This window comes from Dipteris shenzhenensis, chromosome 27 (assembly GCF_047967505.1).
Source record: "Dipteris shenzhenensis isolate YYH24624 ecotype China chromosome 27, Dip_SZ_1.0, whole genome shotgun sequence".
Lineage (NCBI taxonomy): Eukaryota > Viridiplantae > Streptophyta > Polypodiopsida > Gleicheniales > Dipteridaceae > Dipteris > Dipteris shenzhenensis.
Window position 1 is genome coordinate 21,119,514 of NC_141622.1, and position 129,031 is coordinate 21,248,544.

At 43.0% G+C, this 129,031-nt stretch overlaps 3 protein-coding genes across 8 annotated transcripts; 1 reads left to right on the plus strand and 2 right to left on the minus strand.

The window, feature by feature from the left end:
- The first annotated feature begins 7,619 nt into the window (after positions 1-7,619).
- Positions 7,620-65,267, plus strand: LOC147884024 (uncharacterized). 6 transcript variants are annotated; one of them, XM_087398901.1, is made up of 10 exons: positions 7,620-7,808; positions 7,918-8,088; positions 31,143-31,185; positions 31,454-31,508; positions 31,729-31,824; positions 31,931-31,984; positions 43,677-43,742; positions 43,877-43,955; positions 44,116-44,204; positions 65,210-65,267. In XM_087398901.1, the coding sequence occupies exons 1-9, from the start codon at positions 7,752-7,754 to the stop codon at positions 44,191-44,193; spliced, it is 699 nt and encodes a 232-aa protein (XP_087255027.1). In that variant the 5' UTR covers positions 7,620-7,751; the 3' UTR covers positions 44,194-44,204; positions 65,210-65,267. The 6 variants fall into 6 exon arrangements, with proteins under 6 accessions (XP_087255027.1, XP_087255026.1, XP_087255028.1 ...); XM_087398900.1 differs by lacking the exon at positions 65,210-65,267 and adding an exon at positions 52,127-52,454; XM_087398902.1 differs by lacking the exon at positions 65,210-65,267 and adding an exon at positions 44,349-44,678.
- A 9,365-nt stretch (positions 65,268-74,632) lies between these two features.
- Positions 74,633-75,751, minus strand: LOC147884025 (Cytochrome c oxidase biogenesis protein Cmc1-like protein). The gene is made up of 3 exons (XM_087398981.1): positions 75,545-75,751; positions 75,342-75,446; positions 74,633-75,213 (listed from the first exon to the last, which is right to left on the minus strand). The coding sequence occupies exons 1-3, from the start codon at positions 75,587-75,589 to the stop codon at positions 75,118-75,120; spliced, it is 246 nt and encodes an 81-aa protein (XP_087255107.1). The 5' UTR covers positions 75,590-75,751; the 3' UTR covers positions 74,633-75,117.
- A 24,130-nt stretch (positions 75,752-99,881) lies between these two features.
- Positions 99,882-101,230, minus strand: LOC147884026 (uncharacterized). Its single transcript, XM_087398738.1, has 3 exons — positions 100,968-101,230; positions 100,422-100,463; positions 99,882-100,289 (listed from the first exon to the last, which is right to left on the minus strand). The coding sequence occupies exons 1-3, from the start codon at positions 101,213-101,215 to the stop codon at positions 100,130-100,132; spliced, it is 450 nt and encodes a 149-aa protein (XP_087254864.1). The 5' UTR covers positions 101,216-101,230; the 3' UTR covers positions 99,882-100,129.
- Between the last annotated feature and the right edge of the window lie 27,801 nt (positions 101,231-129,031).

The window sequence follows — 129,031 nt, forward strand, 5'->3', positions numbered from 1 at the left end:
AAAATCTTAATAAGGCTGCATGGCTGACTGACGCAGGGATGTTCAAGGTATTGCTTTGATTTGTTAGCATTGGCTAAACGTCTGGTAGAGGTAAAGCGCAAGCGTCAACGTTGAAATATACAAAACCCAAGCTTCTTTGAAAGAGGAATTGGAATCCTTTTGGAACAAGATTTCAAACTGCACATTACCCTCTTCTCTCCTGCTGGCATTAGCAAATTGTTCTAATACTTGATGGAGGAGATGAAGGTTCAAGCCTAGTTACAGTGTGAAAGGAGGCATTCGCCCAGGCCTAAATAAATGGTTGAATCTCTCTATACCTAGCTTACTATATACTGCCAATGCTCCAGTAACTAACTGCAGCTGTAAGCTTGCCAAAAGTCTCTGCTCAATAGCTCCCATAATTTGTGACATCGTTTCTGGTGCTCTACACTAAATCGTAGTCGACCGCGAGGATTTAGGCATTAGTCTCTTTTGTGCATAGGCACCCCGACTAGCTGATGATGAAGTGCAGTGAATTGCAGTGCTTTCATTCCTTAATTCGAGTTGCGCATGCATTCTCTACTATGCATAGGTACTGTGTCTACATAGTCGACATCATCATACACGACCATAGTCTACATCTTTGATCGTTGGATTGTGTATAGCTTTTGTGTTTGAATTTATCATCTTTAGGAAATTGCACATATGCTAACCAACATATCCAAACATGCAGAACATGAGGAATGCATATTGACTAATCATGATTGTTTTTCAGATTCCAACATTCCAGCAAAGAAATAGGCGACTTCTCGTCAACATCACAAAGGATACTCCATGTAAGTAGAATGTACGGTCATTTCAATTCTGAAATGTTTCTGCACCGTCTGTTGCTCTGGTCTGCATTAATGCGCTACACCTCCAACACTGGAGGTGACTATTCGAAACGGGGGGATGGCACGTTCCCCTATGATATATAATTTTTGGAGAGACATGTGCCGGCTCTCCACCATACATTACGTATGGTTTTTTTTTTTAAACACCTCATCTTGAGCACGCACACTTCTTCGCACATTCTGTTTCCGCAAGGGAACATTACATTTGCTTGGTTCGACCAACATACTAATCATGTCTGCAACACTTTTGTTTTCGAGATGTTTGCAGCCTCCAAACGAGTGTCTTCTCCTAAAGGTACGCACAACAAAATGTATTTGCTTGATTCAAGTTATTTTATCAATTCTTTCACCTTCTAAAGATAGAGGTTCAGTCCATTTTGTTTTTCCTGTTGCATTTAGACAAAACCACGTGAGTGAAATTGTAGCAAAGTTTCAGATGGTTTTTATTATTAATCCCTGTAGGTGTTTAAACCCGAACATAAGACATCGATTCATGTCATGATGTAGAAATGACCACCGGAAACTCCTTCGAACATGACCATTCGTCAACGTTCAGAGCAGCCAGAGGTTGAGCTATTCAACTTGATATAACATCAAGAAAGATGTCCTTGAGGCTAGCTACGTCATCGTGGTTGACCATCGCAGATAGATACAAGCAATGGGTTAGTAATTGCGCGGCTATTTTCTCTAGCCTTCAAATTTGCGGTGTCTGTGGCATAACCACGCTTTTGTCTGCAAACCAAAGGATCGTTTCTTCGCAAGGCATAAGCATTTCAAGCCACAGCGCTGCACTCGGAAACATGATACTTTTGGATGCCTGCGAGAATATGGGCATGCAAGTGACTTATTGGAAATGCCAAAGCTGCACACGAGATGCCCAGCGGAGCAGATACATTGTGCGGTTGATGCCACAGTACTCTCGACAGTTGCTTAAAACAAACCACCTCCACACGCAACTGCTAAGCATCATAGATGTATCCATTTCAGTTACCACGACTGCAAATGCGATTGGTTGTGGCACACTCGATCGAAGGTCACTTCTAGACAATCCTCTGATATCTTGGCGAAACGTCCCACTAAGCTCGGCTCAAGAAATCGTGACGAACGAGTTGTCAGTTGTGCTCGCATACAACATCGAGAACAATCCAATATTGCACAAGTACAATTCTTTAGCAGAGCGTGCGGACATCAAGATGGGTATGTGCATCCTGAGTCCTCAAACCATTGCAGGTATCTTAGAACTACACGATGAGACAGCTCCCTTCGAGTTAATGTCAATAGCGGAATCTCAGCCTGAGCTCCTGCTTTTGCAAAACATGGTGGAACCCGCGAACCGTCGCGCCTTTGATGCAAGGGACAAGCATGAGTTTGCCTCCATACAGCTACGGGGTACAGAAATGCTTTCAGAGAGGGTCGCTTCATTCCACGTCGACGGAGTAGCAGCAGCTAGCAGTGCGTGCGTTGACATAACCATGGAGTCAGCAGTGTTCCCCTTCCTGTTCCCTTTCGGACAGGGCTACTATGATGGCTGCATACAGTTCAGCAACTATGTGAAAATGAGAATATGCACCTTATTCTCTATCTACACGCTCTACAAGCCGTACTTGTTGATCATGTTCCAGTTAAAACAGGCAGTGATGATTTCCAATTCAAGCAACTCTACATGCTTGCAACGAGACATCGACCAATATAGGAAAGCCAACCCTGCCACGACCGATGAAGACGCAATGAGACACGTGCTTCGCTACAGCATGCCATCAACAATGCCGGGGTCCCCATCGTGGCATCGACGGCAACTGAAGGACCTCATAACGATGGTCGATGCTTGGGGCCTCCCAGATTTCTTTCTGACATTCACTGCAGACGAGGTCACCGATACACGGTGGCAAGAAATTAATGTGATCGAGAGCATCGCAACACATTATAATGCGCAATTCACTTGGAAGGACTGTCCTGTTGAATGCGTGGCACTTTTCCACGCACGCTTCCACATGTTCATGCACAAGCATTTGCTTTCATCCGACGGTCTGCTTGGCTGAATACAACACCATGTCGTTCGTTATGAGATACAAAACAGGGGCTCCCTACACGCCCATGTCATATTGTGGGTCCACCATGATGACCGTCAGCGAATTGCAAATGAGATTGCGGCTTACGTCCCCAGGGACGAGGCCCTGGATCCTCGAAACACAAGGCTGCGAGAACTAGTTCTCAGGAAGCAGTTGCACGTATGCAGGAAAGTGTGCTACGTGACCATCACACCACAGTTGCAAGCACAGCTTCCCTTTCGCAACACAGCCAGAATATGAACCCATTCTCGACCCTGTGACGCAACGTTGGTTGTATTACCAGCCTAGACATGAGCACCGAAACGTCGTCCCTTACCACCCTTCCGTGTTACTGTTCTGGGGTGCGCACATGAACATACAGCGGGTGACAAACTCTTCAATCTCTCACTACCTCCTCAAGTACGCGATGAAATCTGCACCAATGGGCAAACTGAACATCCGTTCAGAAGACGCCTCGCGTTTGGGGTTGCAACATCTCGACAAAGTAAAGCTGAAACTCATCGCCGTGAGCCTCCTATCAAAACCAACCTCTCCAACAGAGGCCGCGTTAAACTGCATGCAGATACCAACAATCACAAGGAGCGAGACCATTCACTATGTCGACTCCTCGCCACCATCTCTAAGACAACGCATCGTCTCGCGAAACAACGTCACCCTGCACCCGGTCGACATATACTGCGGGAGACCGAGCGTCATCGAGGAGAGCACGTTCTACGATTACCATAGGCAATATGTGATACGAAACCCCAAGGAAACGCAACGTGGAATGGTCGATCTTGACCTCTTCGGCAATAGGATCGCAAAATGTGAGCGAGTAGTCAGATTCACTGACTACCACCCTGGACATCGGGGTACTTCTACAACGTGCTCTTGCGAAAACTCAGCTTCAGGAATGAAATGGAGCTCATATCACCTGCCAACACAGCTGGATCCTACTTTGTCGAATGCCAAATGCGCGGCCTCATATTGAGCAATGAGGACCTCGAGATGTATGTGACCGAATACATGCAAAGGAACTTGCTAGCGACTGACCACACGGACCAGTTGATCAATATGATATTGCAAAAGGTTGCGATCATCCGAGACTGCCCAATGGAAGCGCCTAACATCGACCAGCAAACCGTTGAAGGGCCAACACGCGCGAGGATGTTGGAAAAATTGGCCGAGTTTCGCACCATCGCCAATGCCGCATTGACAGTAGAACAACAAAGAGTCTTCGAAAGCCTAGCTTCAACAAGCTCGGGGCTGCACGTTGTCTGTGGAACACCAGGTAGCGGCAAAAGCTTCTTGATACAGTACTATGTTTCGCATCTGGTAGCGCAAAACAAAACAGCAATACTCTATGCATCAACAGGGGTGGCTGCGACGCGGCTGAGCGGGATTGCAACCACTGTACACTACCAATTCAAGATCCCTGTGCGCAGCAGTCAGTACCCACTGAACATCCATGAGACGGATGAGCGACACCTCGCAATCAAGGAAGCCAACGCGATCATCATTGATGAGATGTCCATGCTAACAAGGATGACTTTCGATCTCGTGGTAAGACAAATCGTCAATGTGACTAATGGCACATTGCATGAGCGATTCAGACAAAAAATGCTCATAATTTTTGGTGACCTCACGCAATTACCGCCAGTCTGCAAACACCGCAAGGATCTCTGCGAGCCGTGCCACATCACGTCCTCCGCACACTGGGTTCAAGCGAAAATGTACCACATGCAATTCTCGGTGCGACATGCACGAGACATGCCGTTCCTGGCATTCTTGCATACCATAAGACTCAGAATGCCCACAACTGACGAGATTTTCGACTGTTTGGGGCAGTGCATTGTCGACAAGGAAGGTGCATGCCACTTCATCGATGCCGAAACAACCATCATTTGCAGCACAGAGTCGATGTCGCTACCTTCAACGATGAGCTTGTGGAGAAATTCAACACTCCCGAGATGATTGTGCATGTTCAAATACACAGTAACGCCGCGAGCGAACCAGCTCTCAAAGAATGGTTGGAGGACAAAAGCTTCCACGAGATAGGAAAAATTTGCGTGGGGGCGAAGGCAATGATAACGGAAAACATCGACCTCGCAATAGGTGCCGCAAATGGAGCAATGTGCAAAATCAAGAGCATCAATGCAACTAGCAGGGGGGAAATCAATGGTATCACTATCGTCGTGGACACAACGGCGGCCGTGCTCACATTACGACGCTCGAAGCATCAGCAAAAGGCAATAAATGGAAAATGGTTCCACAAGTCCACATTTCCACTAACCCTAGCATACGCTATCATGGGACACAAATCCCAAGGCGCAACCATATGCAACAAAGCGCTGCTCATATTCCGAGGAGTGTTTGCTCCTGGCCTGGCATACGTGATGTTGTCCAGAGTGACTGAGAGAATGAGGCTGCGCATACTACATTGCCCACATCCAGACATATTCAGACCAATTCCACGAGAGTTCTCACAGCCGACAACACAACCACGCGCATAAACGTATTCACTACCAAAGATTGAAAAAGGCAGAGGCAAGTCATGAATATGTTACGTCAAACATGCGTGCAAGGAAAATGGTTTTAATATCTTGTCTGTTGTCGAGAACAGGTGCAGAGAATCAGAAAGCTCGGGACATTGCAGCATAAGACATGGACGCAAACAAGGTAAATTCCACCAGCATGAAAGAATCTTTTTTTCTTGAAGATTTAAAAAGACGGCTCATTTGAAAAGACGGTGTAATAAGTCGTGCCTGCAAGCAGCTATTTGAGCTATACAAAAGCAACGTGAAGGCAACAAAACCTCCACCAACAAAGAGGAGGTTCTTCCTAACCACAAAGCAATTCCGGCTAGCAAACAATGCAGGAGAACGTCCAGGAGCTTACATCAATGGCTTCAACACGTATGCGGAACTACGCGACTTCATTGACAACTGCAATAGGCGTTTGCCAGCTAAAAGAGAGCCGGGAGGCTTGAGATTTGCAAATGGTGCATAATGCTTCCGAAAATTAAATAAAACCGCAACAGTTGAGAAAAAGAATTAACGAGTTGCAAGAACAACAAACTCATCATGGATTGCACTTCTCCTGCAGGACTCCTCAAAGAGATCCTTATCGAGCTTGACATTGAGTTCGATGAGACCAATAGGATGATGGAAAGTTTGGAGGGGCAGAAGCTACTAGACACGAAGACAAAAGGGATCACAACGTATGCGTGCGAGCTGCTGCATTACGGGTACAACGTATCCTTGGAGTTGCTGAGGGACACGATGCGCGATCAAGCAACGGCTATACTCGAACAATTCATGGAACAATTTGGAGGGACGCACGACGCGACGCACCCGGTGACGACAATGGAGAAGCTTACGTATATTTTCGACAGGGACTTATACGAGGAGCGCTTCGGTATTGGAAACGATCCTTTCACGGCAACAGAGAAAAACCAGGGCAAGTAAATAAATGCATTCTATTATGGACGTCAAACGGAAAAAAAAAGATCGAAAACCTCGATGACTAACGTAATTGTCAATGTTTACGCAGGTATGACATTGAAAGACGTGAGCCTCGAGATGAAGGAGGAGCCTCCACTGAAGCCCCCGCGCAAGGGAATCACGCGAGCCTCGTCGTCTACTGCATCACGTGCAAGCCCAACAACAGAAAATACATAGGGAGCACGATGGACCTGCCGCGGAGGGTCAAACAGCACAATAAAAACCCACCGGCGAAAATGAAAGAGGACTTGCAACGTTACAAGCCCTTCGAAGAAAATTTCGAAATCAAAGTTTTGGAAACAACAGACACCGTAGACAAAGCACGAACTTTAGAGCAGTACTACATAAGGAGCCACAACACAGTAGGTCCATTAGGTTACAACACGCTCGAGGGCCATCCGGCTAGAGCGCGGAAGTACTATTTCCTAAAGCGTAGGAACATAATTTGACCCAAAAAATAAACATTTGTACCTTCGAAAAAAGGGATCCAATGAAGCTGCAAATGGTGCTGGAACTTTTGTCGTACATGCAATGCAGCTTTGGGTTTGGATTTTTCCTATCACAGTTGCATGCTTCTGGCTCAATTTGGTTTTGATTTATTATGTATACATTTCTGAAATACATCTCCTCGTCGGTCGCTCGAAGTGGAATGACAATAGATTTGCTTATAGTGCAAAGAATAGGAATTTGTCTTTCTCCGAAAAAAAGAAAAACTACGTTTTACTGTCGACATGAACAACATCAAGTGCAAGCAGGACTGGATGATAACGAAATCTCTAGAAAAGGTTGCATGCAATTGAACATCAATCTTCTGCATCATTTCTGACAACGTGACTCATGTGAACCTCAACAAGATAGCAAAAGAGAGAAGTATTCATCAAGAGCCCAGCTGGCCAAGCACTCTAGTTTCCTACTTCAGCACCAAGGAAAGGGGTCAACATAACCATGTACTTAGCAGAGTTGAAACACAGCACCTTAGGTGAACGAATGCCCAAATTGCGTGAGTTGTTGTTGCTCTAGGTTGGGTTCACACACCACATCCATCATCCTGGTGTGGTTGCTATCCTAGTTGGTCCAATAGGAGGAACGGGCATCTACTCCATGGCCACAACTCCTCGAATTGCTACATGATTGGTGTATTCCATCTCCCCCAAGCCCCACACGAATCACACGTGGTGAAGTACTTGATGCATCCTCCAATTCGATTTCCTCATGCATGGTGGTGTCAACCCAAAAACAGAAAGAAAAAGTGTGGCATGCTGATGAGCATATTGCGAACTTGCAGGGATATGCGGGAGGCAAATGCTTGGGTCTGAGCAGGAAGTACCATGGAGGCTATGAAATATTGCTGCTCCGCATGCTCGCAACCTCCCTCCCTTCATCTTGTACTTCTTGGACCTCTCTTGTTTGCTTTGCTGAAGTAAAATTTCAAACGTCGTTTTCTCTTTCGTCTCTCAAATGTGGCGTTTTGTGTGTTGTGGGTTCATTTTGTAGTGCGCACAAATTAGGTGTCTCCAATATGCTGCTTCTCCCTGTAGAGGGAGAACCGTTGGCAACCCATTTCTCTTTCGGAGAAAACTTCACCGAGGACATCTTGTCGTGGAGGAGGGAATTCGAGCGACTGGAAATGGAGGCGACACAAATACGCCTACCGACGCGAACGACGTAAGCTATTTTTATATATTTTTTGTGTCATGGAGAATCACACGTGCCTGATTGTACGTACGGCTCGATCCTTAAGTATGAAGTTAGATTTGCTACGAAACTTACAGCCCAGTGATAAGTGTGGTGATACTTTTTGTCAAAAGTTAGTCCTTTTGCCACCTTCAAGGATGCAGTTAGCGAGATTAATCTCCTCTCGCCTACAACCGTTGTGTGGACAAAAATGTAAATATGTTTTTTACTTGTTGCATGTTGATGGGTAGGTGCATAGCTATGTATATAGCTAGTTGGTGGTGGCATTGAGTTCTGGACACTCCCAAAAGGACTCTACACTGATGTACAGATGGTATAAACTTCTACAGGGATTTCTGGGAAATGATGAAATGCAATGTGGTTGTACCAGACATCCAGAGCAAGGGTGTCTAGTGTGTGGTCAAGTGAAATGTTTTTGGGGTCATGTAAATCAAGTCATGAAGGGTTTCTTTATTTTATTATTCTGAGTCAATGTGCACTTGCATGCTACGGGAATTTGACATGTTTTGGTGCCCACGTCAAGAGGCTTTTCATGTGTGTGTACAAGGGTGCATGCAAGCTTTAATGTGCATGCTAATGTGTGTGGGAATGTGTGACTAAAGGTCCAAAATGTGCATTTAATGTGATTTGGGGGAAATGTCTTGAGAGTGGTAAAATGTCACTGGTGAGGTGGCAGATTAGGTTGAGGTGGCTGGACTGATTGGGAAGGTATCCTGCTCATGCATGTGGCTATGTAATAGAAGAGAGAAGCTTCTCGTCGATGAGTAAGCATGGTACGTGGAGCTTGGGCTTGCAGATAAGGGAGAAGGGGCTGCGAAGAGCTGGTGGGCTGGTTGGAGGCCATTGCGATGGTGGGAGGCTCGTAGGGTGAAGAGGAGAGAGCAGCTGAAGGAGCGCAACTGTTAGCTGGTTGAAGGGCTACACTGTAGGAGGGGGTTTCCGTAGATGAAAGAGGGTGTGTGTGCATAAGCGAAGGGCTGAGCGCCTATGAAGAAAAAGGCCTACGTACGTGATGAGACGGGTGTAAGTTTCCGACTGCAGGAACTCTGAGTATATGAGCTCTGAGAACAAGCGTAGCCTTGCATCGGATGGCGTGCGTTGATTGAAGGCTGGAAAGAACCGTACGGGCTGGTACGGAATCTGAAGCGTGGGCTTTGTACGGGCTGCAGTACGAGGTTGTACGGGGTGTATTTGCTGATTGGTACGGGCTGGTAGTACGGTGCCTTGATTGCAGGCTGTATGGGCACGTACGGGTCATTAATTATGTCTTCTACGAGCTGTACGGAGAATGGTCGTCAATAAATGCAGGCTGTACGGACTACTGTGCACGGTGTATGGGGTGTAAGTACCTGCTGTCGTACGTATGATTGTACGGCTGCTTGTACGGTGAACGTACCTGCAGGTTTACAGATGATTGTACCCGCTAGTTCTTCATTTGGACAGTTTGTGGGCATGAGGGGCATAGGCTGGCCGTTGCCTCAAGTTGTGTACTCATGGTTGGGTAGTGTTAAATGCTAATTACCTGGGAGTGAGCAAAGCAATGATTACAGAAGAATGCACACAGAGGTTATACTTGGGGGTCTTGCTGGCCATTGAGCAGTGGGCTGTGGGTTCATAGTATTCTGAGGCTGACTGTTTTCTGAGTTTTTTTGGGGAAGTTCAGTTCTGAGTTCAGTCTGTTTCGGGCTGTGTAGTCTTTCCCCTCTTTCAAAGAGTCTGTGTGTGTGTTAGTTAGATTGTGTGGGAGATAGACTTGTTATTTGTGTGCTCTGGATATCTGCTCTGGAACTTGGTCCATCTATTAGAAGGCTAGAATTTGGAGCAAATCTTCATGTTTAAATCTTGTATTTAGAAGTGCATAAGCATATCTGGTCTGTGTTGGCTTATATGAGAGAGGAAGAGCGGAATGATTTGCCATCACCGCCAGCAAGATTAGAGTGAGATGATGAATTTTGTTTTGAACCAGTAAGAGATAGTGACTTCCAGGGTCTATAGGAAGTCTGGTGCCTCTGTTTGGTGCTTTGGGTGAGCAGAAAGAAGATACTGTAGGGAGTACAAAGGCATAGTTTAGCTCTACCATTTTTTTGCAGTCATCTTTTGGTGCCTCCACGGAGGCAGTTCACTTCAGTTTACAAGATTGGAGGAGGAGATATTCTGAGACGTGTTGCAAGCAATGGGGAGAAATCCACACATGAGAGTGATACAGTGTGAGTGGTGTGGAGAATGTGGTCACAGGAAGGACAGATGCATTGAAGTCGAGCTACGTGTGATCCGACTCCGAGCCAGAGTGCAGAGAGCTCTGAAAGTGTTTGCCCGCAGGAAAAAGAATGCTCTTCGGATGCAGAGTGAGCTTCTTCAGTAGTGTGTTTGTTTTGTTGCCTTCCAGTTTTGTTGTGGTTGAGAAAGCCAGGGTGTGTGACAGTTGAAAGATTGTGAGGATGGCAGAGGATTTCCCAGAGTACTGGGGGGATGCCGTATGAAAATGCAGTAAGATTCCTGGAAAAGATGGAATTTACAGCACTATGAAAGATAGGGCAACCCCTGAGATTTTGTTTCAAATCTTGAATTATTGTTTGTAGGGAGATGCAAAAGCATGGTTGCAGACTCAAGTTGCTACCTTCAGGATTGCTCATCCTCAGCAACAAAATCCAGAGTATACAGTGGTGAGAGCAGCTTTCCTTGCACGGTTTGCATAAGCCAGGAGCCCTAATGAAGTCTGGAAAGAGCTATGCTCAGTGAGACAGGCGGAAGAACAAGATGTGAATTAGTACATAATCCAGTTTGGGAGATTATGGAGTTTGTGGTGTGAAGCTCTTGTTCCAGAAGTACCACCTCAAATGATCAAGCGTGATCGTTTCATAGCTGGCCTAAAGCCTACACTCAGATTGAAAGTAGAGCTGAAGAATTTGGATAGTTTTGAAGATGCTGTCAGAGTGGCCAGGGAGAAAGAATGGAAAGTCCAGAGACTGAGACAGCTTGGCATGCAAGAAGAGCCTAGGAATCCGATTGGAAGTCCAGAAATAATAAAGGCTTATGCAAAGAGAGAGCCGGTGTCTGTTCCTATGCAGGATGACTCCCTGAAGAAGGACTTGCATGATGCTGTAGAGCTTATGAAGTCACTCAGTCTAAATTGGATGGAGACTGCAGGAAGAGGAAGAGGCCGAGCTGTGCAAAACAACAGGAGAGATGTACAGGCTAGGAGTGAAGGAAATATAGTTGGAACAGGTAGAGGACGGGGATACATGAGTAATGTGAAGTGCTGGAATTGTGGAGAGTGGGGACATATCAGCCCTCACTATGATAAGCCAGCAAGAGTAGGTGGAGAAGTTTATCCTGTGATGCAGAAGACAAATGATAGGTCAGGAGACTTCAATGTGGAAGTGAAGGATTTGAATCAGCCCTCTACCAGTGGAGTCAAATGGGATGATAAAGGAAAAGGGAAGGCAATCAGCCTGATTAGGGTGGAGACTATTCCGAAGATCATGCCAGTAGCAAAGAGAACAAGGAGTGCAATAGGAGAGAATGGACCTTCTGCAAAAAAAGGGAAGCATGTGGAGTTTGATCTCAGCCCTCAGTCTCCTAAAAAGAAGAGTCGGAGGCTCAGGAAACATTACAAGACTTCAGATTTGCATATGGGTCAAGGACAAGAGGAATACACATTGATGAATGATTTGAAGGGGAGAACAGCTAACACTCATACCTCCACACCATGCATCCACTGCAGGGCATAAATCTGGAAGATCTTCTACAGACATCATCTCCATCTCTCCTCTCGTAGGCTCTTGCTCATTACTTTTCCTAAGATTAGCCAACTTCTTCCATTCTCTTTTGAGCTTCGGACACAAACCAAGTAATTGTGCAAAAGTTATATTGGAGAGGCATATGTTGATGGCGGTGCACAGATAAGTGTCATGACTCAGGCATGTATGGAGAGGTTGGGGCTAAAATTGAATGCACATTCAGATTTTAGGCTCCGATTGGCAAACCATGCGAAGGTGAAGTGTCTGGGTATATGCACAGGAGTAGTAGTGGATGCTTACGGAGTATCTTGTTGCATTAATTGCCACATTATGCATGTTGGTTTGGGAGCATACCAATTGATTTTGGGCAGACCTTGGCTCAGACAGGTAGGAGCAATACAAAACTGGAAGATGGGTACAATTACAGTGCATAATAAGAAGGGAAAGGCCAAGAAATTTGATATGAGAAGCAGACGGGAAATAGAAGAAGAACCAGAAGAAACAAGCATGGAGGAGGAGTCAGAGAGTGAGGCTGAAGAAGAAAGTACTACATCTGAGGAGGAGGGGCAAGTATCGTTTCTGTTGAAGGAGTCTGATGCATATGAGTTGCAGGCAGCAGAGGTACAAGAAGCTAAGGAGGAGAGTAAGCTTGAAGATATGGATAATTTGATGCAACCCCCACCTTCCCAGATAGAAAGAGAAGAGGTATTGCTGTCCGTGCTGAATTTCAGTCTGGAAGAGGTGGAAAAGGAGGAGTATATGAGAGTCATTCATCAGTATCCAAAGCTGTTTATAACCTCACATGAAGAGATCAGGGGTTTCAGATGTGAGCCAATACACATTGAGTTAAAAGAAGGCAGCAGGCCTGTTTTTCAGAAGTTGAGGAGGACACACAGAGAGCTTTTGCCCGTGCTGAGAGAGGAGTTGAATAAGTTACTCAAGGCTGGGCTGATATATCCAGTGGAGCATTCAGATTGGGGCAGTCCAGTGGTAATCATTCCTAAGCACACAGGAGGATGGAGAGTATGTATTGACTACAAGCCTCTCAATGCGGTAAGCAATCATTATCCTCTTCCTTTTATTGATGATATATAGGATAGAGTGGCAGGGTATGAGAAATACAGTGTGTGTGATGGATACTCTGGATACTTCCAGATTTCAATTGCCGAAGAGGATCAAATTAAAACTACATTCATCACACCCTGGGGTTGCTTTTGTTACAGAGTAGTGCCATTTGGATTGAAGAATGCACCGGCATGGTATCAGGAGAATACTGATGAAGTGTTAGCTCCTTTCATTGATAAATTTGTGAGAGCATTTCTGGATGATATATGTGTGTACAGTTCCAAGAGAGAGCATGCATGGAGGCTGGATCAAGTGTTCCACAGAATGGATGAAGCAGGAGGACAATTCAACCCACGGAAATGTCATTTGGGATGCTCCAAAGTGAAATTATTGGGACATATAGTATCCCAAAATGGCATTGAACCTGATCCAGAGAAGGTGAAAGCCCTTATCTTACTTCCAACTCCCTCTACATCAAAACAGTTGCAGACTTTTGTGCAGAAAGTGAAGTATATGACAAGATTCATACATTTAGTCTCTCAGCTGTTGTATCCTTTGCAACATGCTATGAAAGAAGAACCTCTACAATGGAGTGAGGATTGCGAAGCAGTGTTCAATAGAGTGAAGGAAGTGTTGGGAGAGATTGCTTGTGTGAAAGCTCCAGATTTCTCTCAGACCTTTTATGTGAACCCTTCATTTGGACCTGATGCTGTGGGAGCCATTTTATTACAGAAAGGGGAGGAGTCCCGTTATATGAGGCCTGTGTATTATGCAAGCAGAGTCAAAACAGAAGCAGAGAGGAGATATACGGAGGCAGAGTTGATTCTGTTGAGCTTGGTGTATGCTTGTAGGAAGTTCAGGGCATATCTGATCTCAAAGCCATTTGTGATTTTGACTTGCTACCCTTTATTGCCTCAGCTTGTTAATAATTCAACACTTTCTCGAAGCATGATGAAATGGTTAGTTGAGCTACAAGAATATGCTTTCTCATTTTTGGTGGAGAGCACTTCCAGAGCCACACTGGCAGATCTGTTAACATACAAAGAGGGTCCTCCCATTTTGGTAAAGGAAGTAGAGAAAAAGATAGATAAAGAGGAGCATGCTATCATGCCAGGAGCATCTATCTTGCATTTTGATGGCTCATGCAGGAAGAGTTTACATCAAGCTAATGGAGGATATGTGATTACTGATTCAGAGAGCAAGCTGATTCAGAAGGAGGGAGTCCATCTGGAAGCCGGAAGTAATAATGAGGCGGAGTATGCAGCATTATATGAGGGGTTGCTGGCTGCACTTAAGCTGAAGATTCAGAAGATAATGATCAAGGGAGATTCTCTACTTGTTGTAAAGCAGGGTCTAGGATGCCTAATCAAAATCTTTGGGAGCATCCAACACTCTACCATTTGCATAGAGGTATACAAGTTTCTTTGATCTCTCTCATGTCAAGCCGTTTCTTGTGACGGAATGCACAAACTTGTAGTTACTTCAGTTTCGTTCACTAGAGGAGTTGCTACAAGGTTGTGACAATACTTTCATGGCGAGAGCTTGCAGATTAGGCATGGTCGCTCCACACTCTTCCCAACATCTCCATGCTGGCATATCTTTCGCTAATTTCTTGATTCTGGCATAGGCAAACAACGCTTCGCTATTCCGAAAGCATTCAGATGTGAATAAGGGCAATGTTGCTTTCTTCTATTCATCTTTGGCAATTGCATGACTATCATCAAGCATTCACTCAGACACACACCTTCTTGCAACGAGTACCCAGATACAAATTCTCATAAGCTTCACCGGTTTAACACAACTAATTCAGATCATGGCAATCTTCATTCTCTCCCACTAATCTACTACATCTCTATTATATACGGACAAGCAAATGAAAGACAACAACACAAGAAGAAGATGGTATACTGCCGATGACACAAGTCCTGAATAATGAATCACCAGTTATGGATCATCGCATCTCTCTACCTCTTATGCGAGCGGGCTTGCATTCTCTCTTCCATATCTCTTGTATGGGACAGTGGTGGTTTCTAAGCCTAGAATCAAGAAGCTCTTTTGCTGACTCAAGAGACTCTTTTACCTTATTCCGTGCCACGATTGTTGACATTAAAACCATAAAGGGAACAAAACCTAAGTGCGTCTCATGAATAGATCTTGATGCAAGTGCACTTAACCAAAATTTCCTTATCTAGGTGACCTCCAGCAACCTGGGGTCTTGACCTAACTTGTGTCTTATCCTCATGGCACAAACCTAGGAGGTAACTCAGGGATGAGGGGATTCGTTTGCTTGGATTCCATGTTTTGGTCCACTTCAGGGCCTTAAGTAGCAACCTTGGTACTTGGGTAGAGGGTTAGAAACTGCTCATTGTTGCTAGAGTGTCACCTTGGTCCTTGGCCTTGACATCAGTACATGAGTTTCTCACCTAGCACATGAGGGGCTACTACCTCGTCTTCACGGGAGAAGGCCGGGGATAATGGCGTTCACCTAAAAGGGGCCGATAGCACACGAGGGGCTACCACCTTGTCTTCACGGGAGAAGGCCGGGGATAAATGACATTCACCTAAAAGGGGCTACTACCTCGTCTTCACGGGAGAAGGCCGGGGATAAATGGCATTCACCTCATTCTTCTTTGTATTACTCGATGATGTGTACTATGTTTGGATGGGTGATCCTTAAATGGGCATATTTTAAGCCTCTTTTAATACTTATAAGCAGATGTAGACTTCCTTTGGCTTTTGGCATATTAGTAGTAAATGCACCCACAAGCATCTGCTTTCCATCATAGTAATATTGAGAAGCCCTTCAAAACATTTCAGTAGGGTCATCAGGTAATCTATAACTGTCACTTTGGTAGGCTTCTCTAATTCCGCCACTTGTTGCGGTAAGGTTGCTATTGTAGCTTGGCATTAGTTTTTTCCTACTTAGCAACAATTGCCTTGTGCAGAGGCTGTGCTATTGATTGAAACTGTGCACAAATTTATTGTAGAGGCTCGTGGATGTTCTAGGAATTGCTGGGTTTAGGTCACTCTGCGAGGATGAAATCTATAGAGGTTTCCTTGTGCACTGCCATTATGATTGCATTATCCATGACCATTAGGGCTTCTACCTCCAATCCCTGGAGGGATTCTGCACAGCCTTCATGAACTGGCTTATCTTCCTCTCAAGCTTGTTGCATTCGAATGTGCTCTTGCTTTGAGGCGCCATCTATAGAATCTTCATCTTGGGCATACTGTATTGCATCAAGCCCTCAAGGTCATTCTCAGAGCTCCTTGTTGTTCCTTCGTTGACTTGACTCACTGTTCCTTCTACTGTAATGACTATCACATCTCTTCACAAAACACATATCCACTTGCTTGCTAATTCATTCATTGCCTACCTTTATTGAAATTTCAAGCTCTTTAAAATAGCCAAAAGAATGCATATGTTTTGTGACTGTTCAATTAGGTACTAGTTGGCTAGGGTCTAGCATTTGAGGGTGGACCTCCATTGAAGGGGTTATGGGCATTAGCGTCACACAAGTTGAGACGTATGTCTTTATGAGTAACTTAAATACCACACCCTATCCAAGTACCCAAACATGGGACCAATCAAATGCATAGGATGCAGACCGACCTAGCAACTATTAAAGAGAATGTTTGCAGTAGCCTTGGGTGTGGACCTGTGAACATTATAGAGTCAAAGAGATACTAGAAAAGACGACAAACAAAGAAGCGCAACCAAACTCAAAGTAACCCTAGACAAGCCCTTTGAATAGAGCTCACTGCCAAAAACCCAAGGGTGAACACATAAGTCAAATTGGAGTAGTATTGATTACCGAAACTGAATTTTTAGTCAGGCAAATAGAGAGTGGTCAAAATAACCTTAGTCCACAAATTCAGCATGCTGATGTGGCATGTTGATGTGTCAATTTGACATGGCATGATGACATGGCGTGATGATGTGGCAGCCATAAATGTGGCATGGGACAAATGACATCCCATGAGGTGGCATAGGGCACACCGCAATCTGTGGGGATATGTGGAGGGCCATGCATGAACAATGGCACCACTTGTCACTGCAGAAACTGCAAACCCCATGCAGCCACCAAAATCCAAGGGAGCCAGCCCATGCCAAATTGGGTACATGCCACAAACTCCCACGTTTTTGAGGCTGTCCCCTCCTACGTCTATAAAGAAACCCCCCCCCCCCCCCCCCCCCCCCCCCCCCTTTTCCCACGCAGTCTAGCAGCAGCTCCTTCCCTATGCAGTCCAGCTGCAGCCCATTTTTGCAGCTCCTTTTGCAGGACCCCTGCCACAACTGCTCCTCCTGCAGCAGCCTCTACAGCAGCTCTTTCTGCTCCTTCTGCGGTAGCCCTCCTCCCACAAAGACCTACAACAGCACATCTCCCTATAAAATCTTGTTCTCCCTTATGTAACGCTACTTCCTCCCAAAACAACTACACTCACATTTTGAGGCAAATCTGTAACAGATAGATTTTGTGAAGTTGCATCAGAGAGCTAGAAGTACTCAGTCCGAGTCTCTTATTCAAAGCATTGGCTAATTGTTACTGATGTGTGGAAGCATTGGTAAATGTGCAGCCGTGTTGTCACATGCTCGTGTGCAACGTGACACCTGGCTACATCAACAAGTGCTAGTAGATCCCTAATCTATGTGGTTTTGTCGTATGCCGTGACCCCATTGTGAGCCCTAGTCCAGGGACAGTGAGGTATGAGCTACTTAGGTCAGTTTCTCAAGCCTTAGATCAGTCCTTGTTTACTCGTGCCCACTGGAGAGCTCAGTAGGCTAGTGTTTCTTAGGGTTTAGCTAGGTCTAGGTCTCAGCCTAGGGTAGGAGCCCAAAAAGGCCCCCCAAGGGCTGGACTAAGAGAAGAGGACAGGAGCAGCCAAGGTGGGAGCCCCAAAAGGGTCCCCTGGGGCAGCTCCACAGCAAAGGAAAAGGGCTGGGGGAAGACACCTTTTATAGGCTGCCTTCTGCCCCTCCTGGAGGGCAGGTATTTAAAGCCAACCAGCCGACTGGCTAGTCGGCTGTTTATGCTGGTTGGGCCAGCCAACCAAGCCCCTCCAGCCCCCTATTAAAGGGGGGCCTGCAGCCTCATTTCCCATCCAGTTCCCTCAGCAAACAGCCTCCTTCTCCAGCCCAGTGCAATCTCTAGCCCCTCCAAAGATCCCTACAGGACAACAGCATACTCAGCAGTACGAGTTGTGATTCCAGGAGGGTGTCCACACAATTCCAGGAGGGTGTCCACACAGCACCATAGCCAGGGCTCGGAGTAGAGGTTTGGGGTTCTGTTTCAGCAGCTTTCTTTTCCAGTTTTCAGCTCTTTCTTAGTTCTTTTCTCAGCTCTCTTTGTCTCAGCTTTCACACAGTTTTCTCAAGGTCCATATCTCTCAGATTCTGTCCTCCCTTCACCTCTCTCACTCACGCAGGTCCGCTGCATGCCCGGGGACAGCACAAACCTCTTCAATAGCCTTGTACAGTGGTCTACATTTACAGTATGGGCAGCATTAGGCTTTGGTCGTGGTTGGGCTGATTTTCAGTGTTCGAAGGGTCATCCTTGGAGTTGCATTCCGTTCTCTCTGAAGGAGTGTTGTTTGTATTTCGCATTCTCCAAGTATAAAGCAAATTCTTTCCTATTTCGGGAAAGGGGCCCTCAGTGGGTATAGGGACCCAATCTAGTGTTGTCTACATTTTTCTAATCCTAAAACTCTCTCTCTCTCTCTCTTCCTATGTGGTGCATATGCATATGCATTGCAATAAGGTTTAAAGAAGGTCTCGCTGCGATTACATGATCATTAACCGTTGCATGTTACACATCTTCCCGCAGGATTGGAGGGCCCTTGGAGCCTTGAGCAACCTAGCTAAGCTATCTTTTGAGACATTGTTTATGTGTATAGGCTTACTGCCCAGCCTTGAGCTTCATTTTCAAGTCTTGAACATAGCTCCGGCTATAATCTAAGTCCTTTCAGTTAGTACCAAGTTTGGAAGGTGTTTTACTTCAACACCTTGGTCTTGTATCTCATTGTAATAAAGAGCCTGGATAAGGGGGGGACCCGTCTTGGCCCCTTAATCATGAGCTCATATTTCCTCAAGCAATATTATACATTTTAGTTTCTGTTTTGCAAATCTATGAAGTAAAGCAATGGATCACTGGATGCTTGGTAACGTCTATTGGAATGTTGGTTTGTTGTTTGCAAAACGTATCATCTCGAGCCCTCTTCTTCTTGTTGCCCAACTTGATGAGCGGGTCATGCTATGTCTAACATATTGTGGTCTTCAAAGGGGTATCACCAAGTGTTGCTATCTCCCCCAAACTTTTAAATGGGGCCATGTCCTTGTGTTTTAAAGGTAAGAGTGACAAGGTCGGAATCAAGTGTGGGACTAACTACGAGGGGGATCTAAACTCCTCTTTCACTGCAGTGCTCTACAAAGATGCGTGGGTTTTGGAAATATTGATGTAACCTTGGGCGGGCTTACTTGATGCGGTCTTCTGGGCAAGGGCATACGACATGGTCTTGGATTGGCATGGATTTATTTGGCAAACTTCCAGCTACTGAGTCCGGCTCTGTGAGATCTTGGAAATGCAAGGCACTTTCCTTGTATGCTCATCAGGCAACCATACCGGTTTACTCATCTAGTTTTGTAGCTCAATGAGTTTGACTTTTCAGCCCACTTTGACTACATTGTGGCAATTGCTAGTGCAAGGAATTGTGTTCTCGGATCAACATCCTACAGCAAGCTCGGCTTCAAGTAGTTTAATCTACTTATATTGGGCTTTGCATTTGCCTTGATATGGATTGTCATCAAACATACCCGGTCATGGATTTGCGTTAGAGCTTGATTTGCATGAGAAAATCAATATTATTGCATGAGAGAAGTAAATAATCAACATATAGGCCAAGGATATAGAAGAATTTGCCGAATGTTTTGATGTAAATGCTTGGGCCGGACAACAGCCTCTTGAAACCCATTTCGTCTAGGAACTTGGTGAGTCTTTGATACCACACTTGGGGTGAGCCATATAGGCTCTTGAGCAGCAAACAAACTTGGTGTTCTTGTCCCGAAGGAATGTATCTAGGGGGCTGTTACATGTAGCTCCGAGTTTGGGAGCACACCATTTAGGAATGCCATCTTGACATCCATCTGATGAAGATGGAGGTCATATAATCCGTCGAGGGCGATGATAAACCAGGGTACAAAAGGGGCATATGTCTCGGTATAAGTTACTCCATGAATTTGTATGTATCGTCGGGCAACCAGGCATGCTTTGTAACGTGAGATGGAGCCGTCTAAATTAGCCTTCTTCTTGAGCAACCATTTCGATCCAACAATCTTCCAATTTGGTGGTGGAGCAACCAAAACCCAGGTTCGATCCAGTGTTAGAGACTCGAATTGTTCATCCATGGCATTGCACCAGTGAGGAGCTTCTCTGGAATGGAGCACGAGATCCAAGGAGATGTGATCATTTACCAGGTATGCATGAATTGGTGCATGAAGAACTTGAGCACCCAAGGAGTATGCCGAGTCATGAACGCGTTCATCATATGTTCCATGGTTGTACGTGATGATTGTCTGAGTATAGCTTCGGCTAGAGGTTGACAATCCACTGATGGAAGCGCTTCGAGAGTCCCAAGGAAAGGATCTTGAATTGCATCTTAGTACTCTGGTGAGAATGGGTCATCCTAAGAGTCGAGTGAAAGGGCTAGGGCCGGTTGTAGTCTGGCTGTTGGGGGAGGCGGGGCTGCTGTTTTCTTCTTTGACCTGCCACAAAATTTGATTTGAAAGGTACTTTTCCAGCTTGCTGTGGTTTCTTTGATTCCTCTTTAAAGTTGCTTTTAAAGCCTGAGACTTTGCCCTGCATGAGTGAATAAGCTGTGTTTGCATTCTCTATCAACTGTGACATGCTGGAAATGTGCGTCTTTGTACAATAGTCTCTCAACTCTTTAGGAAGACCACAACAATACTTTTCAACCTGCTTTGAAAAGGGGATTGTTCTGTAGGAGCTCACAGGCATAAGTGCATTCCAAAACTTCTTATTGTAGTCTTCTAGATTCTTGCATTCCCTAAGCATTCAAGTTATGCCACTGAGTCATGACATCCACTTCAAGTGTAGTGGGGAGCCATGTGGCTGAGAATACCTTCTTAAATTAACCCATGTAGCAGGTGTCTGCCCCTGAAGAAGAAGACTACACCACCACTGCATCGCATTACCTTTGAGGAATGTGGCTGCCTTCCTGATTTTCAAGGACTCTCGGAAGTAACCTCCAGCAAAAGCCAAGTCAAATTGCTGCAAAAAGGTAAGAGCCTTCATCCTATCTGCATGCCCATTGAAGGTCTCAAACTTCACTGCTGCCCCCCCCTCCTTGTAATCCTTCATCTTAAGCCTGGGTTCCAGATGATCATAGCCAGGGGGCTGCAAATAAAGAGGCTGCTGTCCTTGGGGTCCTTCTGGAGCCTGAAGAGCACTCCCCATAGCTAGATTTGGTGGCACAGGTGGTACTGCTTGAGTGTGAGACACATGGGACTGCCTCCCTGCATTTCAGGCTGTATCCTCACATTAGCATACAAGGGACTTAGGGTTGGCTGTGAGGTCATGGCCTGAAATATAGATCCTCCTCCAAAGTGAGTTGGCTGAACCACATACTGTGTTTGGGCTTGCTGCACATTCTGAGCATTGCTACCATGCTCATTCCCATTTGGTCCTTGCCTCTGTGGCACTGCAAGTGGCTGTACCACTGGTGTTTGTGGCTCTGTTAGTGGCTGTCCCACATGCATTTGTGGATCCTGTATGGGCTGTGCCACCGCCCTTGGCAATAGAGCTGGATTATGTACAATCTCAGCGAAGCTCTGAATGAGCTGAGTTAAAACTTGCAACACAGAGGCCATCTGAGTTTGCATCACAGCCATAGCATTTGGCTGTACACTTGGGTCTGCACCCAATGCAACTGTACCAACAGGGTTATGTACTTGTGGAGCTGGCTGCCCCAATGCATCAACCTGAGTATTATGCCCTTCATGGGCTGCATCTTGCACTCTAATTCCAGGGAGTGCTCCCCTTATCTGCTGCTGCTCTGGCTCAGACTCTGAGTCTGCATAATAACCAAGCCTTAGATGCTCCATATTACTTTCTCTGCCCAAGCTGCCCAGGGACTCCTCTGGATGATTTGATGAGGGTCCCAGCAATAGAACCACTGTAACTGGCCTTTGACTGAGAAAGGGCAGTATATCTTACTCTATTATCTCACAACACCAAAATACAGCCACCATGTTCCATTGCCATTGCCCAAACACAATACTTAGAGCATGCAAATTCACAGCATTGCATCATTGAACCATACAAAACAAGGGAGGCTAGAATGCCCCTACTCAAAAGCATACACAGTGACACCTGTTGGCCCATGGCGCCCCTTGCGGTATTTATTTGTTCACTGGTTAGTTCAAATACAAGGGACTCCCTTCTTGAACTCACCCGTAGGTGCAACCCAGTACAATGCCAACCTGTGGCTGTGCCAGTGACCAACTCCCAGTGCTATTCTCTTGGTTCCCTTCAGTAGCCATACATACCACAAGCAGAACAACCCAACATCATGCCAAGCAATGCATCTACACAAATCAAAAAAATTACTGAGCCCAAGGCTTGCCACTGCACCCCCAGGAAGAGAGTATCACAACCAGTGCCTCAATCCTCTCCTGGGCCAACGGCAGGACAGTAGCACAAAGCAGAAGGAGAGGACAAGAATTCGGCCAACAAAAGGATCTTGTTTCAGCTCGAAACAGCCTCAGAAGATGGTTGAATAGAAGATAGCAGACTCTGGTAGGAGGGAGCTGTCCTTGATTGACTTCCAGTACTAGCAAAGGTCATAAAAGAGAGCGTCCAGCAAGCTGTAGCAAATCCGCCATGAATTCGTCTACCAGAATGAAGATTCCAGCTCACTGAAACCTCAGAAATCAGTGCGCCTTGCACCAGACAGGAGCTAGGAGTGAGTTGTCCAAGAATATGGCTTCAGATACAGGAAAGGAGAACTTTTGTCGTGAAGAAAGTTGAGAAAACCTTCAGAAAAGTCCCATAATGAAGGCGTCTAGGCCCAGGGAGTATGCCAGCACCAAGGGGAGGAGAATTGTCGGGGAGAAAGCTTCAAAATCGACTTCAGCCAGCAAGAGGAGAGCTGCAAAAATCCACCATCTTCAGAAGAAGACTCCTCCGATAGGGGAGAAGACCCAGAACAGCAAGGAAGGCAAGGGAAAGGCTCCAAGGCCTTCCAGATGCTTCCAGATGTGATACACAGGTGCCATAAGGCAAGTAGAGAGGCCACACAAGCTTCACACACAGACACATGGCAAAAAAAAGGCGTGGGATTTTAATGCCCCTAGGGACCATGACCCTAATGCTTGGAACCAATAACCCTAGTATATAGGACCTCTAGTGGGTCAATTTTTAAAGGATGTCCCAAGTGAACTAAACCAATGACCTTAGAGAATACAACCACTCTAATAGCACTAGGAGTTGCACTTGTTGCACATGAAATCATAGGGTACCCTTTGGACATAAACTAATGCCCCTAGCCTGGCACCCCTAGGCCAAATTCAGTGACATTAGTTTAAACACTTCACCATCACCATCACGTCCCCGTGACATCAAAATCTTGCTCAGCCTGTGAGCTCTAACATGCGCACAGTCTTTTCCTATCAGCTCACGCGACGTGCGTCCAATTTCTTGCCTGGGAGCCTTCCATGCCAAAACCATAGGCATGGGTGACAAAATATGAAGAGGGGAGAGGAGAAGAGTGGAGATGAGGAGAGAGGGCACAGCTAGAGAGCACACCACTAATGACTAACTGTACACTAGATTTAGTTGAAAATGTAGAATATATACAAACCCATTTAGGGTTAGGGTTAGGGAATCTAACCCTTTCCTTTATAGCACTCTATTGGGTTAGTGCTATGCACATATGATCACATGATGTAGAGCGTGAACTCTCAACACCTTCCCTTAAGATCAACATCATGAAGTAGGCCTTCCCTCAAGATGATGATTCCGGGGAATCGAAGAAGGACTGAACATTACATTCCATCTTTAATGGGAATGTCCTTCCTCTTGGTCAAACCAAGAGCTAGTCGGTGTTTCTCGAATAGCTCTTTACCGAGTGGTTTGGTAAAGATGTCTGCAACATTCTCTTTGCTATCACAATGCTGCAGCGTGATGTCACCAAGTAACACTCTTTCTGTGATGAAGTGCTCTCTGACATCAATGTGCTTTGTCCTAGAGTGATATACTGGATTCTTGGCCAATGCTTGAGCCGATTGATTATCACAGTATATTGTTGTTGGCTTTGACTTATCAAAGTAATATGTTTCCGACAATAGTCTTTTGAGCCATATAGCCTCACATGCACCTGTAGTGAGTGACCTATATTCTGCTTTAGTTGAAAACAAAGAAACAGTTGGTTGTTTGTTTGACAACCATGATATAGCACCTTGACCAAGGAAAAATGCATATCCCTGTGTCGATCTCCTGGTCTCATGATCTCCGGCATAGTCACTATCATAGTATCCATGCAACTGTGGATGGCTTCCTCTGTATTCTATCCCAAACTGTCTTGTATCTCTGATGTATCTCAAGACTCTTTTGGTTGCATTCCAGTGAGACTGTTTTGGATTTGCCATAAATTGTGCAAGTGAGCTTAGTGCATAACAAATATCTGGCCGTGTGATAGTCAGATATATAAGAGATCTGATGAGCTTCCTGTAGTACTTGTGATTGACTGTAGGCTTTTCTGAATCTTTAGTAAGTTTCAAACTCTGTTCCATGGGAGTAGGTGCAATCTTGCAATCTGCCATATGAAACTTCTTCAGGAGACTGTCAACATACTTGAGCTGACTGATGAATGTGCTATCTAAATCTCTCCAGAACTCAATTCCAAGACAATAGTGCATAAGTCCAAGATCTTTCATGTCGAACTTTGTAGATAGGTCTTGTTTTAGTTTTCTGATGAAGCTATCCTTGCTTTCGGTCACAATCAGATCATCTACGTACAAAAGTGCAATAGTAATGTCTTTCCCTTGAACTTTGCAGTAGAGAGTATGATTTGCATCGGACTTCATGTATCCCAGATCAGCAAAATACTTGTCGATTCTGCTGTACCAACATCTGGGTGCTTGCTTGAAGCCATAGAGACTTTTCTTAAGATGGCAAACCTTATTCTCCTTTCCTGGTTCAACATAATCTGTTTGTTGCATGTAGACTTCTTCGCCTAGATAACCATTGAGAAAATCATTCTTGACATCGAGTTGAGACACATTCCATCTGCTGAGTGTCGCTAGTGATATCAAGAACCGTATGGAATCCATCTTTGCTACTGGAGCATAAGTCTCATCAGAGTCCTGACCATATTGCTTTGCAAATCCTTTTGCAACTAGTCTGGCTTTGTATCTTTGAATACTTCCATCTGGATTGTACTTCACTTTGTATACCCATTTGTTTGCTATAGCCTTCTTTCTTGGTGGAAGGTCGCATAATTCCCAAGTATTATTCTTATACAAAGCATCCATTTCTTCATTCATAGCAGTTTGCCATTCTGGCTTGTCAACTGCGTCTTCGAAGTACATTGGCTCTTCTGTAGCCATGATGGTAGTCATAAGAGCATAGTTGGTGGTTTCCACTTGAATAGCTATGTCTTTCTGAGCATATGTCAATCTGGCTGGTGGTCTGCTTTCCCTAGTAGGCTGTCTGAGCTGCTGTGACTCTGCCTAGGGTGTTTTAGGCAATTCTTGCTCTTCTTTATCAACCATTTCTGTAGATGACTGTGAAATCGGTGCATCTATCTCCTGTGTGTTTGAGGTTTTCCATTCTGATTCCTCATCGAAGATTACATCTCTGGAGATAAAAACCTTGCGGTTGATGGGATAATACAACTTGTATGCTTTGCTTTCTTCACTGTAGCCAACCATGATGCATTTGCGTGACTTCGCATCCAATTTCCTGCGATGATCATCATGTATGTGGGCATATGCTATGCAACCAAATATGCGGAGATACCCGATGTTTGGCTTATGTCCAGTGAATGCTTCATAAGGTGTCATACCTTGTATCAATTCGGTAGAAAGCCGATTAAGCAAGTAGTTTGCAGTGGCTATTGCTTCTGCCCAATACTGATTCGGAAGATGCTTCTCACTAAGCAGTGCTCTAGCACTGTCTGCTAAAGTACCATTCTTCCTTTCAGCTCTTGCATTTTGTTGAGGAGTATCTACACATGTGAATTGTCTTTGAATGCCGTGACTTCTGCAAAAGTTCATGAATGCTGAAGACATGTATTCACCTTCTCTATCTGATCTCATGACTTTGATCTTTCTGCCTGTCTGGTTTTCTACCATGGCTTTGAATTCTTGAAATCTGGAAAAGACTTCAGATTTCTCTTTCAGAAAGTAGACCCAACAATATCTACTGTAGTCGTCGATGAAAGTCAAGTAGTAAAGTGAACCATTGATGCTGCGGGTCTGCCGTGACTTCTGCAAAAGTTCATGAATGCTGAAGACATGTATTCACCTTCTCTATCTGATCTCATGACTTTGATCTTTTTGCTTGTCTGGTTTTCTACCATGGCTTTGAATTCTTGAAATCTGGAAAAGACTTCAGATTTCTCTTTCAAAAAGTAGACCCAACAATATCTGCTGTAGTCGTCGATGAAAGTCAAGTAGTAAAGTGAACCATTGATGCTGCGGGTCTGGGCATAACCCCATACATCTGTATGAATCAAATCAAGAATACCTCGTGCACGAGAGGTGCTTCTGCCAAAGTTGGTTCGCTTTTGTTTGCCGAAGCAGCATGCTTCGCAAACTTTTTCAAGAAACTGTAGCTTAGGAATCCCGATTGCCATATTCTGATTCCTAAGATCTAACAAGTACTTGAAATTGACATGACCATATCTCTTGTGCCATTTTGCAGATATTGGCATGTGTTGCGGTTGAGTTGACATGGCATGCTTATCTGGTACTGTAGCTAGCATTCTGGACAAGCGTCCTTCCTTGACACCTTTTGCTACTAGCTGACATCTTTTGGATTTATCTCTGATAGTGCATTCATCTCCGTCGAAGATGACTCGATAGTTGTGTTCCGTCATTTGACCTACTGACAGGAGGTTCTTGACTGAAGTTCTTCCAGTGTCGGAATTTGCCGTTGAATGACAATACTTTGGACTAGATTCTTGTATCCCTCTCCTAGTCCATTCAGGATGACTTGAGCCATTTTTGCTGGATTCATAGTCTCTCTTGCTGCTGCAAGTTAATTGTTGTAGTCTTTTATCCTGAGTATGTAAGCATGACCGGTTTCGTTGCTATTGCGGAAACTCTGGTTGATATGGTTTCTCAGTGTGAGAATCCTGGATGTGTTCTTGGACTCGTAGAGAGCTGCGAACATATCCCATGCTTCTTTCGATGTCTTGATGGTGTTGAGCTGTCCTAGCATGACATCTTGCACATTCTGCTTGATCAGATGATATGCGTACTATCCCATTTTGCCTGAGCTCGGGCAATGGCAGGATTTGCTACAGGTGCGAAAACTGTTTGTGTAGTTGTAGATTCTGCTGCGGGTGCTGTGACAACAGGTGGAGTAGAGCTACTGCTGGCTGGATTGTCCAATGGTCTAGGTGTATATCCATTGACATACTCCCATTTATCTTGAAGTACAAGAATGGTCTCCATTCGGTATTTCCATGTGCCGTAATTGGAATTGTCTAGCTTAGCAGATGCCTTTAGATTGAGGTTGCTAGTTGTAGACATGGTGCAAGAAATGTACTCAAAGTGCAGAAGGCAAGGGAGCTCTGATACCATGACAAAATATGAAGAGGGGAGAGGAGAAGAGTGGAGATGAGGAGAGAGGGCACAACTAGAGATCACACCACTAATGACTAACTGTACACTAGATTTAGTTGAAAATGTAGAATATATATAAATCCATTTAGGGTTAGGATAGGGAATCTAACCCTTTCCTTTATAGCACTCTATTGGGTTAGCGCTATGCACATATGATCACATGATGGTGCTATGCACATATGATTTCATGATGTTGAGCGTGAACTCTCAACAATGGGGATGCGACATGGCAGCCCACATTCCCATTTTTCCCTTGGGCTTTAGTTTGCCCCCAAGCCCCCTCTAGTGGATCTCTTTAAAGCCAAACCAATGGCTAACTTTGGATCCTAAGGATTCTTTGCCCCCTCTTGGGCCCAAACCCCCAAATTCACCCCCAAGGCACAAATGCTAGGGGTTCTAGCACCATGCCCTCACTCCTTGTTTTCCCAAGGTCCTGCCCATATGCAAGCCAACATGCATGTGTCAGAAATCATGCCCTCGTGACACGGTTTGTTATTAACTTCTATTTTGTTTGGACATTATGATCTGGCAGATCCAGAGGGGGTCTCCTAGTGTTCTGCTGTAGCTATTGTCTGATGTTGCTGGAGATCCGGATGGGTCAGTAGATTGCCGTGCGGGAACCCAGACATTGTTGATTGATCCTTGTGAGCTGTTATATGGCCGTTGTCATTGGAGCACTGAAGCTCAGCGATTTGGTGACACTGTACCAGTTTGGACTTGAGAGGGGGATTCAGAGGAGGCTCTCTAGCTCTACGATACAGGTGCCCATGCAGGGAAGCAGACCTTGCACCGGAGGTAGTATCGGTTCGATTATTGTTCTAGGATCCTCTGTTGGAGTCATGTACCTGTACCAACAGTTGGATTGTTGTACCAGATGACCCAGTGTACCATTGCCAGACAAGAGGAGGGAGCAAGAGTTCCAGGTTTCCAGTGATCATGCTGAGGCACTTCGTGCTATGAGGGGGCGTCTTCGACAATACCTGTGGCGGTCTTCAGCGGTGGTGTATCACAGGATGGATTTCTCCAGTAGTTCCAGCGGCACCCCCAGCTCCCTGGTGTCTCTTTTGCATCTGGGAGCTGAGAGGGGGTGTTAGAGATCAATATCTCCTGATGAGAGCGAGCCAGTGTTTGTGGGTGTGCCCGCCCATTGAGTGAGGGTAGCGTAGAGAGCGAGGGCCTGTGTTGTGGGTGTGGCCCCCCTCGTGAGGATAGTCTAGGGTATGCTGGCCCCTATGTGTGCTGTAGGGCTGCAGCTTGATCAGTGTTGAGAGGCAGGAGAGGCTGTCCCTTAGGGCTGTCTGCAGGGTTGCTACCAGGCCCTTTTATAGGGTAGAGGTGGGTCGGCCCACCCCCTTTGAGTCGGCATGCTGGTCTGTGGGGTTGGCCACCTTGCAGGCTGGTCAGCAGTCTGCCCTACCCGACTAGGGCGGATATATATAGGCCCCCCCCTCAGCCCTCTTTGGAGCATCTTGTGGAGCATCAGATCAGTCCATTCCAGGGCCCGGCAGAGGAGCAGAGCCAGCCCAGTCTTGCACCTGTGGAGCAGTTCATCCACTCTCTTGTGCTCCCTTCCTTTGGTTGTTGAGTTGGCTTGAAAATTTTTTCTCTTTGATCCCTTTACCCTTACACCTGCCTCACTTTGCCCATCTGCTTGGCAATGGAAACGTGAAGAAAATGGGAAGTTTGTTGTCAGAACCATTCATATGTGAAAGCGTCTCTGCATGGGGTGCAAATGGTGATCACCCCCTTTCAGAGATAAACTATCTGTCTCTATTTAATGATGCTTGGTCATGATTACAATAGCAATATCAGAACTTCGGATAGAGTCTAGAAGTTCCTAAACATAATCATATATATACTTTACAACTTTTCCTGGGTTAGGGCTCAAAGAAAGGCCATCCGGGCTGAGGATCGGGGACTGGATTGAGAGGGAGAGAGAAGAAAGAGGGCTCCCACGTGGGCAGAGGTACAGAAGCTGGCAGCATGGCTGGCTGTACAAGATCCCGAAAGAAGGCATGAGGGGTTGGCAGCAAGAGGCCTTAGAATGAGCAGCAAAAGAGTTAAAGGGCTTATTTATAGGCAAAGAACAGGTTGGGTATGTAGCAGGTCGGCAGACAGGACAGGTCGGGGATGGGCCAGACGGGGCTATGACTAACATGTGTTAGTCATCCGTACAGTTGGCCACATGTTGACACTCAGCTGTTCTGGGTCTGCCCTAGGATGATGTACAGACTGCTTGGCCAGTCTGCTTTCAGGAGCCCCAATGCCTTGAGAAGAGCACAAGTAGGCCTCTTGGAGCAACATTCAGACCTGCCTTGGAGATCCTTTTGGAGGACACTCAAGGCCATGTTGGGCAGTAGGAAGACAACAGGTCAGACTTCAATTCTGGCTAGCTCTTTGTGTTTGTGGGCTTAAAGTCTGCAAGATGAGAGTCTCTAATGGCACCTTCTATTTTTAGTAGTTTTCATGCTAAACTTAGCAAGTAGGTTTATTGTTTTTTCAATCTGGGTAGTTGATAAGTGAATATTTAGCAGGCTTCTAAGAATAGTAAGTGTCATGAATACCTCTCAAGAAATTTGGCTCGAGTTGCATGATTTGATGTGATTTGTGGGTACAATCATCCCACTGCAGGCGTTTGGCTAAGCAAGCAAGCCCTATTATCTTTGTCACTACAATGTGCTTGAATCTTTTACAGAGCTACATGTACAAGAGAATGATCTTGTTTTGATTGCTTAATCTATTCTACTCAAAAAGGGCCCTGTAAGGGAGCCCTTGGGCTGGTGACATGGAAGAATAAGGTGAATAAAACCCAATATAATATTGGCTGGTGGAGGGCAATAGAATATTGGAAGTGGCCTGACTTCTCTATTTCTTTATTCAATGGCCCAAACAATGATGTGAAGCACCCACTTTCTGCCTCAACTCTCCCATCACGAGCCCTCCATGCTTGACTGACTAAACAAGTCTTGTTTTAATCTAAAGATTTGATTGCACATGTATTTGGCGTCAAGTTTCAAGAAACAGCTCTGAAGTTATCTTTATGGTTATATGAAGGTCAAACCATTTATAGTTATGGCTTCCAGTAGTTGGTAATGAAGCAAATAATTTTTAGCATTCTGCAAATCATGTGGGCTCTGAGTGCTGACAGCAACATGAACTACAGCATCATGGATGCTGCTTACCTGTATGCTTAAAAGCTCTTGCCTTGTTTATTGGAGTTATGGAATGGTATCCTACTATGAAACATGTGAGACATCGGTTTTTGATTATCTCAACATAATCTTCTCAAATTCAATGAAGAATTTCTAAGTCTCCTTCTGGTGTGCATGTTGTTACCTTTGGCTTCCAAACAGCGGATTTTTGATGATGCTTCATTGAGAGAGAATGTAGTCAAAGGTATGACAAGTTTTCCTTTTGCTCACTGAAGGCTTGGCAATATGTTGATTTATGGCATGCTTTTAAATATTCTAGGGCTGAAAAGTGTTGGTTACAATTCCAAGAATTTGCTTTCCGAATGCCCCTTCTTTCTAGCTGCTGTCCTGATCATGCTTTTTTTGTTACATGCAGCCCTATGTTTGCACAAGAATTGAAATATATTGAATCTGAATTTTCGGCCCTCTCATTATAAACGTGATTTTTAGATTCTGAATGACTATTGTGACAGATGGTCCACAACAATTTGAAGTTACTGCAGAAGTAATGCCGACTGGTAAAGAAAGGTAGTGTGTTTCTAGATATGTCTATCATTGGCCAACTTCCCTCTTTGACTTTGAAAACATGATATAGTGATTATTGTTTTGTTTTTTAAATCCCTGTACAATGTACATGTTGATCCTTGAGTCCATGAAAAAGTGAGATACAGCTTGCTAAATTTGAATGAAGCTGGTGTCTTTTGGTCCATATTTTCTATCCTGCTGACATAACCTATTGCATGTTTAGTATCATGCTGAAGTTGAGGAGATGTGGAGTAGCAGGTGTTTTGTCATATGGCCTCTTGAACACTGCGTACTACCTTGGAACGTTTTTATTTGCCTGGTATTGTTTCTCTCCAATACATAATTCCGACTATTCCATTGTAAGTCTTTTGGTGTTCTTGGATAGCCTATTGACGTTTTTTATTGTTGTCATAACCTTGGAGCAGGTTTTATATCTCCCCAGTTCCTACTGGTCTTGGCTACAGAGCAGCAGCTGAAAGGTTAATAGTGAAGCACTTGCCATGTAACAAACAAAGGGAAAGAAGGGTTCTCTCTCTTTGGAACTTACTGTGTTTTGTAATCGATCTGGACTCTAATCCCATTTGACTCATTTAAAACCTGAGGTTGGCAAAAACCGTAAGTCAGGGCTTCAATATTAGAAAAAATCATTTTACGATGCTATATAATGATGCTTTCTTTGTTTGATCTGCCTTTTAGGGTGCCTGGAATAGGCTATTTCAGAAACTTCCCCTTTTTGGCAGGAGCGACCTGACACCAGCCTTAAGACCAACAAGAGGGCGGTAAAGACAACTAACCAGCCAAAGGCTTCACACAAGAATATTCAGCAAGTAACCCAAACACAGATTGGGGGAGCTAGAGTGCTCTTGCTCAATAACAAGGACACAGATTGGCCCCAAAGCCTTGGCGCCCCTTTCAATATTTCTTTATTAATTGGAGAGTCCAGCAAATAGATTACACAATGAACTCAAACTCACTTGCATTCAGTGCTCTTCCCACTCTCAATGGGCATCAGTATCCCAAACTTAGCCCTGCTGGTCTTGCTCTCACATCCCAATGACAATAGGAAACACCTGCATAAAAGTCACTGGAGTACCCAAGCAATGGGTGAAAGCATAGTTAGCCTGCCCACAATCCTTGGAAGCATGAACGCGCTCTGCAAGTATCCATAGTGAATCACCCTTGCCCACAAGTACCTCCAAAACAACTCACAGCTGAAGACAATCACAATGGGGCAAGTGAGAACTCTTAACCAGCCCAGAGTTCGAACTCACAGCTGAAGGTAATCACAATGGGGCATGCGAGAACTCTTAACTAGCCCAGAGTTCGAAGTAAGCTCATTCACGAGCTAGTGGATACCCATTTGGAAGCACACTTTCCATCTTGTCTCACAAGTAGCTGTCCAAACAGCCAAGTATCACTTGGCCATCTATCCGCTTAGTCTCTGTAAGCATCCATAGCGAATCACCCTTGCCCACAAGTCCCTCCAAAAACAACTCACAGCTGAAGGCAATCACAATGGGGCATGTGAGAACTCTTAACCAGCCCGGAGTTCGAACTCACAGCTGAAGGCAATCGCAATGGGGCATGCGAGAGGTTAGAACTCTTAACCAGCCCAGAGTTTGAACCAAGCTCATTCACGAGCTAATGCATACCCATTTGGAAGCACACTTTCCATCTTGCCTCACAAGTAGCTGTCCAAGCAGCCAAGTATCACTTGGCCATCTATCCGCTTAGTCTCTGCAAGCATCCATAGTGAATCACCCTTGCCCACAAGTCCCTCCAAAAACAACTCACAGCTGAAGGCAATCACAATGGGGCATGTGAGAACTCTTAACCAGCCTGGAGTTTGAACTCACAGCTGAAGGCAATCACAATGGGGCATGCGAGAAGTTAGAACTCTTAACCGGCTTGGAGTTCGAACCAAGCTCATTCACGAGCTAATGCATACCCATGTGGAAGCACACTTTCCATCTTGCCTCACAAGTAGCTGTCCAAACAGCCAAGTATCACTTGGCCATCTATCCGCTTAGTCTCTGCAAGCATCCATAGTGAATCACCCTTGCCCACAAGTCCCTCCAAAAACAACTCACAGCTGAAGGCAATCACAATGGGGCATGTGAGAACTCTTAACCAGCCTGGAGTTTGAACTCACAGCTGAAGGCAATCACAATGGGGCATGCAACAAGTTAGAACTCTTAACCAGCCCGGAGTTCGAACCAAGCTCATTCACGAGCTAATGCATACCCATTTGGAAGCACACTTCCCATCTTGCCTCACAAGTAGCTGTCCAAACAGCCAAGTATCACTTGGCCATCTATTTGCTTAGAAAGAAAGAAAGAAAGAAATTTTATTAGAGTCTTTGGAAGACCGATGGGTCTATGAGACTGAAAGAAAACCTGATACAAATCACAGTAAGGGTGGGGCTATTGAAACGAGCATCATCACCCGTGCTGAATCCTAAGTCTGATCATACATAATGAAATACATCTGGATGCAACAATGAAAAGAAAAGGACTGGAGTGGAGCGGAATCCTCCATATGTCATGTCACCTTGGTTGGTGCATAGCCGGTGATGGGACGCTGGCGCCTGTCAAGGGGTGCCGTGCGTCTCAGTCTCCTGGACGAGACTCGACGCAAGACCAGAGCCATCGTGACTCCCGTGGGACGTATCCCGGGTCTAAACAATGACGGGAGGTGCCCTAGAGTGATATGTGTGTCCTCTCGATGTCTCGTGTGTCGTGTTGCGATCGTCGGATTGGGGTCTCTGTCACGTCTGCAGCTAGAGACTGGACGATCAATGTCACTCGATGGGAAGAACTCTGTGATCTTGCTCTGAGAGGTATCTGATGATGTGGCCAAGCCTCTTCGCCTGAGTAAGTACTCTCTGTGTCGGACCCCCTCGTAAATGAAGGCCGCGAGGCATCTCTGATCTGGGTAGGTGAGGAATCTGGAAAGGAGCCCGGAGCTGTCTCTGAAGAGGCAGTGGTAGCGACCTCGGATCTCGTAGTACACTGGCACCTGAAAATAAAATGCTCCTCCGACTCAACCTCTTGACAGTCGCACAATATGCATAAGCGATGCTCCCTAGGAATCCCCTCTGCTCTGCCGCTCTCTGTGCGGAGGCGGTGTGATGATACCCGAAATTGTCCGATGGAGATCCGTAGTGAGTGAGGCATATGAAGCTTAGTGTACCCTGGTGGTGTGATGAATCCCTCCTCCGAAATACGAAGACAATAATCTTTGTAGAAACTCAGCTTCACTCGAAGCTCCCTTGGCTCCAACCAAGTCCTAAAGGTGTGTAGTTGCAGGAGATCCTCTCGAATGACCTGGTTGGTGTGTGGCCCGATTGGGATGGTGGGTGGGAGTACCGGAGGGGCATCTAAACTGTACTGAAAAGGAGGTATCCTATCGATGTGGACCCTAGTCTCACAAACCATCTGTGAGTATGTGCATACCAGCATCGCTCGTCTCCCTCTGCTGCCAACCTCATGGAGGAATCGAGAGCCAACCATGGCAACCTCTGTCTCCCTGATGTGCAGTCCCCATATGATCTAACCCGGTGTAGATATGTGATGGTCTGAAAGGCTGCATCTAGCTGGAGTGGAGAAGCACCAAACTCGGTTTGAATGATGTGATGTGGTACAGACGGTTTCCCCCGGATCATCCGTGAGAGCATGAGGATCTACTGGCGCTCCACCCGTGTCCACTCTATGTCTGACATGTCAGGCCCCCAACAAGGGCTGCCATACATACCGGCTGGTCGGACCAAGGAGTCGAAGAGAAGAGCCTTGGTCTAAGGGCCTTGGAAGTGGGAGTGGAAGCATTGTCTCTCTAGCCGAGCCAGTGAGGTGTATCCCCTGCTCAGTCTGGCCTGCATCGCTGGTCTCATCGTGAAGATCGGGCCGGAGAAGATGACCCCAAGTAAGTGTATGAGGATACGATCTCAACTGGTGACCCACCGAAAGTAAAAGTAAACTGCTTCCGTTGCATGTTTGCTCGAGAGGTGTTAAAGATCATGACCAAGGTTGACCTCCAAATCATGGGATAAACAAAAAGCCTGCAGTGCATCTAGGTGTCACTGGAGCCCCTTGGGTGTGGATGACAAGAGTGCCACGTCATTTGCATAAAGAAGAATCCTGATGATGATCTCGGCAAATGAGCAACCGGTCCCTCCGAATGTCCCCATGAAAGTCTCAAGCTCATCGATGTAGAGGCCAAACAGGGTCGGTGATAAGGGACAACCCTGTTTGACCCCTATGGTACTCAAGATCTCATCTGTCCAAGCTGCGCCTGTGCGAACTCGGCCTGAGACTCTCTCATACAGTGCCATGACTGCCCAGATGATCTCCTAATCAAATCCCAGTGTCTGTAGGCGTGTGATGAGGCAAGCTCGAGGTATTGTGTCAAAGGCTTTGCAGAAATGCACAAAGCAGCAATATACCCTCTTCTTCCGTGATCTGGCCTCCTCAATGACACTCCTGAGTGTGAGTATGTGATCCATAGTCCCATGGTCTTGCCTGAAACCGGCCTGACCCTCTGCTCTGAGCCCTCTCATCTCTGCGAACAGGGTGACCGACGCATGCAATACAACTGCATAGATCTTGGACATCACATGTCCAATCATGATAGTCCTGTAGTTACTCGGGTCCATGGGATCCCGTGCCTTGTGGATGGGGGTGATGGTGTTGAGTGTCCAAGTGCGGAGGAAGCCAAGGCAAACAGCGTCATTGAATAGCTTTGCTAGGATCGGGGCTAACGTGTCGATCCCATATGCGATAAACTCAGTACATAGCCCCTCGTGATCCTTAGCTCGGCCATTGTGCAGTTTCAATGTCGCATCCTTGACTCCCCCTCTGGTGAACAACGTGCAAGTGGTGGGGCGAGGTGTGTGTATGAGATTTGGAGTGGGCTGGTATGGGACATCATAAAGATGGTGTGCATACGTGTGCCAAACTCTTGTGTCGGTGAGGGGTGATGGAGACCCACGCTCAAGGAATCTTCGCCTGTACAAGATGTGCAGCAGCTGCTCCTCATTTTGACGAAGAAATGCCTACTTCTTCCGACGTACGAGACGTCGGTACTTGCGTACCGTGTCTGGTGTGTTCGGGAGGTGACATTTGGTTTCAAGTCGGAGCTGTCGGCGATAAGCCTTGCACTCCGCATCGTACCAATTGTTGCAGGGTACAGAATCAAGAGGTGGTGGTCTAGTGGACCGTGTGGTGTGGGGAAAGATTTGGAGGGCAGCCTCGTGGAGTGTGCGACTAATCAGGGCAGTGTGGTCCTCTATGAGTGGTATGTGATTGATGTAGGTTAGGAGTCTGTTTAGGCGTCCAGAGTAGGCCCTATTGCACCGGGTAGGATAGCTGGCCTAAGTCGTCGAGTTGACAAGATAGGAATTGTCTAAGAACACTAGCCGATGGAGGAACCATTGAACCTCTGGGAGTGTTGACTGGCATAAATATTAAGGTGTTTGGATTCACGTACCCTATCCGGTTTGTGGTCATGGACTTCACTCGACATCCAGGATATGAAGCTATCCTAGGCAGACCCTTTTTGCGAATGTCCAGACTCGTGCATGACTAGCGCAATGATAATATCTATTTACGGCACGAGGAGCAGACCATGAGAGTGGACCTACAAACCTACAAGGCCCACCCATTGGACACCTCTTTGCCACAGAGTATGACACCATCGCCCAAACCACCTCCATAAAACTATTCCAACCCTGTGACAAGGAAGAGGATGAGAAGGAGTCTAATGACTTCTGGTATGCACCTCTCCCTGAGCCAGAATTCTCACAGAACTCGATGCACATCTTAGCCAACATATATTTCCCAAAAAGAGTAGGGTTTTAGATCACCACCCCAAAGCTCGAGGGGCTGACCCCAACGGTCCCCCTAAGGATGTTTAAAATGCTCAAACCCCGAGAGGTAAGCAAAGGAACCGTAAGGGTAAAATTAAATCTTCAGAGGCTGTGATCAAAGTGTAGGTGTGTGTGGTGTGGCTAAGCATGGGGTGGCAATAGTGAAGAATAGGTATGTGTGATCAGCTGCTGGAGGAAGTGGTGCTACGGTGAAGTCGGTGATACATGAAGTGAAGGTAGGGGATCTCATGATGTAATCTACTACACTAGTGCCCCCCCCCGTGTGGGAAGCAAGTAAAACCACCTGAGGAGGGCCATAGGTCAAGCCCGTTGTAGAGCAGAGAGAAAGAAAGCTTGTTTACTCAGCCAGCATCAAGATGGGATTGCAACAAGAAAAAGACTAGCCACTGAGAAGGCTTCTTGTGACAAGAGCTCCAATGAGACCAGCCAGCCTTTCCCTGTCAATTCGCAGTTAGAGAGGGAAGAGGATCCTTGTGATCTTCTCTCAATTCCTCCCAAGGCCTCGCTAACGTTCACAAGCTTATTTTCTATGAAAGTCTCACACTTTCATCTTGAAGGCATCACACATCATTATCTTCTTATTATCTGTCTTTCAAGAAACTATATTATTAGGAATTTTAATCATACTTGCCACGTCTCACAAGGAAGCCTAATTGATGGCGGCCCAGCTTGGAGAAGCAAAACTAATTTCCAATCCTTTTTTATCCCCACACCGAATTTCCATGTAATCTCCACCTTTTTCTCTCAACATCCCTCAACATCCGAATACGAGGGATCACGCGAGACAGCACCAGTACCACGACGACGCCCATGGAGGAGGCGATCACCTTTGTGGCCACCACCATGGGGGTCCGTGACCGCGGCATAGAGGGAGCATGGCGTGTTGGGAGAGACCCCAACTAAGAGCAGCCCCTAGTCATTCGCTTCAGAGATTCACATGCTCGACTAGCGACACTCTGACATCGAGCCGCTCTAGGAGAGCACCCCACCCTGTCCATGGATGAGGATTTGACACCACTACAAATTGAGGAGCGACGAGTTCTTCTTCAGCAGCGGGATGTTGCCTACAAGGAGGGAAAATGGGCCGTGGTCCGAGATGGTAGGTTGTTGACCGGCGCCCGTCGGGCTCCCACCCGTACCCCCTAGGGATGGACTCAAGTTTTCGAGACCCTAGCCTGCACCGTTTGGAATTGTAATGGTACCTTATGGTCAGACCCAGGGAACTTCTCAGAATCTTACACAAGACGAGACATAGTCTTTTACACGGAGGCACACCAGAGCCCAGAGCGTCCACTACCGATAGTCAGTGGCTATACATGGGAGTTAGCCTTTAGGGATGAGACGAGGGATACATGAGGAGTTCAAGGATCAGGCGGGGCCGTAGTATTGTACAGGTCTTCCCTCGCTGGAGCCATCTCCGTTGAGAGGAAGGATGCACACTCCTGATTCATTTGGATCCGGATCCGACGCACAGCCACTCCTGACCTTTTCATAGCAATATGCTACTTCCCGCCAGACACATCCCACTACGCCAGAGTGGCACGAGAGGAGGGTGAAACATCGCCATATGCACCCTTACATCAGGATATCCCAGACCTTTCAGCTTGTGGGGAAGTTCTCCTTGTTGGGGACTTTAACGCCAGGACGAGCACACGCCAGGCACCACTCCTGGACTTCTGAGACAACTCTATCATGCTACCAGACATGGACCTAGACGGAGCAAGTATGACCAGGATCTCATCGGACCGACACGGGCCTGTTACACCATATGGACACGCGCTCTTTGATCTGGGCAGGATGCATGATCTCATCATCTATAAGAGGCTTGACCCATGGCCCTCCTCAGGTGGTTTTACTTGCTTCCCACATGGGGGGGGCACTAGTATAGTAGATTACATCATGGGATCCCCTATCATTCCACACGGTCCACTAGACCACCACCTCTTGGTTCTGTATCTTGCAACAACTCGTACGATGCGGAGTGCAAGGCTTATCGCCGACAACTCTGACTTGAAACCAGGTGTCACCTCCCGAACACACCAGACACGGTACACACGTACCGACGTCTTGTACGTTGGAAGAAACAGGCATTTCTTCGTCGAAATGAGGAGGAGCTGCTGAACATCTTGTACAGCAACAACTCTAAGGATTTTTGGCGGAGATTCCCTGAGCGTAGGTCTCCATCACCCCTCAGTGACACGAGAGTTTGGCACACGTATGCACGCCATCTTTATGATGTCCCACACCAGCCTACTCCAGATCTCATACACACACATTGCCCCACCACTTGCACGTTGTTCACCAGAGGGGGAGTCAAGGATGCGACATTGAAACTGCACAATGATCGAGCTAAGGACCACGAGGGGCTATGCATTGAGTTTATCGCATATGGGATCGACACGTTAGCCCCAATCCTAGCAAAGCTATTCAATGACGCTGTTTGCCTTGGCTTCCCTCGCACTTGGACACTCAACACCATCACCCCTATCCACAAGGCAGGGGATCCCATGCACCCGAGTAACTACAGGACTGTCATGATTGGACATGTGATGTCCAAGATCTATGCAGCAGTATTGGATGTGTCGGTTAGCCTGTCTGCAAAGATGAGAGGGCTTAGAGCAGAGGGTCAGGCCGGTTTCAGGCGAGACCATGGGACTATGGATCACATACTCACACTCAGGAGTCTCATAGAGGAGGCCAGATCACGGAAGGAGAGGGTATATTGCTGCTTTGTGGATTTTTGTAAAGCCTTTGACATAGTACCTCGAGCTCGACTCATCACACGCCTACAGGCACTGGGATTTGATCAAGAGATCATCTGGGCAGTCATGGCACTTTATGAGAGAGTCTCAGTTCGAGTTCGGACAGGCGCAGGTTAGACAGATGAGATCTTGAGTACCATAGGGGTCAAACAGGGTTGTCCCTTATCACCAACCCTGTTTGGCCTCTACATCGATGAGCTTGAGACTTTCATGGGGCTTTCGGAGGGACCGGTTGCTCACTTGCCGGGATCATCATCAGGATTCTTCTTTATGCAGATGACGTGGCACTCTTGTCGTCCACACCCGAGGGGCTCCAGCGACACCTGGATGCACTGCAGGCTTTCTGTTTATCCCATAATTTGAAGGTCAACCTTGGCAAGACCAAGGTCATGATCTAAATTTAACCCCTCTTGAGCAAACATGCAACGGAAGCAGTTCACTTTTGGTGGGTCACCAGTTGAGATCGTATCCTCATACACTTACTTGGGGGTCATCTTCTCCGGCTCGAATCTTCACGATGAGACCAGCGATGCAGGCCAGACTGAGTAGGGGATACGTCTCACTGGCTCGGCTAGAGAGACAGTGCTTCCACTCCCACTTCCAGGACCCTCGGACCAAGGCTCTTCTCTTCGACTCCTTGGTCCGACCAGTCGGTATGCATGGCAGCCCTTGTTGGGGACCTGACATGTCAAAGATAGAGTGGACACAGGTGGAGCACCTGCAGATCCTCATGTTCTCACGGATGATCCGGGGGAAGCCTTCTGTACCACATCACATCATTCAAGCCGAGTTTGGTGCTTCTCCACTACAGCTACATATCTACACCGGGTTAGATCATATGGGGACTGCACATTAGGGAGACAGAGGTTGCCATGGTTGGCTCTCAATATCTCCATGAGGTTGGCAGCAGAGGGAGACGAGCGATGCTGGTATGCACGGACTCACAAATGGTTTGTGAGACTAGGGTTTCACATCGATAGGATACCTCCTTTTCAGTACAGTTTAGATGCCCCTCCGGTACTCCCTCCCACCATCCCGATCGGGCCACACACCAACCAGGTCATTCGAGAGGATCTGCTGCAGCTACACCCCTTTAGGACCTGGTTGGAGCTAAGGGAGCTTCCAGTGAAGTTGAGTTTCTAGAGAGATTACTGTCTTCGTGTTTTGGAGGAGGGATTCATCACACCACCGGGGTACACTAAGCTTCATATGCCTCACTCACTACGGATCTCCATCAGACAGTTTTGGGTATCATCACACTGCCTTCGCATAGAGAGCGGCAGAGGAGAGGGGATCCCTAGGGAGCATCGCATATGCACATTATGTGACTGTCAGGAGGTTGAGTCGGAGGAGCATTTTATTTTCAGGTGCCCAGTGTACTACGAAATCCGAGGTCGCTACCCATGTCTCTTCAGAGACGGCTCCGGGCTCCTTTCCAAATTCCTCGCCTACCCAAATTAGAGATGCCTCGCGGCCTTCATTCATGAGGGGGTCCGACACAGAGAGTACTTAGGCAACGGGGCTTGGCCACACCATCAGACACCTCTCAGAGCAAGATCACAGAGTTCTTCCCATCGAGTGACATTGATCGTCCAGTCTCTAGCCGCAGACGTGACAGAGACCCCAACCCGACGACCGCAACACGAAACACGAGACATCGAGGGGACACAGATCACTCTAGGGGACCTCCCGTCATTGTTTAGACCCGGGATACGTCCCACGGGAGTCACGGTGGCTCTGGTCTTGCATCGAGCCTCCTCCAAGAGACTGAGACGCACGGCACCCCTTGACGGACGCCAGCGTCCCATCACCGCCTATGCACCAACCAGGGCGACATGACATACGGAGGATTCCGCTCCGAGATGGCTCTATGATATCTCCTTATCCAACTACAGTCCAGCCAATTACTGACTATCACTCTCCCAAACAGATTCTTGGGCAGTCATCATTTCAGAAAATAATCAGAAGGTGGACATTAACACCAAGAACTGACCCTTCCATGCATGAATACGATTGCATGTGCATGTAGGAGCCAATCATCAAGGATGCGCCTGAAGAACTCCATGGATTTAAAAAAATTTCAAAACTGAAACTATCACCTACACAGTGTGCAGAATGGAGGTTTCAAGACAGGGCGTTCAAGAGCTCCCTATCAGGAACTTTATTTCAAAAGAAGATACAAATTGGATTAGGTTAGAGAAGGGACAACTCTACCGCTAAGAAACTTTAGGACAGTTGTCATAGCTATGACATCTATTATATCATGAATACAAGATTCCTACAGGCTTTTTCCGGAGTTTCTCAACATTTGAGTTGAGCGGGACCTCGATGAAACCAAATTTAAAAGAGAAGTGTGGAGCTCCACTAACTGGCAAAGGCTGGAGAGGCATGTAGATGAATTTGTCACCAAGAGAGCTTCCAGGGTGACAATTTCAAGGAATCTTGTATGAGATGGATGGTTTGACATCAGCAAGCTCAAGGAGTGGGAAGATGCTCTACAAAGGTGGCTACTTGCAAAGGACATTTAGAATTACCACATTTGACATATCACTAATAATTGCACTAGACCCATGTGGCCTTTAGGAAGCCTTAATGAGCATGCACCTTCATTGCATTCAGATGCACATATATTGTCTGGGAACCAAGCAGAGATTTTGAAAAGTGATTGCAGAGATTCCTAATAGCATCCCCAATCAGCACCATCCCTACACAAAGTGTTGCCAGACAGTGCAAGAATTCCTGGCATCTCTGATTTTTCAGCAGAACTTTCATGTGTATAATAATTGAAAATAGGACCCAATATTCTCAAATGAGACTCTCGGGTACAACAAATACAACAAACACGCTGCTAATAAGTAAGGGCAGGACCACCGCAGTGATAATATTCCTTCCTTAGTTTATACAGCTTTCCACTTCTTGACAGAGAATGACCGTTACTGCAGGGGCAAAGCATTAAAAACACAGCAGTGGGGCCACCTGCCAAAGACAATGCATGGAATCACCTACTTCTCTTGCTGTCATATGCCTATTAACTAGGCAATTTGTTCGATCCACCCCATATTGCAGCCATTGCACTCCTTGGCTCAGTCGCCCTCTTGCTGCACGTCTCTCCTAAAACAATCAGCAGTTATTTCGTGAGCCTCCTGAAGTGGTCAAGAAACACATGAGTATCATGATTCTCTATTTAGGGCTTAGGAAATTTTCAAAGAGGAGAAAATCATTACCTTCTGCTGCTCAGTTCATTCCTTTTACGATAGAGTCTCAATGTACTAAACTTAAGGCAGTAACAGTCAGAAGTGTATTACAAGAAGAATGCACCCTAGGATTAAAGGTTTGGGGGAATTCAATGTAAGTGTGAGGGAGTGGCCACGGCAGCGAGAGTGAGGAGTGAGGGAGTGCAGGGAGTGGAGCGTCTTTCATCTAGCAATCAAGCTATTTTTGTAAATACAGTCAGATTATACCAAATTTGGGACAGATACTAAATGCAATGTTTCAAGACGTTGAAAATTTGATGACTGGGTGCAGATTTATCAAGTTATTTGCTTTAGTCTGGGCAGGTAGTCAAGTCACCAAATTGCCGAGGGCTGGCTGGTATTTTCTGTTTTATTCTTTACTGGTTTTGCATTTTTTGAAAATAGGGATGTATCTAGTGACAATCTACTATAAGTTTCACACAGCATCTTTGCTGTTTTAGCTGACAAATTCAGGTGTTGTATCCTTTGCAGTGCTCTTGCTCTTGCCCCAGTGATAGACCGTGGTCTGACATGGTTTACAAGGCATTTCAAATTTCAATCCAGGGGTAAGGTATGGAATATGGGAGCCTTTACCTTGGAACGCCAATTAGGATTGCAGACTTTGGTTATTTGAAAGTTTGTTGTCCAGCTTGAGGATCTTACATGGCACGTTCTTGTATGTTCACCTTCTTCACCAATCAATAAGGGCGTACTGGTGTTTTGTTTTGCAGGCTTTTGGTACAATTGTTGCTGCATGCTTTGGCCTTGCATTGGTCTTTTTTCTAATTATCACCTCCTTGTGGGCATGATAATTTAAAAGGTGTGCTTATTCCCTTCTGGCAGCATTACACTTCAGTCTTGCGGTGCATGGACTCGTGTTGCAAGCTTTGAGTTTGCATTGATAGCAATGTCCTGTAAACCTAGAGTTGGTCCTGAGGGAGACATTGAGAGAAATTCGCTGCAGGTAAATATCAGAAGTGAATTCTGCACATATTGTCAATAAACAGAAAAACAATGTCGTTCTCCCCTGAACATACATGGAGCATCCCAATCCTAGCACCATCTTTGAGGGCTGTACCACCTAAACTTGCATCATGGTTTCTTTTTCCGGCCCCACCAACATCTCAACAACATGGCAGGGTCAGTATTTTCATCATTAACGTGGTCTTCCTTTTTGGCTATCCATATAAACCAGAGTGCTTGTGCATGGATGATTGCCCACTCAGCTTCTGCAAGACCTCTACACTCTCCCTGCAGGCAAACATCTGAGTCACATTGTATTAGTTTCTTTGACTACTTTCAATGTCTTCCTAGCAGATGCTTGATCCTTTTCTTCCTTGGCTTCCCAAGCAGGGCACCCCCTATCTTCATTAGCAGCCTCAATTGAGAGAGAGAGACAGAGAGAGAGAGAGAGAGAGAGAGAGAGAGAGTTTATTAACATTTTCATAAGCCCAAAGGGTCTATGAGACTGAAAAAAACCAAATACTAAGGGGGTGGGGCCACTAATGCAGGCATCCACACCCAAGGCGGATGTCTGAGACAAGAACATAAATAGAGAGTTACACCACGCTGTTGCTGCAGGAGAGTATTGTCATGTGCACGGATTGGTATCTGACGCGTAATGGGTACACAAGACTAGCTCAGGTAGCCCGAGGAGGCTTAGAGTTAGGCAGGCTTGATTCTCAGGTTGAGTGGCAAGGGTACGAACCAGTTAGGGGTCTTCGCTATTTTTGGCGCTTGGGGCCCGAGTCTATATAAGGGGCCCAGAGGTTCAGTTCTCAGAGAGCCCCGATGGGAGCAAGTCTCGTTCCCAAGTGCTAGGTCTGATCCTGGATTGAGTTGCGGACGCGCGCCTGCATGATAGCGCAGCCCAAGGTCCAGTAGCAGATCCCAGGCTTCACAGCACCACCTGGTGGCATGGGACACCAGGCTGGTTAGGATCTGGTTGGGAGTTCGTGCCAGTCGCTCAGCTCATGGCTCGGAGGGGACATCTCCTGATTCGGGATCGCATCCCGTAGATGTCATGGTTGGGTGGTGAGCAGCTTGCTCAGATTCCTCAGGTTTGGTGTGTTCTTGTGTTTGCTTGCAGATTAGAGCTTTTAGGAGTGCTGGGGTCGTGTCAGTTGGTATCAGAGTCAACTCCTGAGGTAGGAACTTCTGTTGCGAGAATTTTGGACGATTTTTTTCCCAGGTATGCCCTGATTTCGAAATTCATGTTCATTAGCCTGCAAGTGCTTGTTTGGTTCATCGGTTAAGGGAAGTGTTTAAGATTAGGGAAAGAAGGTAGCAGAAGGCAGAGGGTGAGTGAATTCGAAGTTGAACTGAGGCATTAGGTGAGAGAGAGAGAGCGAGGTGTAGCTCGGGAGGGCGAGAGAACGATTGCAGGGGAGCGAGATTGCAGGAGAGAAGTGCTCGTAGGAGTGAAGATATGGGCTGATCGTTGGTAAGCGATGGGCTGAGGCGGAGCTTCAGTTGTGAACCTAGGTACGGTCGGACTGCACAGAGACCAGGAGAGCGCCATAGGTTGGAGCAGTTCGCAGCCAAGGGGCGAGTTGTGGGGTGCGCCATGGGTTGGAGCTGGTCGTAGGGAAGGCTATGCTAATTCGGGGGGATTTTGGATGCTAAAAAAAGCACCACCCCTCCAACTTAGGAGGGTGGGCTTTTTAGAAAGCTGAGCTCTCTAAAAGTTTTGCCCACCTATTCTAGAGCATAGCGCAGTAGCAGCTCCTCCCCTTATCGTGACCCGTGCGCAAGACTCTACCCCTCTACGCCTCTCTTGACGATTCCACTCTCAGGTACCGCCTGCTGCAGATTTTCGTACAAGCCAGCAAGGAGCTCGGCTCCTGGAATGACAGCCTCCGTCAGCCCCTTCTTTCGACCAGCCAGCCTCTTTCTCTCGTCTCCCTCTGTTTCGTCAGCTTTTCTCTCTGTTCCAGTCTCCTAGTTTCGAGCCACCTATCCCTTCTCTTCTCTCAGCCTATTTTCTTCATCAGATTCGATTCAGTTATGGCTGATTCTATAGACCACGAGCTTGCGATGGGAGACCAGGATATGAACTACCATGCGGAGGATGATTAGGGTCTCTACGATGATCTAATTACGAAGAAAGCCTTCAATGAATTCACCACTGCTCTTGATGGAAATTTTGAGCAAGTTAACACGAATCAAACGGGGTTGACACAACAACTCAAAGGGATTCAGACTACACTCACACTTTTGACTAGCACTGTTCAAGCGCTTATGCATGTGGATGTGATGGCCTCAGTGTTAGGTCCGAACATCACTTAAGATCCTTTTCTCGGAGATCAGAAGTCTTGTACCAAGGAGGTTGTGGACACTTGGTTGCACAAGTGGCAAGTATACTTCCAGTTTCACCCTTACCCAGATGACAAGAAAATATAGCTTGCAGCAGGGTTTATGTCAGGAAAGACTTTATTGTGGTGGAAGGAACTCCAACCTAAGTCTGCAACATGGATAGAATTCGAAGAGGTCTTCAGGAAGGAGTTTCTGAAAAAGGAGGAAGAATACGATATTGTAGGCAAGCCCAAAGCTCTCGATATGTCCAAGCTGAATCTGACTTTTGAGGTTTATCTTCAGAGATTTCGGGATTTGCAGACCAGAGCTACAAAGATGGATTCAGTGACCTTGTTAGGTTTCTTTGTGGATGGTTTGCCTGACTTGTACAAGTTACAAATCAAGAACAAAAAGTATACCACGTTGCAAGAGGCCATGAATTACGCACGCATCTATGATGATACCATGGCCAGCGCAAAGGGAACCACAGTTACCGACACGGGTGGGAAGAACAAGAGGAAGTTCTTTCAGTCTACCACTGGTATCGGGGACAACGCCTCCAAGAACCATTTGACTCAGGCGAAGAATGGTTGTGCCCATTTTCTTCATACCTTGAAGCTAAAGAAAGAGGGACGTTGCTTCATATGCGAGGAGCGGGGCCACACTAGGAATGATTGTTCTAAGCGCAAGAATCAAAAGCAAGCGCCAGGACCGAAGCTCCATGCGGGTCCAGGTACCAAAGCTAAGGGAGCTAATCAAGTTTCGATGACAGGTATTTGTGTAAATGTTATTACCTGTCCACTTTCTTGTAATTGCACTTTTAATAATTCGTTATTTGGTTCCCATGGTCTTTTTCGAGTTTATGGAGAAGTTAGGGACTAAAGAGTTCACATTCTCTTTGACCCGGGCAGCTCTCACAACTTTGTTAATTACAAACTTGTACAGAAGATGGGACTGTCCACGATACCTAGCGATCACACCTACGAGGTGCAGCTTCCAGCTGAGAAGCAGTTTTGGGATCGCAAGATTGAAGCGCTTTCTATCCGGATTCAAGACTACACAGCGGCTCTTATGTGCTATGTCATGTACTTGGAGCATGTGGACTTGTTAATCGGAATAGAGTGGTTTAAAACCCACGATATTCGGATTGGATGGAAGGAACATACTCTTTTTTTTTAAAAATAAGGACACCCAATTTTGTATTCAGTGTGATAATATTTCCTCTTCTCAGGAACCTATTGTATCTGCGATGCAGCTTCAGAATATATTAAACACTTCTCATTATGATGTGTATCAGAGCGTTTTGATTTCGCTTTCTTTATTTATTGTCTCTGTTAATAACAAGAATGATTTAAGTGTGTTTGAACACTGTGAATTGAGAACGTTGTTAGATGATTTCATGGATGTATTCCCTGCTCAATTACCGGAAGGTTTACCTCCAGAACGAGTAGTAGACCATCGCATCGATTTAGTACTTGGGGCTCAACCTATTAGTGTTCCACCTTATAGGATGAGCCAGCTTGAGGAGGATGAGTTAGCTTCACAGCTATAGGATTATTTGAATATGGGCTATATTTGCCCAAGTAAATCACCTCGGGGAGCACCTGTTCTCTTAAGAAAGAAGAAAGATACTTCGTGGAGAATGTGTATAGATTATAAACGATTGAATAAAGTGACAATTAAGAATCGATACCCTCTCTCTCGTTCCGATGATTTGATAGACCATTTGGCCAGAGCAAAGTATTTTACTAAGATTGATTTGCGTACGGATTATGATCAAATCCTTATCTATGCTAAACACATAAATAGAACCGCATTTCGAACTAGGTATGGCTACTACGAGTTTCTCGTATTACCTTTTGGTTTGACTAGTGCTCCTGCCACCTTCCAACAAATGATGAACGATTTGTTCCGATATTTTTTGGACAAATTCGGTTTCATGTTCTTCGATGACATCTTGGTATATAGCCGAACGTTAGAGGATCACATTGGACACCTCCGGATTGTCTTAGTTATTCTAAGATAGAATAAGCTCTATGCCAAGATGAGTAAATGTGACTGCTTTATGAAAGAGATCATTTACTTAGGATACAAGATTTCTTCTGAAGGTATTAGCATTGATTTTGATCGTATCCAAAAGGTTTTAGAATGGCTTATCCCTCAGACTGTGAAACAACTTCATTCTTTCCTAGGATTCGCGGTATTTCTACAGAAGTCTGTGCGTGATTATTCACACATCAGGGCACCCCTGACAAACATATTGAAAGTTCGTGGACGCAGGTCTACCTAGTCGATCTCTTGGAATGATGCATTGAACAAGGCTTTTAAAACCTTGAAGTTAACTATCAAGGAAGCACCCGTTCTTGCATTACTCGATCCTACTCGGCCTTATGTTTTAGAGACCGATGCGAGTGATTTTGCGATTCGGGCAGCTTTATTCTAAGAGGGCAAACCTGTAGCTTTTGAGAGTAAGAAGCTAGACGACACCCAATATCGTGGGCTCACACTAGAAAAAGAACTCTATGCGGTTGTGTATGCTCTGAAGGTTTGGAGACACTACTTGTATGGTTCGAAGTTTCTTGTATTGACCGATCATCAGTCAATCAAGTATGTGTGTGATGGGTTTGAATTGCGGGAATGGAAGGCTAGATGGGTAGAATTAATGCAAGATTTTGATTTTGAAATACGTTATCGAAAGGATTCACTGAATAGTATGGCGTATGCCTTAAGTTGAGTCACGTTTGTAAATGCTATGTCATTTGCAGAAATATCCTCAGACCTATTTTAATCCTTGAGAGGGTTTTGCGTAACTGAGTCATTTCAGTTCTTATTGGTAAAGAGTCCAGGATGGCAGCTCCATGGTTGACCAAGATTCAGGGATTGTGCTACCTACGGTACAGGCGGCGGGAGGTCAGTGGATGATTAGGAACGGCGTGCTGTTCCGGAATGGAAAGATATGTGCGTCAGATGTGTTGGATCTTCGATCCGAGATTCTCTAGGAGTGTCATGATGCTCCTAGTGCTGGACATCCAGGTATACATCGGACTCCGTCTCTTGTGAAGCATACCTTTTATTGGCCTAAGATGCGTGCATTTATTAAAAACTATGTGGTAGGTTGTCGGGTTTGTCAGGTTACTAAGGTAGAACGCCTTAGAAGTGCGGGTTTATTACAACCATTGCAAATCTCGGGTAATAAATGAAAAAGTATTTCCATGGATTTTATTACCGGTTTGCCAAGAACGCGCAAGGGTCATGACTCCATTTGGGTCATAGTGGACCGTCTAACAAAAATGGCTAGATTCTTACCTATTAGAACAACCATCTCAGTTGTTCAGCTGGCTCACTAGTTTGTACACCACTTGTTTAAGCTGTATGATTTGCCCTTTGACATAGTCAGTGACAGGGACTCGAAGTTTACAAGTAACTTCTGGACACTTGTTTTTGAGAAGTTAGAGACTACTCTAAGTATGAGTTCCTCAGATCATGCACAATCTGATGGTAGTACAAAGAAGGTCAACCAATTGGTTGAAGATATGCTTCGGACATATGTTTCTAAGAGACAATCTTCACGGGAAGATTATCTACCTATGATAGAATTTGCTTATAATAGTGCAAAGCATTCGAGTACTGGGTACAGTCCTTTTATGCTTATGCACGGGTTTCAACCTAAGTCACTAGTTATGGTTGGATTAAAGGGAATCCAAAATGATGCTGCCAAGACATTCTTACAAGACATGCAAGAAATGTTGCAATGTGCTAAGGAGTCTATTAGAAGTGCCCAAGATCGGGATAGATTTTATGCTAATAGACATCATTCACCTAGAGAGTTCTTTGAAGGAACGATGGTATATTTGCGAATTCCCAAGGAATCCAAGAGCCTAGTACTGGTTTGGTTTCGAAATTATCCCCAAGACAATGTGGTCCGTTTAAGGTTATTAAAAGAATTGGACCAGTTGCATATAGACTAGAATTGCCTCCCGATGTTAGAGTACATCCAGTATTTCATGTCAGTAGACTGAAAGAGTTACTGGGTGCGGATGATCATTTGTGTCTCCTCAAGAGATAATAGAAGTTACAGATCCACACAAACCTGAGTGTATTCTTGAATTTTGTGAAAGACAGATTCGTAATAGAACTATCATGGAATACAAGATCAAGTGGAAGGATCGTGTTGAGGAGGATTGAACATGGGAGACATTACAGAACCTCCAGAGGACATTCCCGAGTTTTTTAGCAAACTCAGGAGTGAGTTCTTAGAGGAGGATAAGTATGTCACGTGCAGGGATTGGTATCTGACGTGTACTGGGTACACAAGACTAGCTCAGGTAGCCTGGGGAGGCTTAGAATTAGGCAGGCTTGATTCTCGGGTTGAGTGGCAAGGGTACGAACAAGTTAGGGATCTTTGCTATTTTTGGCGCTTGGGGCTCGAGTCTATATAAGGGACCCAGAGGTTCAGTTCTCAGAGAGTCGATGGGAGCAAGTCTCATTCCTAGGCGCTAGGTCTGATCCTGGATTGAGTTGCGGACGTGTGCCTGCATCATAGCGTAGCCCAAGGCCTAGCAACAGATCCCAGGCTTCACAGCGCCACCTGGTGGTATGGGACACCAGGTTGGTTAGGATCTGGTTGGGAGTTCGTGCCAGTAGCTCAGCTCGTGGCTCGGAGGAGACATCTCTTGATTCGAGATTGCATCCGTAGATGTCATGGTTGGGTGGTGAGCAGTCTGCTCACATTCCTCACGTTTGGTGTGTTCTTGTGTTTGCTTGTAGATCAGAGGTTTCAGGAATGCTGGGGTCGTGCCAAGTACCCAATGCAAAGGACAACATGTAGAGAGATCCTTGTCAGTCGGCCATCCGATCAATTGACCAACTAAGTGATGGTACCTGTGTATGTTGTTTGTGGAAGGAATTGTGTAGATAGTATAGATTAGCTTAGCCGGCATTGGCTCTAGATGTGGCAAGGGTTGGTAATAGAGTGTTGCTAGTATTCAGCTTGATCAGTTTATCTGGGCCCCTCTCTCCTCTGTAATCTTTCAAAGATAGCTCATCGTTTGACAAGCGCTGCCATTACTCTGGTGATCTATCTTCCCAAGTCAAATAGTAAGAGATGTTTGTGGTCCTCATGTGAGAGTCCATCCATTGGGTGATTTTGTCATCCCGTAGTGTTTGGGTCTGTGCTACATCGCACGCCCCTTGTTGTCCCTGGCTTGAGTCACTATAAAAGAAGGCCATGATCGCCTCTAGTTGGGCTTTGACGGGCCCTCCTAGGCTCTCCTTTGCACTTGCAAGAGTCGGTCTCTATGTCGTTGGGTCTTAACGAGGAAAGTCGCCACTCGTGGGCCAAGAAATCTGAGTGGACCAAATTTGCTAGAGAGAGAGACACAGAGAGAGAGAGAGAGAGAGAGAGAGAGAGAGATGTAAAGTAATCTTTTTTTTTCCCTTGACATACAGAGCTCTAAAAATACCATATGTACATGGCTATTCAATACAAGGGTTTGTATATCTTGCATATGGATATTTCTAGATCTTGCTTTATGAATTTTGTCACCAGCATGTGAAGTCTTAAAACTAGGTGTAATAGAAACTAGTAAAAATAGACATTCATAAGCATTAAATTTCTTGTGTCTTGAGGTGTAATGACACAAAAATAGATTAAACCAAACCATCCATCATCATGCATGACATGGTCCATTTGGACCCGATCCCCCTGACATCTCATGTATAATTTGAAGGGAGGTGACTGAATTATTTATCCCTCAAGTAAATTTTATCCATTGAGTGATGGTAGTTTTGTACTTGCTTTGGCTGTTGCTAATGTTTTGGAGAAAGCTAGTGCAGATCATGTCTATCATGGTGATCAATTGAAGGATCAAGCTACTTGGCCGTGGTAAAGTCCTATGCATCATAACTAGTCGATTTTAGCATGTAATAAAAGTAGATTTGCAACAGGCAGCCTTTCCATAGTGGAGCACATAACTACTAACTCAAAATTGAAGTTGAATCCTGCTATTTTATCAAAATTTTAAGAAAAAAAGTGAATGAGTAAAATAGTGGACATAAGACGCAACACAGGGTCCATTAGGACCTGATCCTCCCTACCAATGTCAAGGGTGGTGATTTATTATTGATTTTGTGATGTCCATAGTTTGGAAGTTGAATTCCAATAAATATATGAATAAGGCGATACAATAAGTGATCCTCGTTGCAATTCATACAATAGTGTTACATGGACTACAACCATATGAATAAAGGTGTAGTCATCCTTCAATCTTGCATCCATCTTGGATTTCCTTGCTCCCTCGCATCGATACATGTATTAAACGAGAGGAATGCTGTAAGGTCAGATTGAAAATAGGAAATTTTGAAAGGACGAATAATTGAAAATATTTATATTATAATATATAATATATAATTATTATAACCACACTAGTGTGGATGGGGAGGCGGCGGTCTTCAACTTTTTTCAAAGAGTTACAATTCGAGGGAACGGATCCTTTCCTAGATGTCGAGAGCATTAATGTCGAGAATATTAGTGTTGAGGATAAGTCTCGCGAATGGATAAGAAACTGGCATATTACATGAAATGTCAATAGTCGTAATCGTAGTCAAACGTTGAGAGACAATATCTTGAAAACTTGCCAATGTTAGCTTAAGAGGATCTGTGTGTGTCCTTGAGCGAGATGATTTCAACATTCTTAGATCGTTCAGTAGACCTTAATAGCACAAAAAGACAACTATCATTAGAGGACGATTGAAGTAGAGCAAGTAACATTCTCACTCTCCACTTAGCCAGCGTTATGTGCATCTCCAATCTTGGAAAAATGAGAGTTTGAACATTGTAGTAAGTCGAGCTTTTAGGCTTGTGAGAGTAGAGCATAAGGTCATCGCGAGGCTCTCCAAAGCTTCACATGCCAAGGCTATGTCGTGCTGGGCTTCATCTCTTCAAGGCTCTTACTATGCTTGTGTGCTAGCACCTGCTTAAACACAAATCCATCTTGGCTGCTTGTAGCTGCTTAACACCAAATCCTGGAGGTTGGTCAGCTTTCAACAACCTCTTCACAATGTCTCCATTGTAGCTAAAGTGATGCGCAAGTGATAGACAGATAGATCGATCAATAAACATCATTCCCATAGAGCTCCAATCATTCAATCGTCTCACAATCTATAAACAAAAAATACCGAATGCACATCAACTAGGAGAGAATCTCACCTCGGAATCTTGGTTGAAGGCACTACAAGCAACTAGACCTCTCCACTGTTGCTTGAAGGCAGACAATGCTGACAGTCGTGTGCTTGTTATGAATTATATAGATTTATGACAAAAGCACTTCTATGCTTTTCTCCCATTCTTTTGATAAGTAGCTTAACTATGCTTTTGACCTTGCTTTTCACACTGTTAGATTTGCTTGAAATCAATGCCCACAATTGTGACAAGTGGTTCAAGGAGAGCTCAAAAACTCAAACTTTTCCCTAGGTTGCCTACCATAAAGAGCATGTTGTATATTACAACATGGTGTTTACTTAATATTGTTGTATTTAGCTTGAGGCTTAGGTTATGTTTACATTTATGTAGTTGTCAAAAAGACGTATTGGCATGAAAGGTTGGAGAAGTGGCATGCTTCATTAAAAAAAGAACTATAGAATTTAGGAATGTGCCGTTCCCTTGTGTCATTCTTGTTAGAGTCATTATCAATTGTCATTATTGATTGTCACATGGTTTCTTTCGTATTATAGATTGACAACAAGAAGTGCTTAGGTGGTTAGATTGCCTAAAAAGCTCGATAATAGATGCTTGCAAAAAGAAATAACCCCATCTCTACAATCTCTATACTAAAAGTTTTTAATCAGTAGAAAGGTTGTATATGTTGCAAACTTAACTCAAGCATGTATGAGTTAGAAAATAGCTTGTCATGGGTTCAAAGAGCAATTGAAAGAAGTTTATAGGGCTACTACCACAACCAATAAATGGCGGTTTACAGCAAACAAAAAATCAGCATATGTATCTTACACAATACACTTTGGAACATGGACATGAAGAGCTTATAACACGAGGTGGCAAAGGATATAGTTCTGGAAGAAAGAGCCTTTGTAGAAGAAGCCAAAATATCCCCTAGATGGCTAAAATTGACTTTAGAAGACATCAAACTATTGGGTTTAAGAAGTTCTAAAGAAGCTCAGCATGTTGACACAGCTTGGCTAAGTACACTTTGGGATGTAAATGAACTTGAAATCTTTGAGGATGCTCAAGAGAGAGAGAATTGGATGAGAGCTATATAGGCTAAATTTGATTCAATCCATAAGAAAAAGATGTGGGATTTGGTGAGTGTGTTTACAATGTGGTCAGATGATACCATTGATAGGTACAAGGCAAAGTTAATTGCCAAAGGCTTCTTAGCAGAAGGGAATAGATTATGATGAAACCTTTGCTCCTACTTCTAGGGTAACCACTATTAGGTGTGTTGTTTCATTGGTTGTTCGTTATGTTTGGAGAGTAAATGAAATGGACATAAAAATAGGCTCTCTCAATCGGACTAGCAGGAGAAAGTGTATGTAAGTCACCCCATTGGATTTGTGATGGCTAGATAGGAAGCTAAAGTGTGTAAGGTGCATAAGGCAATTTATGGGCTTAAACAAGCTCCATGGGCTTGCTATGAGAAGATACATGCAATCCACTGTAGCCACCTCTTGGTGTGAACCTAAGTACAAGGCAGCCTTCACAATTTTGAGTGTGTATGGCTCAGGAGATTGATGGAAGATCTTCATCGGGTTATATAGACATCATCTTTTATTCTCACCAACACTCAGAGTACTGTTGCAATAGCACTCTATCCTATGGTTCATGTTTGCTCAAAACACATATATGTACATTAGCATTATGTTAGAGAGAGGTTGCATGTAGGAGACAACAACTAGTTCTATTGTTCTACACACCAAAACGTGGCGGATCGTTTCACAAAGGTACTATCTAGAGAAAAGTTTATGCAGGCTTTCTTTTGGTAATTTATCTATTTCTTTGTACATGTTCACACTACTACAATAGGAGGGATTTGTTAGATTATGAGTAGTGTGGTTTGAACCTCTAGTTAGGATGTTTTTCCCCTAGGGTTATCATTAGGGAGTACCTATGTGGAGAATATATATCGCCTCTGCACCTTATGTGAACGACAGGAGATTGAGTCAGAGGAGCATTTCACTTTCGGTGCCCTGTGTATTATGAGATCGGAGGTTGTTATCACTGTCTCTTTATAGATGGTTTTGGACCCCTCTCTAGCTTCCTTTCTTACCCAAATCAGAGATGCCTAGCTGCTTTCATCCATGAGTCCGTCAAGCATATAGAGCATTTTCTCAGGAGACATAAGTGGAATCAGGAAATGTAGCTAGACTCTACCTAAAGCATGATCGCAGAGTTTTTCCAGCTAGGTCATATGGACCAACAAATCTCGGGTGGTCGACGAGGACGAGATCCAGAGCCAGTGACGCAACAAGATCGGTAGCACAAATTATGCTTGGGGATCTCCCCTCCATATTGACCAAATTGAGGGCATGATTGAGGGGAGTTATAGTAGCACTTATCCGATGCAGGGCCATTGTTAGGAGACCATAACGGGTCACACACAGACTGCTGTGAGTGCCCTCTCACAGGTGTCATGTCACCGCATCCTCATTTAGAACTGGCTTCTCTTGATCTTGCTCCCCTTTTATCAATCTCGAGAAGATCATCGTAGTGATGTCACATCACATCTCCCACATTGACCACGCGCTTAGATTCATCTCATGTATCAAATTTGATGACATGATTAAGTTGTATTCGTCGTGGGTGAAGATATCTAATGAGAGGCTCCACCTTTTCAACTCATTGTTTCAAATGTCTTTCAGTATCATAGACCCTTGGGTATTTCAAAATCTTTTAATAAACTTTCTTTCTTTCTTTCTATGAAATACACACTTTTGGAATAAATTTGTCTCTTTGTGTGCTCATCATTAGTTTTGACATCCATTGACTCTGTATTTACACAAATGTTTAAGCTGTTTTGTAAATTTGTCTCTTTGTGTGCTCATCATTAGTTTTGACATCCATTGACTCTGTATTTACACAAATGTTTAAACTGTTTTGTATGTGGTTAATTGACCAAGTACCAAAGGCAAGATGGTTAGGTGGCTTCTATTGTTACAAGAATTTAACTTTAAAATTGTGGGCGGAAGGGAGCTCAACACAATATTGCAGATCACATGTCACAGTCAATGATATGAGAAGATCCATCTGGAGCAAAAATGACTTGTCGGATGCTTCCTTGTTTCAAATAGATGCTATTCTTGATTTGCATGTAGATATCATTGGGTATTTAATGACAAAAAGTCCACTTCCTAAATTCGGACCCATTGATGCTAGGAAACTGATCTTAAAAGCTACCCTATACCAACTCACTACTGCCAGTCAACTATACAAAATAGGCAAAGATCATATCTTGAGAAGTTGTGTTATGCCACATGAGATCATGCCAATCGTATAAAAAGCTCATGAGGGCATAGGAGGAGCACACTTTGTCAATGAAGTCGTAGCGAGAAAAGTCCTCTTCATGAGAGAATACGACCAACAGTTTGGAAGGAGTGTGATGTATGCTAGAGAATGATTAAGCCCCAATATAAGGATTTCAACCCCTTGATAATAGTTGTGGCATAAAACCCATTTGCAAATGGGAGGTTAATTTTTTGTGACCTATACATTACATTATTGTAGCTTGTAAGAATGCCAAGACAAGAATAAGGAATGTAGAGAGGTTCATCGACTATAACCTTGAAGTGCAAGAGTTAGAATGAGAATTCATAGCATCAAGGGAACTGTGGGGGTTAAAGGTCACTGTGCCTTTACCCCGGTTATGTACAATACTCAAACACATATATAAATGAATGAAAAAGAAGATTAGGGTGGCTCTGCACCCACCAAAACTTGTGGCTCTCTGTCTCTCTGTCTCTGTCTCTCTGTCTCTCTCTCTCCTTCTTCCGTTCTTGCTTCCGTTGAGAGCACTCTCAACTGGTATCAGAGCCTGGGTGATCTAGCTAAGCGTGCGTGAATGCTTGAACCTCAGCAGCTCTATGGGAGGAAGGAGAAGCTCTGTGGAAAGCTTTGTGGGTGACTTTACTTGCATCCGAGTGTGTAGAGACCTTGGAGGAACCTTTGGAAAAGTCACTTTGGTTTTGCGAAGTAAGTTTGAGAGCCTGTTAAGTGTTTTCAAAGAAAAAGTCGTTTTTTGAGCTTTTCCCTGTTCCGTTCGATGACAGAGACTCCATATTGACTTATAAAGGCAACTATTGCTTGCTTTTGGTATCCACTTCACTTCAGGAGCTTGGAAATACCTTCATTCTTGAATCTGGGATCATTTCATTGGATTTCTGACTCACTCTATCAGTTTCTGCGTTTTTTGCCCGGGTGTTGGAACTCAAGTTTGGAGCAATCATTTGCAGATCTGTCAATTTTGGTGGACTCAGGAGGTCCTAAAACTTCTATGTTGCTCATCATTCGCACTCTGATGGAGTTTACAAACAGCTCTGTTTTCAAAAACGTTTTTCAGTCCATGTGTTAGACCCAGTGATTGAGACCACGGTTTCCAAAACAGTCTGTCCCATTGCGTTCTGGACGCCCAAAAACCCCTACATATCAGTTCTTGTGCAATTCGGTGGAGGATTTTCAGAGTTATAGATCTCTGTGTATTCGATTTCGTCTCTCTGTTATGCATTTTTTATTCTAAGGTTTTGAAACCTTAGATTTATGCCACATGGCAGTGGATAAGTGTTGACTCCCATTTCTCACTCATCGGTTCGGATTTTGGAGTTCTGGCAGAAGAGAGATATTTGCAGATTTTCTTGCTGAGTCCGATTATGTAATGGCGCCCATGTTTTGAGGCATCTCAGGTTCTATTTTCAGTAGCGGTCATTACCGTGGGACTATGATTTCTTGAGCATACCTTATGCAGATCACTCTGGTTGCAGTTTGAGCAGGCGCTCATTCGTGGTATGCATTGGGTTGCAGTGGATGATTTATAGGCCATTTAGATGCATTACGGTCCTTATTGGATGCGCTGATAGGCCCAAATTGCCTTGTGGGATGCTACTTTTTATGGACGCTTTGCACATGGATGCTATTTTATGCTGAGGGACAGCTTTGACACATTGCAGACGATGCACTGATAGTGCTATGCTCTCTCGGATGAGATATTATTGATGCATATGCCAGTGGACGGTGTTTATGCTTGAGTCATTTGGCACTTATTGGCATTTTCTTTTGGGCCAGATTTGCTCATATGGATGCATAGTATATGCACATGAGTCAGATGCATCTTTCGATGCTTTGAGCTTTGAGTTTTGGTGATATTTCACTCTATTGTGGCATACACATTTGGGTGCACCTAGTATTTGGTGTGATTCTCTCTTGCAGGCACTAGCATTTGGGATTTTGTTTCATTTGCATCATGGCATCCTCTTCCATGTCTGAAAAGGAGTTTTTCAGCATTAAAAAGTTTGATGGGACAAACTTTTCTTTGTGGAAAGAACAAATAAGGGATGTGCTTATTCAAAAGAAGCAGATTAAACCCTTGGCAGGGATTGAAGCTAAGCCTGCAAATATGTCTGAGGATGATTGGAATGAGTTGGATGCATCAGCAAAGTCTACTATTAGACTTCATCTTGCAGAGTCAGTTTATTTCATAGTAGTAAATGAGCAGACTACGGAAGATTTGTGGAAGAAACTGTGTGCCACTTATGAGAAGGAAACTGCCTCTAATAAAGTTTACCTCATGAAGAGGTTGTTTGAGCTGCAGATGAAGGAAGGGGTCTCCATTGCTTCTCACTTGAATGAATTCAATATTATTTTCAGCCAAAAGCTTCAAGCTCAGAAGATGAATTTTGATGTGGAGACTAAGGCAATATTTCTCTTATGTTCATTGCCATCCTCATGGGATACCTTCCGTACAGCTGTCAGTAACTCTGCACTTGGTGGAGTACTGAAATTTGATGATGTTGTGGGTAGCTTGTTGGCCGAGGAGATTAGACGGAAGTCTATGGATGGCAACAAGTAGGATGCAGCCTTAAATGTGCAAAGGGGCAGATCACAGTTCAGGGGAAAGTCCCAAGAAAGAGGGAAGTCTCGTAGCAAATCCAGGGCACGGAACATTGAGTGTTACCATTGTGGCAAGAAGGGCCATATGAAAAAGGATTGCTACAAGCTGAAAAGAGAGCAAAAGGATAAGAAAAAGAATGCAAATTGGGGTGCAAATCAAAAGGAAGGGAGTCCAAGGGAGGACAAAGGAAAAGTGAAGATCGAGGAGATCAATGCAGTCACACATGATAGTGACAATGACGTTCTCTTCATGTCTAGTTTATTTGCAGAGTTGCTTACCACTCCAGATGATACATATTCCCAGGATTGGATTTTGGATTCTGGTGCTTCGTTCCATGTTGCTCCCCATAGGGAATGGTTCTCCACTTATGACAGTGAAAAGACAGGTTGTGTGCATCTTGGAAATGACTATGCATGTGACATAGTGGGAGCAGGTGACATAAAGTTTTCTTTTGCAAATGGGTCTGCATTTGTTTTGAAACATGTGAGACATGTGCCTAAGCTAACCAAGAGTCTTATTTCAGTGGGTCAGCTAGATGATGCTGGTTTTCACACCACTTTTGGCTTTCAGAGTTGGAAAATTCAGAAGGGCTCTATGCTTTTGGCCAGGGGTGCCAAGTGTGGGACTTTGTATCCCTTACATGTATCAGGGGTATTTGCTCATGTTGTTGCAATAACCAAGCAGCCAAGCACTTCTTTGTGGCATTGCAGGTTGGGGCACGTGAGTCAGAATGGAATGAAACTCTTATGCCGTTTGGGTTATGTACCGCATTTGAGTTTCTCTAATTTTGAATTTTGTGAGCACTGTCTCTATGGGAAGAAGACTAAATCAGCCCATAAAAGAAGGGGAAAGAAAGAGTTTGAAAAGCTTGATTTGGTGCATTCAGACGTATATGGTCCCATGCCTACATGGTCATTAGGCGGGGCTGAATACTATGTGACATTCATTGATGATGCAACTAGGAAAGTGTGGGCTTATGCTATAGCTCGGAAGAGTGATGTGTTCCAGGTATTTCAGAAATGGCTGGCCTTGGTTGAGAATCAGTCAGGTAGAATGCTTAAATGCCTATGGACTGACAATGGTGGAGAGTATCTCTCTCATGACTTTCAACATTTCTGTGATACACGTGGGATTAAGAGGGAGCTCACATCCCCTCGTACTCCAGAGCAAAATCCAGTTGCAGAAAAGATGAACCGTACCATTCAAGAAAGGTTGCAATGCATGCTTTCCAATGCAAGTCTTTTTGGTGGTTTTTGGGCTGAGGCAATGAAGACTGCAGTGCATGTGATCAATAGATCACCTAGTAAGAGTTTGGATGGTGGTATTCCTGAAGAGGCATGGAGTGGCAAGAAGCCCTCTTACTCTCACTTGCGTATATTTGGGTGTGAGGCATATGCACATGTGCCAAAAGAGCTTCGAAAGAAGCTAGATCCTAAGTCTAGGAAATGTATCTTTCTGGGTTATGGTGAAAGTGGAGAGATGGGCTATCATCTCTAGGACCCAGAAGCAAAGAAGATCATACGCAGCCATGATGTGGTCTTCAATGAGAAGAAGATGCATAAGGCACTCATGAGGGATGTGGAAATGAGGAGAATCACTTTCCAGGATGTGAATCCACCTGCATATGTTGATAGACAGTAAGCTGTCCATGCACCAAATGTGCAAGAAATGGTACCACCAAGTACTTCCACAGGTATACAATCAAGGGTAGATGATGGATCATCTATTGGTGGAAATGATGAGCCAAATGTGGCTGATATGCAGGTGGGACAGCAAGCTGAAATGCCCTTGAGAAGATCTTCTAGAGTGTCTAGACCGCCTGATAAGTTTATTCCAGGGTAGACTATGTGATTGCGGGGAGCCTTCTTGCTACAAAGAGACTATGATGCGCGAGGATCAACGCAAGTGGGAGTATGCTATGCAATCAGAGATGAGTTCACTCATGAAGAATAAGACTTGGGACTTGGTTTCTTTGCCACATGGAAAGAAAGCATTGCCATGTAAATGGGTCTACAAAATGGAGGTCACAGGTGATGATGTGCCTAAGTACAAGGCCCGTTTGGTTGCTAAATCAAGCAAGAGAAGGGTGTGGACTTTGATGAGATATTCTCTCCGGTTGTGAAGATGACCACACTTAGATGCATGCTTGGACTAGTGGCAGTAGAGGATATGGAGCTTATGCAAATGGATGTCAAGACAGCTTTCTTGCATGGGGATTTGCATGAGGAAATTTACATGGTGCAGCCGGAAGGCTTTGAAGAAAAGGACAAAGAGCATTTAGTTTGCAAGCTAAAGAAGAGTCTCTATGGTCTTAAGCAAGCGCCTAGAGAATGGTATCAGAAGTTTGATGCTTTCATTCAGTCCCAGGGTTTTAGAAAAAGTGAAATTGATCACTGCCTCTATACTAAAAGGGCTAAGGATAATAGCCTGATAATCCTGGCACTATATGTGGATGATATGCTATTGGCTAGCAAGAATACTTATGAGCTAGATGTATTAAAGGCCAAGTTGCATGAGGCCTTTGATATGAAGGATTTGGGATTTGCAGGTCATATTCTTGGTATGCGCATCACGCGTGATCGGAGTAGGAAACTCCTTTGGCTTTCACAAAAAGAGTACGTTACAAAAGTATTGCAGCGTTTCAATATGGAGGGGGGGAAGGCAGTGAGTACTCCATTGCCTCCATATGTGAAACTGAGTCATACAGATAGTCCCAAATCAGATGAGGAGAGGGCCATGATGGCCAAGGTTCCTTATGCATCAGCAGTTGGGAGTCTTATGTATGCTATGATAGCTACTAGACCAGACATTGCATTTGCAGTGGGAGTTGTTAGCCGGTATATGGCTAATCCAGGAAAGAGGCATTGGGAGGCAGTTAAGTGCATCATGAGGTACATGAAGGGTACCAAGGAGATGTGCATCTGCTTTGGTAGAGGAGACATGCATGTACTTGGGTACACAGATTCAGACTATGCAGGGCATGTGGATAGTAGGAGATCCACTTCTGGTTATGTGTTCACCTTTGCAGGTGGTGCAGTGTCGTGGATGTCTCGCGCACAGAAGTGCGTTGCTTTGTCTACCACAGAGGCTGAGTATGTTACAGCCACAGAGGGTTGCAAGGAGGCTATATGGCTTGATCGGCTAGTGGGAGATTTAGGGATTCATACAGGTGTACCGACATTGCATAGTGATTCCATGAGTGCTATTCAGCTAGCACGGAATTCGGTCTTTCATGCAAAGACCAAACACATTGAGGTCAGGTACCATTTCATCAGGAAGGTACTTGAGGACAAGCGCATAAAGCTTGTCAAGGTTCATACAGATGATAACCCTGCAGATATGCTGACAAAGAGTCTACCTAGTCAGCGGTTTGAGTATTGTCGTGTATTGATGGGCATTGGATAGTATGCCCACTGGATGTTCTCCCTTAAAGGCACATTGTCCTTTAAGTGGGAGGTTGTGGGGGTTAAAGGTCACTGTGCCTTTAACCCGGTTATGTACAATACTCAAACACATATATAAATGAATGAAAAAGAAGATTAGGGTGGTTCTGCACCCACCAAAACTTGTGGCTCTCTGTCTCTCTCTCTTTCTCTCTCTCTCTCTCCTTCTTCCGTTCTTGCTTCCGTTGAGAGCACTCTCAGGAACAACTATAGAGAACAATGCAAGATATTGATGCTCAATCCCAAGTGCTACAACAACTGTCAAAACCAATGATCAACTCTGTGCATAGGCCAAAGCTATTGAACAATGTAAGGGACTCAAAATTAGTTGCACCTCCATATACAACAAGTTTAAGGCAGAATGTATAGAATTCCAAGGTAAATTTGGACTCTAGTTAAATCAAGAAATACGTAGAGGAACCATGAACTATTGCTACAAAGCACCATGACACTGTACCAAGAGTGATGGAAATCTTTAAGAGAGAAGACCATCTTAAAGGTCGAGCTTTGATAAAATGGAATTCATCACAACTCAATGCCTTGAGTGCTACCTCGTATTAATTGAGAAAGGCTAATGGGAGAAAAAACTTTGAGACACAAATGGTGGATGATAAGAATGTACTTTTCCTCTCAGTACATGCATGGCTCTTATGAATGAAACTACATGTGTCATGGTAAATGAATGCCTCATGGGAAGTTCTCTTCTGAGAGTAGTAGCCTGTCACTCACGTTTATTACAAAGGGCATCTACCTCATCCAAAAGGTACAATCCCATGACAAAGCAAGGGATCACAAACTTTGTGGAGCCAAAGCACTAAGAAATAAAAATCCAAATAAACTCAAGCACTAATGACACCTCTACCACAATAGTTGGTTAGAGAGACGAGTAGTACAACTTCAACCAAATCATTAAGAAAAGACCAAGGATGAGTAATCAGATCAGTCGAAGGGATTTGTTAACCCTATTCGTGCATCAATTTAAGGAGGAGCGCAAGGAAGCAACAAGCAATGCATAGCATAAGTGTGTGTTAAATCCGCTTGTAATGAAGGACATCTCTCAAAAAGCCTCTTAACATGCATGTAGGAACCTGAAGAGGCCCAAAAGATTGTCCAAACATACCAAGGATTCATCTCCAAAAACATTGTCAAAAGGGTATAGAGATATAAAGACTAATCCTTAATACATACATGTTTTTGATAGGGATAGAAAGTCTTTGATACATGTTTTGGCTAGAGATAGAAACTCAAGAACATGTATAGAGATGAATTTAACAATATGCCATGAGTAGAATTTATTCAAATTAATATGGTTGTGTTCTACACTAAAAGAGCTTCAAATATGTCTTTACACCTTGGAATTTGGGTAGCACATGAAATTAATATGAAAGGAGATGGGTTTTTATATTTTAGTGTATTTTTTATTTTACCATCCCTCATTCAAAAGACCCCCCCCCTTGGACCTCACATGAATAATATGTACAAATCTTAAAATCTTGCATATTTTTCAAGGTACATACCTTATATTTTGTGGGAGGGGGGCCATGAAATTTTCAAAAATTTCCCTTGCATATTTGAAAATTTTTAAGAAAATCCATGCATATTATATATGGACCTTGACCCCCCATACCCTAGATTTTGGACGAGGGTCCTAGTAGACCTCTCAACCCTATCCTATTTCTAAAACCTTGAACCCAAATGGAGGTGAGAATCTCAATCAAACCCTTTGAGGAGCACTCTCTCTTCACAGAATCCCATGCAAGAACCACCTCCCATGCTTAACCCTAGGTGACCAAAACCTCTAAACTTGGGATTGACATAAAAGTCACAACATCTACATACTATTTTAGAAACAATTACACCCTTAGGTAAGCAATCAAGGTGTGTTAGAAGGTGCATATCATGTTCAATAGGCTGACATTTACAACTCATTTTTATGTTTATGAAAATCTCTAAAGTTGTGTTTTGTTAATATCTAGTTTGCAAAGATGGATATCCTTGTCAAGGAGAGATTTGGCAAGGAGAGATGCAAGGGAATGTGCCACTGATTCGAATGCTCTATTATAATTGAATATAGTTGCAATGTTTTTTCTTTCCAAAACATCTTGTATCCTAGGAAATGTATATTTAGTGAAGCAAATGAGATCAATTGGGAACTTGGAGGACATGTGGGTGAATTTGACAACCCATTGGGTGCATGGTTAGACAATGATGCCATCGGATGTTTATGAACCTTTTATACAAGAGCTCTCAATATGGTAAGGTCCCAACCTTAGAAACTTGGCCTGCTTGCTAGGACATCAAGGTAGAGCATTGGCATTAATGATTTCTATTAGCAATGGAGACCATGGCTTTGTTGCCAACACATACTTGTTAGAGGCTACCACCTCAAACATGAAGACGAGGCAAGAATATTTGGAATGGTGTATGGTGCCTCTACATTTGTTTAGTAGCATTCATTCCCTAAATTGTGTACAATGCAGCACGCTAGCATGGGTGCCAACCTTGAGTGATAAGATAGAGTGATATCCAAGATTCCAAATAGAGATATCTTTGTGCACGTGGTTGATGTTCTCCTTGATGGACCTACTTTGTCTTCTAGAGACAACCATAGCCTTTGTTCATGATGAAGAACTATGCAATAACATAAGACCCTGGTGCCATAAATGAAAGAGATAGCCATTGGCTGCATGTTGCAAGCCATATGGTAAGGGAGAGGCAAAAAAAGACTAAGCCCTTTGGATAACGGCCAGCTCTAAAGACCATTGTATATGATCATGTTTGCTATTGCAAAGAGAGCATGGTACGAATTGGGATAAAATAAAGGAGCATGTTCACGTGCTTTGACTTCATAAGGTCAACCAACACCCAATGTGAAGCACTAATTACCTTGGGCTTCAAGGCCATTTCGAATCACTTTAGGTTCTAGAATTTGTGGATTGTTTTTTTGCTAAACCCTCCTCAATCTAGGCACCTGTGTGACTGTTGTTACCACACAACAGATTAATCAAAAAACAAGGTGGAAAAACCACTATGGCCCTATTTTAAGGTAAGGAAGAGTAGTTGAGATAGTACTAAATGTGATCTAATTGGCTGCCATGCAGTGTTGTTGTTTTTGTAAAATGCAAATGGTAGTCAGAAGTCTCTATTGTGTTTTGAAGGATTTTTATTTTTTTGTGTTTGTAGAGATGTCAATGTTGAAATTACTAGAAAAATTGTATAGATTCCTTTATTCTTTATTCTTTATTCTTTATTTATTTCTTTTAAGAATGTAATAAACATTTTGATATTACTTGTTAATATTAAGAATAATGTTATCTTGTATTATGCTTGCAAATGTGAGATTCTGTAATATTTCAATGCCTTCATGGGTATATGTATGAGATGTCTCAATTAATGTTGATTTGTGTAATAATATACACGAATTTGTGTTGGAGTAGATTTGAATTGTGTTGAAATTGCTAGGTATATATGTAGTTTCTTGTAAACAAATAATATTTGATTGTATGAAATTTGCAAGGACCTTGTCATTAAGGATTGAACAATTATGTTGTATATTCTTGTATCTGTTAAGTTCTATCATAGTTTGTCATCTTGATATAGTATTCATCCTTCCATTGTATTGTGGACATCTTTTTCTATGTTAAAGTGCTCATTTTGTAGTGGCTCAAGTAAATACAAAATTTGGATATGCTTTACACACGTGAAATAGATGTGTATGCAAGTCTGTGTTTTCGTATACTCTTTCGTGAGAAAGCTAGTTTTTCCATAGTGAGCCCTTGTGCTCTATGGATTGTCCTTGCAGCCCCCCAGTTGTATAAGCAAGTGTTGATATGTTAGAATTCTTGTTTTTGAAGGTCCTATTTGTACTACTTTTGCAATTTAGAAGATTGAAGTACAGTTTTTATTCGTGTTTGTGGAAATGCTTTGATGTTATTGTATCTTGTGTTCATTCCTATATCCTATGTTGGAATTCTATTGTATGTAGACATTGTCATGAAAATTGTATCTGCTCTATCGACTAGGCAATCTTGTTGGTTTCTATTTCTAGAGCATAAATCAATCAACATAAATCAAGTAGCAGATATTTTTACTCTACAAATGTGTTTTTTTTAAATTGAAAAATCAACCAATGCTAAAAGTGGCAAATGATACAAGTGATAAAATATAAATATGGTAAAAAAGGAAAAGAAAACTTCAGCATATGCTCTTACCAATGCTAGGACCTATTATTGCATCCATCCAAAAGCACACAACAGTTACAACCACAAAGTTTGCATGGGTCTAGAGAGGTGTTGTAACTCTTGACTACTTGTTATCTTAGTAGAGAGTAAATCTTGGACACTAGTGAAGAAGAAAATTTAGGGTAATATCTTTAGTTGAAAAAATGTAATATGACAAAAAATATTATAATAAATTTTCTGGATTGCATGACTTGCCATTAGTTGGCAACATGCTTTTGCCTTAGAGACAAGACATGCAAAAAGAAACTCTAAAATAGTACATGCTCAAAGCATTCCACATAAATCCATTGGTAGAACGTAGCCCAATTTTTCAAAAAACGGACCTACCTATGTAATGGAGACAATCAATCAAACGCGTTAAAAAGTCAAGCAAAGAAAAAATACATCTATTTTTCCACCTATCTAGAATTTCAAGTGGGACGTAAGGAATAGTGGAAGTAGCATCCTTACCATAAAGGGGCGTGTGTGTAGAGCTATCATGGTGAAGGAATCAATAAATTAAACATCTGTATGTGCTCTTGTGAATATACTATGATATCCATGCTATTTGTGATTATGCATAATGATGGAGAAGGGTCTGAAGATCCTTCATAGTCACATTCCCACAAGCATGCTGATTTGTAAACATTTCATCTCATGCTTCGAAACAATACCCATTACAATAATGCATGCAAATCCCAACCATGAAGCAATTAGAGTTACCAAAAGAACAGTTTATCTCTATAAGAAAAAAGAAAGAAGTCCATTTTAAACAAAGTGACATAGGATTCATCACTTTGTTATGGTAACCCCAAATGTAGTAGAGCCGACTTAGTACATATGGCAGCTCATTCATCTCATCAGAATTGATCATATCCAAGAAGGGCCGTATATTAGAACCGAGTCATCTGCCAATGTAGTGTCCATATAGCTCATGCTTTTAGGCATACTAATCAACACACAAGTGTTAACCTTGAGATGTATACGTAGTAGTCATGCTTCCACTCTCCATAGATAGGACAAACGGGCTAGTGAGAGTGTTGCGTCAGCCATAATTATAGAAGCTGATAACTTGGTTGTGGAAATGCAAGAAACCATGAGGGCTTGATATCATTTGCATGAATAGGACAATAATGCACTTGACCATTTAATGGTAAAATGGTATAGTTTTAAAATGGTTGGGGTCTAGGCGTAATCCTGGGCAATGGTATGGAATGTTCTATTCACAAAGCTCAAGAAGATCCAGAATAACTGTATTGCCCTATAGATTACCCATGAAAGTCTTTGCCTCCACTACAAGTAGGCACAAGTCTCTCAGATGACCACTAACAAACGAGCTCTAATGACTCATGGCACATCGCAAATCACAACATAAGAGAATAAGGGAACTAGAGGTAGACTTGGACATCGACTAGGGTGTAATGCTAACGTCTAAAGACATAAAATTAATAAGGTCCTTTTCACTTATATATACCTTTGTAAGCTAGAATATATCCAATCATACAAAGTTAGATTTTTTGTTGTTTTAAAGACCAAAAATCTACACAGAAAATAAAAGAGAAAATGAAAGAGAAGAAAAAAGAGGTAAACAAAAACTTTTATGAAAATAAAAGAGAAAATGAAATAGAAGAAAAAAGAGGTAAACAAAAGGAAGACATACTTAGCAAGCAAAGCAACACTTATGTCATCATCAGTGCCTAAGCATAAGCAACTATACTGGACCCGTAGAGTCTCTTGGGAAAACCCAGTGCTTACTAAAATATGTCAAAAAACAAAAGAGAAAGAAAACAAGAAATAAAGAAGAAAGGAAGAAGGTGACTAAGCAAAAGTAAACAAGCAAGTTAAGAAACAAAGTCTTCCAAAAAACAGGAATAAAATCTCTCTCTCTCTCTCTCTCTCTCTCTCTCTCCCTCTCCCTCTCTTTCTCTCTCTCTCTCTCTTAATGGACCCTTTACACTTATGTATCGCTTCCTACGAAAAGGCAAAATTACATTCCTAACTTAGAAAGCACAAGCATACTCAATCAAACTCTCTTTTGAAACTAAAAGAAAAACGGGCTATTCAACTCCCCGCTTTTTGTTTTAAGCTTATGTTCAATCATTCTAAACATACCTAAGGCTAATACACCATAGATAAAAGACTTCATATCTAAGATTGTGCGTACTTTTTTTATTATTTTCCTTGGATTATACCTCTCGTGTAATAGTAAAGTGATCAAATTACTACATTGAGTGATAAAAGACTCCTTAATTGTACAAAGGTGGGAAAATCTATGGAATTGGGAAGAAATGACTCCATATTTTGCCAAATCAGAAATGTTTGAGTCAATGTGAGGCATTTTTATAATGTGTAAACCACTATATTCAAGTTGTTCAAGTTTATCGTATATACCAACCTGTAATCCTATGGTAGATTGAGAGAGTCTAAGATCTAAGAAAACACAAGGATCCCCTATCTTGAAATTCAAACGCCTAACTTGGCTAAGATGTAAAATGATAGGGCATGTATCGATAGAAATAAGACGTTGCATAAACTCAAATTCATAAGTGAAAAGATAAAAGTTTGCTAAAAAGATGGCACAATTAGTACCCATGGGGATTCCTATAATTTGTTGAGAATCACCTATTGTGATGTAAAGATTATATAAAAGAAAATCTATCCAAGAGCAAAGACCTTCAACACTTACTACCTTTGTGTATCTTTTCTTTTTAGAACAGATGTCATGGTCTTTATTATTTAGCCATAAAAAGTCAAAGCATAAAGCTGTTTTCTCAACTTTAAGCACTTTGCATCTATCTTTGTCAAATTTCAGCTTGAAAACTTCAGTCGCTAGCTTTTTGATTCTAAACTCCAGGTCTTCCAGCTAGATCTTTGTGTAAAATGTAGTAAAGGTTTGAAGGAGAATAAGAGACTCTTTTTCTTGAATGCTTTGAGAGGAATTACAAATTTTTACAACAAGACTCACTCCTATAGAGTCATTTATAATCCAGCTTGAGTGCGAGGGGACATCTACCTCCTTTAATAAGTCCCTCTAAAGTTCAAGGACACTAGGCAACATGGCTTCTTAGACATTTAGAGACATCCGTCAAAGTAGTCTCACAAGCAGCTGCAATAAATCTTGGTTTTTTGGAGTTTTGTGAAACTTCCAAGCATCACAAAGAAAAGGGATACTTGGATTGCAAACAAACCCAGAAGACTTGCAAAAACTCTGGTGTTTTGAGATCAAATCCTTTTGAGAAACTAAGGCAGGGGTGTAAGTTTTAACAGACGAGTTCACTTCTCTAAAAAGACATTCCAAGTAAAACTTTTTGCAAATAAAAACAAAATTATTGGAACATTTGTCCATACAAGAAATGACGAAATTCCTATGGAATTTTCAAAGAAGAGTTTCATCTTCTTTAGAAAGATGGTTACTTTTCTTTGAGCAATTAACGAAAGGGACTTCTTCTAGTTTCAAAGCAACTTTCTTTAAAATCTTCCCTTTCCATTCTGATAAGATATTTTGAACTCCTAAACATTCTTCTAATTGCAAAGTAAACTTTGAGATTCCCTTATCAATAGCTTTTAAAAGACAAGACTCTTTAAAAGAGTACAATCGAAATTTTGTGCCTTTCATGAAAAGATCTCTTAAGCTACTAGAAAGCAAAATTGAGGTATTAACTGTGACTACATGTCCTAAATCCGCATCAATAAAGCTTTGGAATCTCTTACTTTTACAACAACAAGGTAGAAGATTTTGAATGCTCTGAAAGCCTTTTACCTCTCTCTCCATAGTTGAAAGCCTTTTGTCTTAAAGTTTTTACACACTTCCAAGCTACTACTAGATGATTCCAAATTCTTCTCACATAATGAGGGAGAGAATCCATTATTTCAAGAGACTTCAAAATTGAGTTTAAGCCTACCTTATCAAGTGAGGGAGAGGTAAAATTACAAATCAAGAGTTCCTTATTTAGATAGACTTCTTTGCTTTGAAAAGAAGCTTTTACTTTTAAGAAGCGATCCAACGAAGTTTAAAGATGTATATAATGGAGCTTATTGAAATTCAAATCCTCGATAGAAAAGTTTTCCAAGGTGTATTGAAGTTTTAAAAGAACTTTGACATTATATTTTTCAAAAACCTTTAACCCACAGACATTAATCTATCTAGGTAAAGGAGTCTTCTTTTATAATCTCGAGAAGTTTTTCACTTACCCTAGTGCTGACAGCCTGCCGCAACAGCGCCATGTGGCAAGACCAGCAGCTGTGAAGGTGCGTGCCACATTGCAGCCAACATGCAGGTCAGGACAGACCTGACCATGAGTTCAGAGATGCAGGGCCTGGACGGCCAGTTCAAGGGGCCTGGGGCCCTATATACGGAAGCCCCCATGGGCTCTCATTTCCTCCACCTTCAAGCTTGAGTTAGGGCAGAAGTCTTCAGCCAGCAGCAGTGTTTTATGGCAGGATTAGGCCGGCATTAGGGAGCAGCAGACCAGCTCCCATCCATGACCACCAGGGTTCCATTCCAGGCCATACTTCATTGCTTGGACAGCAGCAGCAGGGTCTGCATCAGAGCAGCCCTCAGTTTCGTAGTTCTACAGTGAGGGATTTGCTCTCCATACAGTACTTTTTCCTCCTCCTTTATACAGTTGTACACAGCCTTTGAGCAGACATTTGTACGTTATTCTTTTGGGTGGTAACTAAGAGAAGCCCTCTATGTGGTTAGAGTGTGTAATACTTGCAGCAGAGAGGAAGACGTACTCCTAATGCACATTATACGACAATTGGGTCCCTAGACAGCACCCACATACATCATCACGAGAGAGAGAGAGAGAGAGAGAGAGAGAGAGAGAGATCAAAAGGCGACATGTTAGGAAGATGGTGAAAAGACAACTCGACCATTCCAATGCGCCTTCATATCCTCTTTTCAAAGCAAAGCATAGTGGATTTTTCAAATATGGCACCATAGCTTGTCGATGATAAGTGGTGAGACAAATGCCCCCTAGCCACAAAGAACATCCAAGTCCACTTTACGTCATTTGTAAGGGGCGTGAGACTTATGTGCTTCTCTCAGTAGCTATGCCTATCCACTGAGCAAGAAAGCATGACTGCTAGAGAGAGAGAGAGAGAGAGAGTTTTTTACTTCGTAGTAACAATGCCAAGACGCACACAGTAGGCGTATCCGAAGTCGACCACGAGGATCGAACACACACACACAACGACATGAACCAGAGCCTCAACCACCAAGACCCACGCTGGTTTTACAAAACTTGATGGGGAAGGATGGCTTATACACGGAGAGAGAGAGAGAGAGAGAGAGAGACTATGTACATGCATGGGAACCACCATCAAATACTCATAACTAATACAACGATTATGCTAGCTACTATCTTCATTAAGTGAGGCCTCGGCAATCACCAAAGGTCTAAAGAATACATCTGTAAACTTCCCTTGCTGAAGGGGGCTGATACATCTTTGTCCCTGAAGAGGGCTGGATCTTCTGGGCTGAAGAGGCTATGGCTGGCTCGTGAGCACTGGATATGGAGGGGCTAAGGGGGCGAGGCTGCTGCAAGATCTGATGCTTCTGACGAGGGCTATGAGCTCCTTCTATAGGCTGGACCTGCCCCAAACAGGAACGACCTGTTCTAGGGCCAACTGGGGCTGTAATCAACCCTGAATTTGATGCCAATCAACCCGGATAAATTCCATCTCTGTTCGCTATCCACAATTGAATGGCCTTTTGTGTAAAATCTATTTTGCAAAGTGGTCGATTGACACTGTGGTCCCCTCGGCTATAGCTCAAATAGATGGATGTAGAAACGGTCCATGTACTGTGGTGGCAAAATTGGGCTAAGATGTCCTTGACGAATTCCTCCCAATCATATCTGTATATCTCTACAACATTGTAATGATTTGTATGCCACTTAGCCACCAATTGATGGCCTGCCCTGAAAAGTGCATGGAAGTGAGGATGCGCTTCTCGTGGTTCTCCATCCGCACAACGACAAATTAGCTCTAGAACTGATTTCGCCAAGACAAGAGCACTGAAGGGTTTTGTTTTCAAATCATAACAGTCATAGTATAGCAAAAGAAAACTTGACTGACTGAAGAAAATGCAAGACAAGAACAATGCTGAATCTGCTCTTCTTTGGCTTCACAAGCCTCGTGGTCCTGTTGCCTACTTCTGCAATCTCATCCCTTGTCCACATGGTCCTGCTTGGCCCTGTTGAACCTGAGGATCTCCCACACCATGGAGAGGCTACCTGAGTTAGAAGACACCAGTAGTGTCTTGCCTTACACTCCAGCTACCCTGCTGCTCCTCACAACCTCAAGGAAAGTTTTGACACTCTAATACCAATGTAGGGGCATGAGGCCTACGTGCTGCTTTGAGTAGCTGTGCCCATGCTTTCTACTGAGTGCAGATGCGTGAATCCTAGCTATCTAAATGGAGAGAGAGAGAGAGAGAGACATATTTAGCCTGCCTTTTCAGAAGGCAACCTTGCTATATGCCCTAAGATGATTGCAATGCATTAATTGTCACAGGCATCAGCCCGTGGCCATCTGTCTAGACCCAGGGCACCCACAAGGGCTGCCAAAGCCCCCACTTCCCACTTCTTGCCTTGTCTTGCCTCCACTCCAGTCTACACTGCCTACTCAACAATCCCTAAGCTCTTCTAGCCTCTCCTTCTACATCCGTTTACTCTACACTGTAGCTCCTCTCATATGATGACGTGTATGATGATGTGGCCCTCCCATTCTAGGTTGATGTTCACCCTTCACAAAATTCTTCTGTCCTAGCATCCGACGTTCCTGGAATGCTCCTAGCTATGGGCCGAACTTCTAATTTGGCCAAATCTACTGGCTGGACACCTGTACTAGTCGCCTGAGATGATGTGGCTGTGCAGATTCCCACACCAATGTGACAGACTGTACAGCTGCCTGCATGGCCTCCTTTACTGACGTGGCTTCATGACATGGCTGTACTGCAGCTTTCACTGCCCTGTTTGCTGCCAGGACTGATGTGGCAGCTTATGCAAGTCTGTTGTCGTTGTTGGACCCTGAGGCAGCTCTAAGACTGGCTGCCATGTGCCCCATGCTCTTTCTACTGCCTGAATCTAGTTTGGTGCCCTGGTCGGCATACTGCTGGAACTACATATTTGGCTGGTGAACCACAAAAAGGATACTGTCCACAACGTATTTTTGCACTTAAGTATAAATAGAAATCAATAACTAAGATGGCACAATCAGCCTTGTTCCTCTTTAAGTTGCTCTCCTAGGAAATTACACAACATATGCAAACCAATATGTCAAAATCAAGAAAACCATAGTGCCCTATGGAGAGCCTTCTTATTCAAAGCATCTCTGTAGTCCAAAGGACATTGTTGAAGGAATGTAAAGGTTATCTGTGCTCAAGTTTCATTGGAGTTGCCGCAGTGCAGCTCTAATGAAATCATGAGGCCTATCTTCAGCCGTCCATCGGCCTCTCCACTCCATTGAAGATTCGATGGGAACAAAATCTGATTAAAAAATGTGCCTTTTTTAAAGGGTGAAAAGCCTCTTGCTGCTAAGTATTCGTCTGGTGCTTTGAGTGTCGAATTGATCAGCAGCCTTGTAGTCATCGAGTGGTGCCAAACAGATGAGCACATTCTCTACAAATGCCCATTGCAATCTCTACGCTTCGCCAGAATTCAGCTGTCTGCATTTCTCCTCTCAGCTCGTTTGGCTTTAAGCTTCTCCTGCACCTGCTTGCTTCGTTCAAAATTGATTTTACGCTTCGCTTCTTTCTGAAAACCAACACATTTCCAAGCAAAGGTAAACAGCAATGAGAGAAAATCGTGGAATCAGTTATCTCCAGTTTTTAGACAGGAACAAGGTTTGAAGGAGATGAAATGGAGTCGTTTCAAATAAGCACCTCCTCACGAAAGCATCTATCCAATTTGATCTTCAAGTCGGTACATTGACCAAAAAACTTTCCGAGTGGGTGATCCTCGTGGCACTTGGTGAACTCCTCGATGATCTGCGAAGCAAAAATGAACACGTTTACCTTCGGATGCAAGAGACCAAGCATGGAAAATACTTATAATGATTGGGGTCGAACAAGAGTCGGAAGGATACCCGTGCGCAAGCAGGATGCTTGTGGAGGGTAAGCGGGGGATGCATTTCACACTTTTAGGCTAAGGGCGTTCGCAGACTTAGGGTGAATTGCGAGCAAGACATGGCCTGAGAGTCTGTTGCTGAGGCTGGGTTCACATCACTTGTAGGAGGAAATCGAATTGGAGGTTGGTCGCCACGTGTCGTGGTTCGTGTGGTTCATGTCGTAGTTGGAGGAGATGGAATGGGCCAATCATGTGGAGTTGGAGGCGTTGGCCATGGCGTGGACTGCCTCTTTCATAGGAATGGGCCAATCATGTAGGAGTTGGCCATGGAGTGGACAGCCTCTTTCATAGGAATGGGCCAATCATGTAGGCGTTGGCCATGGAGTGCACGGCCTTTTTCATGGGCTGAATGTCTATGTCTGAGCCCATCCTCCTGTTGGGCCAACTAGGAGAGCAACCCTTCACACCACCTTTTAGAGGATGGCGGACATGTAGTGTGTCTCGTGTGGGACAGTCAATCACAATCGATGCCCATCTCTTGTTTGACCCCTACATGTCTAACTTCTTTTTGTCCGCAACGCCATGCTCTTGATTGGTCTACTTATGATGGCAACCCTTCACATATCGAAGGATGTCCACCGCCTAGTGTGAACCCAACCTTATCCCACCGTGGGCACTCCTAAGGCTGGGTTCATAAGGGGACGATAACTACACCGTCTTTTGGTAGAACCAATGCAATGAGTGTGATATTCACATATAGTAGCGTCCAAATGTGAGCATTTATTTTCTCTGTTGGAGGAGACGCTTTACTAGCTGCTGCGTAGAGAATTTCGATAGCATCCATGCACGCAATTTTTTAGGTAGGTAGCTATGGTAAGGGTGACAATAAAGAGGCAGGTGCCTTTAAAATGTTAGGAGCCGCCCCAATAGGGAGGCAAGTGCCACTCGGTACTCCTCATAAAAAAAAATCATGTGTCAAGCTCTCCTTTCACCATTTTTTGGAAGAACAATGCCTTAGTACTGGCCCTCATTTGACCTAAGCATTGGCTTTCTCTATGTTCCCACAAATTTCGGCCTAGATTGGTACTAAAAAGTTAGTGCTCCATAGTATCTTCCCCCTTACTCAATATGGAATGAAAGGAAATACTTCCTTCTCCTTGAGCCACGTGTCATGGTTTTTTCAATCTTTTTCAATTCTTTTAAATTTTTAGCAAGAAAATGTGTCTCATCCCTATCTTGCCAAACCATATCCATCTCGTTCTCTTCCTCTCTTGCATTGTATCCCACTACAGCTAGTCTCCATTAGTATTGCTCTGCAGCTCTCTATATTGCATCTAGCTAAAGCTTTTCGAGGTTGTTGAAGCGTACATATCATAACCGAACTAAAATTCGCAGAGAGCTTTTGATTGCTAGAAATCGTCCCCTTTGATTGCTTCATCCTAAAGGTGCCCACATTAGCCCCTTCCACCGAAACATCTGTCAATTCTTCCTGCCTCCTTTTGGTCTCTTCTCTGCTGCATAAGGTCTATGTGTCTGCAAAATGCTTGGTTTTAGGCCTCCTTAAGACCCTGCGAGCTTTCCTATCGTGTTAAATCCATTCATATTTTCAATGCAATTCTGCAATGATCTCCTATGAAGCTCACTTCCTCTCATCCCAGGTGTTTTTTCCATGGCACAATCGTTGTCATATCCTGCTTTGCCTGAACCTTTCGTTGCTTTGACTGTATGCAATACTTTTGCAATCTCTATGAATTCAGAGGGCTCAGTAATTACCTTGGACACTGCAAAATTGTTTTTTTCGCTACTGCATTTGGCCTGTGTGGTTTTGAACTGCTTGGTTTTGGGGCTCTTTAAGAGCATGGGGACTTGTTCACATTTTCAACATCTCTCTCTGGTGGTCTTTCATGAAGCTCGCTTTCTCCCGTCCACGCGTTTTGATTCTCCACGTCTTCTCGGTGATAAGCTCTGGATGCTTCCCCTCGTCCGAGTGCCTCGCCTGAAGTTTTATGTGTGTTCTAGATTCTTTCCATACCATGGGTTCCGTGACAAGCTATGGGTGCTGCATCGAAGTCCTTTTATTTTGCCATCGTCCTATTCAAGCAAGCATGATGATTACATCATAGCGTGTAAGTATACAAGTTGAGTTTGCTCTACCCATAATTGTATCTGAAGCTAGCAGAAATAGTTCATGGTCATCTTTGTTCCGCGAGCAACCTTATCTGAGTAAAAACTGCATTGCTCCAGATGTTAATGTGGATTGGGCATTGTTTGCTTCACTTTTCACAAAAAAATTGTGTGTGTGTGTGTGTGTGAGAGAGATCATTATCTGCCTTACTCATCCCTTCTTCACAATTATTTTTTTCAAGTAGATATTAGGATACACTCAAACTGAGGGTGAGGTTAGGTGCTTGCGATGATTATACTTCTTAGCATTCTGTTTAACCATCGAGACAGCATGAAGACAAGCATTAGACATGGTTTAGTTGGGGTGGAGCTATGGCAAAGAAGATGTAAGGTCCTCTCGATCCGTTTTTTTTTTCGTGCTAGCAATCGTCATCATACCCTAACTTACCCGAAGCTTCGTTGCTTCGACCATATTTAGTCCTTTCATAATGTATTATGTCGACTCTCAAAAGACAAAATCTAGTACGGTTGGTGAGCTTCTCAAGCTGGAAGGCAGAATGGAAAAGTGGTGATGTGGGTGATAGTGCAGAAGAGGATAATGCAATAGGACTTAGTCCAACTTGCAACTTGCTGAATTCTTTTATGAGAAGCACTTATGATTGTTGTGGAAGACTTGGAGATGCATAAATCATGAAAAATCATATCCCTTCTATAGAGGCTAGGCAAAATCAACCGTTCACTTCTCCTAGAGGTCATTGACCCTTCAAATTATCAAAGCAGGGTAGTGACGACTGAAGGGTTCAATCTTATTATGAAAAGATGAACAAAATTTGGAGAATGGCGATGGTGGGAAGAAGAGGATTTGTGAAAGATTTAACATCGAAAGGGTGAGCTGGCAAAATAACAGAGTCAAAATCACAATTGAAAAGAAAAGGAGTAGAGGAATTGAGAATCAAGACCGGTTGTCAAACAAGCCCCATCATCAAAAGTATGTATTGAAGCTGTATACTTCTATAATTTGGGTGGCATGGATGGTGTACTGAAGCTATACATGCTTTTATGATTTGGGTAAATAATAAAGTTATTAAGGTAGCAAACCTAGTCACCATCCTATTTCTCTGGTTCATAATGATTAGCAATACATGACTCATATGGAATTGAAGTCGTAGAATTTTGAACAAACGTGGGAAAACAACCTCAAAGCCAATGGTGAAGCTAAGACTTAGATGTTCTCTTGTCTCTAGTTTGGCCATGTTAGTCTCTATGAAAGGCAATCCATGCAATCATCTTGAACTTGTCCTTGCACTTCCCTTTACATCTCTAAATGAAGAGATCTTTATCCCCTTCCTTCTTCCCAAGACTTTAATGACACTTTGTCAACTCCGAAAGAGTAAGCGACCTTTCGTTTGATATGAGATTTCACACTGCCAAATTCAAACTGCTATGTGCTAAATTTAACTTTCTAAAACAAATGTGTGGTTATGTGTTACAATGCAAATTTCTAATTACAAACTGCAAAGTGCTATCTAATTATGTTATAAAATCTTCTCTCACGTCTAATATTTAAAGTCAAGATTACTTTCTTTGAAATGCAATCTTTGTAAAATGTCTTCAACTTTATTTTGTAGCTCCATTGAATTAGTGAATTGTGAGTCGCTCATTGGATTTTGATCCACAACGACATAAATAAAGTAGATACTTCTACTTTAGCATTTGTTTTGGTTCACCAAAAAAAAAAGATCAAAGAAGAGAGAAGTTGCTTCCCATATTAGCATTCAGAAAAAGAAAAGACGATTGCAATTGATTTTTTTCCTCGTGATTTTCATAAATAAATTTCTAAGAAGGGAACATGATATGCTCTTGATACATTTTGGAAATGCAATATTATGTATTTTATCTCGTAAAATATATTTAACACTGGTTATTTCATGAAGTTAAGATCAATAATATTTAGAATCATATATCCCACCATATGACCTAAATGCAAAGTGTTATGTGCCAAATGCGAAGTACTATTTGCCAAATTCAAGTTGATATGTGCTATATGCAGATTGCTATTTGCTAAATACAAATCAATATGAACCCTAAGGAAGGATACATTCATTGGTCTTATAATTTTGGGGGAGGAAATGTGCCAACACAAATGTGTGGTTATGTTCTAAATGCAAAGTATTGTGTGACAAATTGAAATTTTTTTGTGCTAATGCAACTTGAAATGAACCCAAGGAAAGGCACATTTCTTGGTCTTATAATTTTTGGAGAGGAAGTGTGCCAACTCTCTCCCTGTTTTGGAAGATGGGCAAACTCTAGTATGAGCAAAAGGGGTTGGGAAACTCTCTGCCATGTGGAGTACAACTGCATACATGTCAAGGTGTTTTGTTGGTCGTGATCTTGTTGTGATCGTAGGGCATATCTATGGCGCAATTCTCTCTAGGGGTCTCTCCAAGGATGCACAATGAGTTCATCGAGATAGCTTGCCGTGATGAGCATGGTGGTTCGTGTTTGATCTTCACTTATCTATTGATGGCTCGATCCCAAGAGAACATCTCAACAGGATGCATTCAATTCTTCGACAACTTATTGATCTCGGTGTGCAAATGGAGGATGATGATACAAAGGTGGTGTTACTTTCTAGCCTTACCCCTGCATATGATGATATTGCTAAATTTTTACGTGTCAATGATGATGTGAGTCTGTCAGAGATGATATCTATGTTACTAGATGAGGAGTGATGTTAGGATATGATAGTCGATGTAGAACATGCATATACAAGCAAGGTGGATAAAGGTAAAGCAAAGAAGAGTGACAGAAGTGTGGATACTATGGTAGCTTGGACATAGGTAAGAGTATTGCTACAAGAAACGTGAAGATATAAGAATAAGGAGCAAAGCAATGACAGTGCACATTTGGTTGAAGAAGTCGTCGGCCTCTGCATGATGGACATGATGAAGAAGGATGGGCTTTCTAAAACAAGCTTTCCTACGTGATTGACAACATAGTTTAGGTTTCTTGTTCAGTTTAATAACATCTCTAGTTTATTTCATCTGAAATCATATAAACCACCAGGTTGCCAACCTCCAATTCTCTTCAAGTTCTATTCCCTTGCTGTAGGAAGCGAACATGGTTTCTTTCTCTTGCTGTGTGGACAAAGTGTTCTGAGAATTTTGGTCCTTTGACTTACTGTGTTGGAAGTTAGTGGCCTGGAAGTTTATGCACAACCCTCTCTTTCGTTTGAGGGGGGGTGGAAGATGGGCAAACTCTAGTTAGGGCTAGCAGTGAGGAAGAGGGGTTGGCAAACTCTCTACCACATGGAGTACGACTGCATGCATGTCAAGGTGTTTTGTTGGCTGTGACCTTGCTATGATCATGGGGCATGTATATGGCATAATTCTCTCTAGAGGTCTCTCCAAGGATTGTGCAATGACTTCACTGAGATTGCTGGCCATGATGAGCATAGTGGTTCATGTTTGATCCTCCCTTATCTACTGATCCCGAGAGTGAGTGTGAAGTTTGTAATGTGTGTGTGTGTGTGTGTGTGTGTGTGTGTGTGTGTGTGTGTGACATTCCTGATGTAATACCTCCAACAAGCTCTGTAGAGTTGAGGAGGTCGTCATGTTTTAGTTGGAATAAAGTTGATCATGTTCTCGTTCTTTTCTACTTCATTTACTTCATGGTGAAAGTTGATTTGATGTTAATATGAAGTTGATTATTCTCAGTTAAATATTATTGATAGTTTTGCGTGCATGCAATAATGTTTAAGCAAACACTCCTCACACAAATATGTGGTTATGTGCTAAATGCAAAGAACCATGTATGGAATACGAAGTGCTATTAACCAAATTCAAATTGCTATGTGCTAAATTCAATTTTCTAAAAACAAAACGTGTGATTATAGGCTAAATGCAAATTACACGTTTATAGGCGAAATGCAAATTGCTAGTTACAAAAATGCAAAGTGCCATCTAATTATATATTACAATAATAGATTATCTCATTTATAATATTTAAAGTTAAGATTACATTCTTTGAATTACAATCTTTGTAAAATGTCTTCAATTTATTTTGCAGCTCCTTTAAATTCATGATTTGTGAGGTATTCACTGGACTTTGATGTATGAGGATATAAATAAAGTAGGTACTTCTACTTTAGCATTTAACGTGCTTCACAACAAAGAGAGAAGTTGCTTGTCATATTAGCATTCAAAGAAAGAAAAGAGGGGTGGATGTAAGACCCTAATGGTGTTAGTGTTAGTGGAGTAAGTACCATGTCTTTGAGATGCCACACATAGAGCTTCTTTATAACTCTATTTTATGGATTATATTTCATTGAGGTCCTTGCTTTGAAGTTCCTTTGAGTCCAATAAGGTTGTGGTGTGATCTGGAGCTCTATTTGTCAAAGTCATCAAATCTAGAGGAGTCTGATAATACACCATAGAAATTCCTAAGATGAGAACTATGGCTGAAGAGGTTTATAGAAGCTTCAATTCTAGAAAAGTTCTCTAAGTTAAAACTGATAGTACATTAGGAGGCTCAAATGCTTACGTGGGTACTAGTGTTAACTAGCAAAAAGAGAAAGAATAAGAATAAGACAAAAAAGAAGAAGGGAGAGTTCGCTAATGAAGGGTGGGATTAGTAAATAAAATTGAAAAAAAAGCTTTGAAGATCATGAGAAACTCATCCAATCCCATTTTGGTGTGATTAGATTCACCTTGCAATCAAACTCATCCCTTGGAGTTGTTCGTGTAGGACCACTTGTTGTTCCGTATGTGGAGGAGAGCCTTGGGCCACCGGGGGTTGACATGTCTTTGATTGGCCCTAGACCTTGATGAAGTAATTAGTGTTGCATACTTTTTGCGCTGAGGAGTTTCTTTTCATAATAGCAACATTTTGTTAAGGTCACTAGTATCTTTCATCGCAGTAGGCTTGGGTGGATCTACTCCATTTTTAGGAGTAGGTTCTTGTGGGTCTACTACTATGGAGTTGGAAGGAATGTTGCATTGAAGGAGTAGATTTGTATTTCCTCATGGGAAAACACATCAAGGTATTGAACTAGCTTTTCCTTGCCCTTTGTAGACCTTGCAGTAGGTTCTTGTATCACTACATTTTCAGGATCAGGTTCTTGTGCAGCTACTACCAGTGTATTCTTTGTTGTCGGTGTTGTAGGTTCAAAATTTTAGGGTCTCCACTCTGATTATTGTGGCTATAGAGGGATGAATTTTTCCTTGAGGCAAACAAGAGAAGGCTTTCTTACATAGCTCTTTATTGAAGGCCTTGGCATGGTACTTGTCATTTGAGGATATAGAAGACACCTAGCATCTCTCAATGCTTAGAAAATGAATGCTGGCCTTAGGGTCAGTGGCAGCTATAGCTAGCCTTTGCATTGAGAAATCCTTGTAGAGGTTGTCAATTCCTCCTCAACTCCAGCATCCACACCCAATGTACAATGGTGCTTGTATGTTTGAAGGGGCTGTGACTAGTGTAGGTGGGGTGTCATTGTAGTACTTTGCTACCAACATGTTAAATTAGCTAAGCCAACTGTTAAAAGGTGGACCAACAAGGGAAGCCCCCAATAATCCTCATGTAATTCCAAGGCATAATAATTTTTGGTGTGGAATTTGTATGGGAAATCACCTAAAAAATGAGTGCCTCGACTTAGGGCAAGGTTTGATATCTATTGTTCCCATTGTGCATGATGGGGGAATCATGAGACATCGCAATGTTGACATCCTAAGACCATCCCCTAGCCCATGTACCAAATAAGGCCACCATTGATGTTGCCAATGCCTCCGAATCCATCCAACCCGAGATAATTAGCAATATAAGGAGCCACTCTGGCCAACCAAGGGAAATTTAGGGCTCAAAATAGCCAATTACCCCAAACTATCTAGGACCTACTATGACTAGGACCTACTATGAATGACTTGCATAGAGTGTCCCAGTTGATCTTCTCTTCTAGGTTTAGAACCTTGAACCACTATCCTGCCTTGCCGTTAAGACTCAAGCCAAAAGCGTTGACCTTTTCTAAATCACAAATCACCAAATGTCTCAGATTTGTTCAAAATGATCTACATGGGAGACTGGGTCTCCTTCTCCTAATATATAGGTGATCAACTTGGAGATTGTGATGGATTTACTTATTGAAGGGTTTTTGTCTCTTCTCATAAATGTTGGAGGCGCCCTTCCTAGCGCTTGCACTAGGATCCTCATTGGCTCATCAATAACTACTCTTTATGGAGTAGGAAGAGCTTGAGATGGTGACCTTGCTCTATACATTGGTGGTCTCAGTGGAGGGTTCCATGTATTTGGTGGTTGTAGAATTGTAGGATTTGAGGAGCCTGAACCACTAGGCATTTTCATTATGACTTGGGGTCCATTGGGCCTAACAAGTTGGGCTGGAGGTCCTTTGGGAAGTGGCATGTTTACCCTAGGCATAGGCCTATAAGGGCCAATCATTGGATATGGCATACCTCCCATGTTCTATGGCTGAGTAGGAAATGATGAGACTTTGGATGTGGGGAGTCTTATTTGTGGACCTTCTAGATTACTCCTTTGTCCACTTCGTTCCATCCTTTGAAACTCTTGGCAAAGTGTGGGGCTAAATTCACCCCTATATGGCTAGCTTTTATCAAAGAATGGATAGGTTGGTGGTTGATTGCCAGTAGTTACGATAAGACTTGGTTCCATATATGTTACTTCCGACACTGATGGTTGGGATGACACCTAAAGTTCTACAAGTGCCCTATTTTGCCTAGCAAATGGGTTTAACATATTTGTCGGTTCAGTTAGTCCAAGTCTACCCATCATGTTGGAAAAGTTCTTCCTTAATCTAGTTGTAGAAGGGGTAGGATCTTGGGGGTCATTAAGGACGGAGTTCGAGGCTACTAAGGCTCCAACATTAGAGGGTGTCTCCATCTAGGCTCATAGACTCGTCCAAGCTAGATAGGTCACCTTGTGGTGTTAGTGCACAGTGTAAGAACTAACTTTTGAGCTTGCTAACCCTAAGAATGCAAAGCTAGGTGTGTAGGTTGACAAGAGGGCATTTGAGGCATCCTTAGGCTCAAGGTTAGCTCTTTGAACTCTTCCTGATCTCAAGTGCATGTGTTATTTTGAATAGTTGAGACTCCAATTCTAGGTTGAGTCTACTTCAACATGCAGTCAAGGGGTGGCAGCCCCTTGTGGCTTTGTGATTTTTTTGAAAAATGGGGTTTATTTCAATGTAATTTGCATAGAAATTTCATCATTTTTGTCTAGATCTTCAATTGGACAACTTTTGGTTCATGAGCTAATTCAATGTGTGTTGAATTAGTAATTCAGCGTGCATTGAATTAGTAATTTAACATCGACTTTGCCAGAGCTAATTCATCATGCTACTAATTCAGTGTGTGTTGAATTAGCAATTCAACATCTAGTGTTGCTGAAATCCAACATCTATTATTGAATTGCTAATTCAACATCTGCTAAATTACTAATTCAGCATCTGCTAAATTATAATTTAGCATTTGGTAATTTAGCATGGCATTGAATTAAGGCTAATTTAGTGTTGACTTTTGTTAATTTAACGTTGACCAAATGTGGACATGCTAGCTATCAGCATTGAATGTCCACGTGATAGTTAGGTAAAAATTATCAAGGGTAGGTGGGGCTAGCTAATTCAACTTCCACTCAATTATAATTCAATGTTGACTTTCCTAATTTATCATTGACTTTGATAATTCAACATGCCATAGCTGATTCAACATGCATTAAATTAGTAATTGAGCATTGACTTTGCTAATTTAGTGTTGACTTTGCTAATTCAAAATTGACATTCGTAATCCAGCGTGCTAGAGCTAATTCAATGGGCATTGAATTAGGACTAACTCAATGTGACCCATGCACAGTTTTTTCAATTGAGTTTTGATGATTTTTAAGCAATGTGGAGTTTTTGTGCAGGGTTTTTTGGGTTTGGGGGATGCTACACTACCTACTTACCTATTGAAACCAAAAGACAACAAAAATTAATAACTTTTGAGCACATTTGAAGAATTTTTCAGATTTGGACCAAACTTGCCTCTACAAACCTTTGAAATTCACTCAAGGACAACATTTTTGTGTGTTTTTCTTGAGATTTGTCGACACAAGGCCCTTAGCAATCACAAACACTAACTATTCCTTCAATTTCACACTCATTATTCTTCATGAACGTTAAAAAATCACTCAAAACCACTTCAAAACACCTTCCTTTCACCTACACTTCCTATACTCCAAAAACCAACAGCTTTCACTAAGCTTACTCAGAGTTGGGCAATGGGTGGATACTGAGAGAGATAATGCAAGAAAAAGAATATCTAGCAACTCCTTGAAAACGATGCCAAAAATATGTAGTCTCTGGCACGATGACTCATGTGTCCTGGGGATCTAGTCAATACGCCGATGAGGTAATCCCTCCAAGCCACTCTAGGTGAAGAGCAATGCATGCAAATGTCATCTGCTAGTGTCACTCTAGCGATTCCCAACTTGTTGCAATCACGACACTATAAGAGAGAGCAGGGAGAGGAGAGGGGAATGGAGAAGGGAGAGGGAGTATGCAAGGAGAAGGGGAAGGGGGAAAGAGAACATGGCATTCATGAAAGGCATGAAGAGGAAGGAAGAGCAAACTTCAAGAGAAAAAGAGAGCCCACTCTTTCGTCATTCTTTACAATCATCTTGGACCCATGTGGCTTCAAGTCAAAATCCTAGCTCTTTGGACTCGCCATCATCCATCAACTGACATTGCCAACCAATGTGGTTAACACTATCAAAGACAACATCACCAATAGAGGTAACATTCACATGCTTATAAATTTCACCATTCAAAGAAGCGAGGCTATGCATTTCATAGACTCCTCTCCCCATAAATGAACCAAAAATATCTTCATAAGCATTGCATTTTAGTTATGCATCCAATAGATACATATTGCAGTCGCTTAAGTTTTATGGAGAGCTTGACCTTCTACAAATTTTGAGACAATATACTATCAAAAGGTTAAGGAGAAAAGACTCCACTAGTAGAACCATTGTAGATTCTTTTTGTAAATTTATATATCCCTCAATGCACATTGTACATTTCACAAATTACCATCCTACTCATTATCCTCATGATGATCTTCAAGGGTGCCACTGCTACTTGACCTTGTTTGATGCTTAGCAAATTGATGCTAGTGCTCTTGAGTAGGGCGGTCAGAGTCGCTGGCCTCCTCAGGGGACAATCCTTAAATAAATGCTCCACTCTGCATCCAGCCCATAGGGGTGTAGGCCTAGTTGAGGGGGGCATTATTGGGGTGAGATCCTTGTAAGGACAGTCCTTTAAACCAACAACAGACATGCCTACACTACAAACGTCGATCGGAGCTACATACCTATGATTCATCACATCGCAAAGTAAGTGCAAATAGGACCATCAAGAACAAGAATTCTAACAAGGGAGAAATTCCCAATTCAACTAGTTTGCAGGTCACACTATCCGTAGATCATAGGATCTCACACAGACCGTGTTGCCTTTTCTCTTGAAAAAGTATGGGGCCATATGTTGGCTTACACAACCATTTCATAGGTTGAAAAAATTGACAACCTTTACTTGCTTGAACCAATTAAAAATGAAAACTTCCACATGGACAAAGATGTCTAAGAAGAGATGCACAACAAGAAGATGGTGCATAATCAAAGAGGAAATGCAAACAAAATTTTATTTCAAGAGAGATTGAAGCATCAACACATTCAAGTCTATTCCAAGGATTAAATATTGACTTCCAAACTTATGGAACAACTCACAACACTAACATAATTCATTTACCTCCTTGTGGAAGTGTGGCCAATAGTAACCTATGTTAAGAGTTCTTCTAGTTGTGTTGGCTAAAGTAAAATCACTAAAACATTCATGGCACATTTCAATAATAACCTACAATAATAATTCTTCTAATTGTGTGGATAAAGCAAAATGACGAGAACATTCATGGCACATTTCAATAGTAACTTGCATTAGAAATTCCCCTAACTGTGTTGAAACGACTAGACCATTTCAAGAATTCTCCTAGTTCCTGTAAGATGGGCCATCTGATGAAGCACATTGTCTTTTTCCAAATGAGAAAATGTGTATGGAATAATAGTATAGAAGCAAGACTTCCTTACAAATCTTCACATCCATTGTGGAGCTAACTTTTAAAGAAACAATCCTTCTTCTAGGTATTGCTAAAACTTATGCAAATTTGGCCATCTGGTGTTCACCAAAGAAGCCATCCCTTCACTGGCATTGCAATGTCTCTCCAATGTCTTGAGTAGCTAACTCATCTTTCCTTTGAATTTCTTTCCTATTCACATGAACAAATTGCAAAAATCAAATGGATTACATGGTTCCCACAATGTTCTAATTAAGCTCGTATAAAGGAGCACTTCTCACCTTGTAGTGCCCTTGAATTCGTTTACATAAGTCACCCCCTACTTCTAACCCTTTAACTTGATTTTGAAGACATCACACCAAGTGAATGATCAAAGCCTTATACTTAGGTACGTTATTAATTATGAACCTAGGAATTCTTGCTCCTTTGTCCCATACCTCTTGACCTCAAATTCATAAAAGACAACCCTCTAGCTCCACGTTGGCATGGAAGACTAAAGCCCCATTAGAAAGTTGTTGGTAGTGTCCCTCTTTCATGCTTAATATCCTCCTTACATTTCTTCTTTTCTTCTAGATCCTCTTGCCCTTTGAGAAAATCTAGCATGGTCGCCCTAGTGGTGTTCTCAATGACAAATGAGAAAGTTGGACGCTATTTAACAAATCCCCCCCTAGGATGAGGCTTGCATTAAGTATGTTAATATAAAATGTGCTTGTGAAGTGCTAAGCATGTGGATACAATAATGATGTGTAAGTATATGCATATGCACTAAGAAAAAATGTGCTTAGAAAGAGGTCTGTGCCTAGAGTATTCCACAATTATAGTGCTACTATGGTTAGGATGACGTGGCAGTATGCTAACATGGTTTGTGATGTGTTACTCTACTATTGTGGTAGTGGTGACTTGGAAGTGTGATGTGTTGTCTTGGCAAGGATAATGTGGTAGCTGCCACATGCGTTGATGATGTTGTAATTGCCACATGTGTTGATGATGTGGCTTATGTGTGCTAATATGGCTCTTTGGATCCTGTTTGACAAGGTAGATATAATGATGTATGCCATGTGTCACCGTTAGTCAATATGCCACTTGCTTTGTGACCAAACTCTACCATGTCTACCTCCTTATTTGCCATGAGGACTACCATGTGGCAATCTCTTCTCAAATTCTCTATGTAGAGGAGTTTTTAGAGATCATCGATGCATTGCCGCAATTATAGATGCGTTTCTTTTTTCCTTTCTTTTTGTCATTTTATGTCTATTCTGTTGTCTTCTTATTGTGTCATGCATCACTTTTAGTGTCTATCTTGGCTTAGTCATATGGTTGGCTGCTTGAGTCATTGTAGTATATTGGGTGAGTCTATGCCATTCTTGGCTTAGTTGTGTGGTTGGCTGCTTAAGTCATTGTAGCATGTTGGGTGAATCTATTCATCCATCATTGTCATGCTATGTTGTGTGCTTGTTTCTAGTCACATAGGCTACCTTGTACGTTTGTACTTTAGTTGACCATCATTGTGTGACATTGATCCTAGTCGAGTTGTTCGAGCATGTTGCAATGGTTGGTTGTACATCGGGAGTTGCTCCTGATCACATCACTTATGTCTTATGTCTTTATTGTGTGAGTGTGCTTGTAGGAGTCCAGTGAATGCTATCTATCACGCGATCTATACTCCATTTGGTCCATTGGCTAGATTGCTTGTAGATGAGTGTGGTCATTGAAGTTACGGTGTTGTTGAGTCGCATGGCTTTTTGACTGCTGCTTGGTCCAAGCTACATTGCATCTGGGTAGTGATGTTCTCAAGCTATTGTTGCTTTGCTGCCTTGACCTCTGTAGCACCACTCAAGACATGGTTCATTTCTCCTCTTTGATTTGGTTGCTTTTAGCTAGAGGCTATAGGTCAAAGCTTGTGTTTGTTGTTGTAGACATTGTAATTGATCATGTTGCCTTTGCTTATGTAAATAGTCGTTGCTTTTAAATGGTTCCTTGATGAGTAGGCTAGGATAGATGAGAAAGTAGTGCTCTCTCTACTAACTCTCATGGAATAAGAAATGTCTCTCTCTCTCTCTCTCTCTCTCTCTCTCTCTCTCTCTCTCTCTCTCTCTCTCTCTCTCTCTCTCTATCTCACACACACACACATGCATTGGCCCTCCTAGTATTTTCTTTTCTTCTTGCATGTTTAACTGTTACAACCAAAACCCCCCCATTCAAATTGTATTAAACCCATTTTTTAATGCTACCTAAGCTACCCCCATTTTCTGTTCTTTAGAGTTACCCAAAACCCCCCTAATCCTTACTAATTTTTGTTTCCTTTATAGAATCAATTGCTTATTTTTTCCTTTCTTAAATAGATCACTTCATTTAATTGAGTTTATGTATTTATATTATTTTAAACTTTTTTATGTCATACCTTTAGAGTATGTTAATTTAACCTTTATATGCCTTTCCATCCCACCTTCCCCTCTCCCTACACTTCTATTTATTGATTTATTTACATGTATTAGTTATATGTGCATGGATAGACAGACACACACACACACACATACACACACACACACATGCATGCACACACATCCATTCCTTTCAAAACACTTCCCATTTCTCAAACTTACCATGAGAAACTGTGTCCCCTTTCTTTTTTTAGTAAGTTGTACTCTGTAACAAACCCCTTAAAAATTTCCTTGCTTGTGCGTTGTTAAATTACCTTGTATGATTTTTTGTCATTTAATTAATTGCTTATATTTGCATTTATTGGCTTCATTTTAATTAATTAATTAATTAATTTGCTTTATTCTAACCTTTTTACCCAAAAACAACGCTGTACCCAACATAACACCCCAACCCCTTATTGAGAGACCACGATCAACATCATGTGATTACATGTGAATAGCACTAACACTTATAGAGTGCTATAAAGGAAAGGGTTAGATGCCCTAACCCTAACCCTAAATGGGTTTGCATATATTCTACATTTTCAACTAAATCTAGTGTACAATTAGTCATTTGTGGTGTGCTCTCTAGTTGTGCCCCCTCTCTCCTCATCTCCACTCTTCTCCTCTCCCCTCTTCATATTTGTCATGGTATTAGAGCTCCCTTGCCTTCCATTGAGGCATTGTTGCAAACTGCGTGACAGAGATTGAGAGAGTAATTAAGAGATTGAAAGCAATTGAGGGAATTGATGAAAGAGAAGTTTCCATCAGAGAATTCTATCCTTGAGAGTTTAAAGTTTCGTTCATCTCCTTTGAGAGTTTAAAGTTCCATTCATCTCCTTTGAGAGTTTGAGAGATCTAGTGATTGAGAGAGAGAGATTTTTTAATTCCTTGAGAGATTTCCATTGAGAATGAAAGTGAGAGCTTAGTGAACACTAAGTTTTTAGAGCATTCTGAAGGTTTCATTGTTCTAAGTTTTTAGAGCATTCTGAAGGTTTCATTGTTCTTCACCTTGTGAGAAAAAGAGAGAGAGCCTGAGAGTCTGACAATATCTCTCGGTTGTCTGAAAGAAAAGGGCTTCCATGAAATAGAGCATCTAAGGCATCCACAATCCTAGCGAGCTCCAAGGGCATTGCCTACAGCAAGGCTCAGCCACAGTCAAAGCTACAAAAGTCAGCTTCTCCAACTACGTTTTCAACGACCAACCTTCTCCAAGGCCCTGTAAACGACCTTCTATAGCTTAGCTCACGACTGCCCTTGACAACATGCTCATCCAACCATCTACAAATCTCAAACTCCAATGCTAGACCTACCTCCCAGAGCTAGGCAACACCTACGCTCTAGCGCAGTGAACAAATCTACACGCCCGGCCTAGCAGCAACAATTACAACTTCACGGATAGCCTTCAACAGACTTCCTCACCTTTTCTACACTAAGCACCCGCGAGTAGTCTACCGAATCTCACTATTAATTCCATCAACCAGTGCAAACATAGCAGCAACTGACTGCCAGCAACAACGAACTCCACAATGTCCCAGCCGACTTAACAAAGCGGCCCAAATTAAGCACAGTGCTCCAACAACCTTCTTCAAAGACTCCTACGAGCACTAGACAACATAGTTGGCTTTCCAACTAGCTGCGCCTCTTGTAATCATGGTAGCAATGTGCACCACAACCACGGCTGACGGGCTGCATGCAATGAACTCGCTCAGCTTCTCCAAATGATCAACTACGTAGTTAATAGCCCACAGGATTCCAAGGAGCCAAGTGGCTCCTCGACATCTTCAAAACCCATGCTCCAACAACCCATACATCTAAATGATGCTCAAGCTCCCGGCTCACATGCGACTCAACTCACAAAAGACAATGAAAAGGTTTTCATCCAACAGAATCTTCGATGATTCCGTTAGCATCATTCATATTCCATTTAATCTTATCCTCACTACCTTGTGACACGTGGTGCTTCCATGATAGAACACATGGCACTTCCAAGGAAGCCCTTATCTACAATGTTTTGCCTTATCTGCCACATCAACCCCATCTGCCACATCACCATCGACTAACACATGGCACTGACTACCATGTAGGTTTATCTACCATGTCAGCAAGACAGACACATCACCTGCCACATGGGCCTATCCATAGTGCCACATTATCAAGGTGCCCAATCTACCACATCATCGAGTCCATGTCACCCCTGACACATCATCTGACCACATCACCTGGCTTATCAGCATCCACAACACCAAGCCACATCATCTTTGACCAATCAGCAGGCCACGTTATCACTACCACCTTAGCACTACCACATGGCACTGCCCTCTATCAAGCACAGTGACCCCCTACCAGGCACACACAATCACTGCATGTGCACCCAGCTGACACATCATCACACACTTCTTCCTAGGCACTGTCTCTCCATAGGCACAGTCTTCTTTTTCTACATGTGACTCACAGTGCCACATCACCATTTCACTCTTTTTTGCCCCTCCACCTAGATCAAGTCATATCTCTTGATCCAGGAGGAATTTGAGGGTGCTACAAAAAGGTGAAAAGATCGATTTTTTGTGCTCTACATGCTTGTCACATCACATGCACATTTTGGTGCAAGTATGACTCACTTTTGGGCCTCGATGCCAAATCCACTTCCTTCATACACATTAGCCACTACATCGATGCATCTGACCCAGCACATAAAAAGAAAAAAAGAAAAAGAAATTATTTCCTATTCTTTTCATCGATCAATGGTTGGTATAGATCTAGATCAGAGTAGACTAGATCGCCATAGAGGAGACGCTTTGAATTTCTCCAAGTTTCCAATCTAAGCCATGCCCAAAATTCTTGACTAGTTCCTACTCGGAGTCCCTGTGCTCACATACGATTTCACATCATCACATTACCTAAAACCCGATGTTCATCAGTTCAATGAGCAGGCTTCAGAGTGTTCAGAGGTATTGGCACATTGTTCAGTGGGCAGATAGCACATGATTTGATTTCACACACATGCCATCATTGTAAAGCCTATTTGGCTATTTCAGGGCATTGTGCACTTTATTTCAGCCTTGTAAAGCCTTTTGGCTATTCCTGGCATCATTTGACACAAGTCTTGTAATTCAGATCGGATTAAATATTACAGTTTTACCTTCACCGACAGTTCAGATTTCACTTGCCACAGTCAAGGTTTTGCAGTTGATTCAGACAGTGATTTTCACAACACTTTGAGTACATCTCTTACACCATGTCTACAACTAGCAACCTCAATGTGGAGGCATCTGCTAAGTTAGACAACTCCAATTATGGTGCATGGAATATCGAATGGAGACCATTCTTGGACTTTAGGACAAATGGGAGTATGTTAATGGATCTACACCTAGACCATTGGATGTTGTAGCTAGTAGTAGCTCTACTCCACCTGTTGGCACAACACCAGCAGTGGGATCTCTAGCTACACAAATAGTTTTTGCACCTGTAGTAGATCTTGCCATTGCCCGAGCATAGGCAGAATCGGATAAGAAAGACAAGTATGCATATCATCTAATCAAGCAGAATGTGCAAGATGTCATGCTAGGACAACTTAACACTGTCAAGACATCAAAAGAAGCATGGGATATGTTCACAGCTCTCTACGAGTCCAAGAACACTTCTAGGATTCTCACATTGAGAAACCAAATCGACCAGAGTTTTTGCAACAACAGTTGAAACCGGTCATTCTTATGTACTCCAGATCAAAGACTACAACAATCAACTCACAGCAGTAGAAGAGACCATGAATCCAATGGAAATGGTTCAAGTCATCCTAAATGGACTAGGAGAGGGATACAAGAACCTAGTCCAGAGTCTTGCCATCCAACAGATAATTCTGACACTGGAAGAGCTTCAGTTAGTGCTACTTGGTGAAGAATTTAGGACTCAAGCCATTCACACACACAAAGGTCATTCTAATGATCAGGCATTCACAGCTTCAAACAAAAGTAGAGGCAGAGGTAGAGGCAGAGGCAGATCATTCCAGCAAAGTGGTCATCATCAGTAACAAAGTCATAAGCAAAGTCAGCATTAGCATCATCCTCAGCAACATCTGAATCAGCAAAAAGAAAATCATTCCAATCGAGGAAGATTCCAAGAACGAGGGAACGCATCCGCCAATGTGTCAAACATCCAGTGCAACTACTGTCATAAGTTTGGACACTATGAAAGAGATTGCTGCAAGAAGCAATACGACCAAGGCAGTCAATCCAGTAGCAATGGAGGGAATTTCCACGGCAGCAGAGGAAATCATTGTGGTGGACATCCTAGTCACAGTCATTTTGCAAATGAACATGGGAATATGTTTCCTGCAAATGAGGAAATGCAAAAAACTGATGCAGTGTACCTAGATACTAATTGAAATTCAAAAGACGATTTTAGCTATCAAGTCAACCAAGCAGATCAAGATCCTTGGTACATCGACAGCGGTGCATCATCTCATATGACAAATCATCAGGAATAGTTCACAGAGATGAAACCATTAGAAGGTCAAAAGAATGTCATCTACAAAGCAGATAATACACCAAATCTAGACCTGCAGCATGGGGTTATGTCCAAACCCGCAGCATCAATGGTTCACTTTACTACTTGACTGTCATCGATGACTACAGCAGATATTGTTGGGTCTACTTTCTGAAAGAGAAATCTGAAGTGTCTTCCAGATTTCAAGAATTGAAAGCTATGGTAGAAAACCAAATATGTAGAAAGACCAAAGTCATGAGATCAGATAGAGGAGGTGATTACATGTCTTCAGCATTCATGAACTTTTGCAGAAGTCACGGCATTCAAAGACAATTCACATGTGCAGATACTCCTCAGCAGAATGCAAGAGCTAAAAGGAAGAATGGTACTTTAGCAGACACAATGCTTAGTGAGAATGGTACTTTAGCAGATAGTGCTAGAGCAATGTTTAGTGAGAAGCATCTTCCGAATTAGTATTGGGCAGAAGCAATAGCCACTGCAAACTATTTGCTTAATCGGCTTCCTACCAAACCGATATAGGGTATGACACCTTATGAAGGATTCACTTGACATAAGCCACACATTGGGCATCTCTGCATATTTGGTTGCATAGCGTATGCCCACATACATGATGATCATCACATGAAATTGGATGCGAAGTCACGCAAATGCATCATGGTTGGCTACAGTGAAGAAATCAAAGAATACAAGTTGTATGATCCCATCGATCGCAAGGTCATTATCTCTAGAGATGTAATCTCTGATGAGGAATCAGAATGGAAAACCTTAAATACACAGGAGATAGACACACTGATTTCACAATCATCTACAGAAATGGTTGATGAAGAAGAGCTATAATTGACAAAAACACCCCAAGCAGAGCCACAGCAGCTTAGATGGTCTACTAGGAAAGTAGACCTCCAGCTAGATTGACATATGCTCTAAAAGGCAAAGCAATTCAGGTTGAAACCACCAAATATGCTCTTATGACTACCATCATGGCTACAGAAGAGCTAGTGTACTTCGAAGATGCAGTAGATGAGCCAAAATGGCAAACTACTATGAATGAAGAAATCGATGCATTGTACAAGAATAATACTTAAGAATTATGCAACCTTCCACCAAGAAAGAAGGCCATAGCAAACAAATGGTTATATAAAGTGAAGTACAATCCAGTTGGAATCTTTGCACTGCTTTGTGCAACAAATTTTGGCATATTGCAAATGTTTTTTTGTCTCATCTCAAAGGGCTTCTAAGACAACTAGTGGTGCAGGATGATGATTGGGAATGTGCTGTATCAAAGCTGTTGGATGGAATTCAGCCATGCATTACAAATTCTCAAAGGGTATTGCTTGAAAGGCCCTTCAGTCTCGATGAACTTTGGGATGTGATGAAAAGTATGAAAAAGGATCGAGCACTTGGATCTAATGGAATCACTTCAAAATTCTTTGTTGGATTCTGGGACGTGATTTGGTTGATATGGCAAATTCATCGATAGCTAAGGGTTCTCTCACATTAGATGTTAATACTGGGCTAATCAAGCTTTTTCCCAAGAGGCAAAGTAGATTACAGGTTGGTGACTGGAGACCAATATCCATGTTGAATACCTCGTACAAGGTAATAGCTAAAGCCCTCTCCCTAAGGATAAGGGAGGTATGTATGCTGGTGGTTGATAAAGAACAATGTGGGTTTGTCTCAAGAATCGTGACATTTTTAAAAATATCCTAAATGTTAGTTTGGCAATGGACTATGCCTCAAAGTCAGGTCAGAATTGTGTGCTCTTTGGTATAGATTTGGATAAGGCGTATGACGGTTTGAGGTGGGACAATATTCTTGTAGTACTTAAGAGGCTTGGATTTGGAGATAATGTTTGCAGGATGGTATCAACCCTGTTCGGTAATGCATCAGCAGCTTTGTGTGTGAATGGTGGCATAGTGGGAGCCTTTGATCTAACCTGCTCCATTAGACAAGGGTGCCCATTAGCGCCCCTGCTTTTTGCGATAGGTTTAGATCCGTTAATCAAGCTTTTGAAGTGAGGCATGAAGGAAGGTAGGTTACAAGGGTTGATGCTCCCAACAGAGGATCAAATTCTATCCTAGCTCTTTGCAGATGACTTAATGGCATTTTGTTTGGAGCATAAAGAGTCTGTGGAAGCTCTTATGCAGGCTATCTCTATGTTCTATCAAGCATTGGGCTCACTATGCAGCTGGAGCAAATCATATGGAATCAAATTGGCTAAGAAGAGTACCCCGGAATGGATAAATGATCTCCGCATGCATTGGATCAAGAAAGGGGAGGTTGTAAGATACTTGGGAGCTCCAATTGGTGTAGATGTTACCATCAAGCAACGATTCCAATGGTTTAAAGATAGAATTAAGGCCAAACTTCGGGTGTGGAATGGTATGGGCTTTGGGTTGGAAAGCAAGGCTCCTTGTCATTAAACATATTATGTATGCCTCTGTAACATATGTTGCCATAGTATGGAATTTCAAACAAGCTCATTGGTATGAGGTGGAAATTTTATTCAGAGCCTTTTTGTGGGCAGAAGATAAGGGCAGGAAACACATGCATTACATTCCGTGGGATGCCCTTAAAGCTCCCAAGCTTTTAGGTGGGGTGGGCGTACTAGACATCTCATATAAGAATGTATCACTAGTTGGTAAATGGCTTCCATATTTCTTTTTCAATAGCACCCCCTGGGCTGTGCTGGCTCGCTAGTTTATTGAACATGGAAGAGTCCTCAAACTTCGCAAGTGGAATGAGCTGACTTGGTATGAAAGGATTTTTTCAGATTTTTCTCTGAGAGTGTCAGGTTCAAATTTGATGCAGGGGTTATGGTGGCCTAGAAACATTGTGTAGCTTGGAAAGGTAAGGGGGGCTTGAGAGGTTAAGTGAATTAATTTGGTGGAGTAATGCCATTAGAGTGGATGGTCAATCATTGGAGAGACTTGATATCTCAAAGGCACACAATATTTATAGAAAATGTCTAAGATATTGGTCTTAAATTTGGGTGCTTGTCACACGAGGATGGATGTCAATTGGAGATATATGCTGTGTGTATTCACTGTCAGTTTAGAAGTCAGCTTTCCTCTTTAGAATATTTCGCAGTCTGCCAGAGGATTGGCCTATGAATTGCATAGAGCAAAAGACTCAGAGGCTGTCACAATGGTTTTTGAAAAAAACATGTCTGAAAAAAATATCTGCAAGAGTATTATATAGAAATCTCTACAACCCCCCATCGTTGTTCCCAGAGCTCAACAGAAGGTGGGGATTGTGGTGCTCATCGAGGTGGTGGTGAAAAAGACTGAAAGAAATTTGGGCGAGATGTCCTTTGGGAAAGTTGAATTTCTTGGCGTGGAAAGCGCTTCACCAATGGTTTCCAATTAGGGCAAAGCTTGCCACGATTTTTGTTGTCAATCCTATCTACCCACTGTGTAACAAGTGCATTGAATTTGCAATACATCTTCTTTGGCAGTGTTACATGGCTCGCAGTGCTTAGTCTAAAATAGAGGCTACTATTAGGAGGAGTGGGCTGATGTCTAAATTCTAGTTGGGTTCTAACTAGAGGATGGGGTTATTAGGGGATGTTACCAAGTTGTCTTCCACCGTTCAGGCTTGTTGGCCTTACTTGTATTCTGCAACATTGTTTATCATCTGGCATCTCTTAGGAGTTAGCAAGTTTTTGGCCCCACGGTGAAGGTTTGATATCGTAATGATACTCTCACATGGCATCTTCGATTTTTTATCTTAAATATCTCTACAACCCCCCATTGTTGTTCCCAGAGCTCAACAGAAGGTGGGGATTGTGGTGCTCATCGAGGTGGTGGTGAAAAAGACTGAAAGAAATCTGGACGAGATGTCGTTTGGGAAAGTTGAATTTCTTGGCATGGAAAGCGCTTCACCAATGGTTTCCAATTAGGGCAAAGCTTGCCAAGATTTTTGTTGTCAATCCTATCTACCCACTGTGTAACAAGTGCATTGAATTTGCAGTACATCTTCTTTGGCAGTGTTACATGGCTCGCAGTGCTTAGTCTAAAATAGAGGCTGCTATTAGGAGGAGTGGGCTGATGTCTAAATTCTAGTTGGGTTCTAACTAGAGGATGGGGTTATTAGGGGATGTTACCAAGTTGTCTTCCACCGTTCAGGCTTGTTGGCCTTACTTGTGTTCTGCAACATTGTTTATCATCTGGTATCTCTTAGGAGTTAGCAAGTTTTTGGCCCCACGGTGAAGGTTTGATATTGTAATGACACTCTCACATGACATCTTCGATTTTTTATCTTAAATATCTCTAAAATCTTGGTGTCTCACAACCAAGTAGCAAGCTCTGCTTTGGTAGATGTTGCAAAAGGATTCAAGAATGATTGTCATTTGCTCTTAGCATAGGCACATAGCATCTTCGATTTTGTATCTTAGATATCTCTAAGATTTTGGTGTCTCAGAACCAAGTAGGAAGCTTTGCTTTGGTAGATGTTGCAAAAGGATTCTGATGCTAAAAAAGAAAGAATGATTGTCATTTGCTCTTAGCGTAGGCTTGGGGCTCTATCCCATTTTTAAGGCCAAGTTTTTGATCTTAGGTCATTTTTGGGCCTAACCCATCCCTTTAATATAAGTTGGCTTGTTTTTTTAAATTATATACTTACAACATTCTTCTCTTTTGATGCATATTATCGATGCCAGGGAGCAAGGATATCCAAGTTAGATGCAAGATCGAAATATATCAACACCTTTATTCTTATGATTGTAATCCATGTGACAATATTATATAGACTGCAAGGAGGATATATTGTTGTATCGGCTTTTTCATGTATTTATTGGACTTGAGCTTCCAAAATATGGACATCATAAAGTCTAACAATAAATCACTACCCCTTACATTCGCAAGAAAGATCAGGTTCTAATAAACCATGTCCCATACTTCATGCTTACTTATTCGCTTTTCTTCCTTCAAAATTTGACAAAATGCTAGGATTCAAGGTCAATTTCGAGTAAGTAACTATGACAAAAGGTTACCTTCCCCAATCTAGTTGAGGATGGTCATGCATCTTTGCCCGTGCAAAGGATGGTCATGCATCTTTGCCCGTGCAAAGGATGGTCATGCATCTTTGACCGTGCAAGGCACGGGTTCAATATTTGTTACAATTATCCACAACTACTCTTAGTGATTAAGGGAAAAAGACCCGCAGCGAGAAGAGCTCATAAAAGCACACATTTTCATATAAAACACTTAAAACTGTAAGATGCTTACAGAACTTCAGAGGTTGCAGGGCGTCAGCCATGCTGACTGCCCGCAGATCCGTAAACACCGTCTTTTATGCTACAAAACCGATCAGATGGCTGGCGCAATCCGTAGGCAAACAGCCATACCGCTTGCCTACATCTTCAGCATCTTACCCATATGTACATACATCGCATCGGGAGCAGGAGACGCTCCAATTCTACATTCAACAATTGCAAGGGCTGCAAGAACACTTGGGCGCACATGTGCATGTTTCCTTGCGAGAAGGCTCCGCTGTTCGTTCGCATGAGCAAGAGTCGCCGCATTGGCAATTTGCCCCGCATTTGCAGACGTTGGTGCCGACTGGCTGAATAACGTTCACCTTTCTGCAATTCACCGTCAATATATTTATGGCGCGTTAACACGCAATTCATGTGACAAAAACACGACCTCTAACCGTCCAGTTTTCTACTTCATCGTTAAGGAATAGACCGTCAGAAGGGGAGCGAAAGACTTACGAGGCGTCCAAGGCGGTTTCATCAAAGGTCTTCTTGCCACATCTGAAAAAAAGAAAAAAAAAGAAGACAACAAGTCAGTGGTTTCTTTGCGGCAGCTGAGTTAAGATGGAAATCTAGCACGGGAAGCTCCCAGGAACAGAAGGGTCCCCTAAACACGAAGGGCACCAGGCAAACAGAACTACGAAGGGGAAGTGACCTATAGCGGCATGCAACGGGGACGAGAGCACCAGGAGACTAAAATCTCCAAACGAAGATGGCAAACACATGAAATGTGGCGAAGAGTACCAAGAAACGCGGAGAACACAAAACGACATGGTAAACTAGTGCTAAAGGCAACAAGAAGAGAAGAAAGCCGAACCAAAGCCTTGGTTCACAGAGCTAAAAATCAGAAGCAGCGTGCTACAAAAGAGCAAGATCTTAACGTCAACGGGAAAACTTTCGATACGACGAAACAACGACGTTCCTAGAAGGCAGCAGATGGAGGCAACGGTGAAAACAGCTGACGGAGAACGTGGATAGAGAGGAAAGACGGAAGGCGGAACATACGTGCAGGGAGACTGGCTGCAAGTGCAAGCTGATCCGCAGGAAGCCATGGCGATTTGGACGAACGAAACAACAGAATAATTGGGTGCTGAAGACGAAGACGAAAGTTTCGAGTTTGAAAGTAAAGTAGTTTGTTGACGCCTTTTTATAGACAACATTTGAGATTGGGAAGAACCCAGAACATTCGAGGAACCACCCTCTCCCCTCTCTGGAACTTTGCTCCTCGCATCCATGCCAAGGGCCTCTGGCATTTTCGCTCCCTTGGCATGCATGCCAAAGGGCTTTGGCATGCATGCCAAAGGGCTGTGCACGCGAGCGTGGCTCGTCTGTGCACCGGACCTTTGTTTGAGGAGGTCTTTCATCGAAATATTTAGTCCGCACCAGTTGTGCATTGGACCTTTGTTTGAGAAGGTCTTTCATCGAAATATTTAGTTCGCACCATGTTTGATCCGAAACCTCCCAGATCTAAACTATATAATCGGTTAGGCTAAGCCCCCCCTCTACCCTCATTTATGCACCTTGCAACAGCTGGAGAAACCAGACTGTCTATTGCCAGCCAACAAGGGGTGCCGCGCTTGTGCTTGATTTGGCACCTCTCTCCTTGAAGGTGCAAATTTGTGCACCTACCCTCTTGCTCTCTCATGTGAAGCAAAACACAACGTCATCAACCATGCATTTTCTAGCACGTATGCGCAAGCACCAACTTTGGATGTTTCCAAGACAACCACACCATGGGCATATGCCCACCCACATCGGTCCCATGGCCCAGATGCATTCAATGCACCATGGGTGGGTATGGACATTTGGGCCAAGGGCTCGACGTGGGCATGTAATCTAGCCCAACAATCATCCATAAGCATGCCCATGCCACGTTCATCATAAAAAACACCCTTAAAGCCCCTCCACATGTGGCATGGCTCTTAATCCTCTCAAGCTTGTTAGTCAGTTACCACCATGCAACTACAAGCCTCACCACCTTCCTTTATGCCTACAATGCTTATGTATGGTGCACATGCACGACATGAGCAACATAGTTGCCATTATTACAAGATGGTCCTTTGTTTCCATTTACAGAGAATTTTGAAGAGCGACAAGACGCAGCAACCACCCACCTGATGTGAATTGAAAGCTTGAAATCTAAGCTCACGTCTTTGCTTATACGCACTAGCTCTTAGCACCATTGTGCACCACACCACCTCTCCACGTGGCATGCACGACATTGGGTTTGTCTCAACATGCATGGAGATATCCTTCAAGTTTACCATTGAGTCCATTGGTTCTCAAAGGAAACATTGCTTTAGCCTATTGTCGTCCCCTTTTATGTATCAAACATACAAAAAATAGCTAGGGAACTAATTGTCATGGGAAAGTTTTGGGTGTTTCAAAATTTTAAGCCCTATAAATTACTTTGATATGTACAAGGCTTGGCTGAGGCTTGGCCTAGTGAAATGTGGGTGGTGATACCAACAATATCATGCTTACTTTTCCAAATTAAATCATACCAAAATTTTAAGAGATTCAACCTATCATGGGAAACTCACGCCATCACCATCTTCACTCTTAACTCCATCCCTCCATCACTAGTCCAACCCACCACCTTCAGTACTCTCCCCATGTCTTGCGTAACCTGCTTGTGAAATCCCTACTCCTTTATTGCCATGTGGAGCCATATTCCATGAGTCAATGGTCCATCCGTCTTACATACTTGTCATGCTATAATTGTACATGTCCTTTGAGGTAGTACAACCCAATCCCTCCCTGCCACTTTAACCACCTTATTTGTCATAGAGTACTACCACACGGCATCCCAACAAGCTGCCAATATGATGTCTATTCCGATTTCCATAGAATCCTCAACACTTATCCCAAGGTCCCCACTTGGACCACACTATTGGACTTTTATAACACTTGTGGTGCTCATCATATCCCCACAAGTCTTTAGAGTCACACTCTTCATCTCCCAATGGCTTTAACCACCACATACAACACTTGTGCTCATACAAAATTATGACTCAATGGCCCCACAATGAGATCCGTAGACCTACTTGCAATTCACACTTTTCATCTCCCAATGGCGTTGAGCATCATATGTGACCTTTGTAGCTTTTCAAGCATCACTGCGTGACTATGACAAGACCCTACACAAACAATATGGTGATTCCATTTATATAACTTGCTACTTCTGGTTTAATGTAATTACTTTTTGTTATATAGCAAATATATTATTACTTCGCAATATAATGATTTTTTGTTATTTAGCAAATATATGATGTCATTGATTGTAATTTTCAAATGAGTTTTTCATTCCATAGCATGCCCCCTACTCTCTAAAAAAACTTAGATCCATTGATTAGTTTCTAGGGACATAGAGGGATGGACTAAAAGAGTAGTAATCTCCTTTTGCTTTTCCTTCAACAAATAGGTCCTCTCAATAGCCAATTTTTTCTTTTATGTATTCTCAAGATACCTTTAAATATTCAAAGGTTATCAAAGGGACATATTCATCTTTATGTGAGTTCTCTCTTTCTCTCTCTCTCTCTCTCTCTTCCCCCCCCCCCCCCACGTGTGTCTATTTAAAGGTTAGTAACATGCATCAGTTCTCACTCAATTTCCATATTGCTATGAAGAGTTAGATTGGTGACCATGGTAAAAAGGGGATGTTCATATGAGTAAGGGGGGGGGGGAGCCATGGGGCCCTTTTCATCATAAATTATTTCACCAGATGTCCTACATTTTATAAAGGACCAACCAAAGGCTTAAAAACACTACATTTATAAACTTATATCACTAACCAATCCCCACATTACCACCAATTCAAAATGCTAACTATATTCAACTTTGACATAGTCCATTTGGGTCTTGATTCTAAAAAAGCAATTACAACATCCCATATGCCTTAGCAAGGCTAAAAACAAGAATAGTCACTCTAACCCCATACTCAATGTATTAAGTGACAACTATTGCCTGAACTATCCACTTTTAAGATTACCTCCAAATAACTACTAGACTTTACTTGCATTTTAAATCAAGTAAAATTCGTACCTATGTATTAAAAAAAGAGAACAACCTGATACAAAATATTTTTAAGGGCTTGTAGGCTAGTGGATGATGAGAAGGTAGCTGCTTGGGTTAGACTAAATCTAGTCGAAGCTATACAACTCTCCCTACAGATGCGATCCTGGCATCATTACTTAAATCAATTGGTTTGTTTCTAAGAGCCCTTGAACATCATAAAAGTGTCACTGCTAAAGTACAAGCTAGCCTTAATTGCTTAGATGAAGGAGATTGCCCATCGACCTTTTTCTTCTCCACGGCGGTCAAAGGGAATAAGCTCACAGAGAATATCTCGATAATTTGTCAAATCAGACCTGCATATTTTCCAAAATTGCTAAAAAAAATTGATTGGGGAGCCATATATGCCAGGAACTTTACCTTTAGCCATCATGGTCACTGTGTACTTCAATCCAAATTGTGAGAAAGGTCTCAAAAGTTGCATTGCTTCGTGCAGAAGGATTGATCTTTGTAAATTGGAAAAGAACACACCGACTCTAGATTTCTAATTAGGAGGGATAGTAGGACGAGAACCTGCAACACTAGCTAAGTGGTCAGTGAACACTTTAGCAATATTATAGTCTCCACATATTTGATTACCCCTTTCATTAATGATCTAGTCAATTGGTGCTGCCAAAGAGGTAAACTCCCATGCAAACTGAATGTTGGAGTGGTAAAACTTATTCCCAAGAGTTAGAATAGTCTGGCACCGAGTCACTAATGACTGCTGACTATGCTTAGTTGTGTTTATAAAGTGACTGCAAAAGCAATGGTAACAGAGTCAAATTCATCCTCGGTAGGATTATTCATTCTAGTAGGCAGTATGGTTTTGTGCAACATTCAAGATGCAGTGCTCAATGTATTGTCAGCTATTGACTATGATGTGACTTAAAAATGAGAATTTTATGATGCTTAACCTGGATCTAGAAAAAGCATATGATAGAGTCTACTGAGACTTTGTCATGAAGATAATGCAAAGACTGGGATTTAGCCTAAGTTACTGTTAAATGACAAGGATGCCGATGACCAGTGCTAGCTCATTTCTCATTGAATGGGTATCTATATCACAGCTTCCCTCTGCAAAGGTCAACCCGTTAGGGATGCCTATGGGCACCATTTCTTTTTGCAATCGTAGAGCCTCTCCTTTGTTAGTTGGATTTTGTGCAAAATCAGGGCATCATCAGAGGATTGCCACTGTTGGATGAGTCGGTCTTTGTTCTCAAATTTTTACTAGCGATAATACTAGTATAATTTGTGGCAAGGAAGAAATGTGGAGAGTCTCCTTAAGGTATTTGATGAACTTTCTGTCACCTGTTACTCTAAGATAGATGTAGCTAAAACTACTACTGTCTGGCTTAGGAAGGATAATTGTCCAGATTGAGCAAAAACTTTGAGTTCTTGTGGGTGAAGGAAGGGCAGATCCTTAGATATCTAGGTTGCTCGATTGGGATTAATGTTTTCTTGAAGAGTAAGATTGGTTGATGCCTGCAGAGGATTTTGCCTCTAAGTTTGAGAAATGGAATGCAAAGAATGTTGTCTCTGACAAAACATGTGTGCCTCAGGATCTATGGAGCACTCTAAGGTGGATGGAACCTATGTGGAAACATGATGAAGAGAGTGCTCATGACATGTATCTCAAGTCAATTAGGTTCCAAGATAGATTAGCTTGGACTCATAAAGAGAATCTTGAGATAGTGCAAAGTGCTTGATTGATATTCCTTCAAATGAACCTCCCTTTTATAGGTGAGGGTACTTACATCCATTTGCTTGCTCACATGTGGGATATCTCCTCCATGCCATGTGGCAGCTTATCCTTTGCCCATACCTTTGCTCTACATGTGCTCATGGCACCACAACTCTCAACACCTCCCCTTGGTGCCATGATCCTTTGGCTACTACAAGGTGGTCAGATGTGAGTTACATTCCATCACCTCCCCTTAGTGCATGCATGCTACTTAAGGTGGTCAAGTGTGGCTTCTACATGTCAATACCTCCCCTGGGTGCTTTCATAGCTACTCTCAGGTGGTCAGGCTTGATTACAAAACATAGGCAAGGTTGGCAAGGGTTTTCGTTTCTCAATACATTCCATTGATGTCACCATTTGGCTCATGGCTTGATGACAATGGCATTCTCTTCTTTGCTTGGTGCATGATGCTTTGTTTTTCCATGTGCCTTGATGCTTTGTGTGGATGCCATGCTTCGTGCTATGGTCATCTCATGCACTTGTGCTTTTGGCATGCTTTCTGCATTCACGCATTGCTTTTTCATTTGTTGCAAAGGTCTTACCAATTGATTTCTTTCAATATTGGCAATGTCAAATTGCATACAATGATTCTGATCTAACAGGCGCATAGAGCTCGAAAAGACGATCACTTTTCCTTTTTGGAGTGTGTCCAAATTCTTCCTGGATTGGAAGTTATGGCTTGTTGAAGCTTTTGTGAAGAAGAGGGGCCTTTGATGATGTGGCACATAGATTCACATGCTGCTTACAAACTGTGCTTAGCAGGGGCTGTGTGCTTAGGTGGCACTTAACTAATCCTGAACTTAATCTAACCATGGGTTAGTGTGGGTTGAGTTGACCAGACTTGGGTTTACTTAACCATTGACCAAGCTAAGTAACATTTAACCATAGCTACATCTTATCTTGCCACGTGTCTTCTCCATCTACTGCCACGTGTCTTTTTGGTAGAGAACCTTGGAGGAGACTTTGTGGATGGTTGAAGGCCCGCTACAGGGTTGCGAGATCACCAAAATTTCGGCCGGTAGTAGCGGGATAGCAGGAAAAGCAGAATATCCAGCACTTTGTTGTGCATTAGCGACCCTCCGTTCTCGTCCTTAGCCTTTAGCATAACAGTGATCAATTCTTTTCGTAGGTCTGCTTGAGGATGTAGAGAAACGTCGTCTATTGCTGGGAGCAGTATCAAGCCGGATGGAGGCGCGGCATCACGTATGAAGGAGGGCTATTGAAGCTTGAGAGGTCACTGCTCGTAGAAGCTTCGTTGATCACAAGGGCACCGCCACCGTAGAAGCAGCTGCAAGTGGTGCTGTGTGTGCTTGGGCACTAGGTTGATGGGGAGCACGTTGCTGGCAGAGATGTAGGAGCTGGTGTATAGGTCACTGTCGTTGTAGGCTATGGAGCCTTTGCATGGGCATTGGAGCCGGTGAGTAGTCGTCGAGGCTATTGGTGGCAGCTTGTTGATGGCATAGCATGAGGAGAGGCGCTGGCGCTGAGGGATCCGAGAGCCGTCACTGTTGCAGGCTGTTGATGTTTACATGTGCAGAGAGTTGGAGCCGTCGGCACGTCAGAGACACAGAAGGTCGATGCCAGAGGTTTCACCAGTGGAGGTAGTTGGTCGACCAACACTGTGTAGAAGGTAGATAGTTAGAGAGGCCATGCTACTGGCAGAAGCATTTGTTACAAGGTGTATGGAGCTTCGGGCATTCGTTTAGTCGTTGTAGGTGTAGCTATGCTATTGGAGAGCAATCGTGTTAGAGCAGAAGCCGAATCTATGGCCTAGAGAGCTTTGGCCTTTGGAGCACTAACTCTGAAGGACGAGATGCTGCTGCTGGTACAACTTTGCTTGTGAGCTCAGAGAAGCTTGAGTGTCGTTAGAGTTGCATAGTTGTAGGTTTCATAGGGCTTGATGTTTGTCAGTTGAGAGAGACCAAGGTGGATGCTACAGATTTTGCTCTTACTAGTCTCTCTGGAACAAAAAACCTCTCTCAATCTCTCTCACATGAATCTTCACAAAGAAAATACTCAAGGGACTCTCTTGCTCACAATGAATCTCTCATAAAAATGGATGACACAATAAGGAATACTTAAGCTCACAATGAATCTCTCATAAAAATGGATGGACGGAAAATTTCTCTCTCTAGGGACTGAAACTTGTTCTCAATCTAAAACTAAAACTAACCTAGGAGAACTCATGAGTTCCTAAGACATACCTACAACTAATCTAGGAATGGAGGCAATCCTACTAGTGAACTACTAATGAGCTAAACTAGGAGAGCTAAACCTATGCTCTGATACCATGACAAAACATGTGTGCCTCAGGATCTATGGAGCACTCTAAGGTGGATGGAACCTATGTGGAAACATGATGAAGAGAGTGCTCATGACATGTATCTCAAGTCAATTAGGTTCCAAGATAGATTAGCTTGGACTCATAAAGAGAATCTTGAGATAGTGCAAAGTGCTTGATTGATATTCCTTCAAATGAACCTCCCTTTTATAGGTGAGGGTACTTACATCCATTTGCTTGCTCACATGTGGGATATCTCCTCCATGCCATGTGGCAGCTTATCCTTTGCCCATACCTTTGCTCTACATGTGCTCATGGCACCACAACTCTCAACAGTCTCTAGCTAGAAGAATTGTGATACCTAAGCACATTATGTTGTCCTTTTTCGTATATGTACTAACGGTATTGCCTTTCTCTAAGTCTTGCCTTAGAAAGATTGATGCTACTATCAAGGACATCAGATGAAGGGATCAATGGCATGCCTTCTCGTGGGATTTTATGTTTTTTTTTTTTTGGGGGGGGGGAAGGGAAGAGTGATTATATTATTATCATAAAACTTTATGCATCTGAAATGCTATCCTTATTAGGATATAGCTAGAGTCCTACTATTATCATAAGTTGTTTTGAGACCATAAAAGATGGCAACACCCAACATTTGAATGTCAGTAGTGACAACAAGAAGACAACTACGTTGACAGTTCGGTCCTTCCTATATAAACATAAGGGGATCTGAAAAGAAAATCCCTAAGCAACATCATCAGTAACGTCAGCATCCTAAGTAGTGGCAGCAACAACAAACTCAGAAGCAACACCTTATGCAAGATCAATAGAGATGTTCTATCCACCATGGCTCTGAGAAGCAACACCCTAAAGAGAGGATCAAGCAAAAGTTAGACCAGCATCACCTTGAGTAGGGGGTGTCCTGTGATAGTATTGGGGGGTTTATCATGAGTATCATCCAAAGTGCACCTCTTGATGTGATCAACAAGATCCTTACTTAGCCTAGCGTGTTCCAAATTACTAGCACTTATTTGGAAGTTAAGTCTCCTTTTCTCATGTCCCACCATGACATAAACAAAGCATAAGCATCACAAAAGCATTAAACTGGAACTTGTTTCTAGATATCCAAATGAACCACAAACCATGAGCCTTAATTTGGAACCATAACTCCTACTTGGTCTAAAAGGCATCCCCCAATAAAATAGCTTTTCAGTTTACCGGTTCCCCAACTTCTATTTGAATGTATTTCCACACCTTTCTAGCATGAGGGAAGGCAATAAAAACCATCTACTCTCCCTATTGTGAGACCCCTTGCATTGGTCCACAAAGCTTTGTGAAGTATAGGCCAAGCTAGGCATTACTTTACAAATATGTCATACCCTTTCTCTCTGGCTGAACTATAGATGCCACCACCTTGCATCTAGAGTTCTAAATAAATCCTCAATATTAGAAGATGGGGTGGGAATTGGAAGAAGTGAAGAACTTCCCACCCAACTAAATTCCCTACTATGATATATCAAGAAAGTACCTCCTTTCCAAAGTGTGTTACCTTGCCAGAGATCTAACTTGCTCATCATCAATAGTTGACACTGATTGGTTAAAGCAAAGTCCCTCCTAATCTCTTGCCAAGTTTCCCATCTTAACTACTCCTTATTCCATAGTTGCCCCCAAGTTTGAAGCCCTTTTTTAAACATAAGGTTGGCTAGGAGAAACTCTTCATCATGAAGTCAAGCATTTTTAAAGACAGTGGACACCTAGATAGAGTTAACAGCCATACAGGCTCCATTGCTAGAGAATTGCAAAAAGGCCTTTCGAAATGGATTGCCAGAGAGGACTCCCTTTAGGTTTTGCAAGGCTCGAAAATGCAAATATAAGAAAAAAAAGGGCAGTTTTTCGACTTAGGAGCCCTGGTCTCATATTTCTTAAAAGGAGCTGGTCCCAATCACAATCTAGGTTCATTATGGCCTTGATTACCCAAGTAGTAGAACGTTTTCTAGCAGCTAGGGCTATGTCAATCACTCTAGGCCACCTTCTTCCTTAGGCTTGGTGTAGAAGGTCCATCTTACCTTGGATATTCTAGAGTTTCTCCCCATAGGAAGGATCTGTAGATCCTAATAAATCTGTCTAGTCTAGCCTTAGAGGAGGACTAACAAGATAAATAGAAAATGGAAATAAGGTAGATGCAATGGCTGAGAACCAACCTTCTGCCTACAAGATTGGCTCGAAATCCCTTCCATTTGTCCACCTTCTTTTGAAATCTCTCCATTAACCAAATCCCATCTTTGTTTCATAGAGATATATCAAATCCCATGGGACTCCCAAGCAGTCTGAAAACAATACCCTTGTTAATGTTGTAGCATCCCAGTTCTTTCAAATTTTCATATTCATCCCCTTTGAGAGTAGAATATCCTATATTTGAATGATAAATTCTAGAACCAGAGGCCTTACAAAAGATATCTAGATACTTCATAGGTGCATTCAACATCATGGGTTGTGTTTCTAGGTGTAAGGGTTGTATCGTCAACAACAAACAGTTGACTTACTAGTTGTTTGCTAGAAATTAGTTCTATGCTTCTAAGGTTTCCTTCCTTAACTTGGCTTTTAGTGAGCCACCCTAGAGCATCTGTTGCTGCTGCAATTGCAAATAGCAAAGGGGCAAGGGGGCATCCTTGTCTAATTGATCTCTTTAGGGGAAATGAATGACTCATGTCACCATTAACACATATTTTATTAGAAGCATTGGTGAGTAGAAGTTTCACATAGAAACAAAGCAGGGGCCCATCCCCCATTAGGGGAGAAGCCCTCCAAAGGTATTCCATCGACGGAATAGGGCTAGGGGCCAAGCTCTTCAAACCATATTCCTATGGAAAAATACACTTAGAGGGTCTATTAAAAAAATATTATATTATTTTCTTAGGTCATCCTGAGGAACTATAAAGATGATATTTGCTCAAAATTTCATGATCCAACCAATGGTGAAAGGAAAAGAAAGGATTTTTGAAAGTGATAAAATAAGTCACCACTTGGACATTATATATCTATATTATATAAAGGTATATTTATATCTATATCTATTTATTAGTATTTCATATTTACTTACATATTCCTTGAAATAATTTGGATTTTTTTGCTCCCCAAAAATGACTTGAGCCTATATATTTTGAACCCTCCTACCTTTTTTCCGCTCATCGCTCGGGGGTTTTTGCTCAGAAAATCGAAACCCCCCTCAGTAGTAGGAGTTCACCAGTCATCATGCAATTATTTAGCAAGTAAATCCTCAGTACGAGGCACTCACATCTTCTGTAGCATGCAAAGATATATGCCTCATTGCATTCAGCTCCTCAAGTGATTCCATTCCAACATCAATCACTAATGCTTTCACTTCTAAAACATAGCATATCTTGGACACATTTTCCATGAGTAGTTTAGATCTATACATCAGTCTTCACGACATTTCAGCACTAACTCAGTCATGCAACATTGTACAACCCTTGGATCTAGTGATCACCACCTCTTCCAATCAATAGATGATTCCTCAATATGACTATAGATCCGTCCCTACATCAGCATCCTGCACCTCATCTACATCATGGACATCATATGTTTGTTTAGTTGTATTTTAGGCTTCTAGGCCTTTACACCATGGCATTTTCTTTTGGGCCAGATTTGCTCATATGGATGCATAGTCCATGCACATGAGTCAGCTGTATCTTTTGATGCTTTGAGCTTTGAGTTTTGGTGACATTTCACTCTATTGTGGCATACACATTTGGGTGCACCTAGTATTTGGTGTGATTCTCTCTTGCAGGTACTAGCATTCGGGATTTTGTTTCATTTGCATCATGGCATCCTCTTCCATGTCTGAAAAGGAGTTTCTCAGCATTAAAAAGTTTGATGGGACAAAATTTCCTTTGTGGAAAGAACAGATAAGGGATGTGCTTATTCAAAAGAAGCATTAAACCCTTGGTAGGTATTGAAGCTAAGCCTGCAGATATGTCTGAGGATGATTGGAATGAGTTGGATGCATTAGCAAAGTCTACTATTAGACTTCATCTTGCATATTCAGTTTATTTCACAGTAGTAAATGAGCAGACTACGGAAGATTTGTGGAAGAAACTGTGTGCCACTTATGAGAAGGAAACTGCCTCTAATAAAGTTTACCTCATGAAGAGGTTGTTTGAGCTGCAGATGACAGAAGGGGTCTCCATTCCTTCTCACTTGAATGAATTCAATATTATTTTCAGCCAGCTCCAGGCTCAGAAGATGAATTTCGATGTTGAGACTAAGGCAATATTTCTCTTATGTTCATTGCCATCCTCACGGGATACCTTCCGTACAGCTGTCAGTAACTTTGCACTTGGTGGAGTACTGAAGTTTGATGATGTTGTGGGTAGTTTGTTGGCCGAGGAGATTAGATGGAAGTCTATGGATGGATGCCAACAAGCAGGATGCAACCTTAAATGTGCAAAGGAGCAAATCACAGTTCAGGGAATGGGGTCTCAAAAGGGCGTTTCATAATTTCAAGGGATTAGGGAGGGATTTGAGGTGTACCAATGAGAGTGCTCCAAGGTGTGGGATAATGATATGTTAAAGTGGAGGGTGGGCAGGCTTGCAAAGAGCCCCTATTGGTTGTTCCCCTTACAGTAGGGACCACCTAAACCATCCTTCCCCCCTCCCCTTTAACCCATGCTTAATCGTCCTCTCATGTGCACCAAGTGTGCACCTTCCCAAAATCACTCCCAAATGGCATTCAAGAGGAGGTGGGCCCTCTTTGGCGAGTTTTAATTCACCCCCTCTCTCTCTAGGTGGTTTGCGCTCTTTTTTTGGTCCACGATTTTGGTCCAACTTGTTTCTACTTCATTTTTTGAATATGGGGTTTCCCTCTCTTCCAGCTGTCCTCTACCCCCTCTTGCTCTGGCCCCTCCTCCTCTACTCATTTTGGCTATAGCAACTCCTCTATCTCTCTCTCTATAGTAGCTTCTCTTCCTACCCCCCCTCTCTCGCTCTCTCTCCTCTGACTCTATTGGAGCTGCTCTCTCCCTCCAAGCTACACCGCCCTCTATAGGAATCCCATTCTTGCTACTGTTGCAACCTCTGTAGGTAATGTGAGGAACATGGATACAAGACCATGCAATGATGTGACCTCTTGTGTCTCCCACAACACCAAAAATGCATTGGATGAGTGGATCTCTTTCACTATAGCCTGAATGGCTGGATAGTCGAAAGAAATGGCCAAAGGTCCACATAAGCTTCCCAAGAGCAAGAGAGGTGATATGATGTGAAGAAAGGATGGCTTGCAAAGGTGCAACACATCCACATGGGAAAAGATATGCAGCTGCCTCCATCATTCAATCAATCTAGGATACCATCACACTGTGAGTCTTTCTATCTATGTACCTTTTTCACCTGTAAGTGTAATGAGTCCATTTGGAAATTTTCAATTTGGTTTATAAGAGCTCTTATTCATGGCAAATGTTTTCCCTTCAGACTTTGAGGTGTGAGAACCAATTGAGTCATTCATAGGCAAGGTCACTACGATTCATGAGGATTTAGGTAAGCAAATGCAAGCTGGGGAGAAGTCGGCCTCCTTGCGAAAGAAGAAGGTGTATTGGTATAATGCAACATACATCACTCCAAGGAAATCATCAAGGTATGGCCATCTACAAAGCATTGCACCACTACAACTTCAAGACATGGATTGTAGCATGGTAGACGCAAGGACATTGCAATTGTACAAGGACAAGATTGCAAAGGATGTGGGCATGGCCATGAAGTTCACATTTGGATCCAAATGGGCAAGGTTATCTTGGTTTATGCCTCTACACATTTGTGCTTCTTTTCTTCAGAATATGCATATGCATTAAACAAAAACAATGTAGTCCTACAAGCGTGTAGATGAAAATGCCCTTGAAGATTTACTTGGGATGAATTGGGAAACTAGGTCAGGTAAACAAAAGGGTGATGTGTTTCAATGTCACACATGTAAGGAAAATGTGGTTATTAGATACTATATATCATGCCAAATGTTGTATTTAGCTTCTCAATATATGCATCGAAAGAAAATGAATGGTCGATGGCTTCCCTTTGACTCTAATGATGAAGAAAATACAAGGGTAAGTTTGTCTATTGATGTTTATTAGGGAGATGTCAAGAATGTGATTGTCACATTGTAATGGACTCTAAGGGATGTGCAAGAACACCTACTGGTCACAGAGGATGGCATGCCAAAGTCCTTTAACTTTATCTTAAATGGTGAAAAGATCGGCCGACGTGTAGAGAAGTGCATACATAGTGCCAATTTCATTCCTCCTACAACTTTGAAGATAGTTAACAATGTGTTTGACTAGTGCAGCATTAAATTTTTTGTCATGTCCTAGTTCTTCTTTCAAAAAATGAAGGACAATCAAAATCAAGTGTAATTTCTTTTGATGTTTATTCCCTATGCGTTCGTGTTAAGGGGATTTTATGATTTGTTTTAATTTTTAGAGTCTTGATAGAGAGAGAGAGAGAGAGAGAGAGAGAGAGAGGTAAGAGCCATTTTTACATTACATTCTCATTTTCACTATTAGAGAGCCATAGAAACTCCCACCCTCAAAATTATCTCACTCCCTCACTCGCTATCTTCCATGGATTCAGCAAGAGCTGCATTCCATGATTTCATCTTGCGAATGGAATTTGCAGATCGCAAGGAAGAGCTCTTTTTCGTGTTTGTTGATAGGACCTTAGATGTCTTAGGCACATATATGCGAGCCAAGGATGACTTCAAATATCTCATCAACTACATGCAAGAGAATGTGACTGATTTTGCATATCAACTTGATGAGTCTTCAAAAATATGGGTTCCAATAGATTACATCAAGTATCTATTCTTGGACGAACCCAAGTTTTTGAAGCATTTGGCCCTCCTTTATGATAATCTTACAAAGGAAGGGTTTAGTGCGCTAGAAGTGAATGACCTCCTAGAAGCGGGGATCATAGGAAACACAAGCACTAAATTCCTTTCATGGTAGATGACATTCATCTTTCCTCTCCAAACGGAAATTTAGAAGAAGAAGCCTCATCAAGCACCCCCTCTACCAAAACCATTGATATCCTTGTCCCTAGACTAGACTCTAACCTGTACATGGAGGAGAGTCTTGACCATGCAAGGGAGGAGATGGAAGCAGCTAAAGCATTGGGCCTCCACCAAGAGCCACCCCAACAAGCATAGAGCAAGAATTTGCATTAGAGACAACTGTGACCCTGCATCAAACTTATGGCCACTGTCCCCCCTTATTATTGATGGAGAAGAGTTTGTGTTCCTCCATGACATACAGGTTCTTTTTAGACTACGAGAGGGTGAGGCACTCGGAGTCCTATCTGGATTCGATGTTGACACGTGTCAAAGATCCGAGTTTTTAGGTTCCAAAGACCAAAAATTGGAATAATTTCTGTTGATAACACTCTAGACCCAAATTTGCATCGTGGCAAGTTTTGGGCTTTCTGGGCTCCTTGCAATGTCTCAAAAACGTATGTCTTTTGTGGCACGGTGAAATTCCACTTGGATTTGATAGGAATGATATTTCAATCATGAAATCACATATTCAACCTATTATAATGTAATAAAATGATGCATAATCCCAAGATCTTTCATGTCAAAGACTATAGATTTTGATTTCATTTCTTTGCTTATATACATTTATCAATGTATGGGGGGCCATACTTGCTCAACTTTATCCCTATTTGCTTTGGACCATGGATTAATTACTTATGTTTGTCCATGGATTAATTAATTTATTTGGGTTAATTAATTGATTTTAAGCTATGTCTAAGAGGAGTGCACATTATTCAAGAGGGTAGGATTCGAGCCCACAATGGTGTCTTTCTCACATGTGAACCCTACCACTAAGCTATAGAGTGGAAGAGCATACCTAGTGCTAACTAAAATATTATAAATGGTCCCTCCTCCCCTCTCCCTTTAGTATGTTCCTTCTTCTTTAAATCCACCTTCAAATGGTCCCTATTCCCCCTCCCCCTTTAGCACGTACCTTCTTCCTTAATGCCCCCTTCTTAAGCGGTCCCTCTTAATTGAAACTCCTCCCTCCCCCCTTTATCCCTTAGTGTAATCATGCCCTTTCCCTCTTCCTTTTCACCCCTCTTCTCTATTCCACAACTAATTAATGGGAATTTTCCATTTTTCAATGTATGAAGACACATACTTTCTGAAGTACACTACCTTCTAGGCACTAGTGTCATCAGTTTTGTCAATCCAGGAGGAATTTCTCCAACTACAAAAAACAAAAGTGTCTGGGACATCACAAGGAGTCCATGAATCCCAAAATATGCTACGACTTGAATTTGGGCATCCTGCGAGGCCCAGAATGCCCAAATTTACGCCGTGGTGAGTTTTGGGCTTGCTGGGCCCAGAATACCCAAATTCGTGCCGTGGTGGATTTTGGGCTTTCTGGGCTCCTTGCAACATCTCGGCCACTTTTTTCTTCTGTGGCACGGTGAAATTCCACCTGGATTTCATAGAATACATTATTTACTTTTTTAAGATTGAAAATGAAAAGCATAATGAATCATAAGCATGGAGAAGTTACTCAACAATGCGATAATGTACAAAGTTAAAATATATTTTATTAAAAGCGTTTGCACTGTGGGCATTAGATACAAGTTTGTGCCTTCAAGGGCAAGGGGATAGTCTAAGTCCTAAGGGTGGGCTCCATGATATTCTATGACTTAAGGCTGGAATCCATCGGTAGCCACTTCGCAAGAGCCATGTCTTTATCCATGAAGATGACATGCTTTGCGTGGATAGCACACAAGTTGGCATCCTCAAATAAGGCATTGGTAATGTGCTCCATAACCTCCTGATGCGCCCCCATAGCTCTTGTGTTGAAGCGCATGTCATCCTTGTACCCACGTGCTATCTCTCGTACAATGCGTTGGAAGGGAATACATGGGATCAAGTTCTCGATGCTCTTCTATAGTTGTCTAATCTGCCTCAGGGCTCTTGCTCTTGGTTTTGCTCTATATGGCTTCCAGACTCTTGGTAGAGGCCATGCAGGTACCTTGACATGGCTCCATGGCCTCTTGTCTACTTTGAAGTTTGAACTTCTTACGTCACTCTTCTCTTCATTGCTCTTCCTCCAAATCCTCCTCTCATGCCCGCGACTTGAGCCTATACCTTGAATTCTATCTTTGTGATGTGGCTTCTTCGGCGTCTGGTTCACCCTGTTCCTAGGCTCCTTAGGTGGTGGCAAGGGCATAGGAACTATGTCCATGATCGGATGTAGAACAGGAACATGGATGATTGTGTTTTTTCTAGTAGTCTACTTTTTGAGAATCCTCTCAAAAAGCTTCTTGATATCGAAGAGATTCTTGAAAACATTTGGCTCATTTGGGGGAGACTTAGGGGTCTTCTCACGGGGAGGGGTGCCCTACCTCTCATGGGGAGGGGAAGTTTGTTGCTAGTAATGGGGAGGAGAGAGTTGTGTAGTTCTATTGTGGTGATTAAGGAAGGGCTCATTGTCTTCCTCTTGCTCTACTCATATGAGTTCGAGGAGCACTCACGAGAGTTGGGATGGGATCACGAGAGTTTGGGTAGGGCTCACACTCTAGGGAGTTGGGGGAGGCCTCACAGGAGTTGGGGGAGGGCTCATGCTCTTGGGAGTTGGGGGAGGGCTCACAAGTATTTGGGGGAGGGTTGACAGGAGGTAGGGGATGGCTCATGGGAGTGCTCACAAAAGGTGAGGGATTTAGGTCCTCAGAGAGATTCATGTGTGCGGAGGCCATGGGGGTCATGGAGCTAAAGGAAGGAGGGTGGAGGCGATGTCTTGTTGGCCTGGCAACGTTCTTCACTCGTGCCATCAAATAATGAGAGTTAGGGCTTTGAAAAACATTTTATGTAGGTGTGTAGTCTCGATGGTGACTCACGTGTCATGGGGATCTTAAAGGAATGCTGATGGAGCCTCCACTCTAAGCTACTCCTTGAGGGAAGGGGGAGAAAGGAGAAGAGAGGGGAGAAGGGAGAAGGGAGGGAGAAGGAGAAGGGAAGAGGAGAGTGAAGGGAAGAGGAGAGTGAAGGGGTATGGATTGGCAAACACAAAGGCACTACAAAGGAAACAAGAGAACACCCAAAGACACTCTTGGAAGAGAAGAGGGAGCTTGTATTCCAAACTTGTTCATACAACAATGAAGACCAAAGTCAAACATTTGGCCTTTTATACATGTCATCTTTTGAAGGGAGGGCCAACCCTAATCTCTTTATACCACTCTCTCTTTTCATTCTTTTACCATCCTCTTGGGCCCATGTAGCTCTAAGACACAATCCTAGCTCTACAAGCGTGCCACTTTCCATCAAATCACGTCACATCACTAACCAGAGGTGGCATATTGTTAACCAATTGGTTAACATGTCCGCCTTCCTATAGTCCTTTGGATCGTGCAACGTTCATCGTTTTTAGAGTGTTGTCAATGAACATAATGCAAGTAGTCTTTCGTGTGCATTGGGCTAAAACTTCTTTTGGTCCATTGCAGACAGCAGAGGGATGTAGTGGCTCCTTGTCATGGAATGTTTATTGGAAGTATGGATGAGTGATTCTTTTGGAACTAGTACCTCAAGGTTTGAGTGAGCCGAGTTGAGTACTTATGACCATTCAAAGAAGGAATAAGAAAAAGAAAAAGAAAAGTCTGAGGGGTAAGTTATTAGGAAGAAGGTGTTAGTAGGGATTGATGTAAGATCCTAGTGGTGTTAGTGTTAGTAGAGTAAGTGAAGTGCATTATCATGCTCCTCTTAAGTCCCATATTTGATTTGAGTGGGACTTCTAATGGATTCTCATCAGACTATGTCACCATGTTTGAACATCTAGAGTTATGCATGACATTTTGTCTTGCTTCTCTGCATTGAAGTTCCTTTAAAATCCATTTTATGGATTATATTTCATTGAGAGCTTTGCTTGGAATTATTTGAGCCCAATAAGATTGTGGCACCATTTTGGAGCTTTATTTGTCTGAGTCATCAAATTATGAGGAGCCTGATAATACAACATACAAACCCCTAAAATGAAAACTATGGCTAAAGAGGCTTATAGAAGGGGGATTCTAGGAAAGGCTTCTAAGCTAGAACTGAAAGAAAATAAAAATAAAGAAAAGAGTGAGAGTGCTCTCAACGGAAGCAAGAATGGACGAAGGAGAGAGAGAGACAGAGAGCCACACAAGTTTTGGTGGGTGCAGAGCCACCCTAATCTTCTTTTTCATTCATTTATATATGTGTTTGAGTATTGCACATAACTGGGGTAAGGCACAGTGACCTTTAACCCCCACAACCTCCCACTTAAAGGACAATGTGCATTTAAGAGAGAACAACTAGTGAGCATACTATCCAATGCCCATCAATACACGACAATACTCAAACCGCTGACTAGGTAGACTCTTCGTCAGCATATCTACAGGGTTATCATCTGTATGAACCTTGACAAGCTCTATGCGCTTGTCCTCAAGTACCTCCCTAATGAAATGGTACCTGACCTCAATGTGTTTGGTCTTTGCATGAAAGACCGGATTTCGTGCTAGTTGAATAGCACTCATGGAATCACTATGCAATGTCGGTACACCTGTATGAATTCCCAAATCTCCCACTAGCTGATCAAGCCATATAGCCTCCTTGCAACCCTCTGTGGCTGCATGCAAAGGTGAACACATAACCAGAAGTGGATCTCCTACTATCCACATGCCCTGCATAGTCTGAATCTGTGTACCCAAGTACACGCATGTCTCCTTTACCAAAGCAAATGCACATCTCCTTGGTACCCTTCATGTACCTCATGATGCACTTAACTACCTCCCAATGCCTCTTTCCTGGATTAGCCATATATCGGCTAACAACTCCCACTGCAAATGCAATGTTTGGTCTAGTAGCTATCATAGCATACATAAGACTCCCAACTGCTGATGCATAAGGAACCTTGGCCATCATGGCCCTTTCCTCATCTGATTTGGGACTATCTGTATGACTCAGTTTCACATATGGAGGCAATGGAGTACTCATTGCCTTCCCCCCCTCCATATTGAAACGCTGCAATACTTTTGTAACATACTCTTTTTGTGAAAGCCAAAGGAGTTTCCTACTCCGATCACGCGTGATGCGCATACCAAGAATATGACTTGCAAGTCCCAAATCCTTCATATCAAAGGCCTCATGCAACTTGGCCTTTAATGCATCTAGCTCATAAGTATTCTTGCTAGCCAATAGCATATCATCCACATATAGTGCCAGGATTATGAGGCTATTATCCTTAGCCCTTTTAGTGTAGAGGCAGTGATCAATTTCACTCCTTCTAAAACCCTGGGATCGAATGAAAGCATCAAACTTCTGATACCATTCTCTAGGTGCTTGCTTAAGACCATAGAGACTCTTCTTTAGCTTGCAAACTAAATGCTCTTTGCCCTTTTCTTCAAAGCCTTCCGGCTGCACCATGTAAATTTCCTCATGCAAATCCCCATGCAAGAAAGTTGTCTTGACATCCATCTGCATAAGCTCCATATCCTCTAATGCCACTAGTCCAAGCATGCATCTAAGTGTGGTCATCTTCACAACCGGAGAGAATATCTCATCAAAGTCCACACCCTTCTCTTGCTTGAACCCTTTAGCAACCAAACGGGCCTTGTACCTAGGCACATCATCACCTGTGACCTTCATTTGTAGCCCCATTTACATGGCAATGCTTTCTTTCCATGTGGCAAAGAAACCAAGTCCCAAGTCTTATTCTTCATAAGTGAACTCATCTCTGATTGCATAGCATACTCCCACTTGCGTTGATCCTCACACATCATAGCCTCTTTGTAGCAAGAAGGCTCCCCGCAATCAGTAAGCATCACATAGTCTACCCCTGGAACAAACCTATCAGGCGGTCTAGACACTCTAGATGATCTTCTCAAGGGCATTTCAGCTTGCTGTCCCACTTGCATATCAGCCACATTTGGCTCATCATTTCCACCAATAGATGATCCATCATCTACCCTTGATTGTATACCTATGGGAGTACTTGGTTGTACCATTTCTTGCACATTTGGTGCATGGACAGCTTGCTGTCTATCAACATATGCAGGTGGATTCACATCCTGGAAAGTGATTCTCCTCATTTCCACATCCCTCATGGGTGCCTTATGCATCTTCTTCTCATTGAAGACCACATCATGGCTGCGTATGATCTTCTTTGCTTCTAGATCCCAGAGACGATAGCCCATCTCTCCACTTTCACCATAACCCAGAAAGATGCATTTCCTAGACTTAGGATCTAGCTTCTTTCGAAGCTCTTTTGGCACATGTGCATATGCCTCACACCCAAATATACGCAAATGAGAGTAAGAGGGCTTCTTGCCACTCCATGCCTCTTTAGGAATACCACCATCCAAACTCTTACTAGGTGATCTATTGATCACATGCACTGCAGTCTTCATTGCCTCGGCCCAAAAACCACCAGAAAGACTTGCATTGGAAAGCATGCATTGCAACCTTTCTTGAATGGTATGATTCATCTTTTCTGCAACTGGATTTTGCTCTGAAGTATGAGGGGATGTGAGCTCCCTCTTAATCCCACGTGTGTCACAGAAATGCTGAAAGTCATGAGAGAGATACTCTCCACCATTGTCAGTCCATAGGCATTTAAGCATTCTACCTGACTGATTCTCAACCAAGGCCAGCCATTTCTGAAATACTTGGAACACATCACTCTTCCGAGCTATAGCATAAGCCCACACTTTCCTAGTTGCATCATCAATGAATGTCACATAGTATTCAGCCCCGCCTAATGACCGTGTAGGCATGGGACCACATACGTCTGAATGCACCAAATCAAGCATTTCAAACTCTTTCTTTCCCCTTCTTTTATGGGCTGATTTAGTTTGCTTCCCATAGAGACAATGCTCACAAAATTCAAAATCAGAGAAACTCAAATGCGGTACATAACCCAAACGGCATAAGAGTTTCATTCCATTCTGGCTCATGTGCCCCAACCTGCAATGCCACAAAGAAGTGCTTGGCTGCTCGGTTATTGTAACAACATGATCAAATACCCCTGATACATGTAAGGGATACAAAGTCCCACACTTGGCACCCCTGGCCAAAAGCATAGAGCCCTTTTGAATTTTCCAACTCTGAAAGCCAAAAGTGGTGTGAAAACCAGCATCATCTAGCTGACCCACTAAAATAAGACTCTTGGTTAGCTTAGGCACGTCTTACATGTTTCAAAACAAATGCAGACCCATTTGCAAAAGAAAACTTTATGTCACTTGCTCCCACTATGTCACATGCATAGTCATTTCCAAGATGCACACAACCTGTCTTTCCACTGTCATACGTGGAGAACCATTCCCTATGGGGAGTAACATGGAATGAAGCACCAGAATCCAAAATCCAATCCTGGGAATATGCATCATCTGAAGTGGCAAGCAACTCTGCAGATAAACTAGACATGAAGAGAACGTCATTGTCACTATCATGTGTGACTGCATTGATCTCCTCGATCTTCACTTTTGCTTTGTCCTCCCTTGGACTCTCTTCCTTTTTATTTGCACCCCAATTTGCATTCTTTTTCTTATCCTTTTACTCTCTTTTCAGCTTGTAGCAATCCTTTTTCATATGGCCCTTCTTGCCACAATGGTAACACTCAATGTTCCGTGCCCTGGATTTGCTACGAGACTTCCCTCTTTCTTGGGACTTCCCCCTGAACTGTGATCTACCCCTTTGCACATTTAAGGCTGCATCCTGCTTGTTGCCATCCATAGACTTCCGTCTAATCTCCTCGGCCAACAAGCTACCCACAACATCATCAAATTTCAGCACTCCATCAGGTGCAGAGTTACTGACAGCTGTATGGAAGGTATCCCATGAGGATGGCAATGAACATAAGAAAAATATTGCCTTAGTCTCCGCATCAAAATTCATTTTCTGAGCCTGAAGTTGGCTGAAAATAATATTGAATTCATTCAAGTGAGAAGCAATGGAGACCCCTTCCTTCATCTGCAGCTCAAACAACCTCTTCATGAGGTAAACTTTATTAGAGGCAGTTTCCTTCTCATAAGTGGCACACAGTTTCTTCCACAAATCTTCAGTAGTCTGCTCATTTACTACTGTGAAATAAACTGACTCTGCAAGATGAAGTCTAATAGTAGACTTTGCTAATGCATCCAACTCATTCCAATCATCCTCACACATATTTGCAGGCTTAGCTTCAATCCCTGCCAAGGGTTTAATCTGCTTCTTTTGAATAAGCACATCCCTTATTTGTTCTTTCCACAAAGAAAAGTTTGTCCCATCAAACTTTTTAATGTTGAAAAACTCCTTTTCAGACATGGAAGAGGATGCCATGATGCAAATAAAGCAAAATCCCAAATGCTAGTGCCTCAAGAGAGAATCACACCAAATACCAGGTGCACCCAAATGTGTATGCCACAATAGAGTGAAATATCACCAAAACTCAAAGCTCAAAGCATCTGACTCATGTGCATATACTATGCATCCATATGAGCAAATTTGGCCCAAAAGAAAATGCCAATAAGTGCCAAATGACTCAAGTATAAACACTGTCCACTGGCATATGCATCAATAATATCTCATCCAAGAGAGCATAGCACTATCAGTGCATCACCTACAATGTGTCAAAGCTGTCCCTCAGCATAAAATAACATCTATGTGCAAAGCGTCCATAAAAAAATAGCATCCCACAAGGCAATTTGGGCCTATCAGCACATCCAACAAGGACCGCAATGCATCCAAATGGCCTATAAATCATCCACTGCAACCCACTGCATACCACAAATGAGCAACACTGCTCAAACTGCAACCAGAGTGATCTGCATAAGGTATGCTCAAGAAATCATAGTCCCACGGTAATGAGCGCGACTGAAAATAGAACCTGAGATGCCTCAAAACATGGGCGCCATTGCATAATCGGACTTAGCAAGAAAATATGCAAATATCTCTCTTCTGCCAGAACTCCAAAATCCCAACCGATGAGTGAGAAATGGGAGTCAACACTTATCCACTGCCATGTGGCATAAATCTAAGGTTTCAAAACCTTAGAATGAAAAATGCATAATAGAGAGACGAAATCGAATACACAGAGATCTATAACTCTGAAAATCCTCCACCGAATTGCGCAAGAACTGACAGGTAGGGGTTTTTGGGCGTCCGGAACGCAATGGGACAGACGGTTTTGGAAACCGTGGTCTCAATCACTGGGTCCAACACACGGGCTGAAAAACGTTTTTGGAAACAGAGCTGTTTGTAAACTCCACCGGAGTGCGAATGATGAGCAACATAGAAGTTTTAGGACCTCCTGAGTCCACCGGAACTGACAGATCTGCAAATGGTTGCTCCAAACTTGAGTTCCAACACCCGGGCAAAAAACGCAGGAACTGACACAGTGAGTCAGAAATCCAATGAAATGACCCTAGATTCAAGAATGAAGGTGTTTCCAAGCTCCTGAAGTGAAGTGGACACCAAAAGCAAGCAATAGTTGCCTCTACAAGTCAATACAGAGTCTCTGTCATCGAACGGAACAGGGAAAAGCTCAAAAAACGACTTTTTCTTTGAAAGCTCTTAACAGGCTCTCAAAACCAAAGCCAAAGTGACTTTTCCAAAGGTTCCTCCAAGGTCTCTGCACACTCGGATGCAAGTAAAGTCACCCACAAAGCTTCCCACATAGCTTCTCCTTCCTCCCACAGAGCTGCTGAGCTTCCAAGCATTCACGCACGCTCAGCTAGATCACCCGGGCTCTGATACCAGTTGAGAGTGCTCTCAACGGAAGCAAGAATGGACGAAGGAGAGAGAGAGACAGAGAGCCACACAAATTTTGGTGGGTGCAGAACCACCCTAATCTTCTTTTTCATTCATTTATATATGTGTTTGAGTATTGTACATAACTGGGGTAAGGCACAGTGACCTTTAACCCCCACAAAGAGGATGAGTAGAAGTTAGATAGTTAATGGTGATGTTAGTACAAGAATATGAAAAAAGCTTTGAGGGTCACAAGAAACTCATCCAAAACCATATTGGTGTAATCACCTTCACCCTGAAGTTGAATGCATCCTTGAGAGCTGCTTGTGGAGAACCAATTATCATTCCATGTGTGAACTCAAATTCAAGACCCTAATGACTTAGGCATAAGTCAGTGCCCTGCTCTGTTTTGTCTCTGCTGAAGGGATAAGTTGTTGATGCTGATTGGTGTATTGACTTTCCGTAGTGTCTGTAGCTTATCTTCCCAACCAAGGAGCTCTTGGGCTGATGTACTTATGATTTGCTGAGTGTGCCATGTTGAGAACATGAAGAGGACTAATCGCCTATTTTCACCTAGGACTTCCACATGTGACATATTGATCAATTGTGACACAGACCTAGCAAGAACATCATTTTGTAGACTACCAAAGGAATAGGAATTGTATAGCTATTTGGGACCTCATGTTAGTCTAATAATCACTTCAAAGGAGAGTCACTAAGACATCACTGGAGATCTTTGTTGGCGAGGAGTTGTCATCCTATTGGCAGCAATGTTGCTTGAAGTTCTTTGAGATCCTTGATTGTAGTAGTAGGTTCTTGTGGAGCTACTCCATTTTTAGGAACAGGTTCTTGTGGATCTACTATTTGCATGTTTTTTATTGTTGGTGTTGCATCATTGAGCACTGCGATCTCCCACATGTACCACTTCTATGATACTCATCGTCGTAATAAAGTGATATATGTTCTATGTATCAAATGTGAGTAGGATTGCAATGTCTCAGAGATATTTTGCTTTTGTTGAGCCCAAGTTTCAGATGAGAAAGTTGTCAGGGATGAAGATAATTCATTGTTCACATTGGAAGCTTCTTGTGGGACTTCCATTGTGATGGGCATTACTTGTGTGGCTGATTCTTGCATAGCTTCCCTGATGATAGATGCCAAATTTCTCAGCAAGGAAGGTTCTTGTGTGGCTCCCAACATGGATTTAGCATTTGTCTTGGTAGGTTCTTATGTTACTGCCAATTGCCTTGAAGATGATGTAATAAATTGACATGCCTTTTGATAGACTTGCGATCGAGCAAGTTCTGGTGTTACTGTCTCCCTTTTTGAGACAGGTTCTTGTGTAACTCGTCAAGAGGAGGTAGATGAATTCCTTTGCATATGATCCTCCTGCATTGGTGCTTTTCCCTTATCCTTGCAAGCAAGTTCTCGCTATTTATGGCATCTTTGCAAAGTAGGTTCTTGTGTGACTACTACTGGTGCATCTACACTCGATGATGATTTTGTATTGGTAGATTTGGGGCTCTCCTCCTACTTTTGCGATGGAGATTGTGTACATTTAGGCTTAGGGCAAGCATGGAAGGGTTGTTGGTTGCGGCTTGGGTACCCATATATAAGAGTTGCCAAGGTTATATACTTGGGCCTCGAGTAGTCTTGTGGGAACCCATTGGTAATGTACGTTCCTTGTTGGATGGCGTCATCTTCTTCTTTGACATTGAGGTTTGTTGTTTACATGAGGGGGTGGCTAGCGATGGTGAGGCTTGATGTTTGGAGGAGGAGGTGGGTTCATATGTTGAGGTTTCTTTGGAATCCAAAAATATGATTCACCCTCAAAGTATCCTTGAGCCTTCAATAGACCCTTTCGGACCCATATTTGCTTGGTTGCTCTTCTTCTTTGTTTTCTTTGTTTTGGTGGTCTGCTTGTCGAGGTTGAGAAGCAGAAGTGGATGTTGATGTCGGTGCTTGAATGTTGGCCCAGTTGGCACTTCTTAGCACATCTGGTTGGGTTGACTCATCACCAAATAATCCTTTGTAAGTGTCTTGGATCCAGCTTTTACCAAGAACGGTGGCTTCTGTTAAGGTACCTGCAGGAGCTACAAAAAACTTGCAAGGCACAATGTAATTGTCCAAGGAAACATTCAACATTAAAGAACCAATAATCTTAATAGAGGTACTCTCTATGGACTGAATTTCAGAATCACATAATTGAAGGTGTACCTGGCCGAGATGTTTTAATGTTTCCCAAGAGATGAGGTTGTGGCTTGCTTGCCGATTTGCCATGGCCTGTATTCAGCATGTTGCACCTGCTGATGTTAACTCTATCCAAAGTTGAGATGGATTCATATCTATCTCATTAGGATCAAGACCATTGTCTATTCCTAATTCAATTTGATTAGGTAGTACCTTTCTTATGGTGTAAAAAGGTGTAATGGATTTAAGTTGTTCATCATCAAGGTGCACTGTCTGAGTGCCCTTAGTAGTCGGTAGATCTAATGCCGCCAGTGTATGCATCCAATTAAGTGAGTCTTCTAGTTTTGGTAAAGGAGCACACCAAGGTTCATCAAGACGAGATCAAGACTCTTCTCATTATCCTCTTTCTCATATTTTTAAACCAGCTTTACCGACACAGACCTATTGGTGGTATCCGATTCAGCTGCAAATAAATTTTCGGACCTAGTGTGAGCCTTCCATATTTGGAGATCAACCCTCATGACTTGCTGATCTTTCCTTAGATAAATGTTGTTGGAGCACCAATCATGGATCAATCCTACCATACGCAAGAAAGTCTCCCTAGTATAGCCTCATACCCAGGATTGTTTTGGAAATCCATTACAACAAGGCACACTCGATATGTGAGACCAAAGGTTTTGATTTTAATGTCCTTGAGTACTCCTATGGGATGAGCCATGCGTCCATCATCTAGTTTAACTACCAAGGAAGTACTCTCTCAGTCAGGACTTCCCCACTTTTCCCAGCATTGTTTTGTGATGATGCTAACACCTTCTCCTCCATCTAAGATTGCCATAGCTTTCTGATCACAGAAGGAGAATGGTAACACTGCATTCGTGTCATCACTCTCAAAGTATTGGCCCAGTTTCTTGACTAGAACCCTTGGAAGGTCTTAAGCTTGATTGGAAGATTCAACATTCTTAGGATTTGTGATTGGGGTGTCACTATTTGCCCATTCATCCAATCTGAGAGGTCTCTCCATAGAGTAGGATTACCCCGTAATAGTGTCACGATGGGCATCTTGATCTCAGTGGATAGGAATGAGGCTAATCCTACAATGTCTTGAGGACCAGTGATGATAGGTTCCATGCCTATTGATTTCAACTCTTCTAAGCCATATAAGGAGATGTTGTCATCCTCCTTTAGTTGTTGCAAGGTGGGGTCTTCTTCAAACATCTGTTGCATTAGGGTGTATGTTGAAGGGCATGAAACATCTTCTTCATCTACCCTTTCAGGTATTTGTAAGGCTTTTGAGGCTCAAGTGTTTATCTCATGTCTTGGATGAATTGTATCAGCACTCTTGGTTGCCTCGAGCCTTTGCTCATATTCCTCTTGGCCATTTCATACCAATTTCTGAGCCTTGGTGAGACCTTGTTTCCCCACCCATGGGTTGGGATATTCACCATGACCCTTAGGTGTTGTGTCTTGGCCATGGGTTGAAGCCATTATCGTTGCCTCATTTGCCTTATGCAGGTGTTTGTTGCTGCTACTATTTTAGAAAGTACCACAAGAGGAAGAGGATGTTGCTAGGGAGGTTGTATCTTCATCTGACCCATCTTGGATGATGACCTTATTTTTTCCCTTACCAATCTCTGTTGCACCCTTGGTGCTTACTCGTGCTGATTCAATTGCCTCTCTAGGCTTCGACGTGCTAGCTTTATCCCTTTTGGCTTGTTTGTTGCGAAGCTCTTTATTAAGGGATTTAGCTTGTAACTTGGTGATTACATTCAAGGATACTGACGACACTTGGCCTCTCTCAATACTTAACAAGTTAAGGCTTGTGGACTTAGATGGCCTTCTCATCGAGCAATCCTTAAAAAGATGGTCCACACCACATCCAGTGCACAATGACGGTGGTGTATTAGACGCTGGTGCATGTGATTGACTGCTTAGAATGCCCCTTATATGGACACTCATTGGCTAGGTGTGTTCCTTGACACATGTGGCATTGAATGGATTGTGTCTTGGTTAAGTTCATATATCCCATTTTTTGAGGAATT

Coding starts and splice junctions, on each gene's coding strand:
- LOC147884025 (XM_087398981.1), bottom strand. CDS start 75,589: ATGCATCCCCCGCTTACCCTCCACAAGCATCCTGCTTGCGCACGG. Junction 75,447..75,544: donor AGCATCCTGCTTGCGCACGG/GTATCCTTCCGA, acceptor TTTGCTTCGCAG/ATCATCGAGGAGTTCACCAA. Junction 75,214..75,341: donor ATAGATGCTTTCGTGAGGAG/GTGCTTATTTGA, acceptor GTTGGTTTTCAG/AAAGAAGCGAAGCGTAAAAT.
- LOC147884026 (XM_087398738.1), bottom strand. CDS start 101,215: ATGCCAGAGGCCCTTGGCATGGATGCGAGGAGCAAAGTTCCAGAGAGG. Junction 100,464..100,967: donor TGCAGCCAGTCTCCCTGCAC/GTATGTTCCGCC, acceptor TCTTTTTTTCAG/ATGTGGCAAGAAGACCTTTG. Junction 100,290..100,421: donor GAAACCGCCTTGGACGCCTC/GTAAGTCTTTCG, acceptor GGTGAATTGCAG/AAAGGTGAACGTTATTCAGC.
- LOC147884024 (XM_087398901.1), top strand. CDS start 7,752: ATGGAGGCTATGAAATATTGCTGCTCCGCATGCTCGCAACCTCCCTCC. Junction 31,186..31,453: donor GAGAGAGAATGTAGTCAAAG/GTATGACAAGTT, acceptor CTATTGTGACAG/ATGGTCCACAACAATTTGAA. Junction 31,825..31,930: donor GGAACGTTTTTATTTGCCTG/GTATTGTTTCTC, acceptor ACCTTGGAGCAG/GTTTTATATCTCCCCAGTTC.